General features: G+C 37.8%; 14 protein-coding genes across 19 annotated transcripts in view; 7 read left to right on the top strand and 7 right to left on the bottom strand.

Annotated features, from left to right (window-relative positions):
* Positions 1–3,608: 3,608 nt before the first annotated feature.
* Positions 3,609–5,189, top strand: LOC145481981 (uncharacterized). The gene is made up of 2 exons (XM_081460565.1): positions 3,609–3,624; positions 3,871–5,189. Exon 2 carries the CDS (start codon positions 3,910–3,912, stop codon positions 4,993–4,995), a length of 1,086 nt encoding a protein of 361 aa, XP_081316691.1. The 5' UTR covers positions 3,609–3,624; positions 3,871–3,909; the 3' UTR covers positions 4,996–5,189.
* Positions 5,190–6,900: 1,711 nt separating this feature from the next.
* LOC145481992 (sperm-associated antigen 7 homolog) lies at positions 6,901–14,934 on the bottom strand. The gene is made up of 8 exons (XM_081460578.1): positions 14,442–14,934; positions 13,226–13,293; positions 11,403–11,491; positions 11,186–11,270; positions 10,907–10,954; positions 9,973–10,017; positions 9,203–9,365; positions 6,901–8,370 (listed from the first exon to the last, which is right to left on the bottom strand). The coding sequence occupies exons 1-8, from the start codon at positions 14,509–14,511 to the stop codon at positions 8,258–8,260; spliced, it is 681 nt and encodes a 226-aa protein (XP_081316704.1). The 5' UTR covers positions 14,512–14,934; the 3' UTR covers positions 6,901–8,257.
* A 3,284-nt stretch (positions 14,935–18,218) lies between these two features.
* On the bottom strand, positions 18,219–24,741 carry LOC145481985 (uncharacterized). Of its 2 annotated transcripts, none has more exons than XM_081460569.1 (10): positions 24,665–24,738; positions 24,542–24,585; positions 23,141–23,206; positions 22,859–22,989; positions 21,872–22,034; positions 21,697–21,771; positions 21,255–21,296; positions 20,678–20,782; positions 20,113–20,199; positions 18,219–19,252 (listed from the first exon to the last, which is right to left on the bottom strand). In XM_081460569.1, exons 1-10 carry the CDS (start codon positions 24,708–24,710, stop codon positions 19,079–19,081), a joined length of 933 nt encoding a protein of 310 aa, XP_081316695.1. In that variant the 5' UTR covers positions 24,711–24,738; the 3' UTR covers positions 18,219–19,078. The 2 variants fall into 2 exon arrangements, 1 of the variants encoding a protein (XP_081316695.1); XR_014048700.1 differs by having other exon boundaries at positions 19,172–19,252; positions 19,674–20,199; positions 24,665–24,741.
* Positions 24,742–24,781: 40 nt separating this feature from the next.
* Positions 24,782–28,543, top strand: LOC145481995 (phosphatidylinositol N-acetylglucosaminyltransferase subunit P-like). The gene is made up of 4 exons (XM_081460581.1): positions 24,782–24,920; positions 25,053–25,125; positions 26,690–26,808; positions 27,672–28,543. The coding sequence occupies exons 1-4, from the start codon at positions 24,839–24,841 to the stop codon at positions 27,782–27,784; spliced, it is 387 nt and encodes a 128-aa protein (XP_081316707.1). The 5' UTR covers positions 24,782–24,838; the 3' UTR covers positions 27,785–28,543.
* Positions 28,544–28,620: 77 nt separating this feature from the next.
* Positions 28,621–34,537, bottom strand: LOC145481988 (F-actin-capping protein subunit beta isoforms 1 and 2). Its single transcript, XM_081460573.1, has 11 exons — positions 34,319–34,537; positions 33,905–33,994; positions 32,698–32,819; positions 31,829–31,942; positions 31,643–31,722; positions 31,426–31,487; positions 31,218–31,280; positions 30,941–30,994; positions 30,470–30,535; positions 30,293–30,369; positions 28,621–29,862 (listed from the first exon to the last, which is right to left on the bottom strand). The coding sequence occupies exons 1-11, from the start codon at positions 34,319–34,321 to the stop codon at positions 29,778–29,780; spliced, it is 816 nt and encodes a 271-aa protein (XP_081316699.1). The 5' UTR covers positions 34,322–34,537; the 3' UTR covers positions 28,621–29,777.
* A 538-nt stretch (positions 34,538–35,075) lies between these two features.
* On the top strand, positions 35,076–53,282 carry LOC145481963 (protein kinase C iota type-like). 3 transcript variants are annotated; one of them, XM_081460546.1, is made up of 22 exons: positions 35,076–35,161; positions 35,819–35,958; positions 36,383–36,578; positions 37,007–37,128; positions 39,201–39,290; positions 39,458–39,508; positions 43,939–44,024; positions 44,320–44,370; positions 44,798–44,878; positions 45,262–45,358; positions 45,811–45,977; positions 46,192–46,263; positions 47,349–47,446; positions 47,567–47,653; positions 47,935–47,984; positions 48,094–48,179; positions 48,311–48,398; positions 48,563–48,688; positions 49,181–49,260; positions 50,460–50,549; positions 50,946–51,061; positions 51,438–53,282. In XM_081460546.1, the coding sequence occupies exons 1-22, from the start codon at positions 35,109–35,111 to the stop codon at positions 51,523–51,525; spliced, it is 2,115 nt and encodes a 704-aa protein (XP_081316672.1). In that variant the 5' UTR covers positions 35,076–35,108; the 3' UTR covers positions 51,526–53,282. The 3 variants fall into 3 exon arrangements, with proteins under 3 accessions (XP_081316672.1, XP_081316671.1, XP_081316673.1); XM_081460545.1 differs by having other exon boundaries at positions 35,145–35,958; XM_081460547.1 differs by lacking the exons at positions 35,076–35,161; positions 35,819–35,958; positions 36,383–36,578 and adding an exon at positions 36,591–36,895.
* An 872-nt stretch (positions 53,283–54,154) lies between these two features.
* On the top strand, positions 54,155–59,208 carry LOC145481987 (mitochondrial coenzyme A diphosphatase NUDT8-like). Of its 2 annotated transcripts, none has more exons than XM_081460571.1 (4): positions 54,155–54,806; positions 55,364–55,496; positions 56,286–56,366; positions 58,799–59,208. In XM_081460571.1, the coding sequence occupies exons 1-4, from the start codon at positions 54,385–54,387 to the stop codon at positions 59,051–59,053; spliced, it is 891 nt and encodes a 296-aa protein (XP_081316697.1). In that variant the 5' UTR covers positions 54,155–54,384; the 3' UTR covers positions 59,054–59,208. The 2 variants fall into 2 exon arrangements, with proteins under 2 accessions (XP_081316697.1, XP_081316698.1); XM_081460572.1 differs by lacking the exon at positions 58,799–59,208 and adding an exon at positions 56,909–57,587.
* A 128-nt stretch (positions 59,209–59,336) lies between these two features.
* LOC145481990 (cilia- and flagella-associated protein 107-like) lies at positions 59,337–62,785 on the bottom strand. Its single transcript, XM_081460576.1, has 4 exons — positions 62,590–62,785; positions 61,305–61,415; positions 60,775–60,955; positions 59,337–60,218 (listed from the first exon to the last, which is right to left on the bottom strand). The coding sequence occupies exons 1-4, from the start codon at positions 62,773–62,775 to the stop codon at positions 59,908–59,910; spliced, it is 789 nt and encodes a 262-aa protein (XP_081316702.1). The 5' UTR covers positions 62,776–62,785; the 3' UTR covers positions 59,337–59,907.
* A 106-nt stretch (positions 62,786–62,891) lies between these two features.
* LOC145481983 (elongator complex protein 5-like) lies at positions 62,892–67,741 on the top strand. Its single transcript, XM_081460566.1, has 10 exons — positions 62,892–62,986; positions 63,126–63,186; positions 63,442–63,522; positions 63,669–63,719; positions 64,184–64,290; positions 64,661–64,783; positions 65,275–65,403; positions 65,554–65,615; positions 66,198–66,305; positions 66,949–67,741. Exons 1-10 carry the CDS (start codon positions 62,929–62,931, stop codon positions 67,156–67,158), a joined length of 990 nt encoding a protein of 329 aa, XP_081316692.1. The 5' UTR covers positions 62,892–62,928; the 3' UTR covers positions 67,159–67,741.
* A 1,366-nt stretch (positions 67,742–69,107) lies between these two features.
* On the bottom strand, positions 69,108–70,696 carry LOC145481975 (beta-1,3-galactosyltransferase 1-like). The gene has a single exon (XM_081460560.1). The coding sequence runs from the start codon at positions 70,347–70,349 to the stop codon at positions 69,123–69,125; it is 1,227 nt and encodes a 408-aa protein (XP_081316686.1). The 5' UTR covers positions 70,350–70,696; the 3' UTR covers positions 69,108–69,122.
* Positions 70,697–78,726: 8,030 nt separating this feature from the next.
* LOC145481989 (E3 ubiquitin-protein ligase MARCHF3-like) lies at positions 78,727–85,175 on the bottom strand. Its single transcript, XM_081460574.1, has 4 exons — positions 85,085–85,175; positions 82,829–82,989; positions 81,248–81,577; positions 78,727–80,622 (listed from the first exon to the last, which is right to left on the bottom strand). Exons 2-4 carry the CDS (start codon positions 82,964–82,966, stop codon positions 80,284–80,286), a joined length of 807 nt encoding a protein of 268 aa, XP_081316700.1. The 5' UTR covers positions 82,967–82,989; positions 85,085–85,175; the 3' UTR covers positions 78,727–80,283.
* An 83-nt stretch (positions 85,176–85,258) lies between these two features.
* LOC145481961 (H(+)/Cl(-) exchange transporter 6-like) lies at positions 85,259–103,622 on the top strand. 2 transcript variants are annotated; one of them, XM_081460543.1, is made up of 25 exons: positions 85,259–85,288; positions 85,453–85,623; positions 87,879–87,941; positions 88,117–88,182; positions 88,780–88,845; positions 89,334–89,400; positions 89,979–90,085; positions 90,847–90,903; positions 91,485–91,554; positions 91,828–91,895; positions 92,141–92,199; positions 92,582–92,628; positions 92,764–92,849; positions 93,640–93,753; positions 94,198–94,364; positions 95,064–95,154; positions 95,858–95,978; positions 96,711–96,861; positions 97,215–97,374; positions 98,385–98,491; positions 99,002–99,459; positions 100,012–100,166; positions 100,716–100,823; positions 101,304–101,429; positions 101,885–103,622. In XM_081460543.1, the coding sequence occupies exons 2-25, from the start codon at positions 85,576–85,578 to the stop codon at positions 101,960–101,962; spliced, it is 2,640 nt and encodes an 879-aa protein (XP_081316669.1). In that variant the 5' UTR covers positions 85,259–85,288; positions 85,453–85,575; the 3' UTR covers positions 101,963–103,622. The 2 variants fall into 2 exon arrangements, with proteins under 2 accessions (XP_081316669.1, XP_081316670.1); XM_081460544.1 differs by adding an exon at positions 86,669–86,800 and having other exon boundaries at positions 85,268–85,623.
* A 458-nt stretch (positions 103,623–104,080) lies between these two features.
* LOC145481994 (uncharacterized) lies at positions 104,081–106,044 on the bottom strand. Its single transcript, XM_081460580.1, has 2 exons — positions 105,619–106,044; positions 104,081–105,070 (listed from the first exon to the last, which is right to left on the bottom strand). Exons 1-2 carry the CDS (start codon positions 105,928–105,930, stop codon positions 104,804–104,806), a joined length of 579 nt encoding a protein of 192 aa, XP_081316706.1. The 5' UTR covers positions 105,931–106,044; the 3' UTR covers positions 104,081–104,803.
* LOC145481993 (UPF0488 protein C8orf33 homolog) overlaps positions 106,041–107,500 on the top strand; it is a 4,746-nt gene continuing 3,286 nt past the window's right edge. Inside the window, exons 1-4 of the mRNA XM_081460579.1 lie at positions 106,041–106,187; positions 106,266–106,334; positions 106,943–107,033; positions 107,351–107,403. Of these exons, the coding sequence (XP_081316705.1) occupies positions 106,086–106,187; positions 106,266–106,334; positions 106,943–107,033; positions 107,351–107,403 (315 nt within the window). The 5' untranslated portion in view covers positions 106,041–106,085. The remainder of the gene's footprint in view (positions 106,188–106,265; positions 106,335–106,942; positions 107,034–107,350; positions 107,404–107,500) is intronic.

Raw genomic sequence — 107,500 nt, forward strand, 5'->3', positions numbered from 1 at the left:
CTACGTTTAGTTTACTTTTGTGCTCCTAACGATCATTTTAGCGATATCTGAACAACATATGTTTAGCAGTTCTTTTTTCGTTCATCTAAAGTATGTTTACGTTGCCAATTATGAACATTACTCTGTTTGGATAGTATCAGCACTATGTAAATAGCTCACCACTGAAGCCAAAACAATATCGTTTCGTTAATTTCTCAGGAAACGAAACAAAATAATTGTCAAATACGTCTTATGCTATTATCTCTGTCAAACTCGTTTAGTAGAGACCTTGGTCTGAAATAAGTGATTCAAAATGTCTGCTAATGTGAGTAAATCTTTGTTCTTGTTACAGATATAGATGAATGTGTAAACAGTCCGGAATCGCTGGGGTGCAGTCCCCTATCAGACTGTATCAACTTTCAAGGCTCGTATTTCTGTGCTTGCAAGGAGGGTTATTTAGGAGATGGACGAACATGTCAAGGTTAGACGCGTGACGTAAACTTCGTTAAGAAAAACCTTTCTGGTCCCACGTACTACTTTTTGGTTTTATAACAATTTGCGGGTTGTTTTGGTTGTTGTTCTTCAGAACAGAATGTTGTTTTCGCGATGGTATGTCAAGAACGCGGAGGACTGGTAGAGACGTGTGATCAGAATGGAAAGTTCAGGTGCAAGTGTGCTTGGGGATATGTGTACGACAGCGGCACCAACACTTGCCAACCAGTAAGATGAGCTGAGTAACTTGTTTGTCCACTATTCTCTGATTCAGATCAAGACTGCACTTGGAGAGATGAAGTACGCTTTGCCTCAAAAATGTTTTAAAAAGCATGAAATAACTCACTCAGAAGGTACTTTCTTTCAGCCAGTGATAAACTGGAAGAAGATAGTTCTAAAAAATTCATCGCTTTGCGCAGATCCGTTCAACGGCCGAAACACCTTCACCACTATCGCGTTGATTATGATCATAATTTTAAAAGTATTTACTTCTTTATTTATTTACTGCCTTTGTTGTAAATACGTAAACACGTCTTACGCAATAAAAGACTTCACAAATTTGTGCTAAATATTAGTCGGTGTTCTGTTTTCCAGGGCCGCTTCGTTGTCCATCCCTATTTTCGTGGGGAAATGTATGAGAAAGTGAAAAGGGAAATTTTTTGCGGCGCTAGCAGTTTACAAGCTGTGACTGCTCACCTTCTGAGGAAGTTCATTGGCAACGTACATCGCGTTCTTAATTCTAAAACACTCGCCATTTTTGCACCCATTTCACCCACATGTTAGTAACAGCCTCTAATGAGCAGATAAGACTTCACCAAAATGCGCTCATGGTCAAGGAACAAGCCTTACAGGTACTGATTTTTTAAAATCTGGTGTGCTAGGCAATTTACTAGGTTCTTATGTGACGCAACGAAATTGCCAGGTTTCACTAGGATTTCACTGAAAATTCTCCTCGTAAGCCAGTTTGAACTTCCTTAAGGTCTGTACGTGGTTCTATCAGTCAAGATCACTCCTCAATAAAAAAAAAAAAAAACAGCGTTATAATGGTGCCTAGGCCCCAGCGGCTAAGCTATAGGAGGGACAGTTGTTTGGGGACGAGAGTGATAACACACCAAGAAAATAATGTCGTTGCCACGGGATTCTCGTGAACACATTTTCATGGACGCTACTTATTATAAGCAGTGTATGCCTCCTTGTGTTTGTTTTCAGTGGAATGAAAACTTGACTCGAGAAAATCAAGGTATCTCCTTATCTATGGCTGGTTTGCAGTGTCACGCCATCAAAAATAAAAATCATAACCATTCAATAAATTAAGTCAAGAAGCTGGGTTATGAAAGATGATTGATATATAAACAACCTCGCCAAGATTTAGGTCTGTGCGGTTTTTCATTCTCCCGTTATTCGGAGAAGTGTTTCACTCAAATTTATAGAGCTGTGTATGAAGTCGCAATGGCGGCCGTAAAGTAACAGAAACATCTGTCATCGAGTTTTGCCATTGAAACGAAAAGTTATTTCTCTGGAGCTCTGACACATTGAAATTAATACTTGTTCTAGAGTAACAACTGTTTAGTTAGCAAAAACTTGAGCAATAACTCATCTTTTTGACTACTCGAGAGCCTTATCGGGCCGCCATTTTAATGTCAGGCAACGCATAAACTTCGAAATTCAGACGTGCCCTATTACATTATGAGGGGCCCTGCCGGGCTTAAACGTTGCAGCATCTCAAGGTTATTAGAGGGTCTTACATCTGATGAAACAAAACGTCAGAAGGATTGGTAATTTCTTGTTTTGAAAAATGATGACATAACATGAAAAGCGGTAATACACCAGCCTTTTTACCGACAAACGTTCTTTGTTTCCGCCAATCATTAGAGTGAATTCGTGTAACCCGTTCCTTATATGTTAATGAGGCGCGTAATATTCTAATGACCAGTTTGGGTACGCAAGAGATCGTTTTGCCGTCGGAATGTACTGGACTGTTTAAAATCTGAACCAGAATACTATTTGCAAGTGAAAAAACAGGTGCGCGCAATACGCGTAGTACTTTTGAATATTCTTGCCATTTTTTCAGTGATGTTACATTACATTATATGGCTGGCTTTCTGACGCCTATGGCTGAGAAACACTCGCGCCGGTACTTGCACGCCGGCATGCAAGCATCGGAAGAAAACCGGCAATATCTCATTTAAGGCTTGTTATTTTGAATAAATGTCTACAATTAGGAATTTGAAGCGCTAGGAGAGTTTTCTTTTCTATTCAGCCTTGATTCCCAAAATTTGGAGATGGGGACAAATGGTTCGGAAATTTACCGGAAAATTAAATTTTCCGAAAAAGCGGAAATTATTTAATTTCCGCAAAGCAAACCATTCAACCGAAAATACCGGAAGGAAAATCAAATTTAGGACAAAATTCCGGGAAAGAAATTTTCGAAAATTTGGAACACCTCGCGAGATTGTTCTTGTGTTCTTAAATTCCAGAATGGGAAGTGACATTGGTTTCAGTTCGGTGCGTGCTGTTTTAAGTGTTTTTCTCATTACCATTTAGTGATTCTTATTAGCATATAAAAAACGGGTTATACGAATTCACTTTATAGTCAAAACACTAGATCATTTGCATATGATACGTGTTCTAGATCTAACTAGTAACACGGCGGATAATGGTGTTCGTTACGGCGTTTCTTGTTAACCCCAGGCATGTCTGAGGGTCACGCCTTTGGGGTAAAAAGGCGTACTCAATGCCTTTATAAATGTCGGGCTGGTTCCTCATGGTGTGCCAGAAGGCTGCTCGTTTTTTTTCGCTTCTGCTGTACTTCCAGAGCAGTCTTTTAAAAAGTTCAGTGACTGTTCAGTGTTACTCTGTCTTCGGTACACATTCGTACTCTACAGTACCATAATAATTATTCTAAATTATAGCAATTATGTTTTTCTGAATATCTAACATAAAGAAAACATCATAAGACATCCGGCTTTTAGCATCTCGTGAATAACTGATTTCATATTCTAGTTGGTAAATTGATAGCGATGTCCGTCAAGAAATTCAATAGCCTTCTCTTTTATTTGCATCAATTTACAAACAATCCTTTGCTAAAAGTGATTTCAATAAGAATGTCAGGATTTTTGGTGTAATTGGGAATAAATAGACCGCTATTTACAGGTAAGATTTAACTTATTTTGAAAGTCAAATACGCTGAAATTATTAATTTACGGAACGAAAAGCGGTCAGGTTGATGACGCGCAATTATTTCCATAAATCTCATTCCTCGTTTAGACGTCTGTCTCCTAGAGAAATTGTTTTTAGTATCACTAGATAAAACGCCTCAAAAGAAAGTACGCTGTCACTGTGAGAGTAAATATAAATGTAAATTTGTCGCGTAATTTTAGCTGCTTGTCTTGTCCTCAGCCACCAAGGTTTATGTCGACGAAACGAGACTGAGCGATTATGGAACCGACGAGGTCTTTGCCGCGGACAAGAAAGGTGCCTCTTAGAAACGGTAAAATAACAAGAGAAACACTTAATTTTCGAAGGGTAGCCAGGCAAGTTATGCTCGCCAATATGTTTACGAGGAAAACGACAAATGGTCACTGCATGAATTCGGCCTCGTCTTCCAAAAGCGCAGCTGTATCCCAGGATCAGGTGCCTCATCGTTTGGTGACAAAGCGAGAACGAAAACACAGCAGTAATATGGCAGAAATACCACCGATGAGGCGACCGGGAACTCCAGAGCTGTTTCCGATGTCTGAAGAAATGAAACAAACTGTCATCTCGCTAGGAAAACTGGATCTTCTTCCCAGTGAAGTAAGAAAAGTCAGAGGGGATTCTGTCGATGAAGACTCGCGCGCTGAAAAATCACGAGCAAGCTACAAATTTCGCGAAAAAACAAGGCAGAGGATAATTCATCCGCAAAGGTTCATCCGAAATGTTCGCTCGTCTCTGATAAATTCGAAACGCATTCCCGAAAACACCGAAGAGAACTGCGAGGAGGAAGTTGACGAAATCGCGAAGGACGATAAAAACCATACTAGTGAGGATACAACAGAAGACAAAGCTAACTACAATAATTCCACCGAAGAAAGCGACGCTACGTTGATTACAAGGAAATCAAACTGCAATATTTTGTCGAGACCGCAAACTACAAACTTTCACTTAACTGCAAAATCCACCAAAAATCAACATTATTCTTTAAACAATAACCGCCCCATTTACGCGACAAGATTCAGCGATCTTGGACCACTTACAACCAGGAGACCTCTAAAAATACACAGCCAGTGCGTATGGCCAAAAATTGCGTTTGACTCAACCCGAATGCAGACTCGAGAAAATTATTTTACCAAGAAAGCAAGAAGAAACACAGAGGTGGGCAAAAGTTGGGTTGCTAACGAGAACTCTTCCGGGGCGAACGAGAAAAACAACGACGAAGCGTTAAAAACAAGGCGTTGGAAAAGTGTGGAAAGTCTAACGAGGGAAATTGAAATAAAATGTCTTTCTTGGCTGGAAAATCGCTACGGATCCGGAATGATTCAGTGATATCAAAAATCACAACGTCTTTAAAGTTAAAAGTATCTAAAAACACATGAAGAAAACGTTGGTACAAAACTGAACGAGTGAATAGACTTTAACTACGGGTTAAAATTATAACGACTTAACTATGAAATACAATGTTATTGTGAAGAAATGCAAATTCAGGCCTTAATCTTTTTTATTCACAGTAATTATTTTTCTTTCTATAAACGCCATAAATTGGTGCTTTAGTTCAAGAAACCAGCAACAATATAATTTTAAAACTTGGTCAAAGTAGTTTCTGTTTTTTTTTGTTTTTTTTTTTCGTGACCTAAGCGTGTAAAAATGAGCATTAAGCTATAAAAAGAAAAAAGACGAAAAGCCCCATGCAGAGGCGCAAAGGAAAACTTTATCTTACATTTTAATATTTCGTGTTGCAGCTGTGCCTTCGATAAACTAATTTATGCACACAAATATTTCTTGAGCGTTTTCAGTTTGGAGCATAATGTGCGGTTGTTGTCGGCAGCGAGACGCCATTCTTGACATAAAGTAATTATGTTATGACAGGGGAGAAAAAAAATTATCTCGGGAGTGTTTGATGTTTTAGATGACTTTTCACGTGAAAAACAAACTCTGCCATTGAATACATTATTTCGCAACGGGGAATTTAGCTAAAGTTGGGTCGAGATGCAATAAAAATTTGTGAAACCAACTGCAATATTAAATCGTTCCAACAATAGAAATTTATGGCATAGCCGTTTTTTTCGGCCCCTCTATCCAAATTAGACCGCTCGATATTAGTATTAATTTGAAATTATTTTAGTTCACGCAAAGACAACGACCTAATAAAAGTCGACAAGTTTACTGGAGGTGTCAAATGGTGTTAAGTGATGTGCCGTTTTCTCACCTAAATTGCTTAAAACGACGATCGTGTTTTGCACGTAAGGTTTGTAGTTTCTTGTTTCTAAAGAAATGAAGGAATAAGAACTTTTCCCCATTGTTTCCTTGTTACATTTTCGTACAAATAAATTAATCGTCATTTACTGTCGGCGCATTTTTTACAAGACTTCAGTTTTTGTGGTGATAGATTTTGCTTTCTCCACACGACTGCCTGCAGTCGGCAAACTTGTATCTCGATCTAATTAAACATCGTTGTCGTTTTAAAAATCTGGGCCGGGTTGCTCAAAGCCCGATTAAGCTAATCCAGGATTAGCGAGAATTTTGATTTCATATTTGTAACTTTTCGGTGACGTTTCCGTTTTATATTGTTTGTTTTCCGGTCTTGCGTTTGAATAATCTCAAACTTCATAAAACATAGGCAGTGAAAAACATTCTTATACAAAAAAAATCAATACTTCGTTGAACTTTTAGTCCTGGGTTAGCGTTAACCGGCTTTCGAACAACCCGGTCTTGATGTTTTAACACCACTCTGATTCATGTTTTGTCATCCTCAAGGTCTTAAAAACAATCGAAAATTTTACTTACGAGAGAATGTTGCCGTGCGTCTTTTCAGTTATAGATCACAGATGACGTCAAAATGTGGTAAGAAATGTGGTAAGAACATCAGTGACACGCTCGCCTAACGACGGCTCATGTGCCACTCTTTTGTTACCACACGATGACGTCATCTGTGATCTATTACTGAACAGACAAACGGCAACATGGAATCTTTTTGTTAAATTTACAAACACCGTTCACTGACTGATGTGAATAACTCCACACAATGGAAGTCCAAGTTTTATGAATCACATGAGTCATCAGTCAAAAAGGACGCTAAGTCAGTATGCCATGGGTCACATTACATTCTGAACAGACTAGCCTGAATTTCAGCTGTTACAACAACTTTTAGCTTACAAGAAGACTACTGTAATAGCGTGTAGTAACAGCCAACGCCAGACCTTTCAGTTAAATTGGCCCTTTGAGCCACAAAGACAGCGATAAGAACAGCGCTGAAGTAAGGTTACGTTTATTTTGAACTTTAATAAAAGATTATACTAGTGATATTTTCAAGATAATGAGACCCCTTCGGTATTTTGTTAAATTTTTACCTAATAATTGCGTACCGGCGTACAAAATAGGGGTCTCCCTGTGATAAGAGCGCCAATTTAATCAGCGGCCTCTCCACAAATGCGCGGTAGAAGCGGCAGATGCTGCCGAATTTAACGTTGTTTGTCATACCTAAACAAAAATCCTTCGACGTCATATTAAGACGTCAATTGAAAATCGCTGTGTATTTTTAAAAAGGGTCCTATTTAGCGCTAACAGAGTTAACTTTTAAAATCCACAGGTAGTGAGTAATTCCTTAACTTGTATTTACATTTTTGTAACAAAATTCAAGTGGAAATGTCATGACACTTAAGGAAATTCTAATTAACAATTAGATTATGAGCTCGAGATTTCTACAAGTTGATAGTTGATGAGGCCTTCATATTACCTCATAGAAATCGAGAGCGAATAATCTAATTGTTTTAGTAAAATTCCCACTGAAATTGACGCAAATAACGGTTTTCAATTATTTTTCTATGCATTATTGAACTTCACGCTTTAACAAAATCGCACGTATTGAATTGTCCTTGGTAAATTTGCAGTTGTTTACGCGCGTGCACCCGATTTTTCAATATTTTCAAGTTTTTAAAGTCAAGAAACCGTTAATTTCCTTCTTTCAGTCTTCTCAGGAATTAAATTATCTATTTACATCTAAACTTTCTTCCAAAACTTCGGGAAAATGATAAAAACGTCGCATTTCGTGGAAGACCGACCGCTACTGCACTCTAATGGCTGGTAGTATACGAGTAGCTCAGCCAATCAGATTGCAGCATTTGCATTAGTATACTAGTAGAATTCTACGAAAACTCGATGGAAACACGGTACATGTTTTCTATTTCTAAACTGCAAATCAGAAAACTAAATGAAACCAACTTCCTTCACAACCTTGATCCCAGGATCTCTCTACTTTGCCTCCGACCAGGGAGGCAAAGGAGAGAGCCTGGGATCGAGGTTGTTTCTCTCAAACTAAACTATACAAAACATATCAAAAACGAGCTAAGACAGAAAGGACAATATTGGAGTCGACCAAAACTGGACTAGAACTCTTCTAATCCACTTTGTTGGATTCACCTGTAGTCGTTACGTTTTAACGGATTCTGAACAAATTGCAATGCACCAGCTCGTGTAAAGCGTGTAGTCCATTGCACAATACAACAAGTACTGGGCAGTTTCCAGTGCAAGACAACTCCTAAAAACTCCCAGTGATGGAGCAAATTAAAATGGGAACTGTTCTTGATCATGTCTAATCTTCTTCATTTTCGTCATCAAGGTCATCGGGTCGAAACTTCTTCCTCTTGCGAATATCATTTAGAGTCTCCTCTATCGATCGAACGTCTCTCTTGTTTTCACTCGGAACTGCAAAAATTCAGATACAACGAGACTTACAAAAAACCCAACAATTTCTAATTCCTATTCAATCTGCAAACTGTGGGCAAACGCCCCGTCCACACTGCGCCGGAGAAATTTGAAAACGAAGCTTTATTTCTAAGGTTAGGTCTACCGCCCACACTAACCCGTCACCAAAATGGAGCTTATCGAAAACGCTCTTCAAACCAGAGGAATTTTGAAAACGCCGCCTTTACATTTTAGTGTGGACGAAAAACATCTTGAAAACGGAGCTTTTCGACAACGATGACGTCACGATAATCAGATGATTTCCCTAGTCGAAGACAAATCCAAAATGGCCGATGATTGTTGCGTTTTCAAATTTCTCCGACGTAGCTTGGTCGGGGCCAAAGAGTCTCTTTTTGGGATGTGCCCCTATCAACAGCCATTAACGTACTTATGAAGAAAGTATTTTAACCTCGCTGGGATTTGGACCAATGACCTCCGGATTCACACATTGCTGCCCTACCGACAGAGCTACGAGGACAGACGAGGAACTACGTTTTCAAATTCCTCCGGCGTAGTGTGGGCAGGGCCTTAGTGTGGAGAAGAGGTACGTGACGGCCCAAATATGAGCACAAAATGAAATCAGCCAAAGAATCAGATACGTGTGGTGGTTAACTGTACTGGTCACGCCATCACACGAGAAAAAAATCGCTTCCAATCAGATTCAGTTCTCAGTTTACGAATTCGTTTGTACAAAGTAAAAATAAATTAATTAACTTTGTTTAACGAGCTGTTGTGTCTCAGCTTGGTTACAGTAAGCTCATGGCTGCAGTGACCCACCTCACAGTGCACTTACCATAACCGTAAGCCGAGTTACTCTTTGTGGCTTTAGCAGCGTCCTTTCCACTGTCTGAACCCAGTAAGTGCCGATACTTGTCTTTGTAATATGTGGGCGGAGGCTGTTTAGACAGCTTTGAAGAACTGTGCGGTCTGTTCACACTGGATTCATCTTCATTATCCTTTACAACAAAATAACAGAATGAAAATCGATCATTTGAGTTCAATCATGCCAACTTTTTGTTTTGTTTTCATAATCGCAGATGGCTTTTGCTTTATCAGCTGAACTTTCGCATGGGCCGCAAGCGTCTGTAACTGTGTATTGTTATAAGTGTTCATCTAACATAGCTATAAACTCTCTCCACTCCTCTAAAAGCATATTCATCAATTTGTGAGAGAGAACAGTTTCATTCGGGAAGTAAAGAATATAACTTATCTTTTTCACTTTAAAAATACATGCTCCATAGTATCTTGATTAAATGCCCCCCGCTTTTATTTCAAACTTGGCCTGGCAGATCTCAGCTGGCATTCATTCGATTCTGGCTGTAGTTTATTGGATCCTGGTGTTTATTAAGGTAGGGAGCTTGCTCATTATTTGTGATAGCCAAGCCCATATATTACATCTCGCCATTATACCTACAGCTTACAACACCCGAGATAAGTGCCTGAAATGCTGATAACAACACCAAGCACTTATTTGGGACCCAGCATTTAATCTAGACAGTACCATATTTGATACTGATTCATGGCACTTATATTTTCCCAGTATTTACACCTGCATTTAATTACCTTGTTTTCTTCCTTAGTCTTTCCAAGACTTCCAGGATCAAATTCCTAGAAATGAAACAGGGAACATACTGCCTCAATGGGTTACAATCAATATATCAATATTCTAACATGGCACGGAGGGTCAGTGTATCTTGAATATTTTTCATTAAGGTTAATTTCTTCGTGAACATGGAGTCACTTCAACACCATCATGATAACTGTGAGTTTGAATGCTTTTATCACTCGTCACGTCACTTTCAATTTTGAACTCTTATCGCCATCGCCTTTTCCGAAACAATGTTAATTAAAGTATATTAAATTTTGGGTGGCCGTTTAAAAGGGGTAAAGACAATATTGAAAAACTCTCATTGGGATGTCCAAAAGGTGGCCGCAGCCACTTAATAGAGGTAGCTGGTTAATAGGGGTTTTATTTACAGTATTTTACTGACAATAGTTTTGTGACTTTGATAACTGGCTGCTTAATAGGGGTTCGACTGTATTGTGAAAGATTAACTAAAAAATTAGGTCATATAAATTGATATATTGAGTAATTCGTGCATTTTGATTGGTTCTTTCTCATGATCAATTGGAGACAGACACATAGATGACATCATTAACATTTCATTGTTTCAATTTTTTATATTATATAAAACAGGATCTAAACATATAGATTCCATTTTGCCGTACATGTCAGGGCTTGAAAAAATGGCCAGTCTGATGTCTGGGACAAGTAGATTTTCCTGCCAGGCAAGTTCCTGTTCATTCTCATTTGCCCAATAGGCAAGGGCCCAGCCAAGTCATCTATCAACTAAATCATAAGAGTTGACTAAGACTTTTGAGAGCTGCTTGTTTGAAGAGCAATCTGGAATTCAAGATTTTTTCAAGCTCTGCATCTGCTCAGTAAGTGATCACAGAAGACGTCAAAATTAATGTGGTAAGAACATCAGTGACATACCTGTCCATTCCTGTAAGCCTCAAGTTCTTCATCTGATGGAGGAAATTCCTTAAAAGGAACATATTTAGACATTTGTTATGTATCGATAACAGGGATCTCAGACACACCTTTTTTATTTTGTGGGATTGGATTTTGTTTATAAGTTAAAATACACATAGCTTTGTGGAAATGATGAAACAAGTGCCATTGAAAAATTAGCTCTTCAAGACTCAAACACCTTAGTTATCAAAATCTGAAGCTGAACAAATTTTGACTTACCGGTAACTCTCAAAATCATACCTTTTTAAACAGCATCACGTATCTGTCAACTTCATCTTCACCAAAAGAGAATGTGGTAAGACCAGCAATTTCTGCCACATCATGTCTGAAAACAGGAAAATAAAAAATTGAAAGATCTCACTGATTCATATCACAGGACTATTAATTAATATTCATTTTTAAAGTAAAGTAATTGTGTAAACAAAGTTAGAATTAGAATGTCATCATAAGTACTTACACAATACTTCTTTGTACTCTTGACATTGGCGGAAACTTCAGTCTTGTTTCTTTTAAATCTTTAATGAATTCAGTGACTTCTTTCTCAGTCTGAAGATTCAAAGAGTATGGTTCAAAGAAAGTCTGGACTAGTGAAAAATCTGTCAAGCGTTACCCATTGTAAAGGGTCTGTGAGTATCTTCACAGATCTTCTTGAGGATTTTAATCAAGATCCTCAATGATGTTTGCCAAGATGAAAGATTTTTACAATTCTTGCCAGGATCAGATAGAAAAAATACCAAAATAAATGAAAATTGACCCAAACGTTTGCTAATAGAGAAAGTTGATCCATGAATAGAAAAGGTATATTCTTGCTTCACAAAAAGATACCTCAACAAAAGGATCAGTTTCACTATGTTTTGTTTCCATAGAGAACATTAATTTTGTAAAAGACTTTGTAACTTAGCCTAAACACCATTTGAACAATCGTTTTCGTAAAAATGTTTTTGTTCTTTCTGAAGTTCATTTGTAAGGTCATCAAACAAACAAGTAAATCATTTATTTTTTCTCTTACTCTGAAGATCCTTAAAGGAACTTCAAGGTTCTGCAAAGATTTGCTCAAAGGTCAAGCCAAGATCTTTAAAGATCACTTAAGGATGTTTCCAGATCATTAAAAAACCTTTTAAGAATTCTCAAACGAACCCTCTTGGCGACATCATATAAGATCACTGGCAATTAGGTCATGATGTCCAAACATCCAATATGATTAGATGGGCCATCTTGGGTTTTTTGTTCTTCCCAAAATGTCAGCTAACCACCACAAATGACTCAAAGGTAATTTAAATCAATAACACGATACAAAAAGTCCTAAAGGTGTAAATATAATCATGATATCTTTTTGATGTAAGACAAGAAAATTCCAGATTTGAAAAACAGTCCCGTCAAAATATGGTTTTCATGGAAACATCAAATCCCAAGTAAACTTATGAGATTCAGAATAATAGGACTGCACATGAGGGGAAGAAAAAAAAAAACTATAATAAAGTGTATTATCGTTTGTCTCACGATGTAGTCACTTGAGATGTAGATTGTGACGTTTCAACTGCTTACTGCTAGTCTTCTTCAGGCGATAAGGTCGACTGATTGCACGGTATCATTTATATCACAAAGGACAGCTGTGATTGGTGCATTTCGATCCTCCTATTGTTCCATTGTTCCGGCGAGTAGCTGTTCCCTCAGTGGTCCATTGTTGTACCGTTCTGTTGTTGTGTTTCTTGATCGTGGGTATCCATGCTTCAGGAATTTCAATTCCACTATCCGTGTTGATATTGTTAAGGTGAAGTCTTATGTGAATAGCTTCCTTGACCCTACGTGTGTACCAGTGAGGATCTCGATCAATAAACTTGACCTCATTCCAGGTAGGATAGTGGCCGGTCTTGTGGGTGTGTTCAGAAACGGCAGAGGTCTGGGTACGGGCGAGTCGTATATCCCTGACGTGTTCTTTGATCCTCTCCTGCATAGATCTCCCTGTTTCCCCGATGTAGACTTTGCCGCACTCACAGGGAATCCTGTAGACAACACCATCTTGTTTAGCTGGGTTGACGGTGTCCTTTGGTTGCACTAAGTGTCCTTTGTGATATAAATGATACCGTGCAATCAGTCGACCTTATCGCCTGAAGAAGACTAGCAGTAAGCAGTCGAAACGTCGCGATCTACATCTCAAGTGACTACATCGTGAGACAAACGATAATACACTTTATTATTGCATCTACCACAATGAATAAGAACAACCTTTTCCTCGACAAAAAAAAACTACTTTTAATATTTGGGGAGCTTTTGTTGTACCTTTGTACGAAATTCTGCATTCTTCTTCTTTTCCTCCAATTGGAGTTTCTTTAGCTTCGCTTTTTCCTCTGCAAATACCAAAAACCATGATTTCAAGGTATTTAGGTAAAGTCTGCAAACGAGCCAAGAGGCCCATCAGACCGGAGTTTATCCCGGTTTCAGTAGCACTAAACGACTAGGAATATTTCTGCTCCCCCCTGGATGGGATGCTAGTCCATCGCAGAGTTACCCCCCAGCATTTAATTCACCTGCCGGTACCCATTTGTACACCTGGGTAGAAAAAAATGGAATGGCTCATAATATTGTTGATAGTGGGTATTAGGAGAGACTAGAGACTGTCAAACCAGCTGATTTAATTATTAAAGACACTTTTTGCCAGTAAATGTATATATATTTTTTTCTGAATTTTTGGAGGTACACATGTGCATACGTGTGTATATGGTCTCTACACCCCTGTAAGACACTGCCTTCTACATACAATGCCTTCCTGGATTAGGTGTCAACACTAAAAAGAGTTGACTCTTAGGCTGCCTTCTTTTGGGGTGATCTGGATCAGGATCAGTGATCCAAGATCTGTCTGGATCATGGCACATCAAAGGAACCGATGAATCCATGACCAGAGTGGATTCAACGGTTCCTCTGATGCACCATGATCCAGACAGATCTTGGATCACTGATCCTGATCCAGATCACCCCAAAGGAATGCACCCTTTGTCTTATGAAAGCTAACACCTACGTACACCGCGTATAAGGATCGGGATCCTTTGAAGGATCCTGAATTTCCGGATCCCTCACCCTCCAAAACCAAATCTTTCCCATTTTCTCCGATTCCTAAGATGCTAAGATCGTTGCCTAAAACCTGTCAACCAAACCATTAGCATATAAGCTTACCTTACATGTATTGATTCTGATTTGAAACTGCATTTTCATTCCTATTTCTAATAATTTCACAACTTTGCATATCAGCTTACTTCATATTAAAGTTCTTGAACATCTTGCGATAACGTCGAATTTAGTTCCAACGTAAACAACAAAACGAAATTGCCATTTTCAGAAAGCAGCTAAGTTATAATTACATTATTTTAGCATGGAACATTCGCTTCAGAGTTAATGCAAAACCGAATTCGTGCCGTGATAAATTTACGGACAGCAGACGGGATTGCTAAGTGACTATGAGAGGAAGAACAACACGTCAGCTTGTAAACGGAAGCTTTACCTTTCGCCTTTTTGTTTTCTGTTGATGGTGGTGCATCCATGCTGCTAAGAATTGAACCGAGCAGATCCATTTTTCAGTGATAATTTTCAGTGTAATTAAAATCGCCCGGGCGTGATTGTGTTTAATAATTCGTGAAGTCTTTCAACTCCTTTGGGGAGATCTCGGCCGCCATTTTGAAGCTTTCTAGTGCCCAGACTCCTATGTTACGACGCTGCAGGTCTGGATGCTATCGTGTTTACTCGTCGTCGCGCACTTGTCGCGCACGAAATTATTATTTGCGTCTCGCTGTCTTCCTGTTGCGAATTATCATACTTTTATTTTTTTTTTCCCAACTTCTCAGTGGTTAGGTTCGATTTCCAGCTTTTTTTGCGTGTAGGGCTTTCCCGATTGTGCTCGTAAAATTCTGGAAAGTTGCTTACTGGATCGGAATGCCGAACAGTTACTAAAAACTGAATTGCCAAAAATCCAGAAAGTTACTACCTAATTTTCAAAAGTTGCTACCTGAATTTCTTGATATTTTTACATAAACATTAATTAAAAGTTCTATTTTGCGTTTTCACAATAATGTCTAACAGCGGTCTATAAAGATAGCTTAAAACTTAGCTTTTAAGAGCTGGTCGCAAATATGAGCGAAATTTAAGGATACTGTTATGTCTAAGGGAACAAAACACATGGTTCATTTGACGTCTTGCCAACTTGAACGAAACTAGCTCTACTGGTGGCATTCCCGGAGTCTAAAACCATATAAGAAATCAAACTGTTACACCTTTTTCGCATTCAAGTTAGATCGAAGCATGACAGAGGCTTCAAGGTAATCTTGGAGGTCCGTCTTGGAGGGCGGACTCTTGCTATGAGCCAGATACATTTGTCAGAAGACAAAAACCCTTTCTGCATTCAAGAAATTCGCATAAATTGAAGTTTCCTGTGAGATTGTTGACTTTTTCGTGCTTGAAATGTGCTCTAAACCTATATTTTGCTCAAAAGTTGCTAAGAAAGGCAGAACGTGCACGAGGTTGCTAGAACTGAAAAGAATTGCTCCAAACGCTAAAAGTTGCCCGAAAGTTGCCGAGCACAATCAGGACAGGCCTATTTGGGAGTCCGGTTGTTTTTCCTGGGGCAAGGAATGGACTTGGTGTAACACTACCAATGGAAATTGCAAAGCAAAGTTTACTTTAGTCATGCCTCGGCCTCGATCTTGAGTACGGCCCTCGGCCTCACGGTCTCAGGCCATTCGGTACTCAAGACCTCGGGCACAGTTTTCCCAATACAGACCTCCCGGAAGATAAATAACATATATAGTCATATATGTATCGGACAAACACGTGCGGAACACGTTAGCAACACATCAAATATTTTGTACACAACCTGTACACAAAATCCGGTGTAAACAAGACCTGCAGTACTCAACGCCACAACTTTTTAGACCAGAAGGCAACCAATAGGCACTATCTTGAAAAAGATTTAAGGGGTGAGCCATCAGATATCTTCGTTTCGCTTGTTATGTCAGAGGAAAAGTTTGACCACATTTCACAAGGTCTTTTTAAAAATCCCTAAACTGACTGACATGCTTATGACAGAGTTTACTTGGGAAAAAGCGCGGGAAAAAATACAACCAGTGGCAACCGCAGGACTAAACTTCTGAAACTTCAAAACCAAAGCAGGTTACATAGCTATGTACTTTTTACTTCATTAGCTCGGAATCTTAGTCCCCGTCCACACGACCTCGTTCCCAGGGCCTTTTCCCTGGCTTCCTCCACGCCAGGGAAAAAGCCCTGGGAACGAGGTTGCTGTCCACACCACGCCGAGAAACGGCGTTTTCACTCTAAAAACGCATCAAATGTTTTCTGTCCACACTACACCAGAGAAATCTGAAAACGCAGCAATCACCGGTCATTTTGGATTTATGTTTGAGGAAAACTTGGGCAGGAAAATCATATGATTATCGTGACGTCATCGTTTTCGAAAAGCTTCGTTTTCAAAATCTACGTTTTCCCTCCACACTAAAACGCCAGCGTTTTTAAATTCCTCCGGTTTGAAGAGCGTTTTCGAAAAGTTCCGTTTTCGTAACGGATTAGTGTGGACGGTAGACCTAGCCGTAGAAATAAAGCTGCGTTTTCAAATTTCTCAGGCGTAGTGTGGACAAGGCCTTTTGGATAATCAGATTAGCAGGACATGTTTTCAATTGGTTATTTTATTGTTAAGCTAATTTTACGGTCTACTAACTTGGTCTAAATTTCTAGAGATAATTAAGTTAATCAAGTCTTTTGAACTCAAGTCTCATAGCGGTGTTAGTTTTACAGAGAGATACTGATGGAAAGGTGGTAAAGAGGTAAATAATCTTTGAAGTCAGCAAGACGTGTGATTTTACTTTAGACTTTTCAACTAAACAGAGAGGGCAGTTCAGTTTGAACATAATGCTCTCCGTTGACAATTTTGAGGAACAGCTGCAAGAGGAATATGGGAAGATATTCGACAACATCTCTTACTTTAGAGCGAGAAAGCGGAAACATCGTTTTCACGAGCGACGAAATAGCGAATGTGGAAAGAGTCCTTGTTTGAGCGCATGTCACAAGATAGATGAAGAAAAGGCTGAACTACATGGTGACGAGTCCGTACAGACAACTGACATAACCACAGCTGAACAAGATAAGTATAGAAGTTTAAAAACTCTTCACTGCCAGAAAGAGCACCAAAACGGAGTGAATCCTACGGAGAGTGAATCTAAAAACTGCTCTCTGTATGAGAAAGTTGCAATGGATTTGGAAACGGTTTTTAACAAATACATGATGGTGAATCAAGACCCTGACGGTGAGAAGAGTCTTGAAGGCGAAAAAAATGCTGAAGCTACCTTAGATGTTCGGAATAAAACCGATATCACTGAGCGAGAGAAGGCTATGCTGAGGAACGAAATGACATACAAGACAGTTCAAAGTAAGAACGACACACTGTACATATGGACTGCTCATGTGTAGTTGTAGAAACTCATTTAAAGACGATTATCTGAAGAACATATATTGTTATTTAGGTTTTAGAATGGAAAAATGCGGTCTTTGTTACCAGGACGTGTTATTAGAAATTCGTGACCTCCTTGTGGCTTTTGTGTCAAATAATTTGTGGTTTAGTATATCTTTTGAAAGCGGAATATTGAAAGATTCCAGAAATTAATAATGTGCGCATCGAAAAGTGGAAGTTAATTAGTTTTTTGTTTCGGCAACAATTGCTACAGCAATTTAATTGAAAAATCAGACAAGTATGAACTGCGTATTGTTCAAGAGCGATTTCTCGAAATTAAATTCTTTGAGGGAGAGCAATGGAAAAAAACAATGCAGAGCTTTTTCCACGCAAATAGCTTCACACAACCGGGCTAGTACTCAGACCTCCCCTTCCCGTTAATTCTTGAGGTCTCGACTTTTTGACTCTTGACGGATAAATTTCTCCACAGGAACTCGCTGATGTTAGTACGCTAAAGAGCGTCGGAAACCGTTTCTGATACGTCTGAAACAAGGTGCAACAAACAAATAACAGATCATATGCAGGGTACAAAGGGTAAAATCAAGGAGAGCGTTTATTTTTTCAGTTATTTGAACTTCACTTTTGACAGCTTTTCAAACACGATATGCTCCTGTTTAGGGTCTTCGCGTGCGCCCCAAATGATCTTGAACAAACACGACATCCTGTAAAGTTCCCTGAAAGAACTTGATTCTTTTACTGGTAATAGGTATTTCGTTAATCGTTGCTGGGCTACAGGCACGTCTACGGTAACTGAAAATCAGGCAGTTCAGATTAAAAAGCATTTATTAAAAGATATCTTCTCAATATGTACACAAGAAAAACTTACAAAAATTTCACGAGAAAGTGATTTTATGTTCAAACGGTATATATCCCACGATCGTACGCACATCAGTTCATAGTTCACTATCCTCAATTAAATTGTTCCATAACATGGTCTGAACGAAACCACGATTTCACTGAAATAACCAGGACCAAACAGCGCAAGTTTTCCAAATGAAACTCGTTCACTTCTATTGTAACTTCAGTGCAGACGTATCGACCATTTGCCAAACTATTTCTCAAAAAATGCACTTGGAGCTTTAAAATCCAGAGAGAATTTTCCTTTTTACAATACAACACCTTCTTCGAGTGATAACAACTATACGGCTTGCATAAATAGACGCCCTCTTCACGGGGGAGAGAGGAGACATTTGGCGCTAGAAGAGAAAAGCCTATTCGCTCAAGCTAATAGAGAGCTTAAGTAAACCACGACGGCAACGGCAACGCGAACGTCACCAAACAAAAGGTTTTTAAAATGAGTAAAATAATGGCTGCGCACGTGAACATTTCTTTGCCGTCCTCTGTATCAACACAACATGAAATGACTAAGCTCTGCGTATTTTGGGGAACGCGAACGAAGGCGACGGCTAATTTGTTGTATTTTGATTTGGAATTGAACGCTGGCGTTACATATTTAGCTTGAGCAAGTTCTGAGACCAATAGGCGCACTGAACAAATCAAGACAATCGCGAAATTCGAAGGTAAAAAATAAATTCACTTTTTACCAGGCGTTGTCCTTGGGGTCGCCGTCGTCATTGCTTAAGCCCTCTGATAACTATATACAACTCTTGCACTTTTAGTATCTTTCAAGCGCATAACGTGGCATCAATCTGCGTGACAGTCGGGAGAGCGAGTTTAACTTTTCGTCTGTAGGCCGTGTCCTTCCAGATGGGATTTCTCTCCAGGTAAATTGTTTGTAGCTTGGTGCAGTTTTTGAACTGGTCCAGATCTTCCCAAGAGTCCAGCTGATTGTCGTTAAACTGCAAAAACAAAATTACATGACAGTTGGATTGTCAATTGGCGCTAGTATATATTCTGTGGTTGGTCTGTACCCCCTCCCCTTCTTTAATTATTGATGAGCAGAAAATTAAGCTTCATCTCCGTTGAATTCACAGTTGATCCCGCTACTTCAAAATTATCACGAATTCCCCGTTATTTCGAGCTCAAAACCATTTTCCTTGGATTTTCTATTTCGAACTATTTTTCGTTTCCCCTGCGAGTTCGAAATGATTCAAGTGTATTCAGTAAATCAACCAATCGTATCTCGAAGCAAAATATGAAAGCAGTGGAAAACGAAGGTAAAACGTCGTAAGCCAAATCACCTGATTGGCTGACTGAACAGCCTCTTCACTCTGATTGGCGGATAAAAAAAATGAAAGAATGGATTGCATAATGAAATACCTGAACATAGTGCGCATGCTCTGATCTGTCAACCTACGCTTTACTAGGAGTTGTCTAGAGACCTCACTCATCTTCTGTGTTCTTCCAACATTCCAGGGGCGCGTTTCTCGAAAGCCCCAGAAACTTTTTGGGCCCACAAAGCCATTTTTAGTTAATCTGTATCTAAAAACAGAAAGTTGTATACACCTGAAGCTTCTTGTTTGAAGGGAACTTCTGGTCATACATGTATTGAGAATATGTAAATAAAACAGCTCTGTAATCAGAAGGTTTGAGATTTTGCTATGGCTTTCGGGGTGCGAGTAACTCTTCGGGACCTTCGAGAACTGGGCCCCAGGTGCTTTATGAGGCCGTTAACCAACAGAAATGAATAAGCAAGTACTTAAATATAGTCTGGGAACATTTTGATTTTGTTCAGTTAGAAGGTTTATGATAACCATACCCAGAATTCCTCCAAGTTGACTAGATGAGAGACATTCTTGATCCTTTTTATCCTGTTAGATGCTAAGTCTAGTGTTGTAAGATTTGTCTGTGCAAACAAACAATGATCAAAATAAATCAACAAAATCGCTAGGAGATGTGTGGGAGGTACAGTAATGGTAAGTGTGCTGCACTCCATACAGGGAAGGGGGAGGGTGCTTACCAGGAAATTTTGGGGAATGAAAGCGGTACATTTCAGATCAAAAATCAATATGTGATTTTCGATGTTCTATGAAGACTTGACCCAAAAATTGGTATCCTATGACAGAGTTTGATTACAACATGAAACAAATAAGAATGTTGCTACTCCCTCCTGTATAGCATGTAATTTGCAGGTTCCAATTTATACACCTGGCTGAAGAGAGGCACTGTGAGAGTAGTGTCTCACTCGAGAGAACAACACAATAACCCCAGCCGGGGCTTGAACCTGGACCTCTCGATCTGGAGTCACTGGACTGTCTACACCTTTGAAATATATCAGGCTACACAAGACAAATCTGGAACTTCATGTAGTTTGTCACCCTTACCAGATTATCCAGCCCCTCAATTTCCTCAATACCGTTATGACTAATATAAAGTTCCTCTACGTTTACCAAGCTGTCCAGACCTTCTAGCTTTATGATACGATTACTCTAAGAACAAGACAGAGAGGTTAACAAACTGAAAAAGAAACAGTGAAGTAACTTTCTGAAGTCCACTTAGTCCAACTGTACAATTTTTTAACTGTAATAATAATATTCAAATGAACTAAAACATCCTCTGCAGATGACTTAGTTTGTCAATAAATTCTGTGCCACAAGTTTTTGGCTTTATCATTGATCCACAATGAGTCAAAAAGGGCCATGGCCACAAAGCTCTCCTCTGCTTTATGATGTCAGCCAAATTTTGCATCATGGAACAGCATGGAAACGGGTCTTTTACAAGAAATATCTTTGGTGTTTGGCTCGTAGGTTGTATACTTGCCACACTCCTGGATCTAAGAAATATATCTATGATAAATCCCATCAAAAATATAACAGTTACCCTCAAAATTACTAGCCCGTGAACAAAGACAGAGACAAACAACAGCCAGAAATATGTCTGTGTTTGCAGCCTACAAATTACCTGTATACTAAGAAGCTTCAAGTTTGTGAGACAACTGAGATTCTGCCAACAAAGAATATCAACAAATTTATTTGATTGGTAATTGAACTAATAATATGTGATGAAGCTTGATGCTGGCAAATTTTATGAGAATTGTAAAAGCCAGGGGTTTCACTAACGTTTTCAGCAGGAAGGCAACTGGTTTCACAGGCTACAAAACTATATGAACTGAACTTTTTTAGGAGAAAAACTTTCTGCTGGATGGTCAAACCAGCCAGGCAAAGTCATCCTCACAGCCGGTCAATTCGCCCAGTGCCCCACCCTTAATAAAACCCCTAACAGCTCATAATAGTTTTGCAATGTGCAACAATGTATACACTTACAGTCACAAACAACTGTGAACAGAAATCTCTTCACTTTTACTATAAAGTTTAAAATAAAAGACTCAAACCAGGATACCCACCTCTAGTTTTGTTATCTTATTCTTTCCAACAAATAAACTGTGTACTTGTGTGAGCCCTTCAAATCCCTCTAGAACCTTCAGCCAATAAATAAATAAAACAATAAAGAAATGGGAAAATTGCAAATCTCGTAAGAGTAAAAAGAATAAACTTAGTACATGAATTTTTTATGCTTACCCTTATTTTATTGGCACCAAGCTCAATCATCTCTAACTGTGAGAGATTCTGAAGACCTTCGATCTTGGAAATCTTGTTTGATACAAGAAACAACTTCTTGACTTTTGTCAAACATCCCAAGTTTTCTATTGTCTTGATCAGGTTGAAAGACAAATCCAGAGTCCTGAAAACACATAAATTTGACTTGACACATTAATTTGATCCTAAAGTTCGTGTTATTTCAACAACACCTTTGGCATGAATCAAAAGAAACAATCAGTCCAGACATATTTTTAAATTCCCAAAATACTAATAGGTGGAATGTGTAGGTGCCCCCCCCCCCCCCCCCTGCGTACCCCGCTTCCCTCTGAGAGAAATAAAGGTAAGGTAAGGTAAAATCTTTATTTAGACACGGTATTTCCTTCAGGACTATACAATATTTAATTTAAATAAATCTAACTACCTAACTAATTTAATATTGTAAATAACTACTAGAATAAGAGAAATGATAAAAACCTGCTTTACAAGGAAGCCGTGTACAAAAACAAAATAAAATTTATATAAGACCACTGTCAATAAGAGACACCCATAACAAAATTCACATCCTACATGTATAGGAGGTCAATTTTTCTAATTTAACTGCTGACAAAATAGATGGCAATTCAAAACAAAATACCAGCTGGATCACTTAGCCTCTTGCAAATGCTTGAAAGCACATGCACTGTAGACATTTTGGGGCGTGTTTAAAATAGGAAATGCCAAAATGAGGAAATGGCACTTAGGGTTAGAGTCAATGTGGGATACGGGTATCTGAAAGGGTTAACCCTTTCAAATATTAAGAATTAAACCCATAGAATCAGTGATATTTAGGTTATCCTGGGTGTTATTCAGGCTAAAAGGAGTGCTATTTAGGCTAAATGCAGTGCCATTTTGCCATTTTGTGTTTTAAACACGCCCGTAACAAAGTTGTTTATTAAAGTTGATATCAAGTGCATTGTGAAGTCTTACGTGAGACTGGTTAGATTGTCAAGCCCCTCTATCTGTGTGATTTGATTGTCATACAAGTCCAGCTCCTCCAATGTTGTCAAAGTGCTGAGTCCTTCCAGCTTAGTGATAGTATTTCTTCTTAAACAAAGGGTCTGCAAATAGTTAGTGGCCCATATAAGCAAGATTCGACAGATTCTCTCAATGTTATTTTATAATTCATTCATGATCTTACACCAAGCAACAATTGTCAATTAAATGTAATATCATAAAATAACGAAGATTCTAATTTTTACAATAGAGTACCTTAACACAAGTCAGTCTATCAAAGTTCTCTAGTTTTTCAATTTTTGCATGAGTGAGGTCAACATCCTGCAAGATAAGAATTATTGAATTTTCTTTAACCAAGGACATTATTGATATCAGTAGTTTGGTATATTCTGACCTTGTACTCCAACATTTCGTTGTGTTAAAAAAGCAATAATATTTCATAGATTTTCTGTCATTGGTTGAAAGCAATAATTTAAGATGAGGAGCAAAGCCACTTTCAAAATAGCTTGACCAAAGCTTTACAACAGCTTGACAAAAATATAAGTTTGAAAAATCTATAACTTTTAGTACAGTAATAGTAACTGGACCAAGTGGAGTGCAATTGAGTGAGAAATTGCAGGAGTAATTTCAAAATTGGACAAGCTTGAAGCACAAGGCTGATTTGAAATAAATTGTGCAATTACTCCCTGAATTGTATGATGCAAGGTCCAATTATTACTCATATCTATAACAAATTTCAAATGCCTGAGATCCATAATGGGCATCCACTGGCCAGAGGTCATAACAAATGAAGAACTATGGACAACAACTGAGCAGGAAGGATCAACATTCAGATAAGAAGGCAAAAGTGGGGTTGGATTGGGCACACCCTCAGGAAAACTAACTGCAATGTCACCAAGCAGGCACTGAGATGGAACCCACAGGGGAAGAGGAGCCGAAGCCGTCCCAGAAACAGCTGGAGGAGGACGGTAGATGACGAGGCGAGCAAAGCAGGCTATACCTGGTGGCAGCTTGAAAGGATAGCCCAAAACAGACCAAGGTGGCGAGCAATGGTTTCCGTGGACCTATGCTCCACTGGGAGCAAAAGGGTTTGATGATGATGATGACAAATTTCGAAATTAAAAATGTCTTTGAGAACTTTGTTTGAGCGAAAACATATGTACCACTTTTTTTAAAACCATAGGAAATATTGCAAAAAGCCATTTAAGTGTGAATAATAATTGATGTGTGAATCATGCGGGTATCCAATTACAGGTATCTAATTACAAAAAGTTCAAATTGGATACCTGTAATTGGATACCCACGTGATCGCGTGCCGATTACGTGGCAAATAGGCGCATGGAGAAACAATCATGATTGAGAATTTTGTTACAGATACGACTATTTATAAAATCGTTAGAATCCTGCTGTCTTGCACATTTGATCCAATGTTCATTATCTTCTGCTAAGTAACAGTTGATAAGCGTATTAATTTATAATGTAAATATGCCGGTTTTTTTTACGAACGTACGTTTCTCACTCCACTCAATAGCTTTTTATACAACTCTTCAATTGCTTCGAGGATAAAAAAAACCTAAAGCGAAAATAAGATCGCTGGCAAAATTATCCATCTAAACTTAGTTAGCTTATTGAAGTGTTCATACAAGAAAAACATACCTCTGCATCGGGTTCCACGTTCAGTATTCGAGCTTGACCAGATTCTGCCATAAGAAAAATAATCAATACTTGATGTAGTACCTAATTCAAAGATGAATTTGACAAACAGAAAGCTATTTCTACCTTCTTCGTTTGGTGAAGTTGGAGAACCAGCGATGTTTCCCTCCATTTTTCACTTGCAATTGTCAAACAAAGTTCCTGCCAGCGGTTTGAAAATACGGTGTATATGCCTACACGAAATATCCACCACGTCAAAGAAATGCAAAATGGCGGCCGACCGAGGTTGAATTTTAAAACATGTCAGGAAATTCCCCTTCGCCCACTCCAGAACGGGCAATTTATGGATTTGTACTATATTTAGGCACCTATTTTGGAATTGGTGAGTAGTGATTGACTAGTTTTTTCTCTTTTGTCTCAGAGAAAATTATTTTATAACTTAAGTTAACTTAAGCCTGTGTTCGAAATTTTGCTTTACTTTCCTTTCCATTAATTTACTTATTTCAATTATCAGGCCTGTATTTCATCTGGGCTTGTGTTCCAGAAGAGTGGCTTCATAGTATTGGAATAACCTATCTTCCCCAAAGGTAACTCATTTTTCATATGGTGACACAAATAGACCTCCCTTCCACCACCCCCCCCCCCCCTCCCCCTTCTTAAACCGGGAAATAGACTCAACTTCTTAACATCTAAGAAAATTTTCTCAAAGGTTTGTTCCGAGACTATTCACTGTAGAATACAGGGAGATTTCTTTGCCTCTCATTGAACAAGATCTTGTATAAATATATAATTTATATTTAGGAGAGGGGCTGGGGCCCTCCTGTCGGTGCTCATTTCTTTTTGAACATGTGCATCTGAATGTGATACGATACTAAAATTCAAAACATGTGGTGTGTGATGTTGTCCTGGTTTGCTTTCATTATGTAGCCAAAAGTCCTCACTCTTGGGGCAAGTCCCAAGCTTTCAAAGCCAGAATGGGCGATGGACAAAACACTGACCCCTAGTCCATGGACTACCCTAATGGACTACCCTAAGATGGACTACCCTAAAATGGACTACCCCTAAAAAATACTATTTCAGATGAGTGGTATGTCAAGAAGCTGCGATTATATACTTACACTGCACGGAGGATGCATTTCTTTTCGTTCCGCATCGCCCTCAGCCGCCATTTTGAATAACTATTTTGATACACTCAGGAAAAAACCAGAAGACTAGCTGCTTCTGTGCCATAATTTTCAGCACAAAACAAGCAAAACAAATCATGAGTAACATCGTGAAGATCATTTCGTCTGTTCGAGAAAGACTGAGCTACTGAATCACATGGGAGCAAGATTGAGAGGGGTGGCGAATGGTCCTTGGTCCATGGTCTCGCAAAATATTTGCCGAATTTCACAGGTCTTGCAGTCTCGTTTTTTAGCGGTTATGTGGGTCTCGCAGTCTCAATTTTTCTCACAAAGCTGTCTCGCAGTCTCGATTTTTTTCAAGGCTAAGAAAGTCATTAAGTACCGTTTTGTTTAGTTTTTTTATAAAGTTAAATGACATCACAACATCTTAGAACCTGAACGTCTTGAGTTCGCATTTAAAACTCTTTAAAGTCTCGGTCTCGCAATTGAGGAAATCAAAATGTCTCGGGCTCGCAAAGAAAAACGCTAATCTCGTCGTCTCACAAAGTCTCACATTTACCATTTACCACCCCTATTGAGTTGTCCACAGAATATTTGATTTGATTTGAGTCTTCGCTTTTTGTGTACAGCGGTTGTTTTATTCAGTATAGTTATTCAAAATGGCGGTGGAATGCGATGCGGAATGAAAAGAAAAGCATCCTCCGTGCATTGTAAGTATATAATCACAGCTTCTTGACATACCACTCATCTGAAATAGTATTTTTTAGGGGTAGTCCATTTTAGGGTAGTCCGTCAGGGTAGTCCGTCAGGGTAGTCCATGGACTAGGGGTCAGTGTTTTGTCCATCACCGCCAGAATGGACCACCAAATTTCTACAACAACAACAACAACAACAACAACAACAACAACAACAACAACAGTTTATTTCTACTACTGTAAACAACTAAACGAATTTACAAGATTATAATTATAAATAAATAAATATTATTTATTTCTGGAATTTGACAGCCTTTGCTTTTGTTCATCAGGTACTGGGTGCTAGCTGGACCAATTTATCTTTGTGTTGCATTTTTGTTTGTGGTTGTGTTTTATGTGGCATACAATTTCACCATCACCCTTCCAATGGATTCCATCAACACAATAACAGGTTTGTAGAATACAATTCAAGGGTTTTCCACCCCGGGAGGGGGGGAGGGGAGGCACTGCCATATATGGGCTGTATAGGCATGTGCTGCTGTGAAGGGTATGATTTTCAAGCAGTTTACTCTAGGATAGGGTATATAAATCAGAGCGTTTGGGTCTAGAATAGGGTATTATTTTTTACAAAACTGACTAGTTGGTTGAAGATTTTATCTAGACTAAGGATACCAGGAATTGCCACTCAAAAATATAAAGAAATCAAATCACGCGGCAAGTTTAAATCTACATAAATCAGCCTCAACAGTGTCGATAGATGGGGGTTTTGAGGATTTGGGGAGTTTACTCTAGTATAGGGTAGCAAAATTCAGCAGAACTAGTTCTGGTATAGGCTAAGGGTTCCAGAGTCCCAGCGGCACATCCCCACCCAGAAATTCCCAAAGAACCCCCCACCCCCCTTGTGTATTGTTTAGATCTTGGGTGAACAGAATATCTGGTAGAGTCATTTCACAACTGTTTACTGCAGATTCAAAATCATGCACAATATGTTACAGCTAAAATAACATCCTGAGTTCATTCTCCTTTCTTTGAAAAAAAACGTTAGGGCTGAGACAGACCATCTCCAGAAGATGCACTGCTGAATTAAATGAGGAGTGGAGGGCTTGTCTGAATTTCAAAATGTTCTTTGGCACTGTTTTATCAGGCCAACTGTTCTAAAGTGAAATAAATTTTTGTTGAGCTCCTTGTTAGACTACATCACTTCTTCAAACAGAAATTTAGAATAACATAATTATTACAATAAATTGCTTGCATGATGAGATGAAATTTGTTGGGTGAATCAAGCAATGAAATTGATGTTCTTTGTTTTTACAGATAATCATGCTCGATATATGGATGGCAAATTGAACCCAGTTCCTCCTGGATCAGTTCCACCATTGTATGATATTCCACTCAGCCAAGTGAACAGGGTTCTCTACAAAGACTGAGAAGAAAAGCAAGGATTTGTAGACCACAGATATTTTTTGGTCTTTTCTTAAGTCCTGAACAACCTGTAAAGCTCCATGGAATGTAGAGTTCAATGGTCAATAAATTTAAGGAAAAAGACTACAGGGGAAAAAAAAAGCAGACCCCATAATTTTCCCAAAATGTTTTTCCCACATTTACTGTAAAATAACCCTGCATTTAGTGAAGACCTCTGTTAAGCGGATGCAGACACCAATATCAAGCCATTTTGTTGCACAAAACCTGCAATAAGGAAACACTTCAAGGGCTTTTTACTTCTGAAAGCTCAACTAAGACTTGTTTTTAAGTCAAGTAGATTATTCCAGATTGATGCATTGAGTGATTGGACATTGTGCTATGAGCAGTCTTTGATCTTACACTGTGTTACACTGAGTTACAAAAGGGTTAGTAATATGGGGAAAGGTTAATAGTATGGTCACTGTGGTATATGTTTTAATTACAAATGTGATCAGATTGTGGTTCACAAAAGTACTTAAAATTAGAATTTCTCATCAGTAGCTGGACTATAGAAGGATAATATAATCTTAGCTTCCAAAATTTTCATCTTATCTTCACAGTTCTTGGCTACTGAGTCAGCCTGTTTTCTCATGTGAACAAATCAAACCTTGGCAGGGAAATAGGAATTACTAAATATTAGACTCAAAATGCTAAGGGGTTTTAAACTGTGTGAAACAGCAGTTATGATACACACATTTATTTTTTAGGAACTCTTTAATGTTCTGTTTTGATAACCTGGAGCCAAGATGGACATAACATCAGTAAGGGAAGAACATTTTCATAACTAAATGCACTGTGTATATTAAAATTACAAAACCATTTTATTAAGTACATGTTTTTTTATACATGTAGTTGCAAATGAAAGGCATCAATTCTACAAAACTAGAGTATGTGATCATGCAACAACTTTGAAGGCAATGAATCTTTTCATTAAAATTTCTACTAGCAATATTATTACTAGCAACCACACAAACAATTATGTAATTTATTAACAAGTCAATAAACAGATAACCTAAAGGCTGTGTAACTATGAAACTCTTCAGTTCCCAAGTTGTTTCATGTCTCTAAGGATTAATCTTGAAATAACTGTTCAAGTTAACTGACAGCTATATCAGCCATAATCTGTTGCATTTCCAACACATTTCACACTAGCAACCATTGAATGCAAGATTAAAATTAACGGCATTCACAGCATACCACTGAGGCAAAGTAATTTTTACTCACAAAATGTACCCCTATGCCAGTAAGATGCATGGGTAGTTTACAATAATATTCTTATGAGGACCAGCAATTCTTGATATACTTATTTGGCATGTTAATGCCCATTTACATGACAGAAAATGTTTGGCGAGATCTAGATTTAAATGGTAAACATACCAATTAAAAGGGTTTGGCACAGACAAACTCCATTGTGTAAATGAGTTTTTTTCTCATCCATACTAAGCCCAAATTTAACCCATGCACAGACCCATGGAATGGAATAAGTAGTCCGAGCACAGAAGAAATTTTGACAAGTTTGGCAAAGATGAATTTATCTGTGCCAGGCCACTTCTGGGCATTCCTACCACCAGTTATTATACTGGCACTGTGCCAAAATTTTTCTGTCGTGTAAATGGGTCTTAAGTCCTGGCAGTTAAGTCAAGGCTAATGTAATCCTTCTGCCTACATAGGCAATCAAACAGAGCTCATTTTATAAGGGAGCCAAGACCTAAGTTTCTAAAAACATTGATAATCTGCAAGATCATGGCTTTCACAAAATACACTAGGGGAAATGGTACTTGAAGGGTAATTTTCACCGGGCTCTTTTTTCAATTTGTGAAAAATATTGATAGTGATACCAGAAAATTATACAAAAGTTCTGAGGATTTTAGAAATCCCCTGTAACTAATTAATTTTCACATCACAAATTGAAGATCGTTGCAGTGATTTATCAAAGAGAAAGTTGCTAAGTGTATAAAACTACTTTTGGCGGTTCTTGAGAACACCAAAGAGTTCTTGTTGCAATTGTTTCTGTTTTCCTTGGTCAGCAAGGCTATTCACACTCCTACAAGGTAAAAAAAAAAAAATTTAATCTTGAGCTAATTGTTTTGTTACAGTTCCATCAAATCAGGAGATTACTCCCTTGGTTCTTTAATCATAATTTCTGTGGTAGTATTTTCCTCCAGCAGGAAGCCGGGCAACCCTGGGACCAAGCTTTTAGCCAGATGGGTATCCAGGCTTCCAGAATTTTTTTCCACAAATTTCATAAAGCCTTGGCTTGAGCTGGCCGTATAATCGTTTTGGATGGCTACTTAAGGATTGTGATGGCCAATTTGCCATTAATTTTGTCCAAGAGAGGTGTCAATATTTCCTGTATACGCCAGAGGGATGGTCCATAACCCTACTTTGGGCACTGCTTCAACCAAAATGCCACAAAATTGCTGTGATAGAGATCCCGTGATCGCAGATTGCTAAAGAAAATATGTACTACTTACCGCAAGGCATTAACTATATCCTTTGTTTTGCCAAAGTATATATCATTCAGAGTATTCCTCATCTTGTTTTCCATGTCCTTCAGAAAAGGCAAACACCAAGAAAAAATGTGTGTAAATAACAATTTGATAGAAAATTAAGCAGTAACAAGACAAAAATATCAATGCAACAGTACTTACCTCCACCATTCTACCAATGTTGGCAATATGTGGACTAGCATCATTCACTGAACTGTCCTGCTCAACCTGAAACCCCAAATACTCCACGTCACATTTAACTATCTTTTATTTCAGAAAGCTAGCGCAGCTAATTGATTTGTTTTCTGGAATATACTCGTAACAAGCCTAAGGGACAGTAGAATTGCATCATTAAACCATGTGCATGTAGTAAATATTTTTTTACACCAAGTGCAAATGACAACCCTATTGGTTGATTAGTCTCAAATATTTGGTCTCTTCCTCTCTTTTCCTTCAACAATGTTGTGTCCATTGTTAATACCACCTTGGAAGTGTGCAGCAAGTGAGAAATTTTGCATCTTCAAGGCACAGGCTGCTATTACAATGTAACAAAACCAATTTCCATCTTATTTGATAAAAATGATATCTTGAAAAGGTTATTAATTTTGCACATTGCTTAAACATATCACATACCTGTCTTGTCAAGCTTCCTCCTAAATTCATTATACCTGATCCAGCCCTGTTTGTCTATAAACACAAATGAAGCAAAAATTTAGGCATTCTAATAAGGTGAACACTTTTTTTTCTGTCTTTACATTAGAAATCAATGCCTGGGTACTGATGAAAAGAGACAATGTACATGCAGCTTTGATGGGTAAGGACTGAAAATGCACCTCCAAAGTACCAGATATAAAATTAATGGCAATTCCTGGGACAAACAAACTTCTACTAAGAGTTAGTTCTGTTATACCTGAAGCCAAAGCATGGCAGTTGATGTGAGCTTATAATGAGCTTGTCGGCCACTGCTCTTCTCCTGAAACAGTATAATACAATCCAGTTTTACGATATACCCACATGACGCCTTTGAAATGAAGTAATCCCTGTTCATCTAAACTAAAAGCCAAAACACCTGTGTAATCCAATAAAGTCATCATCATGATTATTGTTATTATTATTACCTGAACCTCCACAACATGAATGGAATCCCAGCAACCTCTGATCTTTGTAGAACCATCCCCAGCTGAAATTATGGAATAGGAAGACACATTTTACTTACTCAAAATAATGTCCATTTTATTTTGAATCATCATATGGGCTCACCAAAAGTACAGTGCAAACCCTAGTATAATTTCCTACGAGACCAAAATACAGTCCAAGTTAAAATGCACTTCAAACCTTTCTTGATCAAAATAACACCAGCAAATCCATGATCTAAATCCCAGAGGTAAACTGATGACACTCCACCCTCATAATACCTTTAAACAGACACATATCACATTTGTTAGTAACACAATTTATGGAAATTTCCATTTGAACTTAGCAAATTTCAATTCACCCTACTGAGCTACTTAAAGGACTTACATTTCTCTGTACTGATCAAAGGCGGAGTTAGCCTCCATCTCAAGTTTCCTTAACCTATCAGAGGGCACTGCACCATCATCCAAAGGAGGGTCATAAGAATTACTCCATGGTGATCTAAATGGACATGAGAATGGGAAAACATTGCTATTAGATTTCACAGAAGAAATAAGCATCCTCAAACTGTGGAAGGGAGTTAAGATGACCTGTAGGATTTTGATTTCCACTAAAATGCATAAATAACAGATTACATCAGGACAGGAAAAACATTTTGAAATCTGGTTGTCCAGTGGGCCAGTACAATTCAGTTTTCAGTTGCCCCCACTAAAATATTAATTGCCCAATAAGTGTGCAATGTTCATTCCTTATCAACTAACAAGACTACTGAGGCTAATTTCACTTGCCAACTGGACCACCAAGCTTCCATTTTCACTTGCTCAAGGGCAAAATTTACTTGCCCTGGGCAATCGGACCTGGGTTTTTTCTTTCCTAGTACATACTGTAAAGTTCCAAAAGCAGCACCCCTTCAATTACTTTTAGTAAATGCAACTTTTCACAACTTTCTGGGGATCACTGCTTTTGTGTAGCTACAAGTGAACGGCAGGCTGATCAGTCTAAAAATGTCCTCAATATATAAAAGAAAAAAGACAACAATGTAGATGAGAAAAAAAATGATGTTTACCAAAACGAATGTCGTTAGCATGTTGCCCAAGTTGTAACCAAGAACCTCTTTGAGCTTGCTACTTTCAGAGGAGTTGTCACTTTTAGTAGTTAATAACATTTCATTTGAGTTGAAAGACAATGGCTCTACTAATATAGAAGCTCACTGCACTATGCATAGATTCCTAGGCCATATATTAGCGTGTTAATACCTGTAGGAATCGCCATCCCTATTGTAATCACAAAGAAGATAATCTTTGCCTGTGGTTTTATCCCTAGCAATCTTAAGTGGTTGATCAACAGATGATAACAAGTCTTCACAAAGACTAGGAACCTGAAAACATCACAGAACACAGTTACCATAAATGTTTATGCAGTAAGGAAAATATCATTACCATAACAAATAGAATATAGGAGCTGCATAAAGTTGATCTCCAGGCTCTAATATAGTCTGATGTCTTTCCAACATACATTGCAGTAAGTGTTACATGTGGGATGGTCTGAACAACATTCAAATTCTAGCAATGCTTTAACAGACATTATAAAGACAACAGAAAGTATCTGTATAAACAAGGTGCCATTATTGAGTGGACTAATTAAGAGAAAAGCCACTGTCCCTAATGACAGGGTGTCCCTAATAAGAGGGTGTCCGTAATAACAAAGTGTCCATAATGACAAGGTGTCCGTAATGAAAAGGTGTCTGCAATGGCAACATGTCTGTCATGAGAAGGTGTCTGTAAAGCAAATGTGTCTGTTATGACAAGATGTCTCCAACCGAGTGTTTAGCTGTACATGAAGCTCTTCAAATCTCACAAGAAAGTGCACTATACCATCATCGCCAACACATATTGGGTCTTGAGATCATGAGTTTTCACAATAGGAACTTGTTTAGGGGTGATAGAAACAGTGACACTGCTGGATTTGTATTTAACATTAAATTGACTTGTATTCTTATCATTGCTACTCTGTAAACAATCAGGACCAGTGTGAACTCGGTCACCCAAGGGGGTGTTAATCTACAGTGAAAAGTAGAGTATAGGGAACAGGAAGACAGGAAGGAAGGAAGGCTAAAAGTAATTTGAGAAGTCAAAGGTCACTGAACACCAAAAACTATTGTGCATGTAAATGGGAAAGATAAGACAGAGGGCATTCAAATACACTCGAAAAGTATGGCATAAAGCCAGGTTCTCAGCTGTGCCAGAAAATTTCCTATCTATGTGCCTTGCCAATGCAACAAATTTATTTTTTACGGAATGGAAAACTAGTCACAAAATGATTTGTACCTTGCAATCAATACGACAGCGTTGTATCATGACTTATAAATATATTAGTCTTTGATAAATTCCATAACTAAGTACGCCTGAACAAACAAACTACTATTTCCTCCACAAAATAATGTCCCAAGAACATCGAACTTACCAAATCAATTAGATCACTAAGGTTCTTCTCTATTTGTTGAGGAGGCAGCCGTCGCATTAAATCTAACGCACAGTCTAGTTGTCTTTCCGTCTGTAGCAACCAAAAACAGGAAAAATGGTTGTATATACGTTTGGACGACATGTTTCGATCAGTCAATGATAAGAACTTTATAGTAATGCATCAAGTGAAGTATTTTCCTCCTGAAAGCAGTCTTACAACAGAAACTCCTGATTCGTTTGCTTAATTGTCCAGAAGAATGAATGATTTCCCAAGCTTGCTATCCCAAATAACGGATACGAGATGAGGCGGGGATCTTTCCAGATTTTTACAACAGAACGAACACAGAAGACAGTTTCGACTGCAACAGAACTGCTCTTTTCTTCCAACAAGAAGCGCATTTAAAATACGACTTACCATTGTAAATGTTAAGTGTATCAAAAGCCTTAAACACTTATTATATATAAAAGAGGTAACAACTTTCGAAGCGGCAAATAAACCCCTAGAACCAGCCGGAAACACCGCTCTCTCCACAAGATGGCCGCCGCTCCTACCACACCAGCAAAATAACCAATCGTACGTCACTTACCAAATATGGCTTATACCAACAAGAGTTCAAGGCTTCCCAAGCGTGCGAAGCAAAACTTTCTGGTAGCCGGCTGGGAAATGAGTTGCAAAAAAATATGTACATACATATCTGCAAACGTTTGAAAGTGTCTGAGAAATTGAAATATCACCCAGATTTTAAAGCCCTATGTCTTGTTTAATTTCTTCTTGTCACGTAGCAACCTGCATGCATGTAACCCCCACACCCTGACGCGAAGGACGGCCACGAGGGCAAGCCATTTTCGCTATTTTTATTTACAATAGTTTTGTTCTCCAAAGTGATGCGTTTAGCTCTTTAACTAGTTTTAAAAAAGAAGTCACTCGCATCTACATAAATGGGTCATCTCGATCGATTTCTCTCTATTCAAATCAAAATATATTCAATTTATTATTTATACAAAAATGAAAACTTGTCATCTGTAAGCCAGACATGACCACATAATCACTAATGAGGCACTACTCATTTGAAAGTCAAATTCTCTTTTTAAAGAGGTGATGTAATTCATTATTTTGGTCTATTATTCACAACACGTTTTAAAATCATTCAAAATTTAAAACGCTTTTTAAAACACTACCGGAAACTTTGAAATGGGAGCAGTCAATGAATTTTCGATGGTCACTTGAGTTAAAACTCTGGTTTCAGATATTTCACAGGTATGTTGTCTCAATATTGAGAAAGGCTATAAGAACTGCTAGAGATGCTATTTACTGAGAATTATTCAGAACTTCACCTGCTGTATTCAACAAATATTTCTTCGAACGTAACCCTATGGGAGTATTGTGTCGGCGACTTGCAGAACAATTCCTAGGCTCGGACCGTTTCAAGATCCCACTTGTAAAATTAATTCGTTTACTTCGCAATGCTTCCTCAAGTGTCTTTCAATTTCAAGCAAACAAACATTTTTACACTCAGTCTTGTGTGAAACTGAAAAATGTCATTTTAAGCGACGAAAACATCAGTTTAAAATACCGCGTGCTTCGATGTTGTGTAAGAACTTCGATTCATCTGTATTTACGAACTTGTTTGCATGGAATTAACGAAAAAGCTCTAACGAAATTTGAAACTTTTTCCATCCCGGAAGCGGAAAATTGCTCAGTTTATCCTGTAAAATCCCCAAATCAAAACGATGTTTTCTTTATTGCTGTCAACCATTCACCAAATTTGGCGCGAAAATTATCCCAGAAAGTGACTTCTCGCGTGATGAGAACATGCAATGTTTTTGAGAGGTTGCTACTCTTTCGAACACCCTTCGACGTTTCTTTCGGCCTAAAAACAGTGGTTTTGTCTCAGGTGTACTTTTTTCATGTCAGGAATTCGACCATGACTGAACTCAGCCTGAACTGTTTACATGTCGGTGTGACTTCAGCGGGTAAGAATGTTTACCCAGTATGCAACACGTGGGAAGAGTCTGCAAGCAGTGCCGATGATATCACTGCTGAAAATTTTGAAGGTAAAAAACTCTTCAAAATAAATTAGATAGGGTTGATAATACAGCTTTCTATCTAGTTTTAAAGGAGTTTCTTTTAAGAATCTGCTTATTGTAAAATAAAAGTACACGATCACCAGAAATTCGCCTTTAATTTTATGTATTCTGTTTGTGACAGCTTTTTTTAATCGAGCCCCCTGAAAGCCAGAACCCCTATCCCCCAAACAAAGAGAAAATGCCGACTTTTTGATCATCAAAATATCGAAATCAGCAATTCCGTTCCCCATCTTGGAGTCACTTACTTGTAAATATATACTTGACTTTATATTTAACATACTTTCTCTCTTAATTGAACGAAAAATTAAGACAGTTAGGTCTAAAATGTCTCATCGTATTAATTAATTAATTAATTAATTAATTAATTAATTAATTAATTAATATCAACCAGGAGCTGATCCGTGTATCCTGACTGGCTACCGTGAGATGCAACCTGTCGATGAAGGGTGTGGCGGTGAACAAGTGGAATCCCTGGAGGAGGGGTGCGGGGAAGAAGAGCACATCCCGATCGTAGAAAATCACGAACTGAGCTTTATGTATCCAGCAGTACGACGGTTTTCCGTCAACCTACTCGCAATTTTTGAGGGGTAAGAAGTTTTGCTCTGCAGTCGCTTTCTACCTTTACCAATGCTTCACTTACGACGTTGTGTTAGAATCCGTGGTGTGTAACCTCTAGTTGCTCGCCCGCGGAAAGGAATGTCACGTGATCGGGTGTAAATTCCTAAGAGATGTGTTGCAGGAAACGTATTTTTTGTAGTCACAGAAAGCCTAATTTGCTCAGAATTTACCGCAAAACGGTTTCCGCTGAGGAGTTTATGCACGATCCTTGATTATTTTCACCACTGTGATCTATGCCAGCCATGAATTCAATAGAGATGGTGGCCGTAAAAGCGGCTTATAACGGGTGGGTTAGCACGCTTGTGCGGTGTATTTTCGTCTATTATGCCGACGCCGAAATTCATACAGTTTCGTTTCACTTGTCGTCAAGCTTAATTGATGTTTTCCATTATTTCAGCACTATTATGGTTTTGTCAATGGAGACTAGAATAACCCTGGAAAAATTTTGCGATGACATGCGAGATATCTTCAAGTTTGGAGGAGACGACGACTTCACCATGAAATGGCTAGATGAAGAAGGTTAGTAACCATCGAAGTGTCTCTCGAAATTATAATTACTTTCCCGTTTCTAAATCAGGATTTATTGATACGCTACCGATCGCATCACTTTAAATTTGCCCTGCACGGCTTCTAATCATTTTATAAAAACATTTACGTGGAATCAAGCTGAGGTTTTCGAAGCTTAATAATAAGCTAAACTCATGTATCTTTGTAAATAAACATTTTCCTTCTACATGCAATCATTTCCGATTCCTCGATGTTAGAGCTCTGAATAAGCTTAACGTCTATTCATGAGCCTAAAAATACGGAGAAACGATATTTCTCAATGGAATTCAGTGATTGAGATTTTTTGCGCGCAATTTAAGTGTAATGTGATGTAAGGAAAACATTCTTAATTAAGACAGCTTTGCAAATTTGAAAATGATTGATAAGGTACCTCTAAAATGACGTTACATTAGTTATATTTTCTCTCAACCAGCTCAACCAACATTTTGTAATTAGCACTGTTAATTCAAATCGAAATACATGTAAGACAAAAATACATGTAGAGTTTTTAGAATGTCTTGATTTATTTAATTGATTGTGACAAATTCTCACAACAATTACAGTGATAGATGTATTGAGAACTGTAATGAGATTTTGTATGTTGACATCAGGACTTGTTGAATATGCATTGTGTGGTATATTTGTCTGCACCACAATTTTTCTTATCACAAATTAATAAGGCAAAAGTTCTTAAATATAATTGCATATTCAAACAGCTGCATCTGTGTGAAGATTGGCTCTTGTATCATGTCTACACATCTAATGCATTTTGATTTCGGTATTTTCATTGACACATTTTTGCTTATCACCCACACTGATATGAAGGGACTCAGGCTCCGTCCACATGTATCCGGATATTTTTGAATCCGCACCTTTTCCTTTCCGGATTAAAAAATTTCCCCGTCCACACATTGCGTATTCAGATCAAATTCGCCTGTCCACATGCATCTGATGGTATCCAGATTCACTCTAGAGAAACTAGGCCTACACATTGTGCTGCCATATTGGTTTATTGTTCGGTAAGAGACTGGACACGATTTTGCTACGTTATCAGATTCGAAAATATCCAGATTCACCGTCCACACATTATTGAATTCGTTGCACATTTATTTTGTTTCCACTCTGGAGAGCGGATTCAAAAACATCTGGATTCGCTGCCGAATTCGCCGGACGCGTGTGGATGGAAGCCATATCCAGAAAGAAAACGTTGTGGATTCAAAAATATCTGGATACGTGTGGACGGGACCTCAGTTTTCAGAAGTCTACACTCTGGACATTCTGGACAGTGTTGTTAAATGTATACATGTTAGATGAAAAATATGCAGCTCAGGTGCAGTGACCATATACTGTCCTAATTACGTTGCTCGAATTTTCCTGTCTGAAGGTGGACACCCTTTCCTTTTGAACACCTTGTAAACTAACATACAGTTGTATAACATACTGTACATTATACTTTTCTATGTTTTGATTCATGAAACTGTTCCTTGCAAACATGGGCAGGAGCCTCTTAAAATAAACATTCCCTTGGGGGAGGGGGGGGGGGGTTTGCCTCCCAAATCCCCATAGTGGCCTGCACCTTCCGGTAGTTCGGCACTCGATTGACTGTCTTTTCAGACAGTGTTTTAATACTCCACGAAAAATGCATGCCAAAGTACGCTCCTGAAATGGTGAGCATTTTCAATCAAATCAGTATGTATACATGATAACACATTCAGTGAAAATCCTTATAATTTAATATTAGTGAAACAAGGTGTTAGTCAAACAATAGAATTGTTGGAGGGATTTTTGAGGTCTGTAGATGAGCAGAAGTTTTCCTGCACCCTTTACTCTAGTACTTCCGACCCTACCCTCCCTTCCCCCACACTCTCACCTTTGGCTAAACCAAAGTATTATACATGTAATGCTATAGTGAAACTGCAACATTACATTGTATAACAGGTGCCCCATCTCCCCCCATCTCCCTCTCCCCCCCCCCCCTAACCTCCCTGACTGATATTTTCGAGATTATTGAAATCCATTTGTAAATGTATTTTTGCTAACTTCAGGTGACCCATGCACCATTTCATGTCAAGAAGAACTTGATGAAGCAATAAGATTATATGAGCTAAACAGGGACTCTGAGCTTGTCATTCATTGTAAGTGATAAATTCTGATCTTGGTTAATTTTGATTTGATTGTGTGTTGAAATATGTATTTGCCAACCTCAGTACAGCTGTGATGCTTTCATTTGAGTTAGAAAAGCAGAATTTTGGTCAGAGATATTTCTTCAAGTGAAAGAACACTGTCTGTTATTTTTCTGCAGTGTTTAAAGGAATTCCAGATGAACCAGGCCGACTCTGTGATGGGGAAACAAGTAAGTGACATATGACATATGACAATAAAAAGATAACTTCTTCCACTCTTCCATGAGTTGAGATTAAAGGCTGGTTTTTAGTTGTGATGAAGTCATAGTCAGGGTCTTAATCAAAGGTGCAGAGGGACACATGTACCACCTAGTGAAAATCAAACAAACAGAGTCAGAAGCAGAGTATGAATTCTGCTTATGAGTCAGTTGCTTATGATCCAGTAAAAACTACATGTACATTGTCAGAGTTGGAAGCAGAAGTGGAAGAATAAACCAATCACAATGCTCAATTCCAGACCTTGTGATTGGTTGGTTCTTTTGCTTCTGCTTCCAACTCCAACAATCTAGTTTTCATTGGATCATAAAAGATGAAGTCATGAATGGAATCAGAAGAAATGGAAATGTTCTGATTCTTTGACTTTGATTCCTCTGAGTTATGATTCCAATTTTTGATTTTTACTTGGTCAAATGGGGCCTCCCATTCCGTCGCTAGAGAAAACCAGCCTAAATAGTATCAATCACTCCATGTACATGTGTATGTACTCAAACATTTAAAAGACAGGTCTGTACAAATAAAGTAGAGTTCAGTTACTGTAATAATGTATGGTTACAAGCACGGCTCAGTTTCTCATGTATGGTGTAGAGGCCCCCATGGCATAGCCACCTTAGTTTATATTATGTGGTTGTAAAGAAATTATGTACATGTAACCATTTCATGGAGATCACTGGAAATTCCAAGGGGTAAGGGGGCCCTTGAGGTCAAATAAAGGAAAGTATCAACCTTCACTGGAATTTCCATCTCTTGGCTAGGGATTAATAGTTTTTTCCTGGTTCAGGAAAACTCTTGGTCCCAGAGAAACTGGAATTCAGGTGATCTCTACCTCTAAAATGTGGAATCCTTGGTTTGTATTGAGGTTTTGCATGTTGCATGGCAGGAACAAGAGACTCTTTTTCCTACAAGAAGAAATGCTGCTTCTAATGCAAAACATTTTCATTGTTCCTGCCATGCAACATGGCTGCTGTGCAAAACCTGTATTACAGGTTTGAAAATTTTAGAGCAGACTGAGGAAAAAGTTTGGTGTAAAGGTCTCAAAATAAATCACATTTTTCCTTACTTTGTCTAATTTGTATCACAAAACAAAGGAAAATGAAAATCAAACAGGTTTGAAACCATGATTGAATGAAAAATAAATTCAACCCACAATGTGCATTGTAGCAGTTCATGTTATGATGACTGTACTTTTAAATGTTGAGTGGATGGCAGGTAAAAAATTCAGTGAGGTGTGAACACTGAGGTACCAGTTATTGCTGCATTGACTGTTCAAAGCAATGTTATATGAAATGGTTGCCAAACCTTAGATTGCAAAATGAAGCAAAAATGCGATATGCAAATTCATGAATGGCCAGTTGGAAATATATATACATTGTATGAATAAATTTATAATTTATTTAGTATATTTATAAATTCATGAACATTGGAGTACTAATTTATTATAATTTGGTCTGAGTTAGTTTCTTGTACTGTAAGTTATAATCAATTGATAGCGTATAGTTTAGCAAATTAGAAAATAATTTTGTGCAGTTGCAAAACATATCCTAGTTTCTTTTTCATCACTTTGTGCAACATTATTATGCTTGAAGATGCTGTGTAATTTACTAACAGTTGAAAACAGTAGATCTTTCAGTTTATTTTGCATTTCTATGCAGAAATTTACCAAGTTTGTTTTTGTCTGATAACAACATAACTATAATGATAATTATGTCCTAAATGCACTGTTTTTATGTAAAAAACATGAAACAGAATTTTTGTTGACAGAACAAAGTAGGATTAATGTTTTAATTACTATGCATGTAATTTCTTACTCTGTGTAAATTTGTATTCCTTATCGAAAAAAGCAGGAGTCAGAATTCTAATTTTTACAACTTCCTTTTTCTGTGGAAATACATATTAATTTTAAGTGTAACAGTGTTGTGATTGGATCGTGGTTCAGTTATTGTGTAAATACCAGCAGGTCCCATTAATTGTTATGTACAAGACTCGTTTATTTAAATATTTAATCGATATCCATAGTTAATGCCAAGAGGAGAAATTCTACTGGTGCTGTATTGAAAATAAAATTAACTACCAGTATTTTATTGTTTACTGTACATCCACAGTCCTGGTGTGGTTTCGAGATTTTTATTCATAGCTCACAAACTCTGCAGGCAACTTAATGTTAGCAGTTAACATCGCCGAGCAGAACGTTACTAAATTGATAGTCATTAAATGAAGAAGATTTTTTCATGAAAATGGCCAGATTCCAGGGTTTGCAGCTGCCATAATATCCTTGGAATTTGCATGTGTGGGTTCAAATGATAGCTGAATGATGTTCAGTTTGTTTGGGACCTGCTGAGTGACGTAAGGTATAAATTTCACAAATCTCCAAGTACTTCAAGGTATTTCCAGTAATTCAAAGTTTTTCATTTGTGGATTACACTGTCAAGTGGTATTAGTTGCTTGATTTGAGATCTGAGATTCAACCAAGCTGAAGCTGTAAATGGAATCAGACATTTGTTCCATTTCTGGCTTGTTTGGAGCATGTATAGAAGAGGAGGCAGAGAAAGGAAGTCACAAGTTTGGCTTCATCCGCCAGGCGTCTGTTCGCTTCTTCCGATCCATCAAACAAGCCCACAGGAATATTTCTGGAAGCTTGAGTTCTGTGCTCTCGCGGCAAAGCACTGAAACTGAAACTTCATGCTCATCAGAAAAATCCAACAATGCCAGTAAAAACAGGCGCCCCCATTCGGTTGCATTTGGTGAAGAATTCAAAGTGTTCAGCATCCCCACTAGCATAGGTAAACTTCTGTGTATAGATGTAGAGTTTTCTCTCAAACATAAATTTATTTTCTTGTTTAATTTTATTTAGTTTGTATCAGTAGTGTGGTATAGCTAAGTCCTATGAATAGTCGGCTCAACTTTCCACTGTTACAGTACCCTTGGAACGTACTGGTAATTAAGAGCTTTTAAAGATGGACTTTGTGCTATACTTAGCAGTCTTAATTAATAAGCTTTCCTTGCAGAAACTTAAATCAACTTCCGAGTCAAAACATTGTATATTAACTGTACTTATTGGCAGTTTTTTCATCTAAAGTATTTGAATGAGATTTTAATTCTACATTTAGTACAATCCCCACATAACATCTTGTTTATACAGCTGTAATTTATGAAATTATGGTAAAATTATGGAAATTTTGAAATAAGACATTCAAACAGTTTGGAACAGATCTCTGCAGAAGAAAAATTGCGAGAAAATGTCGAACTTATGATTGTGTTGAGAACCTGGGCAACTTTTTAATGTAATGTTTTTGAGACATTTCATATTCTGGCAGTTTCCATATTTTGAATTAAAAAGGTGCAAAACTTTGATCAAAGAAAGAAAATTAAAGGCAAATATTCTTGCAATGTTAGAATCAATTAGAATCAATAATTATAATCAAAGGGAAATCTAGCTACAACATGGTTTGACTGACTGCAAGTACAGGATAGAATTCAATGCCTGACCGAAAATTACTCTGACTTACTAGCCCTGGCTATCAGGAATGCCTTTATTTGCATGCTGTTACTGCTTGACTGAATAATAAGCCAAGGGCATTGGGATTTTTTCTCAGTAATACACACATTGGTCTTGTTGGTACTATTGTAATTTGGTTTTCATATTCCAAAGAGAAGTTTGTCTCATGTTATGTCTGATAAAGTCCAGACGTCATTTATTAATGATTACCATTGTCACTTATTCTACTATTGGGTGAAACATTTCTCTGTGCCTGTAAACTTCCATCGTCTTTTTAATACATATTATCCAAAGTTCAGTCCATGTAAGTAATAATCATATGTCAGTCTGATAGACAAAATTGATCAAAAGTTAGACACTTGAATGCGTTTTATTAGATTTTTCCATCAATACTTAATCTATTTAGTTGACAAAGATATTAGAATGACGAAAGAGGTAGCCAGACATCTTTTAAGTTCCACTCTTTCTGTGAGGATGATATTGTGCATTTTTGGTCAGTATACTTAAAAAATAACAGATGAAATGTCGATGTTTTTTTACAGGCAATTCATCATGCCAAAAGCTTTAAATTTAATAGTATATCTTTATTTGTACTGTATTATTAAAAATACTTCAGTTGGTAAATTTCCTGAAACATGATGATGGAATTAGGTTAGTCACTAGGTAGTAAAAGTGCAGACACGTGTACATGTACCTTTGTCAGAAATGTGTTAAATCTCTTAGTGAAATTTTCCTTTGTGCTAGAACGGATAGTGGTAAGTTTGACTATTCACACATGATGTAGAATTGTTAAGAAAAGTGATATTTGCCGAGCTTTTCATCATGCTTTTTTACTATGCCCTTTTATTAAAATGGTTTTAATTGATAAGTTCTATTTTCAATTCCCAGGAAATATCTACAGACGAGGAGCTAAGAGGTGGAGAAAAATTCATATTGTAAACGGTCATTCTTTTGTGGCGAAGAGATTTAGTAGGGTGTGTATCATTCTTAAGGACATCTTATTTTACAAATAATGCTCTATTGTTTTGTACCTAAGGGATATTTTTGAGCTTGAGAAATATATGATTGACTGTTAGATAAATTTAAAAGTTGTTTTACATTATCTAAATTATCGTAAGATTCTATTTTTTATATGTGATTCCTTCTTTCAGTTACAAGTTCTTAGTGTCCAATTCTTCTTTAGTTATACAGAATTGGAGCTATGTACACATGCAAAACATAAAATAATATGATTATTAATAGTTATTTGACTGTATTTCTTGCTTTCAGCTTGCAGCTTGTTCATTTTGTTCAGATAGAATATGGGGACTTGGAAGACAGGTATGACAATATCTTACTAGGAATTCCACATAGTGTGAGGTCATTGCCTAGACAATGCACTGTAACAATGCACTTAAGAAACAAACAAATTAAAACCCTGCCCTTTTGTTTGCCTTGGGTGTAAAAACTTTGTCTACAGTGTACTCCTTTTGAGTTTTCTTACAATCTGTTACTCTCTGAGTTCTTACTGACCATGGCCAGCATAGTAAAAATATGATGCAGACTGCTTTTTGTCTTCAGACTTTAAGTGAAGACACTGAAACCATGAACACTTTAATGATATTTTTGTGGACATTTTTTTAGTGACCCAAATGCAGGCTCTTCTTTTAACAAGAGTATTAAATATTAACTACATTGACCTACAAGTATTATTATTTGTTAACACTGATTAGAATTTATTTTTCTCCACATTGTTTCAATCATGTAGGGTTACAAATGTCTAGAATGCAAGCTGGTTGTACATAAAAAATGTCACAAGTTGATCAAGATTCAGTGTGGACAACAATTAGTGAGTTACTTTCAAGATAGAACTTTGAAACAACTGTAGTTAGTGTGAAATATTTATAAATCATAATCAACGTATGCAATATAAACAGTCTTTAGTTACCAATTGCTATAATTCCAAAAAATTGTCATAAATTACTTGACTGTTCCACTATTTTTAAATTGGCATGGTACTGTGGTACCATGGTAACATGGTACCTTTTTTAAAGAACATCTACACTCCCTCGATTATGGGAAACAACAAGGCTAGCTTTGAGTTTGGTGGTGGGCTGGCCTTCATAAAATGAAAGCTGCAGCTATAGTGTGAGCTATTTCCTGTACATGATATATAACTACTTGTTGTCCTGTTTCCTTACGGTTGATCATCAATTTTCTCTTCATTTTTAGCATCCACCTGGACAAACAATTCATTCTTCTCTGCCTCCAATTGGGGCCATTGGTACCAAAATACCCCCAGCAGAGGAAGCACCAGGACCCAAACGAAGTAAGTGCATGGCATCCAACATTCACCATGACTTAAATCTATTTGAAGAAAGCATTTGGAATGACTATACATTTGCTTTTTAACATGTCATGATGGCTGCCATGCCAAGCAGGCAATGCAACAATATGGAAGTTTGAAATTTGGCCATTTTGGCCCACGTACATCATCAGCAGAAGTTTGACTTACTTAAAAAAATATTTTTACGTCCATTTTACTCTTGCCATTTGCTAAATATTCTTGACACTTACTGGCATTACATGTACAATGTCTGTTGTCCTCCCGTTTTTTTTATTTTTATTTTTTTAATTTTTTTTTTTGAAATCTTCTCAGCCAGTGAACAACATCCCAGTAAACAGAGAACTGTTACAATTGCAATATTTCCTGTAATAGCAAAAGGTTTGCAATAGGTTTGTTCAAGTTTTCATTCTTACTTTGTATTTGTTGATTACTAGCAAGAAGTGACAGCCCAGCAACTCGTAAGCGTGGTCTTGTCAGTGTAGACTATTCTCAAGGATCCAAGGCAAAGGAGGCATCGTCTGGAAGCAGTTTCTTAATATCCATGAACGACTTCACTCTTCTAAGAGTCATAGGAAGAGGCAGCTATGCTAAAGTACTGTTGGTGAGTGACACCCATTCCCCAAGCTTATATTCTCTTTACTTATTACCATACATTTCTATCATCTTATTTCTGAGAATTTCATCGGTGGTGAACCCTTCACTTTGAACCCCACCCCAGCCCAACCCATCCCCTGGTTCTCACATGGCAGAACTGACACTTGATAAGCTTTTTAAGCTTGGTTAATAATAGCCGTTAACTGTTGTGTTGATTTCAGGTGGAACTAAAGAAAAATAAAAGAATTTATGCCATGAAAGTTGTGAAGAAAGAGCTTGTTAATGATGACGAGGTTTGTTTAAATTGTTCAGTAATAATAGTGTAGAATTGCTGCACAGCGCATTAAGTTTCCAATCAAGAACATTTTGCTTATTTCTTTATTTGTTTATTTATTATTGATTTATTATTAACCGCGCGGCCATGGGCCGAGCGCGGTTCTAGGTTTACCCGTGGTTTATTTTTTTTTTTTTTGTCGGTGACCAGACGCAGACCTCCGCTCGGCCAAACTTTGAGTCACGCAACGTGTGATGTTTTTCCGCCAGAAGCTGTTAAAACATAAATACACGGACAATTTTACGGATATTGTTTTCTTTTTTGTGGGTAAAATATATTTTCTTTACGTTTTATCAAAGCGTTGGATTTAAAGGGAATAATAAATACGCTAAAAAAAGGTATTACGTCAGCCATCTTTCACTTTCGCTACGTGACAAATAAGATCGTGTTTACTTTGCAAGTTTATTTCGGCAGAAGCAACGGTCATTAATTTATTTGTAATTTTGTGAGTATTTCTTGTGGTTTTACGCAAATAAAGTAAATCCTTTGACGGTTTCATCGCAGCCAGTTCATAGATCGGAAGGAAAATTAAATATTTCCAAGCCAAGCAACGAACTTGTCAGAATGTGCAAGGATTACGTCATTGGTAGGGAAATAACCACCGTACTAAAGATAGCCGTGGATAACGCAATTCTTGAATTATGTGACTTGTGTGACTTCTTTGCTAGCCCTTTACTCAAGGGAAAAAACAATTTAATTTAATCGTGATTTTTAAGAAAGAAAGCTGTTGTTAATAGTGTTCGTATCTTCATGCCCATACGTATCCCGAAGAAAGTTCCAGATTAAGACTATTACGTCATCGGAGATTTCACACCGGTTACGACTGATGGTGCAATAATACAGTTTGTGTTGATCAAGTAATGTGGTGTCTACAGTAATCAATGAATCATCAAGGATTGCTTTTGGAATGTACACTGCGTTGCGACTGTAGTGCTAAGAAAAGTTAAATTTTAAAAGCGCGGTTATAAGATCTAACAGATCTTCTTGTTTGCTTTATAATTTTTCAAGTGCTGTGTTTTAACTGATGTGTTGTCTTTTCCTCAGGATATTGACTGGGTTCAAACAGAGAAACATGTTTTTGAACAAGCTTCAAATCACCCTTTTCTGGTTGGACTTCATTCATGCTTCCAAACAGCTAGCAGGTAAAACAAAAAATGAAAAATGTAAAATTAGATGTGTCTCTTCTGGAGTTTTGACAAGTTTCGAGGAGCTTTTAAACCATTTCGACATTTCATTAATCATAATTTGTATGTATTCCCCAGGTTGTTTTTTGTGATTGAGTTTGTGAGTGGTGGTGATCTCATGTATCACATGCAAAGACAGCGAAGATTACCTGAAGACCATGCAAGGTAATAATGGATAGACACACCCACCCACCCACCAACCAACCAACAGATAGACAAACAGACAAGAACAGACAGACAGGCAGGTAGAAAGGTAGGCAGGCAGGCAGGCAGGCAGGCAGACAGACAGACAGGAACAGGCAGAAACACAGTTAATAGTTATATGTGTAATTTCTGTGGCTATCGCAAATACACATGGATGTATTTTATTACTTGTGTACATCTTACTAGTATTTAGTGCGCTTGAATTCTTCATGACAAGTGTTTTTCAAAAATTATATCATCAGGTTTTATTCTGCTGAAATATCCTGTGCCCTCAACTTTTTACATGAAAGAGGTAAGTTCTGTACATACTTGTAATTTTAATAAAGCTTGACATCTGATAATAGCAATGATTACTTGACTTGTTCATTGATTAAAAGTTCATAATAAATCTCTTTTATTAGGTGTTATATATCGGGATCTTAAGCTTGACAATGTGCTACTTGATTCTGATGGTCATGTGAAACTAACAGATTATGGAATGTGTAAAGTAAGTGACCTCAGTCTACAGAAGAATGCATGACGTGTAAATTTAAATTATTTTAATTTGTGCCTAAATAAACATTGCAAATAAAGTTATAATCTTACAAGATGCCTTGAAATTCTGTAATATTATTACAGGAAGGTCTCCGTCCTGGCGACACAACAAGCACATTTTGTGGAACACCAAACTACATTGCTCCTGAAATTCTTAGAGGGGAAGATTATGGTATGGTTGGCTTTATTTGTCGATCCCAACAAACAACATTGATTTGTTTATACCTTGAACCAACTCTCCTACTTGTTGAGAACATGGCCAATTTCACAGCAATCTGTGAGGAAAATTAATACGATACTAAAAACAGTGTATTTCAATCTTTTTACTTCTTGCAGGTTACAGCGTAGACTGGTGGGCACTCGGGGTGTTGATGTTTGAAATGTTAGCTGGAAGGTCACCCTTTGATGTTGTCGGGGGTGCAGAAAATCCAGATCAAAATACTGAGGATTATCTCTTTCAAGGTTTGTATTGCCTCATTCTGTTGAAGCAGCTGTGTTACAGTTTATCTTTCAAAACTTTTTCAAGCATGTCTCAATTTAAATATCCATTGTGCCTAGGTTCCTCCCGTTGAATTAAAATGAAATTAAAAATTTCCTGAGGCTGAATTTGAAGAAGTTTAATATTGGGTTTGTCACAAGGGTCAAGTTTGTGTCCTGGTCTAGGCCTAAAGCATTCCCCAAAGTACTTTCTGTAATTTCATTGTACACCACTCTAGTGGCATTCATCACTGATCAAGGTGGGATTCAAGTACTCTGGCTAAATGAGCTTGGCGCAAGAGCACGAGCGAATTAAGTGTATCCTGGGAATTAAATTCCAATACAAATTGAATTGTTCACAAGAGCCCGATGTGCCGAGTGAATGACGTAATATCAATTTGTAATGGCCTTCCCCTTGATGCGAAACTTTTAGTAAATTTAATCAGCCTAATGGCAGTTGTATTTTCTTTTGTCCAGTTATTCTAGAAAAGCCCATAAGAATTCCTAGGTCACTGTCAGTAAAGGCAGCATCAATTCTCAAAGGTTTCCTTAACAAGGTAAAGCATGTTTATCTGTCAGCAGAAAAATGAGGCAACAGTAGCAAGGCATGTTGTGTTAATGGTATGGTCAGCCCTCATAAGTTAAGTACAATGTAGTGTGCAACAGAGCACATGGCCAGTGAACAAGTGGCAACTACTGAGCATGTTGTAAGATAGTGGTGTGACACTGACTATTTTTTTTGATGTTTTGTTCAAAACGTTTTGGCTCGTGCTTGAGCCTTCATCAGTAAAAAACTAACGTTAGTACGCGTGATTCAAAAAACAGCACATCGAAAACGCGCTGAGGAAAAGTTTGACCGGCCACAATCTGGCACAGTGTACAAAATCAGTTGCACCAACTGCAGTTTTGTATACTACGGTCAAACTGAACGATCACTGAAAACTCGGATTACAGAACACAAAAGGGCTGTTTCTATGTTCGATCATGACTCCGAGATCTCCTGCCATGTACACGAAAACAACCACAAAATGGATTTTGGAAGTGTCGGAGTTGTTGGACACGAGGCTAACTTTCACCAGCGACTCTTCTTGGAAGCTTGAATGTCAATAAAGGATGCGCAATCTGGAAATGACCACATCGCCATCCCAGAAAGCTAGAAGTCTTTGGCACGCGCATAAGTCTCGCGCTACGTTTTCTTGAAACTTCACGCGGAATTTTTCTCAGCGCGCTTTCGACGTGCTGTTTTTTGAATCACGCGTACTAACGTTAGTTTTTCAACTGATGAAGGCTCAAGCACCAGCCGAAACGTCTTGAACAAAACATCAGGAAAAAAAAAGTCAGTGTCAAACCACTATCTTACAGTGTTAGCTCCTGACTACCACTACTTTATTTTTAAACATACTGAGCATGTTAGAGGAACTAGTCCCAGCTAACCTCTCCCTTCCTCGAGTTAAACATGAATAAATAATTTATTCTCATTTACCCTGCAAATTAAATGAAGAGCCAACAAAACTGTGTATGGAAAATGCTAAATTTGGCCAGATACACCAGTACGTGGTTGAATGTGGCCTAACTGGTATGAAAAAAACTGGAGTCCCAAGCTAAATTAATATCAAACGATGGAGAAAAAGGAAGATGAGGTACTTTTAACAAGATATTTGGACATCAGGTTATGCTATCAAGCTAAATGTACAATCTGCATGGTGATTTGCATCAATAAAATCTTTTCTGTCTTCTTTTCTTTCTTGGTCGTTAGAATCCCATTGAGCGTCTAGGTTGTCATCCTCAGACAGGGTTTGCAGATATAACATCACATGTATTTTTCCGGACAGTTGACTGGGAACAGGTATGCAGAAGATTTTCAAACAGGTTCTGTCAAAAGCGTTTTTGTTGTTGTTGTTGTTGTTGTTGTTTGTTTTTGTTTAGTTTTTTCTTTTTTCCCCGCATGTTGAGAGGATTCAAACCTCGTATTTTAAGGTTTAAGTTCCTGGTAATAATTATCTTAGTCTAATTTCTAAACAATACACAGTTTTGCATATTTGTGAACTTTAATCTCGGAAACTCGAATTGGCATGTTTTCTGGACTCTTTGATTCGGCTCAACTTGACTATTGACTTAACTCAATATTAGAACCTTCGACTTGGCAAGTCCTACTCTGTGTCACAGAGAGAAATTTAGGCGTTATGTTTAAACCGTTTTTCAATGTACAACATCATTTTGTTTTGTTTTTTTCTGTTAACAGTTGGAAGCACGACAAGTTCCTCCCCCATTCAAGCCAAGGATTGAAGACCAGTACGGACTGGAAAACTTTGATCCGCAGTTTACAAACGAGCCTGTTCAGCTTACTCCTGATGACCCGTAAGTTATAGCAGCTCTTTAATTTCTTCTTCCTGTCAGGCTCTGGCCACCCTCTGTCCCTTCCTTCCCTCCATCCTACACCCTTCCAGCTATCCCTCCCTCTAGCTGTCCCTCTCTTCCTTCCAGTCGTCCCTCCTTCCCTCGGTCAAAGGAAGGGGTGCGTGGAAAAATATCGTAAGTGACATCTGATAGACTGGAAGATTCTCCTAGCAAATTGCTTTCCACTTCCTTCTATTAAAAAAGGAGAATTTGACATGAGATCAAGGGTCACCATTGTTTTTTTTATCGACACACCCCGTCAAATACTGTCAAATGCAGTTGTTAGTTGTAACAACTCCCTTGCATCACTAATTCACGTTTTTTCCCTCCATGGCAGGAAAATGCTTGAGACCATTGATCAGTCAGAGTTTGAAGGATTTGAATACATTAATCCTCTATTAATGTCCTCAGAAGAGTGTGTATAATGTCTCCAGTTCACGATTGACTACCATTAAACTAGTTTAAATTTTATTATAAAAACCAATGCAGTCATGTTTGACATTACACTAAGAATTTCACGACACAGGTATATCCTACCTGCGACTTTACGTTTGGGTTTGGAAACTGACCGTAATATGATATTGTTAGGGTGTGACCTCTCTTCAGTCGGTAGATAGTTGCAACCTCGTTCCCAGGGTCTTTTTATCTTATCCTGGGGACGAGGTTTAGATAATTGTAGTGCAGTGTCAAAATTAAAATGAACTAGTTTGTAGTGTTAAATAATTTGGTAAGATCTTAAAACAATTCATACTTTCATGGCGACAAAGTTAATGCATAAATAATTTATATGTAGGGTGTTACTTGTTCTCAGATAATATTAATAATATTTTACTTCAGATGGGCTAGCTGCTCTTGATTTTATACAAGCATGAAAACATAAAATGTATTTGTTGGCATTTCTGCTCTTCAACAGAGATTTACTGTTGAAAACGGCTCGAACTTATTGAAGCGATTACAATGAATAAGTTTGATTTGATAATAAAAATATCTGGTGTTAAGTGAAATCACTGCTAAATAAAACAGCTCTATATTGCGCTATGAAAGAAATCAGTAAGTCATTTTAATGATGTACAAAATTAGCTTTGGGTGGTTAGAAACTTCAAAGTTTCAGATCAATTACCAAAAGGGAAGTAAACAACAAAACGAAAAGGGAACATGGATCGCTAAGAATGAGGGAGATTGAGGATTGGGAAAAACGCTAATTTTTTTTCAAAATTTGCGTAGTCTGCAAATGTAGATCCTTTAAAGATAAAGCTTGTATGTAGTCAATGTTACTTGCACTGTTTGAAATTCACATTGTAGTATATTTAAGCCAGATTCATTCAGGTAGGATTAATCACACCATAAACTACTGTGCCAGAAACGATGGCGACTGGTACATTTGTGTCGTGATTCTTAAAGGAGCTCAGTCGCGGCATTTTGAATTATTTTGCCACGCACTAAAATTGCCTTTAAATTGAAGGAAACCTCAAATTAGTAGATTACTAAGATAGAAAAACACCAAAGAGATAATAATAAACCATAAAGAAACATTGATGGTCAGGGATGGATAAGATTGACACGGATTAAAAAACTACGAACCTTTAGCTTTTAAAGATGCACAAACTGTGGCGTAGCTCCTTAAACTGCAAGAAAATCTAAAAACACTCATGAAAATGCACTGAAAAGATCTAAATCAATCAATCTTTATTGCACCCACTCTTGCTAAGAAAAATTGCAATGTTCAGTGAGAATACTAAAAGTATGAATTGGAGTACTAGCTACCTGGAAAAACCAAAAAGACCTCCAACTCATGACCAATCTTGTGAAAATGTATCCATTCGATTTTTTTTAAGGATACATACACTTGACTCTGTTATTCGAATGAGGCGTGCCTTTTGTCAGTAGAAAAATATACACCCAACATCTTTTTCCGTACAGTGGATTAAATGTTTTTAGGTTTAGCATTATCAACGGTAGGTAACAACAAAATTGTTTTTACCTCATCAGTCATTACATAAATTTCTAATAAAGTAATAAATTGTTAGGTTTAAACAATCCCAATGCGGCTCATAAGTATGGTTTTGTTAAGTAGGTAGGTAGAATGTTCAAAGGTTTCGAAATTTATACACTGTACTTGGAAATTGCATTATACTATTTTTATGCTCTAACATATTGTAATAAATTCATTTTGGTGGAATGACTGGGTTGTATCTGTTTCTCTCTTTTAACTTGCCTGAACATTGGCATTTGTGATGCCCTGTGAAGGTTTTAGGATTATGGATTAGTAGGAGTTTAGAGAAGGAATATGGACAAGTAGACCATTTTCTCTTGATATGGATTGTTTGCAACCAAATTTAAAGATTACTGGTTATTTGTGTGAGATTTTAAAATTACTACTTATTACCAAGAGTGAGGTCTTTACGGGAAAATCTCAAACTCGTTATCACTCGGTCAATACGGCAAGGTCTCGTAGATGGTGGAGAATACAAATGAATATATGAAAGATCAAATATTTGAACTGCGGAGAAAGATATGAAGACATGATTGATCATCGCAGTTATGCACACAACTTTTAAAAGCAGTTGTGAAATTAAAGCCTGAAAAAAAATCAGGCTTGAACGTCATGGGTTCGAATCCCGTTCACGCCTAAATTTTTCTTGAGGCTTGTAATTTCACAACTGCTTAAGTTGTGTGCATAACTGCGATGATCAATCATGTCTTCAAATGAGGATTGTTATCGGCCATCATCGCATAGACCGCTTTCTTTATATCAATTTTATTGATTGACTGCGCCCTGGAGCCAGCTTGCAGGCTTCAGCTGTCTACAAACCTAGACAAACGTCTGAAACAGTTTGCTGGAGCTCTACTATTTGTACTAAAATCTCTTAATTTACTTCAAAAGCAACCCACGAACATGAAGAAATTTTTAAAGAACATCGTATCAGAGCACTTAGCTACCGCCATCTTGAAACGAAGATTCAATCTTGCACAGCGGTGTTATCATGAAGAGAATATTCGTGGTTCATATATGACGCCATTCTGGTAAACAATCAAAATGGCGCTTAGACGACGCTTAGAACTTTTTTTCACTTTTTTCTGGTATATTCTAATTCTCGGTCTCCGATGAATCTTTGCTTCGTTTTGGAGAAGTATGTTTAAAAAAAGGCTGTATTCTTAAGGTTTCAGGATTGGAATTTGCAAGAAGAGGATAATTTATAACTCTCCCCAACAGACTGTAACTCATAAACTTGTAAGCTTGAATTATTGCTGAGTTGGAGAGGCATCGACGTCCTCAGCCTCAAATGAACTTCACAGTAACCAGGAGGATCTTCCGTCAATCAGAGGGCCTTAAATTAATCTGTTCCCGAACTTTTCACAGTACATCTCAACGTGCAGAACATTTTTCGAGATGTTCCGCAACTTTCCCTCCGTTATGTTGTCCACAGTGCAGCAGAAAGGCTGGTTCAGCACGTCTTTACTGTTCAAGAACAATAAGAACTTCCAGTTTGAAAAGAGCTTGTTCAGATTTAAACGATGCCTTTTCTGAGGCTAACAAAGTGCGCTTTGTCAAGAAGCTAGGAGTGATGAAAACTCGCAAATCTTTGTTAGCAAGCTGTTCTGAGGAAGCCGCTGTTTTTGTACCTTTCTGTATTGCTGACTCTGCTCCCTCAGTACTTTTTACTCTTCGTTCTAGTCAGCTGAACAAACACAGAGGAGAGGTCAGGTCAGTGCTTTATTCCCTTAGTTTATAAATTAGTATTGTAATAAATAAAAAATTAATGACAATGTTTAGAGAGGAAGCCACATCAACCTTAGCCGGTTTTCATGCGGGTCCTCTATCCTGGTCAAATTTGAATTTGGAAATGTTGGTTTTGTGGAGGGAGGAAAACTGGAGAACCCGCAGAAACACCCTTGTAGCAAAACGAGAAACTGCAACAAACCCAACCCACGTATAGCATTGGGCCGGAATCAAACCCAGGCCACATAGTTGGAGGCAAGCACTCTCACTGCTACGGCAACCCTAGATTTGGTTTCCCTAAGGTGTGCATTTTGACAAGTTTCGCTTCTAACTTTGGGCTTTTCTTGTAAGATTTGTTTGTTTTTATGCACTATTGGGGTGGGAAGGGTGGATGGGTGAATTTCAGCTGACATTGTCTTAATTTGTTGAAAGGGTGAGGATTTTGAAAAATCACTTGGGAAGGAATGGCAAATGCACACCTCAACAGCAGAGCAGCTAAATTTCTCATTTGAAATAACGCCTTATTTAACATCATTTTTCAGTTTTCCAGGAGGTAAAAAAGATCCCGAAGATAAGAGTGTCATAGAGACAGCAGTCAGAGAAATGGAAGAGGAGATGGGACTGGAAAAAAGCCGTGTGCACGTGTGGGCACAGATGCCAGCAATGCCAGATAGGGTAATAACTATAATTCTGTTTTCATTGGTTTGAACCCACAAGTATCAGTAGTTCGTATAGGGTGTTCGTCTGGGTGAGGGTAGTTCTGAAAAGAACTGCTGTAGGTGACTGACATTCCAACAATCTCAGGGAGTCATCTTATGAGTTGATAGCTCAAGACAGTTTGAGTAAAGGCAGGAGATCTTAGAGAGCCCTACTAGGCTTTTCAAAGAAGATCCCCAGTCAAAATTAATTACAGTATTGATATCAATTAATCTCAGTATATTAGTGATGGCTAGTTTCCATTTGGAATCCAAATAACCTTCCATGTAAAGATAGGTAAGGTCTGTATACGAGCCAAATGGCCCATAAGGCCTGAGCTTATCCTAGTCTCTGTAGCATGAAGCGACTAGGAGTATTTCTACTACCCCCTGGATGGGATGCTAGTCCATCGCAGGGTTACCCCCAGCGTTAAGTTCATGGCAAATCGCCGGTACCCATTTATACACCTGGGTGGAGAGAGGCACTGTGAGAGTAAAGTGTCTTGCCCAAGAACACAACGCAATGTCCCCGGCCAGGGTTCGAACCCAGACTGCTTGATCTGGAGACAAGCACACTAACCACAGCGCTACGACGGCCCTCCCAACCTTGCATGTAATTACTAGATTTAAAGGACAAGTATATACAGCCTTGCATGTACTTATCCTTTAAATATAATTATCTTGCGGAATGCAACTTAATTTAACTCTGCTCTTTGCCTTTTAGTTGAATACCAAATTTATCATTCATTTTTCCTTCCATTTCCATCAGCTTGGTAAAGTTGCAATCACTCCTGTCATCGGCTTTATTGGAGAAATTGATGTGAATTCACTTGAGCTGAATCCAGAAGAGGTAAGAATTCAATAACACTTATTATAATATCTTCAGAGCTTCAGGAACTTAATAGGGTTTATACAATGAAATGCTTTTGTGTAGGTCATTGTTGTGTTGATCTGCACCAATTTGAAATCTCTAGTTTGATTCATTCTCATCAATCAGCACCTCTTGCATTCATAGGCCTAGGAGCATTGTTTGTGTTCTTAATCTATTGTTTCATTTGGCCAACTATACAGTTCACCTTTGAAACGGTGTAGGTGTTGTGCATCATGAAATGAGTTCATCACATGGTCAAACCAGGTGGGCAAAATCATCCTCACAGCTGGTCAATTTGCCCAGTGTCTGGCCCTTAATGAAACCCCTGTAAGGTCTCATTATTTCAGTCGCCCCGTTCTAAATGTTGTAAGGAGAATTTTGATAAATCTTGGACATTCAAGGGTTAAATTAACTGCCAGAAAGGTAGATGGAAATTACAAGGCTGATCTTTGACTAACACCTGAAAAATCTTTCAATCATACTTCGAACTGAAAGAAGATTATTCAATTTATCCACTCCAGGTTGCATCAGTCTTCACTCTTTCATTGGATCATCTGTGCAGCTCTGAGAATCAAAGATACACTAAGCACAAACACCTTGGAGTATGCATCATGAAAAGACCTGTGTTTATGAGTGGTCCTTATAGAATCTGGGGCCTCACAGCTATAGTTCTCGATTCTGTTATTGCTGTGTTATGTCCAGAATTTTATCAAAAAATGTTTGAAATTAAAGGGCATGGTTTAGGATAAATTGCCAAATTATTAGTCTTTTAAAAGTACTTTGCAATTTGAAAAACTGTCCAAAACCACTTTTGATACTCCAGAGATTGTAGAGGACAGGGCACCAGGATATCTGGTATTATTTAGGCAAAAGGAGAGAGCATGTGCACTGATAACCACAAAATGATAAGTTCTTCCCACGGAAAACCACCAGTGAGACCCTAAAGCCAATGAGAAACCAAACTCTCATTCTCCCAGAGGACCAGTCATGAAGTGCTGTGCTATGCCATGCAATTGAAAAAGGAAACATTTTGAATTTCAAGTTTCTGCATTCAAGATCATAACAATCTATATGATCATTTACTGTGTGTCATGAGTCCAGGGTGCAGAGAAAACCAATTTTTCAAGCTTGCTTCTTGGGCAAACTGTTATATTTAGTGATGTACTAGTACAAAAGTCTTGCTAATCCCCCCCCCCCCCCAAAAAATGTTACTAGCCTGATCATTAGTTTATAATGCATAGATGTAATAGAACTGATTCATCATAAATCAACTAGCCCTGAGCTACTGGACGTTCTTTCATGCTGATGATCTGATCACGTGCAAGTCTAACCTACTTTACTTTCAATTTTTTTTCTACGAGTGGACAGGGTCCAAAATTAACCTTTTTCGGCAGGTGCCAACTGGCGACTGAAATTTTTTTTCAGTTGCCATATGGAAAAATGTGGTCGCCAAAAAGTGTCAATAAAATTTTTCCTTCACAGTGAAACACAAACCAAAATTTTTGGTCGCCACGGGCTTGCCGGCAAAATATTTGTAATCGATGTAATCAGGAATCAAACCAGTGCTGAAATTGATGACAACGGCTTCACTTGGGAGGTTTGCTAAGCACTCAAGAAGCTAGAGTCGCACGAGGCGATAGCTGAGTGCAACTCTTATGCTTCTTTCGTTCTTAGCAACCTCCCGTGTGCATCCATAACTCAATAGTGCACGCTATGGCGTTTACCATTTGTTAAATGGCCACCATGTTGGGCAACTCCACCGCTGTCGTCGTCGTGCGTACGCGCCCATGAGCAATACCGCTAGCCATGATAACCACGAGAAAATCAACTCATGGGTTTCCTTTTCTTTCCTATATGAGTATGGGGCTCTGCTTAGCGGCCTTTCGGGCCGCTGGAGCTCCGCTATAGTAACAGGAAAATCGGTTTTATACTTCAAAAGCAGCGGAAAGGTAAAAAGGAAGTGACCAATTGGCAGGCAGCTTTGAATTTCATTTTAATCGATTTGGCTGAAAATCAAAGTTATTGTTTGTGCAATTATCGTGGCATGAAATAGTTAATTGCCCGCTGGCGACCAGTTGTAAAATTCTGGTCGCCAGTGCAAAATTTTTTAGTCGCATTGGTGACCAGGAAAGCACAATTTCAGACCCTGGTGGACCAGACTTTTTCTTCACTTATCCCCTTAAATCACAAGATGAATATCAAAATTCTCCTTTCAAAATAGCCTTTTTCAGGTAGTTTTTTTAAAGTTACTCCTTGGAAAATATGTGTTTTAGTCATTTGAGATGTTTTTATGCTATTAGCTACTGATAGTTTTTTGTGACACATAAAATCTTACAAAAACAGCAACAACGTTTCTGAATTACTTTTAGTGTCATGATTTGAGATTTCATATTCCTATCGCATCCTTGCAGGTGGAATCTGTCTTCACACTTTCTCTGGAGCATGTCTGTAATCCAAGCAATTGTGGGTATACCAAGTTCACTTCCCAGGCCGTGTTACCATTGTTTCTTAATGGACCTCACAGGATTTGGGGGCTCACTGCGATAATCCTAGAACAAGTCCTACTAGCTTTACTTCCAGAGAATTATCCACAACAACTATTTAGGCCTGGAAAACAGAAATCACTAGTAGCTAGTAAAAATGAAAAGTCAACCAAGTATGTTTAACGTAAGTCAATGAAAAAGAAATTTTCAGTGTTCAAGGTAGATTGATGGAGTTTTTAAATGGCAAGTTATCACAATAATGTGACAATCTTTTTTATGACGAAGTGCAATTACTTTATTTCCAAAAAATATATTTACAAGTTCTGAATTGTATGTATGTGATGGACTGAGTTCTTACAAATGGCTTTACACAAGCTACAGTGTAGGTAAAACGATTCCATCTGTTGTTTCCACTTTTTCAGTTTTATTCACACTTTTCTTTGAAAACTAATTTGTCTTGGTAATCTTCACTCTGTGACTAATAAATAATTTCCGAGCATCAGATTAGAGTTACTTTATCTCAATATCCATTTAAAAAGAATAAGACAGTTTATTTTTAAGCTGATAAGGATAACTGGATCCTGTTGTTGGTCTTTCCTGGCTTTTTTTTTTTTTTTTTTTTGTAAAATTCACAATGCTCCCATTCTCAAGCTAGCATCACTTTATTGAGTGGGAACTGCTATTAGTGGAATATGTTTTGGGCCACCCGTAAGCTTTCAATTCATATAGCTTGCTTCTTAATCACGCTAGTTGTCCACTTCTAGTGACATTTCTTTGTAATTGAACAAGCATTTGACTCTGGGATTAAGGGAAATTCCTTAAACCTTATCACTTGACCTGGGAAAAGCAAGCTTAAATGTAAACATAAATATATTACAGGTCATTAAGAAATATCTTTTTGACAAGAAATGCAGATAGTAAATAAACAAATTCAACTTAGTGATGTTTTTGGCGCTGGTTGAAGTTTTTAGGGCCCGGAAATTTGAAGTGAAGTGGAGTTCCCTTTGAGCAGTTCAGTTCCACTGATCAACATTATTCTAAATCATCAGAATTGTTGACTGTGGAAAATCAGGTGGTACGTTATGTGGTACGGCAAGAGTCGGAGGAAATTCTGGAGCACTGTTCATCTGTTTCCCCCGTAAATGGAGATCTTTGTTGACACGATGAGGATGAAAGTGACATGAGAGACTTTTGGGTGGGGCATAGTGCCGGAAAGAAAATGATTCCTTCTGATGAGGATTGTAAGACAACTTGTATGTTGTCATGTTTGTTCCCAGGCTTTCCATAGCTGCTTCTTTCTTCCACTTTTCCTGAAGCTTTTGTAGAAGTCCATAGTTTGTGGGATGTCCTAGAAGAAATATAAAATACTAAAATCAGGCCCCAATTAACTTTGCATGATGATAGTGATCCCCAAGGTCTCCTAACTGGTAGGCTTGATTATCAGCCGCTGATCAGGAAAGGAGCCCACACTCCTTCCTTACAAGACAGGAAGGAACATAGACTGGACTTGAGAGCGTGACAGAAATCAAGCCTACTGTACTGGCTGCTACATATTTCCCCAAAGATAAGTTTATGGCCAGGATAATTTGATCATATTATGTGAAGACCATTTTCTGTAAGGATTATCATGGTAACTCAATTTATTGCTCCCGTGGTCCTGACTTGTCGCCAGTCATCTTCAAACAACAGTGCTAGGCACAGGGTGAGTTGGGAGCACATCACCCCTTGCTCACCTTGCGATGTGCTTTGTGATGTTGTATGAAGGGACTAGGAACGAGTCAGCTCATGATCTGTAAAAGTGCTTGTGTGAGAGGTGTTGGAGGGGGGGGGGGGGTCTGTGCAGCATAATGCTAGAATTTATTGAATGGTGAAGTTTGGGGCATGTATACATATGTCACACAAACCTTGTATAGGATAATCAGATTTTTCCGGTGCCCAGGCCAGCTTCTGCCTGTCCCAGCTCCGTAGCGGTGGCAGCTTAGACTCGGTGATTTCACGCTTGTTGAATTGCTGGTCATACCATGATATTCTGTTGCCTTCATAAGCTTTTTGATGATGAGAAAAAATGAATTCTTTTCCTAGTCCCTGAAAGAGCAATCAAAGCTTAAGAATATTATATTAGAATACTGTTATAGTGTTAATGAATTAGGTCAGCGCTTGGACACAACAAATATGACCACTTGTTGATAGCCTAAAGATGGGTGATGACCTGTTTGTCTGGCCTATAGCAATGCAAGGAGTTCAGCTGAATTTTTAAATTGATCCCCATCCTCCAAGACTCAACAGCAGTTATTTTGGGCAAGATAAAGTTGGCATCAATAATCAAAGCTGGTTTTACTTTGTCCTATCCCAACTAACTGTCTCTGGATCTTCAAAGATGATTTATTCCATAACAGAGAAAATAAAATTTGGCTTCTTTTAATTATTGGCTTACATTGTGTTGCTGAAGTGCTTTTCTCCTGGTTGTGACATCAGGAAGAAACTTTCCATAGTTCTTGAAATCTACTCGGTGAGTACTGTCAAAGAAGGAGGAGCCTCGTTCAAACTAGGAAGAAAGAATAAAAGATCAGAAATTGTTCATTTATTGAGGAAACAAATATCAACAATATATTCCAGAGACCATTCAGTGACATTGATCCCTTGGTAGAAACAAAGATACTTTGCAAGGCACAGTGGCGTACTTGGATGACATTAAAAACTCCAGTTAGCAGACCCCCTGATACAGAAAAAAAATTATTGTTGGGAACAGGGTAGGAGGGGGAGGGGGTTGGCAGATGTCCCATCCAGGGGAGGATAGTAGTATGCCTAGTTTCTTCATGCTGAAGGAAATCCAGCAATAAATTGTTAGAGTTCCAATAAAAGTGCCAGGACATGTGAGCCTCTTAGCTCCTGATCCTTGTAGGAGTAAACCAGGCTCTACTACTTTGGCCTAGATGGGATGTTAGTCAATTGTGACACATTTTGAAGCACTCAGATAAACCTAGCCTTTTTTGACAAGTGTTTTATACTTACGAACAAGTATAAAACACACGCTGATAATTTTTCTTACTACCTAGTGTGAAAATATCTCCGACATTTCTCAACAAAAGTTTTGAAAAATGATTCGTCTCTTTGTTTTTAAATTGTACATTCATTTTGTAAATTTCCTCTTCTCTATTGTACGATCGTTTTGACAGGGTTTGATTCACAGCTTTGTCACGCAGATCGAAATGAGTGGAAATAATTAAGATGAATGCAGAGAAATTTAGTTTCTCTGTCTTGTGTACGAAAATTAGGAAAATTTATGTATTTCAATTTATTTAAATAGCTAATATGTAAAAGAAAGAAAAACAACAAGTTAAAGTACCTAGTTACTATTAGATAACAGCCACAGCGTGGGAACCGGCTATTTTCCCAAATATATTGTTTACCTTTGCTACAGCTGAAAATACAATGATAAATCAGCGATCGGAGTTTTAAATGCTTGCAACAATAAATGTGAAATTCGAAACCATCTGTGTGCCATTTTGACGGCGCGTTTGCTGAAATAATTAAGAAACCCTCCTTATTAAACCATGGCAATTGAGCATCAAGTGAAAACTTAACTCTAAAACTTTTCAAGGTAAGTTTTAAGGACTAATTATGCACAGCTTGTTGGTTTTCTTTGTGTAAAAGAAATTAAGCATATTACATATCGGCGGAATGTACCGAAAGTGATCACAACCAAACTTTTAACCTACCACTCGTCTCTCTTCGTTCCAATTTCCAATCAAAACATCTGTGTCATACTTTTGTTCTATTCTCCAGCCCGGCTGATTCCATTTCGCATCCGCATGCTCTTCCATTCTTGTTCTCGAAGTTACGGAAAAAGCAATTAGAACTGTAATGAGAAGTATTTGTTTCGTTTCAATGAAAATTGTTGTCATGGACGCAGTGTTGCTAGGCAACACCTCCGCTTACCAATTATAACGATTTTACTTTTCTGGCCCAGTTTCCTGAGTTTTTACCCGGCCAATATGGTGACTTTCGGGCACATGAGAATCAAAATGTAACTTTTCCTCTAAGAGAAGAGAAATAAAATGCTTCTTGGAGATATTGTAAATGGAAAAGAAAAGTCTCACCTCGTTCTTATCCATGGTGAGTGCTTTGGCCCGCATTTGTTTAAATCGCGCTTCAGAAGACATTAAAAAAAAACCCGAGATCGGTCTGTAGTGCCTGCACGTTAGAAAGCTCAAGCTTAAGTCTTATGTCTTATCTGTATGCAACTCCTTTGCAGACACCGTAAATCAGAATGGTAAACCTTTATTATGCTGTTTCGTCAAATCACTTCTTGAAAGGTAAAAATTATGATATATTTAAGCCCGTTTTGAAATTTATAATTTCCTCTAACAGTCAAGGTGCACATGCATGTACTGTTACTTCAGTGAACCGGCTCAATTTACTTTGCTTACTCTACATTATTAATACCCAATTCAGCTGAAAACAGACCAATTAATCTGTTTGAGGATAGTTGTAGTTGTAGTTGTTGTAGTTTTCTTGAGTGCTAATATTTGCATATTATAAATGTAGGCTCAAATTTTGTTGCTTTTCAGCGCTGACGTCATACATGCCATACTGTGGGATATGTCACCTGAACAGTTCATTGGTGCATTTGACTCGCATTTGAGAGAAAGGTTTAGAGTTGTACATTGTGTCTCACTTCTTGTTGACATTTTTAAATTCGACTCTGTCTAACTCTGATAGTGAAAAACAATGTCAGTGGTAAATCACAGTTTCATGCTTAATGTTTACGTATTATCCTTATTATAAATACTCATAGGATTTTCTGCTATGATGGTTTCTCTGATCCTCTTGGATGGGATCTCTCAAGGTAAGAAATTTAATAAGCTTCACTTTTTACAAAATCCTTTAATCACCTCTTTGATTCAACTTAATTATTATGATAATCATTGCAGCTATTTGTTTTCTATACAATTTTTTTTTTTAATCATAGCAACACTTACGTGACTCAAACTTGTATTACATGTCATTACTTACAATTTTCTTAGGTCTGAATTTTTAAAGATGTTTAAAGCAAAAGTTTTTTTTTCCTTTTTTTATGATTTAACAACCTTTTTGCATTATTTTTCTATTTACGGGACGTTAAGTTTATTTTTTAATTATTGTTGCAGCTAGGAACACCCCCCTCCCCTCCCTAATAAAGATCATTGGTCTAATAATCTCACTGTTTCTGTAAATAAAGAAATACTAGCTTTTGCATTACAATGCTGTAAATAAATATGGCCATAAATTTGTGGAAAATTTCTTATTTAACATATTTCCTCCTTTTTGCAGAAACGATTGTGATAATAGTCGTGTCTGTGTTATCCATCAGAACTCTAATGTAGCACAAGTGGTTAAGAGTAACTTGGCAAGTCATTCCTCCCAAAACAGCAATCCTGGTAAGAATTATGAAGACTTATTTTAGAAAAGTGAAATAGTAAATAATTAAGCAATAGAACACTTTTTCCGTGTTTACATAACCTCATCTAAACACGAGGAGGGTTGGGAGAATTCAAAACAGTTACACAAACCCGAGATGTTGTCGAGGGTTTGCATAACCTTATTTCAATAATTCCCAAATACAGGTGCAAATCTTATACGTCACAACCGTGTTTATATATACTCTCATCTAAACACACCTGTTGACCAATGAGAGCGCATGTAGTAGCTCAGTTATTGTGTAATATAATTTATAAATTAATGAAAGAAATTTATAAGAACAACAGTGACTCTTGTTTTAATGAATGGATTCTGTTTGTATTTTTCTAGGTTATATAACTAAAGTAGCTATTGTGATCAATTCCTTAAGCAGACTGTTGCTATGGAAATCCTCGTCAACAGTGTGCACATTACTCAATCAGCTGTATTCCAATCCTCCTGACTCACAGACAGGTATGTGATATTATTCATGACCATTTAGTGCATAATGTTGAAGTCTTTGAGGCCATCTGGGCAATGCTTATTTCTGATGTCATATTCACTTCAGCTGAAGTTTTCTCGAAATCGCTCCCATAGAATTTGTTTACACTCGCTACACATTAGGCATGCTATATAAACTACAAGTACAGTAGACAGTTTAGAAAGAAAACCTCTAGATTTGAATCAAGAAAATTGACCATGAGTACAAAAAGCATTGACATCATTGCATTGCTAATGGTAACTCTGATCTCAATAAAATACACCACACCCGAAATTTTGGTCTATCCCTAGCAAGAGTGTGGATATCAATCTCCTGTATTTTGTTTTAGTACGTTGTAATTTATATTTAAAGTTGAAAGGTGTCACTATTGAAAAATCCAATTGAGCCACCTTAATTTCCTTCAGAGATAAATAGTTTCAAAGGAAATATTTTCTGATTTAAAATCCTTTTTTTTTCTTGTCAGGTTATCAAGTTGTTCAGGTTGTTGGTTTGGTGCACACAGATCTTCATGATGACCAGACTTTGAATGCCATCAATTTCCTAGCTTCATCACTGTTTTGGATGACACAAGACCTTGAGCAAAAAAATTCTGGTAAATACCCAAACTATTATTCTGGCTATAAGTGTAATCAGTGTAAGTTTTAAAAGAGAGAAAGTGTGAATTCATGTGAAGTAATTTACAATTCTTATGCATTTTATCATGCATTATCATAATTACAAGTTTGGTTATAATTTGTTATAGATCCATCAGTTAGTTGGTGTAGAATTCTCCACAAAAGAAAAACAGGAAAAGTGATCAGAAAGGTACTGCAATGGGATAATTTAATGACTTCTGTATAAAACCATTGTAGATATAAGGTCAGGGCCATAGCTATGCTGTACATAGTAACAGGCAAACCAAGGCACTTGCCTAAGTGTTTTTTGTTGTTGTTGTTGTTTACACTCATCATAAACACCATTAATATCTAGAAAGAGAATTTAACCATAAACATTGCCTGAGTCCTAATTTTCTCATTGACATTGCCTCAGTCATAATTTTCTCATGGACATTACCTCAGTCATAATTTTCTCATGGACATTGCCTTGGTCATAGTTTTTTCAAGGACATTGCCTCAGTCAGAACTTTTTCATGGAACTTTTTCATGGCCCTGAAGCTTCCACAGGATTTATGCGTAGTCACCGCAAGGAAGGGTAATTGGAAATCATTTCCAAGTCAAGAGGGAGGGGATTTCAAAAGGCAGATTTCTGCAAAGACACTGACAGAGGTTTATTGGAATTTTCAGAAAGGTGGGGAGGAGGGGGGCATTTTTAAACCAAAATTATACAAATGAAAAGGAATATTTGTAAATATTAACATCAATTGTAAATAATAAATTGTTATTCAAGGTTGAAAGCTTCACCCTTGGCGATAACTATGAACTGACAGAACATGAAGAAAAGGATTGGAATGCTTCCTCTTCTACGGCCCACAGTGAACCACTGGCTGTTCAAGAGGTGAATGCATCACATCATGCTCTCCTGTTTAAAGTGGTTATTTTTTTGTTATGATGGGAGGAACTGTGACCTGATGATGAGTGTGTAGGAATCTTAATGAAGTGATCAGAGTTAGAGACCAGCCCAGGGTCACTGTGTTGTGTCCCTGGGTAAACACTTTATTCTCACAGTGTTTCTCACTAATCAAGGCCAGGTTGTTTGAAAGCTCGTTGACGCTAACTCAGGATTAAAAGTTAAATGAGGAATTATTTTTTCTTGCATAAAAATTTTTTTCACTACTTATGTTTTGTGCAGTTTGAAATTATACAAATTAAAAACTGAAGGACAAACAATAATATGAACAGAAAACCTTACCAAAAAGTTACAAAACTGAAATCAAAATTCTCGCTAATCGTGGATCAGCATAATAGGGCTTTGAACAACCCAGCCCAAGAGTATTAAATAAATACCATCAAACTATTTGGCCTTGTCAAAATTTTAAGTTTCATCTGCATGAACTGGCATACCATCCCAGGGAGGAGCAATATTCTTAATCACTGCTACTGAAACTGGAGTGCAGTTCTCTAACCACTATATGCACCAAATCATGCTAGTCATCAGTGATTTTCCACTCTAATTTAATCTTTATTTCATACTCTCGTAGGTTGATCCAACTCAAAACCTCACATTCAACCTCAAACTAACAGAAAATGAACGTCAAGCTCGGGCCAACCTGAAACTTCCATACATGTACCATGAAGAGAAGAAAAGCGAGGTGGCAGTAAACTCAGTAGGAGAGGGGAGAGTCTTTTACCAACCTGATGAAGCAGACGACTTTGATGAAGATGATCCCGATGATGATTTAAATATCTAAACATTAATTTTATTGAGAAACTGAAAGGTGTTTGTATTGAAGGAAGAGATTATAAATATATATTAAACATTAAATACAATTGTGTACTGTAAGTGACTTAACCTCTCATTCTCCCCACATCATGTTTGAATTTCGTGTATTGTATGTTTAGAAATCGTAGTTTCCATACAAACCATATGACCATACATTACAAGCATATGAAATTAAGCACCACAATGAAGAATTCTTTAGTGCTTACAGTATATACATTGCACCACTGGTAACAATTAATTTTATACCCTGTGAGCAGTTAGTTTCTCCTATGCTGAACCAACTGCTCGCAGGGTATAAATTTTACCTCTAAACTTATATTTTTGGAACTGTGTTTAACTTTATCCTTTTTTTCTTGGCTTCAAAAGATTTCATTAGGAAGAGGACAACATTTGGCACTTCTGGGGGTAGCGTTTCATGTTTCATTCTTTGTCTAGTTTGATGATTGAAAAAAGTGCTTCTCTTCCTTCACTACCCTTTCTTTTATAGTACATAGCACCTCATGTTAAACTTATTGGTTGAAAACAAGGGCAAACCAGGATATTGTCAGCTATAAGATGTATAATACATGCTGCTGTTATTTATATTCAAGTCCAAGCTTGTACCAGGAGATCTTTTAAAAAACACATTTTTAATTATATTTGACATTAGAAAGTATGTGGATGTTGATGAAAGAAGTAGAACAGTAAGGATGGGTTCCAATTAGTGCGATACTGTCTGCTCACGATGCAAAGAAAGTCCTGTCAGATGACCTGCAGCTAGTGGATTCTGTCTGTGATCTGTGTAAAACGCAGACTGTGGACTGCACACCAGGGTTAAAATGCAGACAGCAGACTGGGGCTAGAATGCAGACTTGTTAACTGATCATGCTACCGTTTCGTTCATTGAAATCTAACTGAAAACAGGCTAACTGATGCTTCATTCGGGCTAACCCTAGTGATATTCAGATTAACCAGTGTGATATTCAGGCTAACCGAAGTGCAGACTTTCCCGGGCTCAAATTAGCTTTAATAACCATATAAATAAGGTTAGCCCTTGATCATGGCAATAATGCGATTACTCAATAAGTCTGTAGTCTGCATTTTACCCTCAGTCTACATTTTACCCAAGGTCTGCAGTCCATAGCCTGCATTTTAAACTGACCGTCCTGTCTGTCACTTGCTCGATAAGCTAGTGAACTTTCTTGAGGAAATTTTTGAGGAAATCAAACTACAGAAGTAAGTTAGTGAGAATGAGTTTTAGGCCAGCATATCATAGCTAGAGCTTGCCCAAAGGGCAAGCCTCAAAGGTAAAACCATGTATGCATGGCAATTTTTGTTTCCCAAGGAAGGCTGGAAGATGTCATGTTTTCCAGAATTATCCATACCCACCCCAAGAAAGGTAAGGGAGCAGTATAGATACTTTCTCAAGGCTAGAAAACAACTTCAATTACAGCTTGTCCTATGGAAAAGCAGTTCTCAAATTTTGCTTGTCCAGGGCAAATCTTGATTTGCCTTTTTACTTGGGTTTCTGTAGGAAAGCCCAAGTAAAAAGGCAAATTTCCATAGGAAAGTTTATCCAAAGGAAAGCCCAAGTCGTAAAATGCAGGGCATTTGTCATCATCATATTTGGTAAACAAATGGGGGGTCATAGTCCCAGGTGTTCCTAACATAGAGCGTAGAAATGGGGGATGAGAATGCAACCGCTTGCTTTTTCGGTAGTAGCTTGAATTGATAGATGAGAAGGCCCTTCTTTCTTCTGTTACATTTTGTGACCGATTGTCATGATTGTCGAATTCAGTTGTCAGCAGAAACGTCTTTGACAGCAGTACTTATCTCAATCTAGGCCCATAGACTTGCAATTCCTGCCCTCTTGTTCCCAGCTGCACCCCACCCACCCCCCTCCACCCCCACATAAAAATTAACATTTGTGACATTTTAACTGTACTCATATTTTTATTTTTTAAATCTACGCCAAACTCTTCTACCGCAGCACCTGTAGATTAAGAACAACAGAAAGGTAGGAAAGAAAAACAAAAGCAGAGAAAGTTTTGTATGTAGAGATATACAAACAGTGTATCTCTCAGTGTTTGACACAGACGTCTTTACTTGGTCCACATAGCTTACTTGATCTGGAGTAAGAGAATCACCGATTCCAAGAAGCTCTCGCAACTGACACAAGCTGATAAAACTTACACACCAGTGTAACCAACCTGCTTGAAGAAATCCTTCAATTCTGACAGGAGATATTCCAAGCTGATAAGCTAAAAGACCGACGTATGCATCGTCGGGTCCAATCCTGGTCACATGTCTCGACAAGTCGACCATCTTTGGAATTAAACTCCATGAAATTACATACATAAACCCTTTACAAAACGCTGGGAAATAATCCAAGGATAGCTCTTCCCGGGAAATGTAATGACGATGAGTTTTATCTCTCACAACGCCTCCACTAAATACAACTCCGCCATAAAAAGAAGTTGGATTTTTGCGAACGTTCATCAGCCATTGTGCTAACTTGGGTACATCGACATAGACATCGTCATCCGTCTTCAAAATATAACTGCATCTTATTTTCGATGCCCACTGAAATGCCATTAAGACTTTTGTAACGATAGCTCTATACTGGTCCATGTAATTTCCAATTATCAAGTCTCCATATTTTTGGTATTCCGACATGATGGCGTTGTTCGTTTCGTCTGCCTCCGCTTTTCCCATCATAAACACAACTTTCCAGTGGTGATCGCCAGGCAAACGATTTCTGTCGAAATTTCCCCAAGTTTGACGTATCATGGTCCTCCTATCCGCGTTATTTGGAGAGGTTGAAACGATCACTAAGAAAAATAAAGACTGTTCGGAGTATCCTCGTGGTTCAGCCACGGGTGAAATGATGTCATAATTACTAGGAAATTTTCTGAGATCAATTCGGTCTAAAGGTTGCGTAAAATGGTCTATGATACTCTTGATAAGTAATGTTAAGAATACTATCACTGCAATGCCCAGTATAAGCCGAAAATACCGGCGCCGACGTAGAATTCCAATCATGTGAACTGAGGTAATCGCCATCTGGTAATCTCTCAAATCGTCTACCTGTAGTGTCAATACCCAGAGGCCGGTTGGCCACGAACCGAACTCTTGTCGATACCAGTCCCCAGACAGTAGATCGTTTTCACATGACGTCATCACTTTCTAAAGAGCCACGAGTCCGTTACCAGTGGGTTGCGACCACCCCTCAGTTTCAGTTTTAAGCTTTCAGTTTTTTTATTATCGCACACTACTTACAGAGAAAAACAACTTAACGTAAGATGGTTTACAATGATATAGGAAAAATAAATACAGATAGAAATTAACTAAAAGAAACAATATTTAATTGTGTACTGTGACAGGAGCTCATGGTCATGGGCTCCTGACAGTGACCAAAGTAGCCAATGAGCTTTCGAGTTGGTCACTGTCATGTAGATATAAGTTGGCGTTGGCCGCGTGCTAAGTTAATTTAAATTAATATTTACATTAATATTTAACAGGAGCCCATTACCTGTCCCGTACCTTTTTATTTTTAGAACTGTGATATCTGCGGGAGTTCTGTAACTTCCCGCGAAAACACGCTGACGTCCGCATAACTTCCTTAAAAAATAATAAACTTTCCTCGCTTTCCACCATCATTGAAATACTTTCGTGTCCTGTATGGTTATACTTCACATACAGGCCACCACAGCTCTCTCATGATTGGCTATTATAAAAACACCCGCGAAAACCTCCGTGGGAGGTGCTTCTAAAAATAAAAAGATACGAGACAGGGTTGAATCAGAGGGTCAGTATGGAAGATGGAAGCTCCGGGTAATGGGCTCCTGTATTTAATTAATATTTAAATTAATATTTACCTCATAAGCGACCACTTCTCCTCAGCGACCAGTTTTCCAAAATACCAAAAGTTCCCAAGTCAAATCACTATATTTGGAACCTCTTGTAAGCGAGTACCTCTCGTAAGCTTCAGCTAAAGGTTTGAAATTTTCCTTTGTTTTTAACCTTCCGTATTAGTGACCACAGGACAGATAATGGAGCGAAAGATGGATAATAAGCTGTTGTAACATTATCGTATTCCTGGCTAGTACAAGAAAGGTAACTTATCAATTGGAAGAACCGGGATTTTTTTCTCGAAGTTGACTTTACGTGAATAAAACCTGACTGTTACCGAAGATCAGGAGCTCTGTATGGGAACAACGTAACCCTGCTCTGCATTGACACTCCTTAAATCCTTTTTCCCTCCGGCAGCATTTTGCACCATTTAGGTAAACTAGTTTAGATTATAAAAGTCAACTATATTCATGAGATTAGAATAAAAACTTCTTTTTCTAACTGAGAGGAGATCTACAGACATTAGGACTATTTGCTTCAATAGAGATTCATTGTCTTTTTTTTTTGAGATATAGAATATAGTTGAGAATGTGTTTATTAATATTAATAATGAGAGGAAATCGAACAAGTTTAGCGTTACGTGCCAAGTTACAAGCCTAAGTACTTGTTAACTAAATAGCGTTTGCAAAATTGTAACTGAATTTTTTCTATTGGGGAACTATTCCAGGTATAGAGGCCCCAGGCTTCACTGTTATAAGTAAGGGGAAATCATAGTGTCAAATATTTTTGATGCAAGGTTTGGTTTTAATCTACTAAAGTCTGTGTGTCTTCGAACACCGTAAAGTGCGTCTATTGCTTTTTCTTTCAAGTGATCAAGTACTAAGGTGAGGTTATCAGCATATAACAGAGAATTAAGTTTTGTACCATTTGATAAAACGAAGGGATCGGACAAAGTATTTTCAAATGACTAAAAGATGATTTGTTTAGATATAAGTTAAAAAGCAACGGGCTTAAAATGCAACCTTGGCGTACACCTCTTGAGTATCTAAAGGAGCGAGTTTTACAGTAGCCAATGATTTTCGGAGACTGAAATAGAGGTTGAGTGTAAACTTTTAATCAGGTCATAAAAGTGTCCTCCTTCATTAATTTTAAGTAATTTCTTTATATAAGAAGCCTACATGTCAAACTGAATCAAACGCTTTCTTAAAATCCACAGAACAGGCATGAATCTTTTCGTTATGGCATTAAACCTATTAAAAAGTTTCAGATATACAGGCATCATACTTTCGAGGCTCGCTTTGATCATTTCATTTCGTATTCTGTCAGAAAATGTTGATTTCTTATTCTTCAATTTGTTAACGACTGCCAGTAGTTTACAGGAATGTAATTAGTAATTATTGACGCCTAAGTCCTCGCACATCCGAAGGCCGGACACGAAGCCATATTTTAAAGTAGCGCGCGCTTTGGCTCAAAAAGCCCGTTCATTCTGCTTCGTTTCCTGATATTTTTATTGTTTGGATTTCAAAACTATTAATATCTCGATCACAAACACGGAAAACAAAAAACAGGTACTAACTATACCAGGACTTCGGAGAAAGAGACCCCTGGCACGAAAAAAGTCGTCACATCCGTCTAGAAAGTGGCCTTTTTCCCCCGCAAGCAGGAAAAGAAAATTTGAACACAACCGTATGATGTGCGTTCTCTCAATAAGTAAAAAGGCAATATTTTGCAATCATCCAGACATTTTCACGTTTTGTTTGGCATTTCGTCTTCTTCCTCGACTTGTCGCATTGTTTCCAAACAATAAAGGTATTTGTACCGAGAAGACGCACTCTTTCCCTTTCTTTTCTCCCACCGTTTTTAGCGTTGCTACTCCCCAACAAACAGCTGGGCATCAGCTGAGATAGCCTAAACAGACTTGACGATGGCCCGAATTTCAGCCATCTAGTCCGCGATTTGCTCATTCCCGAAAAGCGAAGGCTAATTTGACCGTAAAATACAGGGATTTTTATACTTTTCGTACCTTTTTGCTCCCTGCCAATGTTTTGCCTTCTCGCTGTCGGGTTGCATTGACATTCCATTGGTAAAAGCGCCTTCATAGCAGAATTATGCCTTTGTAGCAAACGACTTTTAAACTTTACCAAGAAGTCAAATGCCGAGGCCTGCCTGGTGAGTAAGCCTCGACTGTTTGGAAGTCCATTGTTGTTGGAGTTGTGCCGGCCAGTTAGTTATATGGACAAAATGTGCTGATATTCAGAGATGATCATGTAACATCTGTACTACAAAGTAGGTTAAGTCTGCATACGAGCAAAGTGGCCCATCAGGCCGGAGCTTATCCCGGTTCCTGTAGCATGAAGCGACTAGGAATATTTCTATTCCCCCTGAGATGGGATGCTAGTCCATCGTAGGGTTACCCCCAGCATTAAATAAGCTGGTACCCATTAATACCCCTGGGTGGAGACTGGAGAGAGGCACTGTGAGAGTAAAGTGACGTCTTGTCCAAGAACACAACACAATGTCCTCGGCCAGAGCTTGAACCCAGACAGCTCGATCAGGAGTCGAGCGCACTAACCTTGAGGCCCCTGCGCGGTAAGTTATTGTTTGCGAACTATAATAAGTTTGACGATTAGCGCCTGATCATCAGCATTAGTCCCTCTTACAAAGCCATTCTGTTTTCGGATCCTTACCCTTATTATTACGTAACAGGAACCAATCATAGATTGAAAGTCGAGATTGTCATAAATACGATTTAAAACCAAGATACGTTATTTCCATACCTGACCTATATAATTTATTACGTATCTACAATTGGGGCAGCGAAATTAAAGTGGACGACACATAAACTGCACGTACTTAGTCAAAACGTAGCTTTTATAATTTACATATATCCCTGCATGCCTTTGGGTAACCTGGGATCATATATATTTGTTATACCTCCCAACTCAAATACGTTTTCCGATTGGAGGAAAACGTGTCACGTGTCGTGGGTCAAAACTCGCTAACTTTCTAGGGCGAACACAACTCACTAACTCCCTAGGGAAACAACAGCATGAACTTTCGACTCGCACGTGATCAGGTCGTGCTCCTTGAAACCGCGACAAATTTTTGAGCCAGCCGGCGTAAAGCAAACGGTTTCTTCGCCGTTTTTCTCTACTTTTGAGTTGGGAGGTATAACAAAACACTTTATGACTGGTCCCGCGGGAAACAGTGAGTTTTGTTTCCCCTCGACCTCAATGTTCCCCTCGGCTTCGCCCCGGGGAATATTGAGGATCTCGGGGAAACAAAACTCACTGTTTCCCGCGGGGCCAGTCATTAAGTGCTTAATACCCTCCCTCATTTCCTGCATGCCACCCCTTTCCAAAACAAAAACAGAACACGCCTGATCACCGGCTACTCGTTGGGGTCTGTGTATCTGGTGTTAGTAAGTTACATAGAAGACATACATACACATACATAAATCTCTTCGTGTCTAAGTGGGACATAAGGCCGTAGTAAGTTACATAACCGGCGAATAATGTCTTGCGTAATTTGTTGCGTAATCGGTCGACGCGTCATGATGGAAAAAAGCCTGGAGATTTAACACGGCTGAAGAGTATCGGGGACATAAATGTCATAAAATCACTTATAGTCTAACGCCTGTAATTCCTGGTTTAAAGAATTAGTTGCATGCACTGTTAACGATTCATACTCACGATCCGCGTTCATTGCACGCGCATTTCATATGACATGTTGATCCATTTTACACTTATGCATTGTTTTCACACATTTAATGAAAATTTTGCATCAATGAGGTCAAAGACCGTGTTGGCCTCAGACAAACTAAATATTGTTTAAGAGAGGTTACAAACGGAGAACTTTTTATAGACTTTTTCCTTATAACGTGCCACGCTTATGACCGGAGTCGTTTTTCAGTTGAGGGGCATAAACTGCACGTGCACTGTCTGCATGGGATCTTTCAACGAGCAAGAGAGGTGTTGTTCAAACAAGAATTAAAGATAAGCCTGGTCAAAGTAAATAAACAAAATCGGAGAGAAGAACGAACCAAATTGGAATGCTTCGTTGTTCAAACAACTAAATGGTACTTAATTAACTGATGAGCTTAATAAATCCTACAGTCGTAGCTTGTATGTCTCTCAAAGAAGGGTTGGGAACGATCTCTGAGTGGACGAGGAAAAAACAGAAGGCTTTGACGACATGAAGAGTTATTTGTCAATTGCTCTGCTGAGCAAGAACCCGTACGAGGAAAGGTCTCTTTGCGAGAAGCTGGACGAAATAGACAAAATGAAAAACAAGATTCTTCGAGAATCCTCAGCGAAAATGTCCAACTTTGCTCTAAAGCATTTGTACATTGTCAAGTACTACGACGCGAAAAACGGGGAGCAATGCCGTCTTCCGCTTAAAGTCGCGCAAAACAGTGTTTGTTCCTTACCACCTCTAACAAAAGCCGACAAACCACAACAACAACATGGCTTTGACGAAAGCACCTCATCAGCTTGTTTTGATCCGAGAATCGATTGCGCAACATCCGGGCCAAAGTATCACCGAAGCTTGTCAGACAAGTGCCTTCCCCTCTCGCAGAATTTGGCTGAGGAGAAAGGTGTTGCAGAAAGGGAAAACAAGGCCCACAGCATTGAAAGTCAGCCAAGCAATGCTCGCTGGCTAGCCTCAGACCGGCAGTCCAAGCCAGAGTATCGTCGTAGTTTGTCAGAAGTCGTGGCCCCAACAAGTTTCATGCTGGCAGACGAATCAGGTAACGTCCAAAGAAGGTTCCATGCTTGGGACGAAAATGAGAAGCAAGCAAAGTCTTCGTTGGACCGCAATAAAGCCACCATATTAAAACCATTTAGGCCAAGAAGCATTTCCCAGTGTGTTGCCCCCAAATTAGAAGATCTTGCGCAAGAAATAAGCAAAGAAAATGCCGGAACTAGCGCAAAAGATGAAACTGCGCTCGATGGGGAGAAAGGAGGTGAAAATCCAACCCCCGATCGCGAGGCAATTATCAAGAGGAGGAAACAATTTCAAAGGAGGCTGACCGTTGCGACCGAGACACCCTCTGTTAGGAGAGAAGGGATCTGTCGCTGGCAACAGACGGTGAAACTGGTGAAAGACCTGCCAAAAAGCGAACAAGCGGAGATCTTCCGCGGAGCCTGCTTCTTTAGAATGGCTGTACCCGGGTTTAATAGCTCCACACCTGCTAAGCCGGCTAAAAAACCCGCACGGCAACGAAAGATCTCCACGACTGTACCACCCTGCAGACAAGAGCTTACACCCAACTTTACTGCGCTCAAGAAATCATTGAAAACAAGTCGCACACAGTGAGAGAAACTTAGTAAGAAAAACTGAACTTAACAAATCTGGTAACTGTACATTATGTGGTGGTTTAAAGAGATTATTGATTGATCATTGTAAATATAATTTTGAGTTGGTCGATGTAAAATATGAATGCAATGCAAGCTTTTATGGTTCGGAAAACCTTGACAAAACAACCCAGATCAGTGTGTTCGCTGTTTCCTAGCAACACCTGGAAATTAGCACGTGCCCACCATATTTCTAACCAGCTCAACTTACAATCGTTCAATAACCGGTTTATTGCAGAAATTGCCGGCGCTCCTAATGCAGGGGAAGTCTTAACTTTTGTAGTAGTCCTGGACTGATCAAATTAGAACATAAACGCCAGAAAAATAACACCTCGTGGAGGTTATTCAGAAAGAATTCAATAAGTGCTTAAGTACACAAAAGCCTTTTCGAGCCATACACATGGCTTGTTGAGTAGATGTGAAGTAAGATAGTAACTGAGAGATGAAAGGCCGAAAAACTTTCACTTTGCAAAATCGTGTTTATATGTAAGTATTGCTCAATAGCTCTCAATTCAATGTTCAATGATCTCGACTGTTTGTCGTAAAGTTAGAACCACCTTAATTTTTAGCATGAAAAACAGTACCACGTACTTTACTGTATTGCGCAATAACTTTATGATACACAGTTCAGTACAGTCTCAGTAGAATCGCTATTGTACAGCTGAACAAAGTACTTCTTGACAGTTTTTTTTTGAACTGTTGAAAGCTAACTAAGTGTTGATAATGAGTGGACAGTCTGATTAATGGTCTCGTGCCGGCTGGATGAATGTGACTGCATGCCGATATTAATCGTAAACTTGTTTACATCAAATTCTTAATTTTACGTTGATCTAAAGAGCCGCGGAAATATCACACTGTACAGAAGATGGATTGCAGACAATTCGCAAACAAATACTTTGGGTGTTGTAATATTAATTTTGTACATTTTTGTTGATTTATGCAAATAAAACTTGGCAAACGTACAATTTCGGACTGTCTGCCAAATACTTCTCATGAATGCTTTTTTGAAGTTTTCAAGTACGTCAAACTTAAGAAGCTTTAAAAACACCTCGCCCAATGACAGGGAAATCTTTGGTCATGACAATGCTAGCATGAAATTTATCGAGCAGAAACAAACATCAACTGGTAAGTGTTTGTAAAATCTAGTTGTTGGGCCACGTTTGTAAGAAACTGCAACAACGCTATTAGTACAAGTATCTATGTGAAGTGGAACGGGAGAAAATTTGAGGTTGCCACACCCAGTACTAATTTAACCACGCTCTCTCATTCAACACCCCCACCCCCTCCTCCGCTCTCCTCATCCCCAACTCCACCTCCCGCGGAACTCTGAAGCGAAAGAAACAATTTTGCTCGATGTCTCATTGAGGGTTCAACCTCGTTCCCAGTGCTTTTCACTTAGAGAAAGGAAAAACCACTGGGAACGAGGTTGGTGTAGGGGTCTTTAGGGTCTCATTTGTGTTGTCCAGGACAGAGCGCAAAAGTTTTTTCGTTCAATCACAGGCGGCCGAAGCTCAAATTATGAGAACGACAAACGTGACTCTAACGGTCTGAATTTAATATGAGGGCTTGTATGGAAACGCAATGGTTTCGCTTTGTAAAGCTATCAATTACGACGTTCTCTTTAATCAAATCACCTGGAGACTTTGCTGCATTTGCCGCTGTCTGCCAATCGTGTTGCGTTGGTTCTTAGATGACTTATACCTTCTAGTTTAGACTTCGCGGGAAATTCTATAATTCATCTTACGGAAAACCTAATGAAATTTTTGAATAGCCAGATTTGTCTTTAAGCTTTTATTTGATATTAGAGGGTTTAGGATATCTGTGATATAATAGTTTACTGAGATAGAAAAACATCAAAGAGATAATAATAAACCATAAAATAACAAGGGGAAATTCAAACGACGAACTGGAAAAATTTAGGCTTAACGTTTCACGCAAACCGTGACGTACAAAATGTGGCTCTCTTAACTTCACCACAAACCAGATTTGTGAGTCTGTGTTAGGACAGTTATTACTTAGGGGTCGTACAAAGTTTGAGGCACGCTCACATTGGTCTTCGTTAGCAGTCTACTTCCAATCCCCAAGGAGCCTCCCCGCCTCCTTTTAACTCGGCAACTCACCCCCCCCCCCCCTCAACGCACTAAGACCATATCATTTCCTGTGATTGACAAGATAATTAATCACAGCTCTACACGGTGTTTTACTGAAGCACAGGGTGTAATGAAAAATTTTCTTAGTTTTTACTCCAACCGAATGGAATAAAACTAAGCATAAGCCCAGAAGTACGCCTTGCGGACCAGTTTTTTTTTTTTTTACGTCTCAGAGGACTTCTTTTTAACAAGACAGCATTTTTCGTAATACTACAACTTAGTAAGTTTATTTGCAGTAGGCTTTATACAACCAACATCTAAATATATGCAACTATTCTGTAAAACATTTTGAAATACAAATTAGTGATCATCAAATTAATCTGTCGAACAAGGTTTCGATGTTAATTTTTTTGTATAATATTCTACTGCGAATGTATTACTTCTCATCATAAAATAATCGTATACAATTAAACATCATCTGCTTTAACTAATCAGTGGCTACAGGCTTTTATACAAAACGAACTAGTAAATACAATGACCATCTATACATCAATCTACGAATTCCCTTACAACTAGCAATATGCCAGTGCATAGCCAGTACAGTTACCATAAATCCCATCCCCCTTTCCGATGGGCTTATCATGTTTGGGGGACACCATATTGAAGGGGGCAGGGGGGGGGGGGGTTAATGGAGAGATAATGGGGGAAGGTGCTTGTTTAATTTGTCCAACAAAATACTGATAGGTTATCTGATTGCCACACTTTCTGTGCCTATTTTGAACAATAAAGTGTGCTATGTACAATTCTTTTTGGGTACCAGTACTTGCCAAATAATATTTCCCACAAAGTTTCAAATACAGTATGTGAATTTGTGCCTGGATTAGTGCTGTAAATATTCGCCAGGAAAACAGGGGCTTTGATGCAATAAATGAAATCTGGAGTGACCAATAAGTCCTTATGCATCCCATGGCATGACAAGCACTGTTGTGTGTTGAGTGAACAATGAAGTCTTCAATTTTGTGAAAATTGAGCATCTTATAATTTCACTCTTCCAAAATTACGAAATTAAGTTTCATGACAATTTTGTGTAATAAATTAACATACATGTGATACTTTCAACTTAAAAGATGTGAATTTGAATTTTAAGTTGTGGCCTTTCAATGAGGAAACCATGCGCTTTTAATCTTTTCACCCTGATTGCACTCAACTGCAACTCATGCATGCATATTCCATGGCAGAGAAGTAGAAAGATGCTGTGAGAGTGAAGTGTCAATTTACAGTGACCCTGGACAGCAGTTACTCAGACTGCTTGATCGAAAACCCAACACACACCATAACGAAAAATGTGAAATCTATTTAGTGACAAATTTGCAATTTCCCTCCTGATGTTATAGAGAAACATTCCTATGTTACAATATCAATGTACATGTAGACATGTCTGGTCTGTATATACTCATTCCATAATCACCTCTTGAAATCCATGCATATTAAAAGTATGACTACATTTCCAAACACTGAGAAGGGAGTTGAAAGTACCTCTAGTAGCAAGGCATTTTTGAGGAACCTTGAGGTTTTTGGAAATGTGGTCAAACACTGTCTTGAGTGTCTGATATATCTTCTCAATCGAAACTAAAACTAAGGAGAAAACTGAGAAATAAAGCCAAAAAAATCTATGCTAACTACAATCAGATTATCCAAACACCGTCCGGTCATGATTTTCTTTGTTTAAACTTGACGAGTTTGAGGAAAGTATATAGTACTCTGACAGGGCCTAGTTACCTAAGACTAAAAACTGTTTCATTTGCAGTAAGTTTATCATACTATGTGTGACATTTGTATAGTCCGTCCACTACTTCTTTCCTCTCGACTCCGTTGCTGTGGCCCAGTTGTTTGGCCAGGGCCAACGACAATGGACCAATCTTGGTTCAAAGCACACCATTTCCTCCAGTAGAAGAGACATTTTGTCCACCAGCAATACAGAAGAGCAGCATCGAGAATTATTCCAAATCCATTTACCACATAAAATATTACGCATGCTGTTGAGACACACAGTTCAGATGCACTCACAGAGATGGAGAATACATTTAAAAATAGTCCAACGACAAATACAGTAAACCAAATCAACGGTGTAGGCTTGTCCTCTGGCTTGCGCCACTATAATGAAACAAAAACATGATGTTGGTCAGGGAGTGTCTCCTTTTACTGCTTCTGATAGATGTCGCATTTTTAGGGCAGATTTATGCAACAAAAAGGTCTTATCCATTTGGTGTCTTAAAAAATCTCAAGGGTAGCTGACAGCCCTGTGCATTAACGTTTACTACATGGCGATTTTCGCCAGTAACCAGAGCTTACCAGCAGTTTTGATTTGCTAATTTGCAGAACAACGTTGTTTAAAATTCCGTACAAATAGGCAATCATGTATTATCAAACTTGTACCCACACTTTGAACAGGCTTTAAAGATGTAAATAACGACTTGCTGTTCGATCAGAAAACAAAATAGTAGAAAGCATTACCAATATAAAAATAGTCATCCAAAGGTATCCGGACAAAATGATAAGTGGGAGGGAGGAGAGGAACTCAGGGTGTTGCAATAATTAACAAGCATCACATCTAAAGGAATTAACGATACTCCTTATTGCACTACGCTATGGAAATACTAGTTACACACCAAAACTCATGGCTTCTCAAAACATATGGCTCCTCATTCTCTTATAATGCAAACCATTTTATCTACCCTTTGCTACTGTTGACTGAATCAAAGATATTAAACAAACTTACCTCGGCATATGGCTTTCCCTTTTTCTTGATATCAACTTTATATCGACATAGTTCACAGGTGTTTTTGACTTCTTTTTTGAACCAGGTTAACAGACAAGATGCATGGACATGCTTTGCAGAGCCAGAACAGTAACAAGGTGTTATGAGGGGTTCTTCACCAGAGGAATGGCATATACGACAAATGCTCTGGGACTCGGACAGATCAGTATTTTCCTGCTCACTTATTTTGCCCTGCATTATTGTGGCTAAATGCTTCTGCTGAAGGTCTTTCATCATGTTGTATACCCGTTGCTGTCGTTGACGTCTGCCGGCAAGAGTGCTCTGTGGTGCCTGGTCAACAAAGGGAAGTGACAACTTAATGTCTGTCTTAATTATTCTTAATTTTGGAACAAAATTTCAGCGTTAATTTCTAACAAGATAGTGAAATTAAAAAATTGCCATGTCAACATTTGGTGTGAACTTTCTCAATTCAATAAACCAGTCAAAAAGCGACGATTGAAAGTGTAACTTGTCACATATCATACTAAACGTTATTAATCAAATAGTACACTTGTGAAATCAAGAAATAATTTCACTTGCATTTTGACAAAACGTGTGTGAAATTATTTCCTAATTTCACTGCTCACCATTTGATTACCTATACTAGTGTTGTTTATTAATAATACCATGCTAGCTTCAACAAAAGGCGTGTTGTATTTTTGGAAATATATAAGCAAGGCAGTGCTTACACAAATGATTCTCTGAAAAAAGTTTCATCATCAGTGTATGATGAGAGCTGTTTTAATTAATATTTAACCCACCCTTGGGCAGATGATTCCCCCCCCCCCCCCCCCTGGAGGAGGGACTCCAATATAAAAAGGACGGGGGTGCTCTTCGTACCTTTTAGGGGTTAAAATGCAATTTTGGTACCTCTTAGGGTGTTCAGTCTCAAAGGGCCCACAGCGAGAGCTTTTGCAGTACCTTTTAAGGGCATTGAGCCAAAAACCATTTGAGAGGAGATATTTGACAATCAACTGATTTTTTGCTATTAAAAATAATGAAAGTGTCAATCAATGTTAGTATTAGTTTTAGAATTGGTACTTCTTAGGGATATGAAAATTTCAAGCCCCACAAACAGGATCTTGGTACCTCTTACGGTATCTTTCCAAAATTTCCGATGAACTCACCCTTTTTCTATGGGACTCTATATGCTCGTTGTGAAAAAAGTTTGCACTCATTGTCTGTAACTTTACCTTTCCAAGGATGGCTTTGTGCCCGAGTTTACTCATGTACTGTCAGGCTATAGACCCTTTTCATAAATGGCTGCCGATTGTAAATTCTTTAATTCGTAAGTATTCAAATTAGCCTGACTAGCCTTGTTCTTGAGTTGATATTTCAAAAGAGTTTTTATTCCCAAATGGGTTTAGTGACGCTAATTTAAATGCATACAAAAGAATTTTGGCAGCCATTTATGAAAAGGGTCTGTAAAGCATTCATCAACCCAAACACAATTTATCTAAAATTGATCTAAAATTAAAAGTTAATTTCCATTAGATTTTTGCTGAATTCAGTGATTTTGACTGTAAATTATGTATGACTAACCTGTTGATCTTCATTTTCTTGGGAGGATGAAGTTCCAGATTCAGCAATGCATGGCGCCACAACTTGGACTTTGTGGACAGACACAGATGGTGACTGTTTTGTCTCTGATTTGCCAGCACCTTCTTCAGCAGAAGCCATCTTAATAGTTTAAGGCAACCAACCTATTAGACAGTATGTCAGGATATTGTTAGCAAATAAATCACACTACTGATTACAGGAGGATAACTGTCTACAGGTCACAAGGGTCAGAAAATGTCATTCTATTCGCATTTTGTCCCTCCCCACCCCTGTGCAATGTTGACAATTAACACTTTCATCTAACACAAGTTTACATTTTGACATGTTCCAACTTTGAAAGGCGGAGTGGGAGACTTATTCTGTAGGCACTATGGTTATGATTTCATGTTTTTGCACATTTTCCAAGTGAACACAATTTGTCCATGGTTGTAGGCTGTTTGTCATACTTGTAACTTTAACCATATGACCACTGCTTTTAATTTGTTTACAAAGATCTCCTTAGAAATGCAGGATTACATTTTCAATCTATCAGGAGCCTGTCTTTTTACCTGTATAAACCTTGCTGGAGAATCAACTTGTTCTACAGATTAATGAATGAAACATTGACCATTCAACCTCAGGCTTTAGAATGTCTCCTTATCTGACCAATCACCATCAGAGTCACTTTATAACATTGCCAGTAAATCTGCATGATCTAATTAAGTTAGTAGCTCAAGCATATAGACACATGTCCACATTTGATCCACAAAATTATGTGGGAGGCAGAATTCCGGCTCTTTCCACAAAGAAAAGAGAAATTAACATATCACTGTAAATTAAAGCTGCTCATGCTTACTCATGACTTATATTGTTGTGTTATACAAGAACTGGTTCATGCTTTTATTTACGTGTCTCTCAGGTTATGGATGCTCTTAGAGGTTTAGAGAGCACTTGAGAAACTAGGATTAATTTGTTCATCTTGGCTACACCTCAAGCAACTCTTAGGCTTCTATTGTACATGTAGTCTCTCAACTCTCACATGCAGCCATCATGTGCTCTAAAGCATGATTAAGGTCTTAGTTAATTTGTGAAAATATTGGAAAATGATAGACCTCCAGTTTTATGAAAATTGTCTTTTGGCATTAGATTCCCTAGAAGACTTTATTTCACACTTAGCATATTTCCCCTTTATGAAACAGCCAGGCATGACCATGAAAAAACATCTTAATTCACATAGCACTTCACATGGGACTTCACAAACCCTAAAATGTACTTTCCACATACATGTACCAATTTGCAATTATCTGCCACTCTAATGTATTCAGATCTAATTCTTAAGAACAACATATTTTCATCTGAGACAAAAGAGTGGATCTTAACAGACATCCTGAACTTTACCTTTGTTGGTTAGCTTGTAGTTATGTTCTAGCTATAGATGTTAAGATCCAGTTATAACAATCAACACTGACAAAATGGTTCCTAGTATAACGCGGAAATATCTTTAAATTCAATTGCTTTGTAAATTCCAACTCAGGAAAACGATTTTATTTCGTATTTAGCATGCATCTGAACTCTATGGACTTTCAAATCATTGATTGTTGAGAAAAACAAAGAGAAAAATTACTTCGAATTCGATAGAAACGACTGTTAGTCTGTACAGCAATAAAATCTTCGAACACAAGTTCGATCACCAGTCTTCCAATCCATGCACATTCAGTTCATCTACCTAAACATTGAGTTAATTGGCAGGGATAAATACAAAATATGCAAAAAAAAAAAAAGATCTATAGGGAAAAAAATTATTTAAGGCTATGGTAGTTAATAAGAACGCCAAAAGACTGCCATGTATTATTCTTCGCAAAGGACCGCCAGATATTTTAACTAAGGCGATCGAACTGAAACTGCTAACGACTTCCGCAAAAGAAAGCAATCGTACAAAGAATCAGCTCGCATTTCAAGATCAGACTTAATACTTTGCATCGAAGATCGGTCACAACCTTCCCACGCGAACAGAATTGAATTTCATCTGCTTTAAGCTTTGAGGAAATATTCAGAGGATCTCTGAGGAATACCGAAATTTCATGTCGGGTAAACTACAACATAAATTGGAAAATTTATCATGGAAATGACCGCGATAAAAGAGTAAACAAGAAGAAACAACAACGGACTACCTCAATGAAAAAGAACTCGACAGCTGTGCCAGTGCGAAGAGAACAGTTAGTAAACCATTTCGTTAAACACACGGAGAATTATTCTTACCTTTTACTTACAGCATCATGAGGACGTCACAAGGAATACTTAGCAGAGAAAGCAAAATTTATCGCCAACTGGTCTTTACCACATGTCGTATTAATCGGATATGGAGCCTCTTACAATAAATTCGTACCCAGGCTGATACGGTTTGTGAAAGTGGGCTGAGAATTGGGCCGAGAGGGCTGGATGGGGAGGAAGTTCTTTGAACAGGTACGAAACTTGCACAGTATTGTATTGTCTGAGACCTTCGTTGCACTTTTGATGGTTGTCAAGTTCAACAGTTTTATCCATAACGCTGGAAACCTTACGTCCTGGGCTTACGTGCGTTAGGTTTTGTAGGGTAAGTCTGACAACGTACTTACCCTCCGTCCCAGGCGATTGTCCGAAAGAGGCACAATTTGAGCTCATGAATGAACGAAGGAAAACCTTAAGTTAGCTGTTAGCTGTTCTCTCTGCCATTCAGCAAGCATTAAACAGTGAGTTACAGTGTAATCTGAATGGACGGACAACGAGTAGAACGATTCGCTGAAGGCTCTCAGGAACTGGTGAGTGAGATATCAAGCTTACATTCATCCCATAATCAATTTTATGGTTAATTGTAAGCTTACGTTTTTATTAAACTCTATGAAGCAAGGTGTTCGGGAAATACTTTGATTTCGATGTTAAAATTTAAGTAAGCTATAGTATTAAACCTAGTGTCCTAATCATAATTCAAAGCTGCAACAAATTAAGGAAATACCACTTTCACTATTACAATTAAAGACCTTATCTCCCATGTCCTCTCATGTTAATATACTGGGTTCAAGGATTTGGTCATTCTCGTCCCCATAGCCCTTTTCGCCTCTCTTAGCTGGCATGGTCTCGACACGAGAAATGAAGGGCTCTGGAGACAAAGGATTTTCAGTCCTAGATTCTAGGACTTTTGGTCTTCATGTGATACATGAATTGTATGCAGTTGTAATGTTTGTAATAGTATACACTGTATGGGATTGTCAATGGCAGCCGTTGAGGCAGGATTTGAGGAATTTGTCTCAGACGTTAAGTGGCATGAATTTGGAGAATGTTTTCATCAGTCTAATTGTTTTTCTGACAGGCTTTGGCATTCATTGAGTTTTCAGTTATTGCCCTTTGTTTTTGACTCCTGGTGTGGATCAACTAAATAGTTTATTTTGGTTGTTTCGCTTTTCAATGCCTTGATGTGAGGTCAGACCGTGAAGCTAAACGATTTGCAGTTCAGCTGTCTAATGGCCCTTCAAGAGCACGGCTGGTCACAGCTGTTTCATATTTTCATGGCAGCAATATCCGCTCGAACATTTTGACTTCTGTTCCAAGATTTCTTTGTTTTCAAATGGCCAGTCGAAAAAATTTGAATTAATTCAAAAATCCCAGAGCCAATCCCAGAGATTCAATGTCCCCAGAGCCCTTCGTTTCTTGTGCCAAGATCACGCCGGCTAAGAGAAGCAAAAAGGGCTATGGGGAGGAGCATGGGATTCGGTAAAAGAATTAACTTACAAATAAGCATCATTTGAGTAGGTAGCACACTCCTTGGTGATGTTGTGACTTACCAGTTTTGACTTCTCTTGTGCCCAGTACACTTCCGCGGCAACAAGGCTGGTATCAAGAGTGAAGCTGAATAGATCCTTTGCATGATCTTGTCATGTGACCTTGTCAATCATAATAAATAGTTGTGGTATGAAATGGATGCAGAGCATGATGAAATTGGTAAGGCTGACAGTTCTATATATTTCAAGCCACTGACTAGATGCTTGTTAATGAGTGATTTTACAGTGCTGTCAATGTTTAAGAAATTAACAAGACTTGCATACTGAGAAAAACTGCTGGAAGGTACATGTAAGTTTTGCTATCCAAGATACAAGTCTAAATTTTCAAACTTTGAAACTGCTTTTAAATCTGGCACTTAAACATCAGTGGCTAGCCTCAAAATAGACTATTTGCATGGTGGCATCATTTGACTACAACTACCAGAATCCTTCACTTTTTCTGTTTCTTATGCTACAGTACTTAGGGCGATTGTTATTTAAACCCCAGTGGGGCTTCAAAATAAATAATAAAGAAAAAAACAAAAGGAATTCTGGTAGTTGTAGTCAAATGATGACAACGTGCAAATCTCCTACATTAAAAACCTTTAGTTACTAATTTCATCATGCTTATTCCATTTCTGGCGTGTATTTTTTTGCCACAGCCATTTTTTAAGATCAACAAATTCACATGACCCGGTCATGCAAAGGACCAATTTATGCTACTGTTGATTTTATTTTCATAAACGTTAGGCTGCCAAAGCAGACTTGGTATGGTAGAACAGAGTACTTAATATATATACATGTATTATGTTATAAAATAACTGATCTACTATGTGCATTCTCATTGGTCAATAGGTGTGTTTAGGTGAGAGTATGTAAACACAGTTGTGACGTTTTAGATTCGCGCGTATTTTTGAGAATTATTTTATAAAAGCAATAGAGCACTTTTTCTGTGCTTACATAGCCTCATCTAAACTCTTGGGGGGCTGGGAGAATTCTTGAAAGTTAATATCAATGATTAATCTGTAAATTCTCCCAACCCTCCTCATGTCTAGATGAGGTTATGTAAGCACGGATGAAGTGCTCTATTGCTTCAGGGGAGCACAGGCATGTGATTCTGTTTCACACAGAGACTATTTTCTGATTCACAACACTTTTGTCATTGGTCATATGGTTACATTTTTCTCCTTAATCAAGCTATCCATTTATTTCTCATCAGTTCGGCACTGACCACTTAACTACTACTTTTTGTCTGGCAGATGGAACTTCATGCCGAGGGATATTCTCATGCAAAATCTAAACTTCCAAGTAAAGACTATGAGGTACCAGCTAAACCTATTTTAATTTAAGGCACTTGCAATTCCTGAAGGTATGCAGTGCCCAACCTTTTCATTTTACTTATTTTTCTTAACGAATAAATTTACTTTAAATTCACTGTTAGTTCAAGGTTTTGTTTTTGTTTTTAGATTTGTGTCTTTTTTGCCCTTTCTTTAACAGAGCCTTGATTATGATGTTTGCTACAACAAACCTTTTTCACAGATGCTTGCATCCAGAGATAAAAAGGTACAGCCACCCTTTCCTACGCAGAGGCTCAAAGGAATTTATTTTTGGTGGGGAGAATCCACTGAATGATATGAGTGCAGGTCTGCACAGGGTTACGTGAAAGGTGATGGCAGAAGGTGTGGGCTGATCGATCCATTGGACTTTACACCTGCACTCACTTCGCACAACAGATTTATATAACGAATGCTTGAACATCTGTGCAGGAGAGAGGAACAGCCATGTAAAAAAGTTAAAAGTGTTTGTTTTGTTTGAGAAAATAACAAAAATTTGGTTTCATGTAGTGCTTGTGTTTCAGGCTAAGAATGAGACACCAGTGATTCATTTTAATGAGTGGCAAAATTCAGAGGTGTGCCTTCTATTGCGAGGGTGATTTTTGCTGGTGATGTGGATCACAGTCAGAATCATGCAAAAGTGCTAATTTGGCATGTGAGGAACAAATGTACTTTCAATTGATAAAATATGCTGGTGACTCCACAGAATTGCTCAGTATTTCACTCCTGTGATTGAAACTGAACATTGCAACACATTCATCCAATCAGAATTTGTGAATTTCACATCATGACATTTCAAAATGATGTTTCTTATTATATGTGATAGTCACTCTTGGGACAAGAAGTTGTGAGATGGATAGTAACAGGAGCCATTGGAATATTGACAGGCTTGGTAAGCTGTTCATTTAGTAGTGATCTCTTCATAATTTGTGACAATTACAGTATATTGCACATTGGAGGCAACCAGTCATTGGGTTTGAGTGCATATTTTTTGACAGTGTATAATGATATTGCTGTTTTCTAATGTGTGGCTAGACTAAGTGGCCAGACTAAGCTGCAAGGACGTGAGATAATAAAAATAACAGTACAGCAGTATTTATTTGTTGTCAGAATTCTTTGTGCAGTTATTGTTTTCTTTTGATTGCGGTGACCTGTTCCTTGGCATATATGCACACTGACGTACCTAATGGCTTGCATGTTTATACAGATGCTCATTTGCTTTCTGGTTCACCACTTACTAGAAACGTAATTCGTCCATAAGTGCACATTGAACATTATAAAAAGTAGTTGTGTATAATATTATTCAGCTGAGTTCTTATTTGCAAAAATAACACTTACTAATTTGAACCAAGCTTAATTGAATAATATGCTCATTTGCAGGTTGCTGTTTTTATTGATTACTTTGTGACACTTTTAACCAAGTGGAAATTCGATACCATCCACAAATGTATCTTTTACCAAGTCATAGAACGGGTCATATATTAACAAGTTGTTCAATGTCAAGCAGACAGACTATACGTGTAAGTAGTCTTCAGTACAGGTGTATTTCAGGTATACAAGTGCACATTTTTGTATTAGACCGCCATCTTGGATTTGTTAACTGTGATGAGTTGAGAAAAAAACGACAAAAAACTTTGGAGGGCTGGGGTGAGGGAAAATTTACAGAGGGAGTAGGTGTGAAAAAATGGACCCCACCCCCTTCTTCCCCTACCCTCTACTAGTTACCATCCAGATGGCGGCATTGAAGACCCACGGTTATTGAGTTTTCTGTTCCAAAATAATGCCTGCACTGCAGTGTACCACCAAATTCACAGAAGTATTTCTTGACTGTAGTACAAGGTGCTATAGTTAACAAGTGAACTTTAATCACTCATTGTTTAGTTTCCTTTAGCTGTTAAAAATACAGTGGAACCCTGCCTTATGATCACCCTGTTATTACGTTATTACGGGCAATTTATTTATTATTCAATTCTGTTCTGTGCAGCCTATGTGTATCCTTAACTTACCCTTCACTGTGTACTGCAGCTCTTATAGCTTGTACACCTTCAGGTTGTCTAGCAGTGACTCTTCTTATTTTGATGGCAATTAATGGCCTGTTCTGTCTTATAGCTGGAATACTTTGTGCCATTGAGGTATGTACATGTACCTAGCAATATATAGGGGAAACAGTTAATGACCTTTTTTTGTCCTATGCTCACAACATGTTGAAAATTTCATCTGTAAACATTATGACCATTGAAAATATTGTCTGCCACTTATTAATCTTGGTTTGGTGGTAATTTTCTCATTTGATTTATTGTTTTGAAAGAAATCACAATTATTACTAAATTTTTTTTTAATTGGAGCTCCTCTTTTCCTGGACAAACCAGTTTCCAATTTCTCATTTTAATCTCCATATATATTATTGTCAATCAAGCATATGTTGCTAATTGTTTTTTGATGTATATAGTATAGTATATTATTATAGCTTTTCCAGTAATTTGGAAATAACTGTCCAGATTAAAGAAATTCTTGAGTTGCTAATTACTGTACTGTACTCTACCTATGGCCAATCTCCCAATTTGGCAGTTCCGATAATTTTTCTTGTCAAATTATGTCAATATTAAACAACACTTGGTCCTGTATTAGCTATATATTAATTCTGTTGCAATGAAAACAAAATCTATCGGACAGTATGCTCAGTATTCTCCATGTTTTTCATGCAATTAAGATATTTAGTTTATCACTTTCCTAGCTGGTGGGGAGAACAAGGAATGGATGCCAGAAGGCAAGCCATAAATTATAGATATGAACAATGCTACCTGGACAGCTTACCTCATGAATCAGAGAATTAAAAAAAGCCACTCTAGGGAAATCCACAGATTCAGACTTTTTTATTTCTGATTTGTTTTAGCCTGTGGCAGCTGGAAGTGGAATTCCTGAAATCAAGTGTTACCTGAATGGAGTGAAGGTTAGTTGTTATTCGATAATTACCTAGCTAGCACGTGAATGCAATCATGATGGTACTTTACAGTCCTATCAGGACTGTCATTACTCAGTTGATCATGACCAGAATCTCGACTATAATTTTGAGTTGCTAATTGGCTCTGGTGCAGCAATAATGTTTCTTGACATAGATGTATATTTTAACTTCCCATTTGCCAGCTTCTTATGACAGTCCCAGAGAATTTGAGCATAGGAATGCAGCAAATACTAGGGCTTTCATTAAGGGCCAGTCACCAGGCAAATTGACCAGCTGTGAGGATGATTTTGCCTGTCTGGTCTCAGACAATCGAGAGGAAAGTTTTTCTTATAAAGAAGTTCAGTTTAAAAAGTTTTGCCCTGAATGAAATCCTTGAATTACAAGTACATCCAGGAAAAATGCTCGTTAAACATAATGTGCATAATAAATTAATGTTTACCCTTTCTCAGAATGGACCAATTTGAAATTCTGTACTGTTGTATTTCTGCTCAGTGTCATTCTGGCATACTGTATACTTCTGAGACCAAGTGAGGTTCTTAATACCAGTACACAAAATGTTTGGATTGCAGGTTCCTCATGTGGTGCGACTTAAAACCCTAATATGTAAAGCAGTTGGTGTGTTGTTTAGTGTTGCTGGAGGTAAGGAGACCGAAAACATTACTTTTGTCATTAACAGATAGGTGGCTTTCTACTGAGGACATATTCCTAATACTGCACACTTCTGTATATAATTATAATTAGATGAAAGGATGAGGACAAAAGTGTTACATGTATGCAAACCTGCTAATCCTGAAGCGATGGCTCAGACCCTCTGTGTTTTATTTCGGAAATTAGAAATTAAAATGAATTCATACCATATTTTCACCACATCTTCCTGACTGTTATGTTACTGCTATGTTTTGCATCATTCAGGTTTATTTGTCGGGAAAGAAGGACCAATGATCCACAGTGGTGCAATTATAGGTGCTGGAGTACCCCAGGTAGTAAAGTAACTTTAAAAATTTAATTATTTCTAAATTAGTAGGATCTTACAACCATGTGTCTGGTAGATAAATACTGATTGTAACTTATATGTGCGTAATACACAGTTTGTTGTTCTTTTTGTCAATGTTTCATTTATCTATAATTACTTTAAATTATTATTAAATAATCACACAAAATACACTTAAGATGAAATCCACTTTCAATCGCACGATAAAGCATTTCCTTTTTTCTTCCTTAACAGTTTCAAAGTATTGCATTTAGAAAAATCAACTTTGATTTTCCGTACTTCCGAACAGACAGGTAATTCTATTCATTGTTGGTATATTAAAGGAAGTTTTCAAATTAGAGTTGACCTGAGAGCTGAGGGGATTGTGTCCATCAAACGTGTTTCAGCTGTTCCAGCCTCACTAAATAGTCTCCTCAGGTTAATATGCTTAAATCTGTTGGTTAAACTATATTGACGAAAACATTTTAATTAATATATTGTGTATAAAAAGAGCACATGATTTGAGGTTATGGTGAGCTTAAATAGTGCTATAATTTTGTTATTACATGTACATGTATATACGGTGTATACAGCTGACATTCCACATAACAAGAATCTTGATTTTAAATGTGTAAGTTTTGAAATAACAGCAGAATGGATCTCAATTTAATTTTTTTTTCTTTCAAATCACATCAGAGAGAAAAGAGATTTTGTGTCGGGAGGTGCAGCTGCTGGAGTAGCAGGTACTGTTATTAGCCATTATAGTAATAATTTATCTTACTAGAAATCTATGTTGTTAGATTATGAATTAAAATAGTTATGACAAAGATTCTATTATTTCAAATGTAATACATTAAATATTCATTTTTTAATTCCAGCAGCTTTTGGGGCTCCCATAGGAGGGGTGTTATTTAGCTTGGAGGAAGGAAGCTCATTTTGGAACCAAGCACTCACATGGAGAAGTGTAAGATTACTTTTATTTCCAGTAGAACATATTGTAACAATGTTCGGAAATCAATCCTCCATGATTTGTCACTAAAACTTAAAGCAAAGTAAACAGGCCTATAAGTACACAATCTACATTTTGACTTTGATTTTTATGCTTGTATCATAGTTTTGTACTGACTTTGTAATGAGCAAGCTGACTAATGACACAGGCCCACATTGGAGCTTATAAATTACGGTTTAGCAGAAAGTTTATAGAAATGAATATGTTCATTTGTTAGTCTCCCTTTGGATAGGATGCTAGTTCATCACAGGTTGTCTCCTAGCATTTTTTTTAGTTTTCTTTTCTTTTATCCAACTGGGGAAAAACACTGTGAGAGGTAATATATCAGACATGAAAGACTGTGTTTGACCACATTCAAAACAACGAGAGGAGAGTTGAAAATGTGATGCACAGGGGAGTATTTTTGATGAACTTTGAGGAGTTTGATTTGGTAAAACACTGTCTTGAGTGTTTGATTCATCATCTCAATTGAAACTAAAAGTAAGTAGAAAATGGAGAAATGAACTCATAAAAATCTATGCTAATTAAGATCAGATATCCAAACACTGTCACCGTCATGATTTTGTTTGTCTATTTAAACTTGATGAATTATTAATGAGTTTGAGAATAAAGTATCTTTAGGTATTAGTTCTGGAACCTGGTCTGCCAGATCAAGAGTCCAACACACTTTGTCTCCTACGAACTGGGATTTTAAAGATTACAAATTATGCGTAAAATAATGTTTCTTTCTTGATCTCTTTTTCAGTTTTTCTGTTCCATGGCTTCCACATTCACATTGAACTTTTGTTTGACTGGTATTTTTGGTTATGGCTGGGGTTTATTCAATCAGCCTGGCTTGCTCAACTTTGGAGACTTCAGGGTGCATTACCTAATTTTTTTTGACAATTTATGTATAATACTTTAAATTTTGATGTGGTGTATATTTCAAATGATTCCTATTGAGAGAAATGCTGTCATAATGTTCAGAGCAGAAAACAAAAACATGAAGGACTAATTTTCTCTACACATTTTAACCATGATACTGAAGGCGAGGAGACAATAGCAACTGTTTAATGTCTCAATGCAAATGTTTAATCATCTGTGAGCCCCGCATTTCTAAAAGTAAAACAAGCATAAATCACTTTCAGGTATTGATTTTTAAGACACAGGTTTTTGGTCCAGGAACCAACCATTGAATGCAGGACAACCTTCCATGTTCAAAGTAGATGCAAACAAATGGAGTTAAGCTGTAACTATAGTTGAAAATAAGCTGTACTGTGAGTTACTCATCAACTCTGACTGGTAGTTATGTTTTGATTCAAAGTGTAAGGAAGGAACAGAGAAGTGTGATCTGTGGAACCTACAGGATGTTCTGATCTTCATTGCTATGGGCTTTGTTGGTGGTCTTCTTGGAGCCTGGTTCAATGCTTTGAACAAACATCTCACAGTCCATCGCATCTTGCATGTCTATTCACGAGCTAAGCATGTTAGGTAATTTAATAACTTCAATAGTAAGTTAGAGTAGTTTTCAACTGAGTGTTTCAAAGTTATCACTCTGGCCAATCACAAAGGGCACAGACAATCTGGTGTACTGATGGACCAATCAAAACTAAGAGGACATACATGTATCTGACGCAAAGCTTGAGAGTTCGAGTGAGTCACCACTGGTCTTGGTATAATTGCTTCTGATTGGATGAGAAAGTGGCACCTGTGTTTTACACCAAACATTAAGTGTACTATTGTAAAAATGCAAGTGAAAACTACTCTTGACTTTAGTTATACTACGACATAACTAAAAGTTTCTTTTTCCACAGTAAAGACATCGTGGGCATAACACATGACTTGATTCCACTAAAATTAATAATGATTAACTGATATAATGATCTAGGCGTGCTGGCCCATCTTTATTTACTTCAAGAATTCTTGTAACAAACATTAAGAAATTTTGGTAAGATTGATTAATATAAAGTCATAGAATGTCATGTTCCAAATTTTAAAAATATTTTATCTTCAGCTGGTTATATATTGGTTTTTCAAGTCATCAAATCAAACAAACTGTATTCTATGAGGATATATGTAAAATTACAAGTTGTGGATCATTTATTTTCTTGGATGGTTATTTAAAATAGCAGCTCCAGAAAGCTGTAGTTGTACTATCCAGTTTTTATTGTCTGTTTTTGCATATTATAGGATTCTTGAAGCTGTTCTGGTTGGTTTTCTCACCACTTCAGTAGCATTCTTTGGTCCAATATACCTTGCACGCTGCAAGACACTTCCTCCTGTAAGTCTAACATCATTTTGATGCTGTATACAGTGTGACATGAAAGTGGAAAACTCTGAAATTCACCTAGCATTCATGTACTACTTTTGTAAAGTTTGTAAAATCAATACAAAACCAAGAATGGACGGTACGGATAATGGCACTTGTTTTAACTTTATGGAGAAATGATTTTATATGTACATGTACTCTTGACTAGTAATAGACTGTTATAAGTATTTCCTCACATCATTTATAAATACCAGTATGGAGAGATTGTATTCTAAAACCAATTTTATAATTTTTTCTATAAATACAGCCTCATTGTACTAGTTGAATCTGTTTTGCAAAAATGGTAGTATACTAAACAATGTGCTCTAACTTGGTATTAAGACATTATAGTGGAAATCTGTGAGATTCAACTTGCAGTCTTGTTCTCCATACCCTCCTGCTCTAATCTTAGCAAATATTGAAAAAAAAAATCTTTGTGCAATCGGAGATTAAGAGGGGTTATGAAGAATGGAACTGATTACACTAGAGAGATTATTTTAATATATAATTATACTCTTGACCAGTAATGGATTGTCACAAAGATTTCCTTTGAAAATTTAACTCTTAGTGAGACACTGTACTTTATAACTACAGTAGTTATTGTTCTTTAGATACAGCCTCATTGTACAAGTTGAGTGTAGTTTACACATTTACAGAACAGTTTTCCTTTCTACAGGGCAGCACTAAGGGGAATGACACCAAGCCTTACTTTTGTCAAGATGGACAGTTCAATGACATGGCCACATTGTTCTTTACCTCTCAGGAGTCAGCAATCAGGCAACTTTTCCATCTCGATGGTAAATGTCTGTGTTGTGATAGCTTGTAACTAGCTTAGATGATACTAGACAGCGGCCTTAATTACTTCCTGCAACAGAACTTTCCTCTAACTTACAATGCAAACTGCTAAAAAATAATTCTTTAAAGAGTAGGTCTTGGTCTGTTATTTAGCTCATCATTTTCTGTGGTTCCTGTAAGTACACAAAATTAATTCTCCACTCCTAGGTTGACCATCTTGGCTAGTATTAATGTTATTTAATATATAACTGCAAAAAATTACTTCAGACTGTCATTGCAATTGCTCAGACCAGGCCAATATACTGTTAAGTTTTATTTTGCACTGCAGTGAAATTAATGCTCACACTTTTGTTATTTTCCCAGTCATATAATAAATGAGTAATCAGATGGAAGCAAATTCTTTCAAATTGCACTTGTCTAAAGGCTCGTGCAATTGTGAGGGAATTTTCAAATATCACTTGTAGTGTTAAGCCTTAATTGTACTCGTATTCATACGATTACCTATACTAACTAAAGGTGGTTATGTTCAGAAGTGAGAATGTAAGTTGGCATAGCACTACATTGCATCATTGTCTGAAATATCCAAGACACTGTAGGACCAGTCACTGACGATTTTAACATCAAGCTGTTGGATAATGTGTAAATTGTCATTTTGACAATAATGCATTTTGACAATAATGCATTGCATGACATACATGTATCCTTCAGTTAGTATCTGTCTGATTACTCATCAGGTGCCTTTAGTCTGACATCCCTGGGGATCTTTTTCATCTGTTTCTACTTCCTGGCCTGCTGGACATATGGTGCCAGTGTTCCTAGTGGTCTGTTTGTTCCTTGCTTGTTGTGTGGTGCAGCTTATGGCCGCTTTATTGGAGAACTTTGCAGGTAATGGCAAAATACTTTCACTGAGCTTTCCAAGTAAACCACTACCTGCCAGGACAAGTTGCGCTTAGATACATGTTTATGTAGTCTAGAGGTACCTTTGCATAGCAAGAGTGCTTTTCTTAAATAACAGTTATCTTTATCTTTATCTTTATTAAAGGTAATTAAGTTGATTGGGCATATGCATGACAACAACTGTTAAACCAAAAGAAAAAAAATCTAAACCTATTTAATGAATTTACGAAGTCTGTTAAACATGGGTGGCAATGTAACAACTGTAGCTATCTCTCCTGGAAGGATGATTAATGCATTTTAACACCATGAGCCAGGTCATAATAATGTGATGTGTTTTTCAGGCTGTTGGGATACCAGCACACATATCATGGAACATTTGCACTGATAGGAGCAGCATCATTCTTGGGGGGAGTTGTGCGCATGACAATCAGCTTGACTGTCATCCTAATAGAATCAACCAATGAAATCAGTTATGGCCTGCCAATCATGATAACACTCATGGTATGTATAATCCTGCTTTTTTTTATGTACGGTGTACCTACTTTAATTTACAGGTTCTGTAAGTAGCTTACTATGAAACTATATCTGTGCAGTAATGAGTTGACTCTTGTCATTATTTAACTTCCAACCCCCATGCATTTTCTTTGATTATTGTCTGGACTTATCATTATTTCATCTTATTGTGTGGCTGGCTCTTTGAGCGGGTAAGAATCAAATCCTGCACTGTGATTGGCTACCTGAGCGGGCAAGATAGAGTTATCTTGCCCGCTCAGGACTACCCGCCGTGTCCCACAAGAAAAATTTCCCCGAAAGCCATATAATAAATCCTTTATTAACAAGCTTGTGTGGTCAAGATGGCTGGATATTGGCCTCATTCTTTTTTGCGAGTTTATGGACCTCAACTCCGTCTCGGTCCATAAACTCGCAAAAAAAGAACTTGGCCAATATCCAGCCATCTTGACCTCACACTTGGTCAATAACCCATATATAACCACGGGAGTTGACAAGTTTTCAGTCATCTAGCAGAGAGGATGTCAACCGTCACTTGGTGCTGACTCATTTGCCCCCCTTCCCCACCTCCCCCTGCTGAAGATAGGTGATAAAATCTGAAGCAAACTTTTGTCCAACTTGCATCTGTTGACCAATATTTTGTGATCTGGCCTCATTCACCCCTGGTTTTACTTTGCTTCAAAGTAGATCAAGCCTCTGCGAGCAGACCAATGTGCTCCTTTACAATGAGAAGAATTCTGCATTGAATCTCATCTTGTACAGACACCTGTTGGACTGTAATTAAAGACAAAACAAAAGCTGAGAAGCTATGTTGTCCCTAGATAGGGGACCAATTGTTCTTGTTTTTAAATAAGTGGCAATTAGTAAAGTTCTCTATAGGGCTATCTTTGCATAAATTATTTAAATATATCCATTGTGAAAAGGAATTCCGTAAACGTACATGTACATGTATGAGTTAAAATAACTGTGTCTGATGTAAGTTGATACACTTTTCCCCGCAGGTTGCAAAGTGGTCTGGAGATTTGTTTAATGAAGGGCTTTATGACATTCACATCAAATTAAGGAGCGTTCCTCTTCTTGAATGGACAGCACCTCAGGAAATGTACAGGTATTGCAAGGGTTGTAGCATGCTCTGAAACGAGCTATCAGCCCGTGTTCCTTGAAACCGGAAAGTCTGAAGCATCTTAAAACCGAAGGAGCTAAAACCCAAGATCATCAGTCAGCAATGCATCATGTACTATTTTCCATGTGGTACATGCAATACAGACTATGTTGGATCCACTAACCAACATCAACACCAATGTATGACAGAGCATAGCTCTTTAAATCCCTCAGTTGGAAAACACATGCTCAAGAAGCACAGAATGTCAAAACTGAATTTAATCAACAACTTTTTGGTGCTCAAAAAGTGCTGAAACTAATTTGAGTGTTTCATTGACAAAAATTATACTGATAATGTTTTTAATTGATGGTTTTCACTTATTTTTACTCCTGTGTCGCCTCAATATTTTTACTTTTGCCTTGAAAATGATGTTTGAAACATCAGAACGTCTGACAACTCTAATTTTGAATAAGGTATGTTTGATTATTGTAAATTAATTTCCTTTACTGCACACAGGTTAAAAGCTTCTGACATCATGGAGTCATGCCTGTCCTATATTTATCCTCACACAAGAGTCCACTCAATTGTTGGAATTCTCAAAACAACAGCACACAATGCATTCCCAGTAGTGACTATCGACAAAACCACTCAACAAGACACCTCTGGAAATAACTTTGTGCACAATGTCGATTCATCTAACGAGCAATTTGCTCGTACAACTACATTTTCCAGTTTAACAAGTGAACAGAAGCTGCGACGGACTGTAACAAGTGGAGTGGAGAATAGTTTACTGCATAGATTAAGATCTGGTTCAGAACACCATCCAGAAAGTCACCGCATGAATATAAAAAGAAAAAGACTGCTAAGTGAAGGTGATCAGGATTCTCTCTTAGTCTCATCCTCAGTTCCAGTGGTCTCAAATTTGGTTACTAATTACTTGGATAATGAAGGACTAACAGCTGATGACGATGATGGTAAGTGTGCAATGCAGGACAGAATTTCAAAAAATTATAGCAGTTATGAAGCAGCACATACTTATTTTATATGTAAAGTATAAATTATTACTGGTATTTACTTTTCAGTATACAGTTCACTCAGGCACCCTCTATCACCACCCCATGTCCTCCCAGGGGTTTGGCGCACAAAGGAGTCTGAAAAATGTATTTCATGGGAACAAGGAACTTTCGCAAAAAATTTTAGGGAACAATGCAAGTTCTGGGTGGCAAACAAACGAGGTGCTCCAACCTTGAAAGAGCTTGTGAAAATAGTGTGAATAATCCAAAATATGAATAGAGGGGACCACAGTATTCTATACTGCGGTGAAAGGTTGATGAATTGATTGTTCATGTAATGACTAGTCTGTAATTATTTGCTTTTATCTTTACCAACCATGATAACTGGTCTCGCTGGGATCTTAAAATGGTTTGTCTGATTGTGGATGTTCAGTTTCTTTTATTTATTAATTAAAAGTTGTTTTTTACAGAAGAAAACTCTGGTAAGGTTTGATTGTGCATTTTTTTTAACAGATGTCTATCCCAGTGCATCAGGTTCTAGTGTTGTCCCTGCTGTAAGACACACAGATGAAGAGGAGTCTCAGGCTCTGACATTCCATGGGATCATCCTAAGGTCACAGCTAGTAACTCTGCTAAAGAGAGAAATCTTCTACTCAGAGAATTCCCAGGTAAATCCAGTGACAAGACAGTATAGATGTCATATGGATTATAACTTCATGTCCTGTCCACAAGTTTCTGTATGATTTGGTATGGGCTGAAATGGTTAGAGGTAAAGTTGCAGATTCAACTGTATGCCAGAGAAGTGCAGTGAGCTTTTTTTCTTAGTGTAATCCTGCATTAAGGGTTGGAGACGGAAGGGCCTACGTGTCAGGTCATTGGTATCCAGACAGAGTGGTGCAGGTTAAAGCCCTGGCCAGTGTCTTGATGTGGTGTTCTTGGGCAAGATGCTTTACTCTTGTGGTGCTTCCCCACCCAGGAGCCAATTGACAATGAGGGCAACTTGACAGAGTGCTGCGGAGTTGCCTGCCATGGAGTGGCATCCAGTCCAGCAGGGCTAGGATGACTCCTGTTTGAGTGTTTCGTGCTGCAGAACCTGGAGTTGAACAGTTGCAGTTGTGGGCCACAAGGCTCATGATGACTTACCCTTTCTCATTAACATCCTTAGCTACGAAACAACTTGTTATTTTTCAATGTAAAACATTATTGTACCATTTCAGAGAACTACTCGACCAGAGCTCAATTTTGAAAGTATGACAGAAGAGTACCCAAGATTTCCTGACATCCATGATTTACACATTGAATTTGAAGACCAGCAAAAAATTATGGTATGTAGAGTTTGAATGATTTCTTTTTAAGATATTTTAAGGGGGAGAGGACCTAAATAGGGAGGGATCTGAGCTACATATTTCAAAGTGTTGTCCTTGTTTAGCAGACCGTAACAAGAACTTTCGCGTTGTTGTCCTTCAGGGGATATAATACTGAAAGACTCTGAAAGCCTTGCTCCCGCTGATATTTCATGGTTATTTTAGATGTAAAACCACTTTTGTGAAAGGTGAAACTATGCATATTGACACAGGTCAGGGTCAATTTCTCTGAAGAAGTCTTCAATGTCCAATCTTTCTGCCATTTCGTATGCTGAACTTTAATTAGCACGAAAGTTTGCACCATGGTCTGCTAAACTTCAAATGTTTGATGACCAATAATCCTTCATTTGACACCCAATTAGAGCATGTTTGAGCATCACATGTTCATGCTTAATTAGATGCAAGCTGCAGTAATGATTGGGTAACTTCATTTTCTTTTAGGATGTTACACCTTATATGAATCCCTGCCCATATATGGTGTTTCCTTGGACTCCTGTGCCACTAGTGTTCAACCTGTTTAGAACAATGGGCCTGCGACATTTGATAGTGGTTAATAGCAAGGGGCAGGTAAGGTCACTGTTATTTTTATAGCCCTCCATTTCCAGTCAGCAATCTAAAATTCAGGACATTATATAACTTCTCTTTAGCATGTAATTGTAAAAATCATCAGACGAGTTCATATTTCTAATGAAGTTATTGACAATCTTCTTTTATTTTTACTACATCACTAACAGTTAAGAATAATGCTGTACCATATTTCTGCTTAGTTAGTTTCACTTTTACTGTAAATGCGATTCTTGTTTATAATAGAATATTGACAATTGGGAAGCACATGCTCATGGAGTCAATTTGGCTACGTGGGCAGATAATTTATCAAACTGTATTATTTGCTTATGAGAGAATAATTTATTTAATGTTTTTTGATCCTTTTCCAGTGTATTAAGTACTAAATCACTAGCGAGTAAGAACAATGTTGTACAATTATATTTATTTTTACTTAGTTTGTATTGTGTTTCTTTCAGCTTGTGGGAATGATTACAAGATACAATTTAACACATGAATACATGGAACACTGTCTAGAGAACCTTGCTAATAACTAGACAACAAAATGCACACAATTTGTAGTAGTTTCAAATAAATTTAGCATAAAAATTTAATATCAATACATAGTTATAGAGAGTTTAAATTTATTTTAATTTACTCAGCTTTTAATCCCATAATTTTAGTGATTTGTTCCTGGCAGTCTGACCGTTAGACTAACAGGTATTAAAATATTTATCTTAGGAAATCAATAGTCATGCAATTTTCCTCTGGGAAATTATTTTTAAAATTATTGAAAAAAAGATAAGCAGGGAAGAATTGCTGTTGTTATAAGAGCTTAATGGGTTCAAAAACCAATATCACATGAAATCTTCATACATGTACATCTCGATCATCATTTTTGTGGCTCACCCTCTGAAAAAAAAAGTCTGAAACCTCACAGCAGTCCACTCGTAAAAATTGTCATTTTACTTTCGGTATGTACGGCTAGCTCTCTAAATACATTGGCATTAAACATTCCTTGAAATCTATTAATGAAGATGTTTGTTGGGTTTTTCCAACGACCATCCGCATGCATGAATGACCCCAAAATCAAGCAAATCTACATGTGAGTGAACAAATTATTTCTGCATGTATTTTTCTTGGGGCTATAGACTGAACAACACTTAAACCTGTAAAACTTATAACTTATTACCTTACAAAATTATAAGGTTTATAAGAAGTTTAAGTCTTCTTCAGTCCATAGCCCCAAGACAAACATGTACAAACTGAAATAATTTAGTTTGCATGTAGATTTGCCTGATCTCAGGGTCATTCATGCATGCGAATGGCCATTGAGAAACGCGATCCGCCTGTCTTCATTTCAAGGGGTCATTCATGCATGCGAATGGCCATTGAGAAACCCGATCTGCCCGTCTTCATTTCAAGGAATATTAATGCCACTGTATTTAGTGAGCTAGCCGAGCACACTGAAAGTAAAATGATAATTTTTATGAGTGGACCGCTGCAAGGTTTAAGACTTTTTTGTAAATTTTGCATACAGTCGGTAAGGAGGCGGAGATGATTGACGTCCACCAAAACTTAGGTTTTGTCTAGACGCTTTTGCGCTGATGGTTGCATGTGATTTATAACCGCTGTAAAAGCCAAACCAATGTTTATAACAAAACAGATTGATTGTGCTTGCAGGGCCGTAGCCGGAAAAAAATTTTGGCTGAGGCAGTTTCCATGGTTAAATTCTCTTCCTTGGTATTTAGGGTGTTTTTATATGCTCACCTGACTATGAACAACAAAAACAAAAATTACTGTTACTAGCTGCAGCCCTGGCTTGGCAATATTCCCTTTCTTTTTTCTTTGTTTTGCCTGTATGATAAAAAGGTTAGGGAGTCTGCTTGTATTCTACATGTCAATGATAGCTAGAAAATCATTTTGTGAGGAAATGATGATTTAAAGAAACATATTTTCACAGGAGATACTGTAATGTTTCCTAATAAAAAGCGAAAATAATATCTTTGCATAATAATTATTTTGCAAACAGTTCATCTGTCCCTAAGTTTCATAAACTAAAGAAAAATGTCAAGATTTATAATATCATTTTATCCACAAAATGTATTTTATTAAATGTAAATAAAATTGATGACCTCAATTAGAAATTAACTGTATGTTACTGCCGTTTAAAAGATTGTTTGTCTCAAAATTTGTAAAATAAAATGGTTTTTCATTGTTTGATGTTGTCTTTAATTTTGCTTCAATATGTTAAGTTGTGTTATTAACTAACATATTTACCTCCCACGGGTGATAATAAAAGCTAGTTGCATTCTAATTAACAATTAGATTATGAGCTGGAGATTTCTATGAGGTGATAGTTGATGAGGCTGAAGGCCAAATCAACTATCGCCTCATAGAAATCGTGAGTGAATAATCTAATTGTTTTAGTAGAATTCTTCAAATAATGATTCCAATTATATCTTAGTATTAAACTTCACACTTTAGAGAATTTGTGTGGTCAAATTGTTAATTTCGCATTGTGTAAATGTATGCACACTGATTAGTTTCTTTCAAAAATTTTCGAGCTTTTTTAATTCAATAAACTGTTTGTTTCTTCATTTGTTTCTAAATGTTCTTTCAAAACTCCAGAGAAATGAGGAAATGTTGCAACCTTGTCTTTCTCATGTTCTTGTTTTAATCTATGATGCAAATAAAGAGGGGTGGGGAAACATTTTGGGATGTGCTCAATGCCACGATTATTGTGCAAATGAATTCTACAGTAATACACCATGAGTTGAACAGCTGAATGTAGTTACTTTATTTTCAACTGTCACTCTGACACTTTTTTCACATGGTACTATGCTACAACAATCTATCTACAATTATTGTTTCTGTAGTTTGCTGGCAAATAAATGATGCTTTCCAAAGTACAACAATATAGCATGCAGGGTGGTATATTTCTGCATAGCTGAACAGAACTCAGTTACTGGAGGAAAAAAATAACATCCTGGATGAAATAAATTCATATATTATTTAATGGAAAATTTTACTCTTACTTTGATTCAACCAACTTGAACTCATTTAATATACCTAACTGCAGTCTAGTTCTAAAAACACAATTAGTTGAGAAATATGTCAACATTAATTATTTTGCATTTTTCAGTTCAAAATTCTAAATTTCTATCAGTCTTACTGTTAATAACTCAAGTCACACTATCTGATATTGAAAATTTAACATCGTTTCACCGGTACCTATCATCTGAGAATCTTTGGATCTCAAACATTTGTGCTTTTCAGTTATCACAAATGCTTAACTTGAGAATTTTTTTTTGTCCCTAATTTGTGTCAATTTGCATTTTTCCTCTGCCATTCATTTGAGCAGGGCAGGGGAGTGGTGGGGGCAGGGAGGGTAGATCTTATTTATAGCATACATAGTTCTTCACAGGACCAGGGAGAGGAAGACGTTGCACATTTTGGTCAATATCTCTTGATTGTAACATGTCGGCAGAGGACCCAGCAACTCCAATGGCTCCCTTGATTGTGTGCCTGATATTGCTGCGGCAAATCTCTTGCAGGGTGCGGAGTACTTTAATATCGCACTGGTCACATGTTCCACTCTTGACAATGTTCTCGTTTTCTTGACTTTGGCACTTGGAGCAGAAATGCTTCAGACAGGATTTGCACTTCAAGACAAAGAGAAGCGGAGTCAATATGCAAAATGTATTCTTGTAAGAAGAAATACAAAGTCCCTTTTCGATCCCATCACCACACCGTTTGTTTACAACCGTACTGCGACTTCTCTTCACTAAATGACACTTGTTATCTGTCTGTTATCTTCAAAAAAACTAGAACATATCTCTTACAGTGTAAGATAAAAAAATATTCCCTCAAGGACGTAGACTTGCAAAACAAAGACGTAAAAAGCTTAATTTTAAATTTTGGCAATCTCCACAAAGGAACGTTTCATTCAAAGCGAAAAAAATCAGTATCGACGTATTAATTATTAAATCCTAAAACGTGGTTCGCTTTGTCTTAGCTATTCTGTTGATTCGAGATCAAGTTCATCCTCGGCGCGAAACCTTTGTTTTTTTTCTGTGGTTTTGACGCAGAAAGCCGGTAAATAATTATTTCACAACGATGTACACAAACTAAAATTTATGTACAATATATATTTTTCCTTTGTACGCTGATATGCCACGTTACCATAAAATAAGGCTGATTATATACGTACCTGTGTCACAGATATTTGGGAACATACATCACAGAATTGTTTCTTACATCCATCGCAAGGTGGGTAAACGAGCCTCGCGTGAGACGAGCAAACAGAAACTGCGCGGGCTTCATGGTCGCCACATCTTCGACAACGAAATCCACAGTTTTGGCAGAAAAATTTCCCACAAAAGCCATACTGACATTGCAACAGCGACCACTCTGGAACTATACGTCCACAGTCTTCACATTCGCCGTGAAACTCGTGGTAAAAATCAACCGCGTCACTGAAAAAATAACGAGCCGGCAATTCAACGTCCATTACGGAAGCCATTGAAGTGTCTGTTTGTAAACAAACCGTTGGATTTCCGGTAACGCGCGCATTTGCCGTACCGTGACATTTGATTGGCTACATCTTCGCCTTTTCATTGGTTGAAATATCTCAATGTTCTTTGATTTGATTGGATGAGCTAGGTAGGAAGATCCAACATGGCGGATGGAGAAGCGGAGAAAGAACTTACTGCAAAACAGCGGAAAAACCGAAAGAAGAAGGAAGCTGCAAAGCGTAAAAAGCAGGAACAGAAACTTCAGGTATCGTCTCTGGAATAAACTTCAAACTATGTTCAAAACATGTTAAATAAATGGTGTGTTTTCTCGCATATTTTTCAGGAGTCAGTCAATGTTTCAACAGAAAATACACCTGAAAATGTCGGAGATAAAACACAAGAAGCTAGTCAGGTGAAAAGATTAATCTCAGTACTAATTTTCTTTGTCAAAGCACCTCTCACCCCTGACATATGATCCTGTGTTATCTTCTTTTTGACCGTGTCAAAGCACCTCCCACACCTGACATATTATCCTGTGTTCCCGGGAGGGGGACTCCCATATGGAATGGGCGGGGATGCTCGTCGTCTCGCTTAGGGGTGTAAATTTAGGATTTTGGTCTCGCTTAGGGTGTTCTGGGAAAAATCCCATTATTTTTAGCCGTCAAGGTCTCGTTAAGGGTTGCACGCGAAGAAATAACAAAACAGAAAGAATTTTGATTCTTTATATTTACTCAATTCATGTAAAAAAATTCGCCATCATTAAAAGTCACTGTACTTTTATTTGTCTGTTTTATAAACTGGTCTCTTTTAGGGGTCTGCATAAACTTCGGCCACGCCCAGATTGGTCTCTTTTAGGGGTTAAATTCAAAATTTCCGACAAGCATCCCCGTCCACTCCATATGGGAGTCCCCCCCCCGGGCCTGTGTTATCTTCCTTTTGACCTAGCTGGTTGTTCACCACAGTGTGACGTTGTCTACATTTAGTTGTGCATTGTTTAAAATTGTAAAATTTATTTTATAGTCAGCAGAAGACAAGTTTCAGTGCGAGCTGAATTGGTGCATCGAACAACTTGAAATGGGTCTCGCTTTTCAGAAACCTGACAAAAGACAAGGTAGTGATTTTGTTGCAAGATATATGTAGGAATATGATTTTATGAAAGTATGTTAAATTGTGCATAAAATTTGTAATGACTTACCATGATCGTAATTTGTGTTGCAAAAGTGATCGCTATCATCCTTGGTGGTCCAGGGGCACACACCTGGGTCAGGAGAAGTTTTTTGTTCACATTGTGTTTGTCTGTTCAAATGACTTTCCTCTTGACCTGACTATCCGCCCCTTAGTCTCCAAAGATGGATCATTATAGATCCTCATTCTGATTTTTCAAATTTGCATTTAACTAAATATTGAACATATTTCATTGTATTGTAGCTGAAGTTGTTCAGCGTCATTTGAGATCTTTAAACTCTTCTAAAACACCCATGGTAAGTGCACTGTATTTGCCTTCCTCTTTCCTATGTTCTGAATACAAAGATACAAAACCTCAGTTTGCTAGTGGGGTGGTTCTTGTCCAAGAAGTTT

Source organism: Orbicella franksi, chromosome 3 (assembly GCF_964199315.1).
Source record: "Orbicella franksi chromosome 3, jaOrbFran1.1, whole genome shotgun sequence".
Taxonomy (NCBI): domain Eukaryota; kingdom Metazoa; phylum Cnidaria; class Anthozoa; order Scleractinia; family Merulinidae; genus Orbicella; species Orbicella franksi.

What these genes read in the sequence shown, in the direction of transcription:
- LOC145481981 (XM_081460565.1), top strand. Translation starts at nt 3,910, where the DNA reads ATGGAACCGACGAGGTCTTTGCCGCGGACAAGAAAGGTGCCTCTTAGA.
- LOC145481992 (XM_081460578.1), bottom strand. Translation starts at nt 14,511, where the DNA reads ATGGATCTGCTCGGTTCAATTCTTAGCAGCATGGATGCACCACCATCA. An exon ending in AGAAAACAAAAAGGCGAAAG is followed by an intron (nt 13,294 to 14,441) that starts GTAAAGCTTCCG and finishes TGGTATTTGCAG; the next exon opens with AGGAAAAAGCGAAGCTAAAG. An exon ending in AGACTAAGGAAGAAAACAAG is followed by an intron (nt 9,366 to 9,972) that starts GTAATTAAATGC and finishes TTTGTTGTAAAG; the next exon opens with GATAATGAAGATGAATCCAG.
- LOC145481985 (XM_081460569.1), bottom strand. Translation starts at nt 24,710, where the DNA reads ATGGAGGGAAACATCGCTGGTTCTCCAACTTCACCAAACGAAGAAG. An exon ending in GACAATCTAACCAGTCTCAC is followed by an intron (nt 22,035 to 22,858) that starts GTAAGACTTCAC and finishes ATGTGTTTTCAG; the next exon opens with GACTCTGGATTTGTCTTTCA. An exon ending in TTGGTGCCAATAAAATAAGG is followed by an intron (nt 21,772 to 21,871) that starts GTAAGCATAAAA and finishes TATTGGCTGAAG; the next exon opens with GTTCTAGAGGGATTTGAAGG.
- LOC145481995 (XM_081460581.1), top strand. Translation starts at nt 24,839, where the DNA reads ATGTCAGGAAATTCCCCTTCGCCCACTCCAGAACGGGCAATTTATGGA. An exon ending in AGGCACCTATTTTGGAATTG is followed by an intron (nt 24,921 to 25,052) that starts GTGAGTAGTGAT and finishes TTCAATTATCAG; the next exon opens with GCCTGTATTTCATCTGGGCT. An exon ending in TTCCATCAACACAATAACAG is followed by an intron (nt 26,809 to 27,671) that starts GTTTGTAGAATA and finishes TTGTTTTTACAG; the next exon opens with ATAATCATGCTCGATATATG.
- LOC145481988 (XM_081460573.1), bottom strand. An exon ending in ACATTGGTAGAATGGTGGAG is followed by an intron (nt 30,370 to 30,469) that starts GTAAGTACTGTT and finishes CCTTTTCTGAAG; the next exon opens with GACATGGAAAACAAGATGAG. An exon ending in GATATAGTTAATGCCTTGCG is followed by an intron (nt 29,863 to 30,292) that starts GTAAGTAGTACA and finishes TTTACCTTGTAG; the next exon opens with GAGTGTGAATAGCCTTGCTG.
- LOC145481963 (XM_081460545.1), top strand. Translation starts at nt 35,277, where the DNA reads ATGGGAGTATTGTGTCGGCGACTTGCAGAACAATTCCTAGGCTCGGAC. An exon ending in AGCTTGTTAATGATGACGAG is followed by an intron (nt 46,264 to 47,348) that starts GTTTGTTTAAAT and finishes TCTTTTCCTCAG; the next exon opens with GATATTGACTGGGTTCAAAC. An exon ending in CAGCTTACTCCTGATGACCC is followed by an intron (nt 51,062 to 51,437) that starts GTAAGTTATAGC and finishes CCTCCATGGCAG; the next exon opens with GAAAATGCTTGAGACCATTG.
- LOC145481987 (XM_081460571.1), top strand. Translation starts at nt 54,385, where the DNA reads ATGAACTTCACAGTAACCAGGAGGATCTTCCGTCAATCAGAGGGCCTT. An exon ending in AAACACAGAGGAGAGGTCAG is followed by an intron (nt 54,807 to 55,363) that starts GTCAGTGCTTTA and finishes ATCATTTTTCAG; the next exon opens with TTTTCCAGGAGGTAAAAAAG. An exon ending in TGCCAGCAATGCCAGATAGG is followed by an intron (nt 55,497 to 56,285) that starts GTAATAACTATA and finishes CATTTCCATCAG; the next exon opens with CTTGGTAAAGTTGCAATCAC.
- LOC145481990 (XM_081460576.1), bottom strand. Translation starts at nt 62,775, where the DNA reads ATGACAACAATTTTCATTGAAACGAAACAAATACTTCTCATTACAGTT. An exon ending in GGAACGAAGAGAGACGAGTG is followed by an intron (nt 61,416 to 62,589) that starts GTAGGTTAAAAG and finishes CTTTCTTCCTAG; the next exon opens with TTTGAACGAGGCTCCTCCTT. An exon ending in AAGCACTTCAGCAACACAAT is followed by an intron (nt 60,956 to 61,304) that starts GTAAGCCAATAA and finishes TTGCTCTTTCAG; the next exon opens with GGACTAGGAAAAGAATTCAT.
- LOC145481983 (XM_081460566.1), top strand. Translation starts at nt 62,929, where the DNA reads ATGCTTCTTGGAGATATTGTAAATGGAAAAGAAAAGTCTCACCTCGTT. An exon ending in TCACCTCGTTCTTATCCATG is followed by an intron (nt 62,987 to 63,125) that starts GTGAGTGCTTTG and finishes ACTCCTTTGCAG; the next exon opens with ACACCGTAAATCAGAATGGT. An exon ending in CCTTGAGCAAAAAAATTCTG is followed by an intron (nt 65,404 to 65,553) that starts GTAAATACCCAA and finishes AATTTGTTATAG; the next exon opens with ATCCATCAGTTAGTTGGTGT.
- LOC145481975 (XM_081460560.1), bottom strand. Translation starts at nt 70,349, where the DNA reads ATGACGTCATGTGAAAACGATCTACTGTCTGGGGACTGGTATCGACAA.
- LOC145481989 (XM_081460574.1), bottom strand. Translation starts at nt 82,966, where the DNA reads ATGGCTTCTGCTGAAGAAGGTGCTGGCAAATCAGAGACAAAACAGTCA. An exon ending in AAGAAAATGAAGATCAACAG is followed by an intron (nt 81,578 to 82,828) that starts GTTAGTCATACA and finishes TTTGTTGACCAG; the next exon opens with GCACCACAGAGCACTCTTGC. An exon ending in AGGGAAAGCCATATGCCGAG is followed by an intron (nt 80,623 to 81,247) that starts GTAAGTTTGTTT and finishes GTTTCATTATAG; the next exon opens with TGGCGCAAGCCAGAGGACAA.
- LOC145481961 (XM_081460543.1), top strand. Translation starts at nt 85,576, where the DNA reads ATGGACGGACAACGAGTAGAACGATTCGCTGAAGGCTCTCAGGAACTG. An exon ending in GCTGCAAGACACTTCCTCCT is followed by an intron (nt 95,155 to 95,857) that starts GTAAGTCTAACA and finishes TCCTTTCTACAG; the next exon opens with GGCAGCACTAAGGGGAATGA. An exon ending in GCACCTCAGGAAATGTACAG is followed by an intron (nt 98,492 to 99,001) that starts GTATTGCAAGGG and finishes TACTGCACACAG; the next exon opens with GTTAAAAGCTTCTGACATCA.
- LOC145481994 (XM_081460580.1), bottom strand. Translation starts at nt 105,930, where the DNA reads ATGGCTTCCGTAATGGACGTTGAATTGCCGGCTCGTTATTTTTTCAGT. An exon ending in CCCAAATATCTGTGACACAG is followed by an intron (nt 105,071 to 105,618) that starts GTACGTATATAA and finishes TTTGTCTTGAAG; the next exon opens with TGCAAATCCTGTCTGAAGCA.